The 121,896-nt window shown below is 32.2% G+C and overlaps 2 protein-coding genes across 3 annotated transcripts; one reads left to right on the top strand and one right to left on the bottom strand.

Moving 5' to 3' along the window:
• The first annotated feature begins 13,168 nt into the window (after positions 1–13,168).
• Positions 13,169–65,868, top strand: LOC143255503 (uncharacterized). 2 transcript variants are annotated; one of them, XM_076511263.1, is made up of 13 exons: positions 13,169–13,283; positions 15,044–15,064; positions 16,885–16,975; positions 21,679–22,781; positions 28,667–28,836; positions 35,430–35,473; positions 40,949–40,997; positions 44,448–44,752; positions 47,648–47,877; positions 49,267–49,402; positions 57,821–57,917; positions 60,450–60,557; positions 64,573–65,868. In XM_076511263.1, exons 3-13 carry the CDS (start codon positions 16,885–16,887, stop codon positions 64,811–64,813), a joined length of 2,574 nt encoding a protein of 857 aa, XP_076367378.1. In that variant the 5' UTR covers positions 13,169–13,283; positions 15,044–15,064; the 3' UTR covers positions 64,814–65,868. The 2 variants fall into 2 exon arrangements, with proteins under 2 accessions (XP_076367378.1, XP_076367388.1); XM_076511273.1 differs by lacking the exon at positions 15,044–15,064 and having other exon boundaries at positions 13,203–13,283.
• Positions 65,869–70,412: 4,544 nt separating this feature from the next.
• On the bottom strand, positions 70,413–72,216 carry LOC143252428 (THAP domain-containing protein 2-like). Its single transcript, XM_076504556.1, has 2 exons — positions 71,981–72,216; positions 70,413–71,527 (listed from the first exon to the last, which is right to left on the bottom strand). The coding sequence occupies exons 1-2, from the start codon at positions 72,156–72,158 to the stop codon at positions 71,232–71,234; spliced, it is 474 nt and encodes a 157-aa protein (XP_076360671.1). The 5' UTR covers positions 72,159–72,216; the 3' UTR covers positions 70,413–71,231.
• Positions 72,217–121,896: the final 49,680 nt, after the last annotated feature.

The raw sequence follows: 121,896 nt of genomic DNA, 5'->3' as shown, positions 1-121,896 counted from the left end.
TTGCTCTTTTATGTGGTAATAATAGGGAAACTTGTATATTTCAAAAGGAAATTAAGAATTAACAAGCAATTTTATTTCAGTCGACTGTTGTGTTTGTTATTTGTTGGCTTCCGACTCTCGTACTGGAATATTCGTGATTATATGCCTAATATATATTTTTTAATGATAATTACAGTTTCTTTTACAGTGATGCTTATACAGAGAAAAACAACATCATGTTAGCCATGAAGTCGTGTTCTGTACTCGTGATATTCAGAAAATCTATGTTTTCTTTTATTGTATATTCTGAAACGTTTGTCATGGGTTTTAAAATGTTGGAAAATATTTAGTGGTTTTGTAAAGTGAAGAATTAACATTAATATAGAATTGATGTTTAAAGGTGTGTTTATTAATTGTTGGTAAATAATAAAACCTTGAACAGGTAGGTACATGTCGATCTATTATATATTATTGTATTTTGTTTTCATAAACTAAACTATTCATTTCAACAGAATTTTTAGGATTGTCTGATGGCACTTAGTTTTTTGTGTTGTTTTAAACCAACATATAGTGTATTTTGTTTGTTATGTTGCTGTGTTATTTAAAATTTCCTAAAAATTGTTGTGTGTTCTTATGAAATATTTCACACAGTGAGCTCAGTGAAAATCTTTATTTGTTAGAAATTAATGTGTACGTGTTTTTAAGGTAAATAAATATTATCGATTTTATGTGTTACAAAAGAGGCATGAGCCTTTCTGTTACAGATAGATGAGCGTTTAACCAGTTTTTTAATTTGACAATTGCAAATTTAGATTTGGTGTGATATATGATACATTTAAATGTTTAAACTATATGATTTTTTTTTTCAAATCTGGTTTGAGATTATTTATAATGTAATCAAATAAAGTGAAAATTGTACATTTTCCATCAGTGAAGGCTTGTGATAGTAAAGCTAACCAATAATACTTTGTTTGTTTGTTTTTTAAATACAGTTTACATTATTCTAATTAACAAGATAATCTAACAACGCACTTATGTCAGACTGAGTTTTATCCAAAATCAATTTTCTTCCAGTTTTATATCTTCTAGAAATCTCGACAACTTTGTTTTCCAGTATGACTATGAAGTGGAATGAGTGTTGTTAAATAATATCATGCTTTCTCAGTAAAAAAAACAGGGATGTCTCCATAAAATAATGAGAAATCCGAACTCTGTATTTTAAATAAGATTAATCAGATGATACATCGACTTTTTTTACTTCCACAATAATTCATTTGTAAATCTAAAAATGTATGCTAAAAAACTTTAAAACATCTACACTTTCCGGTGAAAATAATTCCACTACCTTTAAGAGAATAAACCATAAAGTGCACATGAAATTTCTTATAAACCTAAGTACATGTATAATTAGCAAGTTTTACATGGTGCCATTTACAACAACGATTTCCAAAAATTTACTGCCATTGCTCCTAGGCCTAAATCTCTACTTATACTTATTTTGTTTTTAGTAATTTTTGAGGATTCTCTTATGTTTAGTTTATTTTTTCCGTTACTTGTTTAGGTATTTTTACATTATCTCACCAGTAACATATATAAAATTTGCCTCATGTTCCGCCAAAGCCGATAAACCCATTTTTTAATTTACCTAAGCTTTTAAAGCTAAAAATGAGGGTTATTTAAACTTTTTAAATGTTTCTGTGAGATAGAGAGAAACTTTCCGTTTACTTCTCTACAGAAGAAGTTATTCTCAGTTGCCATGTTGCCAAATGTCAGATCGTGTCACCCATCTATAGTCAAATAAATGTCTTCGTTTTCTGTTTATAGGTCTATTAATGTTTCTTTAGATGACGAGGATTTAGTGTTAGAATTAACGTATTTAAAATAGGTAGCGATTACGTTTGTTTCAACTTAATATATAGTTAGAAATGCATATAACTTATATTTTTAAATGTGTATTGCAAAAGTCCCGCCTGTTCTCTAAATTTGAAGAAAATTCTACAGCGTAAAAATCAACAATGTACGATTTGTCTTTGTAAAATACCGGTATTTTTGTCTTTGCTGCAATTTTTAGAAAATCTTTTCAAAAGGTAACCAACGCAACGTAGGGAGACAGTTTAATAATAGTGTTTGTCTGCTACAGTCAGTAGCACAAGTTATAATTGTAGTAAACGCTTATTAATCGAGAAACTAAAGACATTTGACCAGGAACGTTTATAGATTTCGAACATAATTAACAATTCAACTTCAAATAATTCACTTTAGACGTTAATTTTTTTACATGGACATCAGATACCTTCCTCGATGAAAAGTGAGCTTATAAACCCGTGTGAGACCAATCAAAAATAGAGCTAGCTAGCTTTTCCGTGAAGAAAAGTGTACCTGTGTATCAACATAGAATTAATTCACTCTCTTGAATCGTCGATAAAAGATTCAGTTCAAGACCAGATAAAAGACTCAGTACTGTTTGGTAATTTGTAAAACTCTTATATATAAACCATTATTTGTAATAACCGTTATTATAAATTGTATTGTTGTTTGTACTTTGAAATATATTTAAGTTAAAGCAAATACAATAAATTTGAGAAATATTTACATTCCATTAACTTCTAAATTAAAATTAAAATTTCCGGCTATTTGAAATCGTAATACCTAACGTAAATAGCATAATAAATCGGAGACTCGTCCAAAATAAAGTATAATACCTAACATAAGAAACTACGAATTTCTAGATGTAGTAGATTGAGGTAGAGAAAAATATGTTTGCCACATGTTTCACACAGGTCAATAAAAATAGGTAATGTGTTTGCCAAAATATGAATTGCCAAATAAAATTAAGTCACAAATAATAATTTGAAAGATAAACTTGAATTTAAGGATGGATGTGAAATATATAATTTTTTTGTACTTGTGGTTCCAAGTCATATTGAACAGATACGTTCCTACTTGTATAGAATAAAAAACCATCAGAATGCAGTGAACAGATTAAAAATGGGTAAATCGGGTGAAACAGATAATGCAAAAACTTGAACTGAATATAAGAGAATCCTCAGAAATTGTTAAACACAAAATGAACATATGTGGAGATTTATGTCTATGGGCCGTGGAAGTAAATTTGTGGAAATCGTTGTTGTAAATGGCGCCACTGTAAAAATATGCTAATTATACACGTACTTTGGCTTATAAGAAATTTTATATGTACTACGTGGAAGATAGTGGAATTATTTCTAACGAAACATGCAGAGTTTTTAACTTATATTCTCACATTTTAGAAATAAGTTATTGTGCAAGTAATAGTATTGGTGTCTCATTAGATTAATTTTATTTATTTATTTTTCCACAAGAACAAGCTGTTTCACGTATTGTATTTCTTTAATTTAGAATTGTTGTCAAACGTCTAATGGACTCCTCAGTATTTCGACATATTGCTTGTCATTGAATAAAATTTTATTTTACATTGTTTAATACTTTACTCAATCTCTTATCCAACCCAGTCAGGCCAGCGTAATACATTTCTTACTCTTTTCTTTGTTATTTGCAGTCACTATTCCTTCTTTATGGTTATTCAATGTGAAGTTTTCGGATTCTTCAAAGGTTACTTTTCTATGCTCCTTTGTATGCCACTATTCGTTGGTAAAAGAGTAGTCCAAGAATTGGCGGTGGTGGGCGATGACTAGCTGCCTTTCCTCTAGTCTTACACTGTTAAATTAAGGACGGCTAGTGCAGATAGCCCTTGAGTAGCTTTGCGCGAAATTCAAAACAAACCAAATCCTTTGTATGATACATAATACGAAATCCACAAGTTCTTATTTCAACAGGTGTTGTCTATTTTTTTTTCGTGTTGATGATTCTACTAAGTGGATTGATCCACAGATGGTTTTTTTTATTTAGAGATAGTAAAGCATCTTATATTTTGTGGCTCTTTAGGTAGTAATTGTATTTTGCTGCTAAATATATTTTTTATTTGCGATAGTATGAGTGTATATTAATGTATGCTATAAAGGAAAGCATGAATTTTAAACTCGCTGAACGATATAGCTAAAAATATTTTAACTCAGCTGAATTCTGCCTGATAGTATTTATTAACCCATAGATGGTGAGCAGTATCAAGCGTTGTCAAGATGCAGCTGTCGAAAATTGTTTGTTTGTTTGTTTTTTTGGAATTTCGCACAAAGCTACTCGAGGGCTATCTGTGCTAGCCGTCCCTAATTTAGTAGTGTAAGACTAGAGGGAAGGCAGCTAGTCATCACCACCCACCGCCAACTCTTGGGCTACTCTTTTACCAACGAATAGTGGGATTGACCGTCACATTATACACCCCCACGGCTGGGAGGGCGAGCATGTTTAGCGCGACGCGGGCGCGAACCCGCGACCCTCGGATTACGAGTCGCACGCCTTACGCGTTTGGCCATGCCGGGCCGCTGTCGAAAATAATTAAAATTAACGAACTTGATTCGAGTATTAAGAGTTCAATATATGAAGTGAAATTGTAATTATTAGCATGTGAAGCATTGGTGGATAGTATGGTGCTCCATTATTTTCACTGATGACGGAGAAAAACATCTTCAGTTTCAAAACTTTTAAAAGGTACTGGATTTTTTTCATTAGAAAGAAAAATATAATGTATAAGCTCGTATTACATTTGAATAAAAGTACGAGTTTACTTTGCCTGTTTTCGCTGTATCAGTGAAAAATATTTTTGGTTGGATCGAATTATATTTATAAGTAGATGCAAATATCTACAGAAATGAATGCCACGTAAAGTAGTTTATTTTCCATTAAACTTGGAGTGTCCAATATTCTATTTAGTTTTAGTGTGACATATTCTTTCATTCAGACTAAAATATTTCATAAACATGCAATTTTCTGTTCCACATTTCTTAACGTTTATAATTTAGTCCCAGTTACAGCTAGAACATACTGTTGATGCATGGTCTTTGGTAGAAAGTAACTTCAATATAGCATTGCTTTGTAATCACTTCAACATCTTCTTCATATATATCAAAATAAAGTTGTAAGAAGAAGATGTTAATGGCATTTCCTAATCAAAAGCTGGAGGACAGTACAAGCTTCAATTAAGTTATTTGCGTAGGAACTTGTGTTTACATTCCAATCCTTCTTTCCCCACTAGAACGACTAGACAATGTGCTGAGATTAACCAAATACTCTTTCACTGAAGTACTGTAACGGATCCACATTACCTCCAAGTAAACAGTTGGTCTTCCATGGTTTACGACATACAAAGTTTAGTGCCATGCAACACAATTATTGAGATATAGCATGAAATAAGCTGCTTTCTGTTTAGAAAGGAAGCACATTAGTTCAAGAAGGGTTAACGTCTCAATGTTATTATGTTTATAGGTAATTGGTTATCCAACAGTGGACATCAATACATTTAGTAGACTAAATGTAATTGACGTTAGCATTAACAGTAAGGTTCTATCAATCATACTATATCTGAAAGCGAGTACACTTGGAGGTGAGATCGCTAGTTCAGGATTTTGAAAATAATATCGACTGAACAAAGAGGCAGCAACTCAGTGACCTGTTGGCTAGCTATGCAAATGTGATTATGTGACGATATAGATAAATGGATTCAAGAACAGTCACACAGCATCACATACGATTAAACAATTGCTGTGTAAGCTTGCATGGAGCACTATGGATGCAGCTAATGTTGAGGCCCAATGTACATTTAAGGAAGAGATCGTAGAGCTCTCAAAATGTGTTTACTTATTTCTATTAAGTGACTGTCAGGAATAAAGGAAATATACCCTTGTTCTTTATTGATTTTATATAGGTGTATGCAGTAACACTTTTTGATGCCTTTTCGCTACCGAAACAGATGAATGTTTGGATGCATTGGCATGGGGCTGAGGGTTCAATACATTAGACCTTGCATCCAGAAACTGGCAAAACAAGCTGATGAGAACAAACTGAAGATTGCTTTCAGGACTATATAATGGCTGTTATAAATTTTGCATCATGCTATTCAGCTATAATGTTTCCATCACTTTTGAGTGACTAGTGGAACATACACTGAAAAGGACTTCAATAGAAGAAATGCTAGATTTCCATCAACAACGTCTTATTGTTTGGTTGCATGTTTGAACCTATGGCTGAGGACATTGAAATGGAATTATAAACGATAAAAATTGGTACTTAAAACCGAAACTAGAAAAATGCACATTAGTGCACAGAGAAGTGGAAAATTCTTTTTATATTGTGGGTAGAAAAGAAGTCTGAATGAATCCTGTTAAAATGGTAGTGATATTGAGGCTGACCTGAACTTGTGACCAGTTTGAAAGTCCACAGTTTATCATGCTTCATGTTGCACTATTGATAAATTATGACAAACTTCTTCAAGAGTATGTCACTTTTATAAGCTCTCATCAAAGTTTATATGTCCTTCAGATGAAGTGAGAAATATGAAGCAAGTACTCCAATCCGTGAAGCATGGTTTAGTAGAACTGTGGTGTTGACACATTTGACATATCCATGAAAAGGTTGTGAGTTGTTATTATATATTGACACCACTGCTAGATGAATTTGAACAGTGTTATCCCAGTTGCATGATGGACAAGAAAGGTTATTATTTATTTTAGTTATGCACTCACGGATCCTGAATACAGATATTGTATGGTAAAGAATAACCTGCAGACAATTATGATTTTTGTTAAACAATTTTGTCTCTACTTATATTGTAGAAAGTTTATTGTATGAGTGGGCCTTAAAACCTTTCAAATGGATCATAGCTTGCTGGATAACAACAACACAGGAGTGTCATTTATTCATACATTATTACCAGGACCACAACACTGAAACACACAAATGGATTATCTCACTGTATAATGGTGCTCATTAAATTTATAGATCCTAACCACTATGTGAGAGTTGAAAACATTATGTCATAGTAATTACATGCCTTATAGTAGGAGATTCAACTAGTAGATGAACATTACAATTACCACTTTGAGAAAAACGGAAGAACTTGGATGTGAGCAATCCTTACACTCAGTGAGGTAAAGCATTACCAGGAATGTAGCAATTGTTTTAATCTGCATTGCAGCTAGTGGTTCACAGTACTTCGTGAGATACGAGAGTCTCTAAATTTTTCATAACAAAATGACTCGATGACACCAAGTCGTTGCCCATATTTGTGCTAATATTTTCCGGTAGTTTAATTAACTACATTCAAATCAAGACTTTTACAACTTGCATCAATACTGTACAATATGTGCCTAAAGAGGATAATTTCCATCAAAAATTTCCTGGTTCTTTCCTTTGGAGAACAGCCTGTGTTAGCACTGGTCCACATATGATTAACTTGTTCTCTAATCAAACAGTGATTCATTCTCTGTGTATTTAATCCTACATTATAGATGCTCCATAGAAAGACAATATAACAGTCATCAGAATGATTAGGACTATCTGTTTGGCGAGGATTTTGACATTTCCACTGATTCAAAGATTCGTGAGATTGGCCTGACATTCAATTCTCTAAAGCAAATGGATAAAGGTGTTTTGTTAGGCAGTGAATTGAATGTTCAGGATCTTACTAAGCTGGCTGTTTGGCTGGACTTGGTCCTAGGTAGCTCCAATTAGAGGTGTGTCAACACCAAGAAATTTAGGCATTGTCAGACAGAATATCAATGGCAATTATGGATATGCTATCACACATTTTACACCAACCATGCCACTCCAGAAACATTAACATCAACTGAAATAGCACGGACACTAATACCAACTGCTGTAATACCAGTGAAGAATGAATTTGAACAGACACATAAGCTGTTGGAGTCTCTCTGGAGGTGTTTCATCAAATAATGAAGTTGTTAGATGTGAGATCACCTCCCAAAGCCAAAAAAGATCTTCTCAGAGCTAAAGCTACCTTTCGAAAATACTAGATAGAGAGGAAAGTGTCGGCAACGGGCGTGTGGGCAGTATATGGGCTTAGTCATTGGGTTTTACTGCACATTCGTTGTAAAATAATTTTTTGAACTTTGAATTATGCTGTTATGTGAGGAAACTTAGATGGGGAATAAATAACTCATACATAAATAACTGAATACTATCAAGTAACTTCGTTATTATACATTGTTGAATGGTTCATTTCTATGGAACCCTATAGATTGATTTGTGATAACATTATTTCTAAGTCATCAAATTCTTAATTTTGAAAGTCTAGTTGTTCACTAATAAGATTTTCTATTGTATTCAATAATATAGATACAACATTAGTTAAGTTACCATTTAAATTAACATAAAAAATTCTCTCATTCACAACTAGTATAACAGTAATAACAGTTTTTCCAAGACATTTTTTCATCGGTTCCTCTTTATCAAATATACCATTTCCTTAGTACAATTAGTTTTTAACTTTTCTCACTTTATACGTTATACATTATTGAACTTTAAATGAAACACTGTTAGACTAAATCAGAAATATTGTATTTACAAGAATCTTGTGTGGTAAATTTCCCATAGGTTCTGGATTATTGCCATTTTATTTTAGAGCTAGATCAGGTCTTCTAAGCAACTTGATAAGTATGGAAAAGTCGATCAATCAAAGAAGTGTCGTCAGAGTCGGAAACACGGAATTATATGCACAATATTTAGTGTTCTTCTGCTTATTCAAGATGTTTAGCAGATCGACTTTTAAAAATTATTCTTTTAACTCGATTGGTACAAGTGAGATATTTCAGAAACAACTGAATTATTCTATCAGACTGTAACCAAAATCCACTGTGTGATTGATTCTTACAGAAATCATTTCTTTTCCCTATTTAATATTTTTGACAATATGATCAAGACAATTAACTTAGAATGCATAGAAACAAGCCCAGTAACTCGGACTGTTCATTAGCAGTATCTCACACCTTGTCTTTCATTGCCACATCATTAACTATTTAACCCCAGTGACACAGCTGTATATCTGTGGACTCACATAACTAAAACACGAGTTTCGATACTCGTGGTGGGCAGAGCACAGATAGCTCATCGAGTAGCTATGTGCATAATTCTAAATAAACAAAAACATTAAATATATTTTTTAAATACTGGCTTATTTCGTCCTGTATTTTATCTAACTATTAGAGTTTTCTCAACATACCATATCAGTGAGGTTTGAAGTTTTCAGTCAGGTTGTTGTCTAAAAAAGTGATTACCTTTTTTCACTCTAGTTATCCACGATTCTGTGTTATTCTTCTAAGATATCATCTTTAACTTCCTGTGAGAATTTTTTTCTACAACATTGTACATACTATATTGGAAGAAAACAATGTACTTTTATACTGGCTGATCATATGGTGTCTAAAGGCTACAATGTCTTATTTTTTGATGGGAATGACGAACAGTCATGTGAGTGGCATAAACATCCTGGACGAATATAACATTATTGGTTTCTGTATGTAACTATACTTTCTCAGTCAAAGACAGATCTTTACAGATTTTGAGATTTTGCCAATATTCAAAAAAGAACTTTTTTCACTAAAGGTGGTGTCTTTTGTCTAATAAATAAACACATTGATTAACTATGTTTCGAAAGCAAGTTTTTTTTTGTATTTTTGCATTGTGTATTCAATATTTTTTACACAAATTCATTGAAGTTCAAACAACTCAGATACATTTCCCAGTCGAACCTACTGTTATTCTGTAGAATATGTCTTTTTTCTCTTGGTGTAAATTAATTTTATTTAAGTATATCTTAACATGGTAGATAATTTTGAATCTAAACTTTTTCACTGGGGAAGAGAGAGGAAATGTGAAGATAGGAGGTATGAATTAAAATTAAAAATCGACAAAATGAGAAATATTTTACTTTAATTAAAATACTTGAGTGTACAAATTTACTATAATATCTGTTATTATTATCATTGGTTATGATATTTAAATGTAACTTTTACGAATTTGCAAAAGAAAAAGTACTGAAAACACATTCAGACACTTCACTGTAGCTACTCTTATAGAAGACGAATGAGTTTTGTTTTTTCCATGTCTATGATTCGATATATTTTGATGGCAATGTATCTGAAAGTACATTAGGCCCTTCAGTGCTACTTTTCACACAGCTTTGAAGTATGTCTTGTCCCCCTCTAATTTCTCAGCTTATCTAAAATATGATTTATGCCACTGAAAGAATGCTCAGCTGAAGCAGTCGAAACCAGCACCACTAACAGGCATTCAATTAATTTCTTAAGATTGTCTTATTTAGTGCTTGTTTTCGCAAGTGATACATAACATTTATATCATGACCTTCTTACTCCCTTGCAATGTAGTTGAAGGAGCTCAAAGAAGCTACATTCTCTCTTCACATCATCTTATGTAAAATTGCACACTGACTAGATCATTTGGAAGGAATCACATACTTGATCATTGAAATGGTGCTTCATTTGTCGAGTCATAGTGACAATACATTTTTAAGGTTTTGCTTTCGAGCTCATTTTCAAGAATTGGCTACACACTAGAGGCTTTTGTTCTGAGATCTGTGACAGCTATGCCAATAGTTTTCTTCACCTAAATTGGTACATCGTGTCCCTATATCACTAAATGTTCTATCATTGATGCTACAAGATCAGAAACGCACAAAAAGTTAAAGTTTTCTTTTTGAAAAACTTTGCTGAGATTAACTATTATACGTAAAACCTCATCCAAACTAGCTAGAAGAGAAAGTAAACTAGATTTATCTATTACCAGTAGGATACCAGTTTGTTAACGATATCTAATTTTCACCTTCTTTGTGTAGGTGCTCACAGGCTGTCATAATTGATCAGTAACAATTTAAGACGACACAAGCAGATTTGCGTTAACTGAGACAGTATACTTTGACTGATTCTGAAATTTTTTGTTGTTTTCCACATTCACACACACAAATTCACGCTTTGATGACTTGTGGAATAGTGAATAAATGTCTTTCGTGACATAAAGAACCTTATTAACAGATACGATTTTATTTATAGCACTCATTATTGTTAAAATGAAAGATGAGCCCTACAATTTACATGAGGAATTTTTCTTCCTGCTTCCTCTGGAAGTCAGTTTTTGTATATTACTTATTTCTCTCGAAACATTAGTAGCATCATCGAAAGTGCAAGAACTTATTTTCTTCTAATCCAAGTTTTTTTTTCATTATCTCTCTGTCAAGTTAACTCATATTGGTTTTGGAATCAGTGCCTGGTAGATCAGCAATACTCAATTATATTTTACTTCAACACAGTCAGTCATATAATGAACCAAAATTAACAGCTCGCTTACATTATTGATATCTAATGATTCGTCAGCCGTTATAGAGTAATATTCGTTATTCATTTTTGAGGTATCTCAATCACTTTGGCAATGCAGGTCAGCAGATTGTAAGCTGTAGCGTTGTTTACATATGTTGAATAATCTCTTTGGTTTCCAACCCATTGTTTCAGAGTTATCTTCTACCATAAGATGTCAAAATTTGTTTTTTTAATTGTATATATAGTAAGTTAAGTATAGGGTGTGTTGGGCTAAGAATTCGGCTATTGTAGATGTCTGTGAATTGTTGGTGATAAACTTGACGACAAATAAACAGCATGCACTCTTCTTGTTTCAAAATAATATATTCAAAAGAAGTTAAACGTATGTACAAAAATTCTTTACACGATGTATAACATAGTTGTATCTTAAATATTATATAGTTATCCTCTTCTTGTCAAAACTCCTCTTAGGTCAATTCAACTGATTTAAAATTCAGATGACAAGCCAAATTATTTTTCTCTACTTTTGTCTTACACACTGTCAGTGCATAATTCATTTATTCATTTTTCTATCTCTCTCTTTTTATCGCAACAGTATCGGTGAATAATTCGCTTAACTGGCTGGTGAGTTACTGTAGTTGTATCCTACATTACTCGTCTGCTTTTTTGCATAGTCCTACTTCAAAATAATCACCTGCTTTTTGTCAAAGTCCACTTGGGCAGTCTTTCTTGCTTTATAAGCCCTTTAATGAGTCAAATTATTCTTCTAAAATTCAGAAAACTGTTAATCTCATGTAATATATCAATTTTTAGGCTATTTACTTCTACGACAGTTAACTTTACTTTTTTTTAACTTTTCTATGACCGAATGTTTCTTTTACGTGACTTTACTTTTTGCTCTCTTCTAGTTCTTTGGTCTATACTAAAAAACTTGGTATAATTTTGATTTTAAATCTAACAAGACTCCAAAGAGCTTGAAAACCAATTAAAATCTCTAAGAAAATCCCTTTTCTCTTCAGCCAGACGCGCGAAAATAAAGTTTGGAAGTTTGTAAATATAGATTTTTTGGAAGTTATATTGCATACTGGTTAGTATTCAGAATGTTGTGGAGCATTTATTTATTAGTTATTTCTTCCAAAGGTGGATTAAACACTATCTGGCTAACTATCTGAATATTGTGAAAGAAACGAGAGAAAGCTGGGAACGAAAGAAGCCGAGTGAATGAGAGCTTATCTTGACTGAGGCTTGAACTCCGTGCATTCGAGACGGCAAGTTAGGATAATGTAATACGCGCGTGTGTTGCAATACACACATGAAGATGACATCATATGCTGAGTATAACAAACTTCTGGTACTATTTGATTGATCGCTTGTTTAATATTAACGCGAGCATAGTATGTTTTCTTAATTGCGGGTTAAACGTTTGTTTGTTTTGGAATTTCGCACAAAGCTACTCAAGGGCTATCTGTGCTAGCTGTCCCTAATTTAGCAGTGTAAGACTAGAGGGAAGGCAGCTAGTCATCACCACCCATCGCCAACTCTTGGGCTACTCTTTTACCAACGAATAGTGGGATTGACCGATACATTATAACGCCCCCACGGCTGGGAGGGCGAGCATGTTTGGCGCGATTCGGGCGCAAACCCGCGACCCTCGGATTACGAGTCGCACGCCTTACGCGCTTGGCCATGGCAGGCCGCGGGTTAAACGACTATTAACATGTATAATGTTTCGCTGAAATTTATTAAATTCTTCACTTTATAATATGCACTATTAGAGGAATATATATGCACTATTAATATTACACATTAGTTGACTTTAGAAAAATTAGAAAAAAGAAGAGAAATATTTTATTGCAAATTTAAATAATGTTATGTTAATAGCCTTAAAACTTTTAATAAAAACAAAGTATGTAGTGTACTTGATTAATTCACGAATTTTATATTTCACTATATTTTTCGGCCTTAAACTAAGAGATGTATATCAGGATCTCAGGTTTTTATAAATCTAGGTTGGAGAAGTTGGCGTTATTGTTGATAGGTGTTGGAATTTAAGAGAATTAACGGCAATTTTACTTCAAGCAAAAAGTGATTTATATTTATTTGTGATTAAATTAGACACGGAGGTTACAAAATTTGTGATTTGCTGCATATATTTATAGTATTTATTTTAAACGAGGCTGAAAATTAGTTTTATTTTGAAATTAAATATGATATCTTAGTAATAATATAAAAATTAGCGTACTCTTAAGTACTGCTAGCTGGTATTACTAAATATACGTTAAAGTATTACCAATATTACGCTGAGGGTATTAGTACTGCTATTATTAAGCTAACTAGTTAGCTTTGTAGTTTAAACTTTAAATCAAATTTAGTGCTCACTGCTGAAATAAAGACAAATTCTTGGAACGTACACATACAATACCTAATATTGCTTTTACGCGGGAAATTTAAATTAATAAATATCAACAATATTAACTTCAATTTCTAGGACGAGGTTGGAACAGATCCTGACCGTTTTAGGTCTTGCACTATGACCAAATTCTGATCCTTAAAAGTAGTAGTTGTAGCTCTTAGTAATTTCTGAAAGGTCTACATAGATCGTACCAGATCCTGAAAAGGATCCGAATCCTTATTAAGGTGAATCATTCTTACTAACATACGGAGGGAGAAAGAGGCCTATGTATTACCTGACTCTCCCTAAATCGAACTTCTTAATAACAGTGATTATATGAATTCAAAAACAGCATTTTATTTTTAGTAACTGATGGTAACAATGTTCATGAGTATCTTAAAGCCACGCTAAAGAGTGCAGAAGAGGTTTAGTAAGAGTGACCACTCAAATTTCCAAAATATCAATCAAAATTGATTGAATAAGCAAACTTTAGGTCCATAATAGACGAGTGGTATCTAGAATGAAAAGTTTAAAGGGTACATCTTGGTCATGGTTTTGGGGGACCAGCCACCCCTGACAAGTTGCTCATGTTTTAAATGCAAACAACATAAATATTTCAATTGATGTTGTAGTGTACAGCTCATTATGTTGGTCTGGTGTCAAGATAATTTTATTGACTGAAATCTTTTAACACATTAATGAGTCAGGGACATAACATTTGTTGCCACAGCACCATAGAATATGAACTTCAATGTCAATTCCCTCAGAACTAGATTCCCAAATCAAATCCTGTTGCACAATTTAAGTGGGCTCTACAGCTAACACTGTACCTGTAGACAATAAAATAACATTGGAGAAATGGTGATAAACATTATTCATGAGAAACTGCAACTTTATAGGTCATATACTGGGGTGTTTTTGTTATAAAATTTTACAAATTTAACCAGATGATCAATTTAATGTTTAACTGTTAAAAAACCATCTTTGGAGTAATGGACCTTCAGACTAATAGTTAATGCCTGACCCTCTTTGGTCTTATGATCAAAATATAACCATTATTTGCATGGGGTCTACTAACATATTCATATCACACTATATGTTTAGTTTACTGTTAATGAACATGAAAAACTTGGTTAGTTTTAACAATGTTAGCCATTTATTTATCTTTTGTGATTTTTGTTATATAATTTTTTAATCAAATCTCTAGATTTTTTCATTCTACAGGACCTGTCAATTTTAAGTTTTTAAAATTATGGGATTTATCTGTGATTTTCTCATTTATATCTTTAAAAAACTAATTTATTTTGATATTTCCTGTTATCCTTTTCTTTTTAGAAATACATCTATCTTTAATCATAAGCAATTTATTTTTAAATTTTCTTGATTTATCCCATCTTATTTTTTAATTAATCGTCCCATTTTACAACAAATAAATCTTGTCTCGTATCTTCAGGATTGTCGTCCTGCAAATCAGGTACTAAAGTTCTTCTTTTTTTTTTATTATCTACGCATACAAAGCATCTCAAATCTAATTATACAGTGATCACTTTCCAAATGTTCCCCTGGTTCATATCTTGTAATAACTTGCCCATTAGTGGTTAACAGTAAATATTAAAATTGCACACCATTTGATTGGCTTTCTATTATCCTGAATCACTTCAACAAATATCTTTCCTCCTTGATATTTCTTATTAAATAAGTGTTCTTATTTCAGAAACATATCAGTTAAAAATTATAAGCTGTTGAAATAATTTTCATGATTGTTTAGTTGCAAGCTGTTTAAGTATTTGTTTGATAGTTGTACGTCTGTGAATTATAAAAGACCACATTAATTTTCAATTCAAATTTTATTTTTTTATTTGTTTCTTTGCTTTTCCTGTGCTTTTACAGTATGTCCTTATACTTCAGGATAATTTCTCAAATTGCTTGTTGACTGTAGTTAATATGTTGTCCAAATCAATTCTATGGTTGAACTAATTGCCATTCATTGTATTTTTGATGAACAGTTAAGTCTTTCCCAAGGTTTTGAGGAGTTGTTTGCAAAAGGTACTGTCACAATATCAACATTTCAAGGCATATGTTTTTGGGTTTCATGATATTCAGTAGCCTAATTTTGAACTCATTCTTGTGTTTATCACAGGCTGTTATTTGGTCCATATAGGCTATCCAGTTTTCTTTTACCATTCTGTTTCAAACTACAAATGCTTATACAGTCTCCTTTGAACTCCTTCACTGCTGCAGTTTCTATAACACTTGAAGACAAGTTGTTCTATCTCATTTAAAAAGTAACTTTCTTAGATTTTTGCCTGAGTTTTCTATATCTTAAACCTGTGTCCTGTAGTTTTTCTACTTGCTGAGTTTTATGAAGATGGCATCTGATTTAATGAGTCCCTTGCTAGCACAACAGTAAGTTTACTGATTAACAACACCAAAATCAGGGGTTCATTTCTCCTTGGTGGACATAGCAGATAACCTGATGTGGCTTTGCTTTAAGAAAAATATGCAAATACTGAACTAATGAATTCTAAAGCTATAATAATTGTAAACATTTAAGTGATGTTCCTCTTTCACAATGAAAAAATGAAGAAAAACTTCTTCCTGTTTCCAACTGATAACCCATCCAAACCTAGAATGATTCTGGTAGCTTTCCTCTGGACTCCAATCATCAAATTGATATTTTTTGATGAAACTGAATACAGTATTCTAAATGATATCTAACTAGCACCTTATATACATTGAAATGTTGACCTCCATTGAATTGTATTCTGTATAGAATTTTATCTGTATAGCTAAAAGATGTTTCTCATATTGCTGGTTAATGAAAATTGTTCAGAAGACTGTAAAGATTAAGTATGGCCAGATCATTTTCTTTATGAACTTTGCTTGGGGCTTTCCTAGTAAGACTGTATATAATGTGATAACCAATCAGCAAAGATTTTCAACAGTGCTGTATAAGACTTTAACCTTAGAGTTAATATTGGTTTATGGTCCTGTATTTAAATCAGCTTGTTATGTAAACAGTTATTTGTTTTCTACATTAGTATAGTATCGCTAAACTTGTTGGTTAACTTGAGTGAATGAGGCTTGTGAATAAATAAAATGAGGCTGTTTTGGTAAGTTTTTTTTTATCTCCCTTGTAAAAGATATAACCTGGGAAAAAGGTAAGTACTTTATCAACTAACCATAATGTATTTATTTTATTATTTGTGAAACAAGATCTGATGTGTCAAAATTATTTTGATTTAAATAACTCGTTTCATCTTAAAAGTTAATTTCTTTTATTTTGAATTTCAGATGGCTACCTCTAGTTCATTGACTCCTATAGGTTCTTTGAGTGGAAGAAAACATATAGGAAGAAAAATGCACAAAAATAAAGAAAACAGATGTAAATAATTTTTTCTATTGCTTTCAGTATACACACACATATATATGTATGTGTGTGTTTAAACATAAATAATACACACATTTTTCAGTAGTTATTACAGTATTTTCTTAATTTGGAGCAAACTACTTTTATTTTTATTAATATTTTTTAATGCACAAAATTTCTATTCTTATGGAATTTAGACATTGAAACTAAATGTTTAATATTAGTATGCATTTATTTACATTGTCTTTTATAGTTAATAATGAACAATGTGTACAAAAAAACTGTATTGTTGAGAAGTCTATAAGTGATAAATTTTCTGGTGGATATTCTTCCCTAATCCATATAGGATTAACATCTTCAAGTCTTGCATACATCTTAGTCCTTTCAGGTAACCTGTACTTTTTGTTCCTGAAGTCTGCTTGATCTAGATGTCTAATATGTATATATATATATATTTTTTATGAGTTTACTCCCAAAAGATTATGAAGTAGGTTTTTGTTTATTTGATTTTTAACCTAGATGCTTCTTCACTAAAATCAACTTAATATAAATTTGTTATTGGTCACATATCATTTGTTATACTTGACAAAGTTGCAGAAGTTTCTAGTGTAGATAATTTCTCTACCTGTGAGGAATGCTATTTCTTTTGTTTGGAACTCTTTAGCAGTTTCTTATCTGACTATCTTCTCTGGATGGGTGCATCCCTTTGAGGTTAAAAAAAGTATAGAAAGTAAATTTGTTTCTCACATTAAAACAAAGCCTCAGAGTTAAGATATATTCTATAAATATTTATTTAATTTTATACATTAAAAATAGCAAGTTACAATTTTGGATTAACTTCAGCAACCTCAGAGTGAAAACATTAGTGTTGTTAATTTTCTAAATTTTATTCTGATCACAATACAGTCTTGTAGTTTTCCAGATTAAAACTCAACATAGTTTTGAAGTAGTGCTAGTTTCACCATGTAACTCCAGTACAAGTGTATTTTTATTGATTTTAGCAAATTGTTTTTTTTTTTTACCTTGGTTTCATGGTATGTTAAGTCCTTATACTTCAGCTTTGAGAGATTATAAGTTAGAAATCTAAATGTGTTGTGAAAACTTTATCTACTCATTTAAACTATGGCTAGTTTGGCTTTCAGTTCATTGGATTTACATGCAAGTATTGGGACAAAGTTATAAAACCTTAGCTTGGTGTTATGTTGCTAGAAAAAAATATGTTTAAATAACTTCCACCACAAATACAATTGTTTTCTTTTTAAAACTTTTGTGCTCTTTATTTGAATCATGACATTGCAATATGATGGGAAAAAGAGTTTTTCATGGAATAATTGATATTGACTTAGTTAAAGCATTTTGTAGTTTACTTTTTATGCTTTTTCACTGTGCAGTTAATTTTCAAGTTGATTTCCAAAGTGTTAACTATCCACCAAAAAGTAAGAGTATGAATTTGACACTTTGTATTACTTTTCAATATTAAAAGAAGCTGTATTTTCTATGTTTGAAAGTGATATTCCTTGAAACTGTTTTGAACAGTGATAAATAAATTACTTAAACAACTGAGGAAAATTAGAAGAAAAGTGTGCTCCAATAAGTAGCATAAATGTAGGCAAAACTAAATAATAGGCCAAAATCATTACAAAATATAAAAATTTGTATAGATGACAATGTTCAAGATATAGAAAAGCTGTCTTCATGTAGATTCTTTGTGTTCCTGCAAAGTTGATAATTTTGTAATGAGGCATATAAACATCCAGGTTTTACAGTATATAACACAGATGGCACCATGCAGACAGGTTTGACAATTGTTTCAAGTACAGGGGCATAATCCATATTTCATAGTGTGTATAAATGTTTGCATATATCCAAACAATACAGCAAAAGGGTTATGTTTCATTTTGGTTGACAAGGCTGTTGGACTAGGTTGTCTTTGCTTCAATCTTTATTGACTTTGCTTGAATAGGCAAAGAGGAAAAATATAAAATGTATATAAATAAATATAAAATGAATTTAAAACTTAAACCTTATAATTAATAATTTGATATGGTAAAGTTATTTTTTATACGTTAGTGATTATTAATACAGTGAAACTGCATTTGGTATTTTTTTGGTTTAAAAGAAAGATAAAATTTTAGTTATATTAAATAAAAGCTTCATAGGAAAGTTTTAGGAGAACATAGGAAACTAAAAATCACTAATTAAAACCTACAACAAAGGTAAACATTTATTATTTGTTCCTTAAAAAAATATTGCAATGAAAGTTTTCCAAAATTTAAATCTGTAAATTCATATAAATAATACTTATAAAATCAAGATATACCAACAGAGGCTACATAATTTGTAGAAATTTCTTCTGAAAGTTCAGTTTCTTTCATCCAATAGTGTCTTAGTTTTTAATACTACTATTAAAGAAACTGTACAACAGTTGAAGTAATATATATGGGTGTTTGAGAGTTAAATGGGTTCACTTTTCACCACTTTTCATGGCTCTCTGGATTGAAAACTTACTGACTATCAGAAATTCAAACTCCTCTCTGTGTGTTGAATGCTGAAATATTTAGCATAATTTGTGGGGAGAGGGGGATATATTATTTTGATTACCAAACCATTGTTGTTGAAGTTCTGTACCAGCTTTGAAACATTTTATTTATTATGTCTAACTGTGAAACTTGGTTTCTGTGTGTCATTAGTTGTTTCACTCACCATTGTGAAACTTTATTTGAATAGAATGTTAAGAATACGTAGCATATGTGATACTGAATTGTTCAGGAGACAAGCTGTTGAAAATACTGAAAATAAATATGAAGCCGAATTTATCAATTGATTTGTAACTTGTCACTCAGTTACAATGGTTTTTGGGAAGTCCATCCCTCATCAGTTACCATGAACAAGGGCAAAGTAAATTGGTCTTCAAGTTTATTTTTGAACTTTAACAGATTGTCTGCTGAATAATTCAGAAGAATTAATTAGTAACATCAATGCTACATATTCTTAAAATCCTATATGAATATAGATTCACTGTAGTGAGTAACAGACAACTCGAAACACCTTACAAAATCACTATAAGAACTAGTTTTGTTTGTTTTTATTTGCCTTGTTCAGTGATATTGATAAAGAGTAAAATTCCCTAAAACTAATGTGCAACAATTAATTGAATATTGATATACTGCAATATTTTATAAAACAATGTAGTACATGATTCACAACTTATATATTATAATGCAGAAATAGATATGCTAATTTATAAATTAACTTGTAATTTTCCACAATTGATTAGTCTGAAAATAAATGAAAGAAAAAGCTTATTTCCATAATTACATAAATTGTTCATGTTATGCAATGTATAATATGGCAGCTTCTGGAATTCAAGCTCAAGCAATGATGAAAGGGAATTCAAAGTAAGTCAGTATGAAACTCAAGAATTTAAAACTTGAAGTCATTCAACACAGTAGTTCAGTAGTGTGATAATACTTTGGTTTCTGTTACTAAATAAAATGTCTTGACAGATGAGTAATTTTATGTATGTAAGTAAAATTGTTAATTTTGTAACTTTTAAACATATGCAAGTGGTATACTCAATATTGATAACTAAATGTGCTTTTGTTGCAAGACTAGGTGTTAGTTTAATAAATTTAATATTTATAAATTGTTTAAACAGATGTGGAATAGATACATGTATCATGAGTTTAGTGTATATGTTGCCTTATCTGTATTGAAAAACTGATATAACTAGGTGACAAGTGGTGATTAAATGAGAGATTGACTTCATGTATGTATATTTTTAGAATGTGTAGTGTATATGTATTTCATACTTATGTTTAGATTTATGTTTACAGCTTATTCTATCGTCAGGTTATAAAATAATTATAAATTAAGAACAGATCTGGTCAACATTTCAAATTTAATATTTTATAGCTTTTAGGAAAAAAAAACATTTGTATTGACAAGTATTATATTTAAGATATCAATACAGTCTGAAAGTAAAATGTGTTATTTTATTTCTCATGCCACATGACAATAAGATTATTTGGAAACTTTTTCTCTTAGCTAAATGATTTGTTTTGTTTATGCCTAATAAATACATCTTTATATTGCTGAAATTACTAGTATAATAAAATCTATTTTCTGATGATAAATTAAAAAAAAACACTGACTTGTGTGTAGGTGTTTACTCATACAGCAGTTATACTTGTGTTATAAGCTTGATAGAAAATGTGGTGAAAAGCTTAATTTATGACAACTGTTCTAAGAGGGGTTAGAAGCTTTGACCATAACTAGGACTTATTTTTTTCTATTAATACATAGTTTATTAAAACAGTTTTAATGCTTGAGAAAAGTGAACTATTTACATTTTTTTATTATTCTTGTTTTAACAGATGTTTCTGTTGCATATGAAATTTTATGTAGGAGTGTATGGTCTCTGTGTGGAAGTCGATCACTGCAGAACAGATGCACATCATAAATACTTTAAAGCCAGCACAGTTTTTATTGTTTAAACATTATCTTAAGAAATGGAAATGCTTGACTGTGAATTACTGTTTCATTGGCTGAATACAGTTTTATGATGTGTAAATATTAGTATATTCCTAAATGTGATCTGAAGCGGTAGTAAAGATTCACAACACATAAGATAGTACAATTTAGTTCTTTATTTATCAATCTACATGATTGTACTTTTTAATATAGTGTTTTAATATCATATATCCCAAATTCAACAGGTTTAAGCAAGCTATCCCGGAAGTACAAACATCAAGGAGAAACTCCAAGTAGGATCAGTCCAGCTGTAAAAACTATGTCTTCAAACCCTGTGCTTGAAACAACACAACAAAGGAGAAAATCTGTTGAATTTTTTTCAGTGCTTTACAATGAGTTTTTGAAATCAACATCCATTGAAACCTCTTGTGGTCCAGAAGCAGATAAACTAAATTTGGAAACCATAAAAAACATTTCTAAAGAAAATGAATGTTTACACAAGGACTCACCATTGTGTTTTTCTAAAAATTCTCCATTTCAGCCTTTGTCGAAATCTTCAAGTTGTGATATTAAACAATTAGAATCTGAAACAAATACTTTAAGAATATATTCTAGTAAATTGAGTGAATCACAAGATTCATTGAACATAAAGAAAGTACTTAAGGAATGTAACTTCACTAGAATGAATGATGTGAATGCAAAACAATCAGGGTTAAATGATAAATCTTTTGAGAATTCACCTCTAATGGAATCTACAAGAATTTGTTTCAGGCAGCATGCACTACCAAATTCAAAGAAGTTATCTGTGGGTACTCATGAAGGCATAGTAGCTAACAGTGTGAATGTTTTGTCAAACAAAGATGCATTGATTCACAGAACAAATTTTAAAAATGATGAAGATGATGTTAACACTTTAATTTCTGAAAAGCCTTGCTTGCCTGGAAATTTGTTAATTAAGACAAACAATTCTAAAAATGTTATACAGTTGTCAGAGCATGATATGAAAGTATTAACTCATACTGATTCAATTGTTATCTCAGAAAGTGAGGATGAAAAAATTAAAAAGCCAAACAGAACCTGTCATGTAGGTGAATCTTCAGAAATGACACTTTGTAGAAAGCTATCATTTAAGTCTTCCTCAAGTAGCCCTGAGAGTAATAACATTTCAGAGGGAGTTGGAAACAGCAGAAAACCAGAAAGTGCAGTCCCTAAGATGTTAAGCTCCAGTAATCCAAGCCCAAAAAAATCTGTTCAAAATAAATTAAACCATAAGTCTACAAATATCAAAGCCAGAAGTCAACCCAAAGCTACTCATCAGCAGTGTTCTACAGCATTGTTGAAAATGAAGGTATTATGCAAACAAATTTTATACTAGAATGCAAATTTTTGCCTGAAATGAAGAATTATTTGTCTCACAATAAACATGTTTTGTCATTTACAAATATACTTTGGTATTATATGTCTAATTACTTAACGTCCCTCTTCCTTCCCTGTCCTAGGCATCCAGTTTTTGGACTCACATTTGCAGTCAGGGAGACAAACTCTTTGTCACCTTTGTTAGTGTTCAGAACTCAAATTTTCTGTGTTTTGACCTAATGAATATACAAGGAATATTCCTTTTTCTTCCGTGACATCTTCAACTTCCTTTACACTTTATCTCACATTTAGCTCCTTATTGTTGGGACCTCTTGGGTAGAGATATCCTACCTCTCCATGTTCATTTATCACCTTCTTCTGTCTTGATCTTTGTTTTATTCACTTACTGCATCTAGAGCTTGTTGTCAATGTTGATGCCTCCATGGAGTTGAATACTAAGGCAGCCCATCATCAGTCTTCCCTTTTCTTATAATGCTTGAGTTGTCCCAATCTTACTCTACATATATTCTAGAACCTCACCCACCCCTCTTTCATGTTCAGTTCCAGTTTTTTTGCCTTCTGCATCTTCCTGTCTTTCTTCCCATTGTCCTGATAGTTGATTTAGATTATACCTGTTGCAGTTTGCTCATTTTTAAACTCCTTTTGCTAAAGACAAATGGGTCATCCTTGTCTTGACCCACAGTATAGCTCTCATTTTTTCTTTTCATGTCATAGCTTTTTATCCCTCTTTAGTTCTAGCCTACCTTCAAGGTCTAGTTGAGGCAGTTTCAAACCTACTGGACAAACAATCCATAGAGTGAGTTCCTTACCCTTTTTTGAGTTGATATGCTGGTGTCTTCATTATTCTCATAAAAAAACTGAGGACTGGTGCCTTTTAATTGCTCTCTCTACAATCACTCATATATTTCCATCATCTTCATTTTCCAATGGATAATTACTTCTATCTCCTCTGATCTTTCTTCCAGAATGTAGTTGATTAAGTCAGATGAGTTGGATTCATTTCTTCATGTTTCTAGAGCCCCTGCCTCAGGTTTGTTCACAGGTACCATGTCTATCACTTCCATGTAGTTCCACTTGAAATAGCCTTTTCCCCTCATGTTTTGAATTGCACGATGTGGGCCTTTGCTCATCATTTATATGGCCTTGGACAACAGTTCCACTGAAGGGGTCTTTGTTATATTAGGGTTACATGTAATTTCTCTTATTGGTACATCAGTCATTTGTTTTAATTATATTGTTTTTCTTCTATACCTAACATCTTGTAAATAGATTATTATTAATACATGCTTCCTTTATTTTATAAATTAATATTTATTTCATTTTTCTTATTAATTATCTTTAATACTTCTTTATATTAACTTGATTTGTGTAGAACCCTTGAGTCGGGGCCTAAGACCACACTAACTTCTCCCAATATTGTACAAAGTTATTATTAGTTAATATTTTTGCTTTAGAGCTGAGTCATATCCTTTGTCCTTCACTGTTTGATTGTTCCCCACTGGTACAGTGGTAAGTCTACAGATTTTCAATGCTAAAATCAGGTGTTTCATTCCCTCAGTGGACTCAGCAGATAGCCTGAAGTGGCTTTGCTGTTAGTAAACATACACACACTGTTTGATTAGGCTTAACTCATGTCTGTTTTCAATTTACTACTTATGGGTTAATCAGTAATTAGGTTAAATATCTTATTGGCTTAGGCTGTTATTATTGGTGTGTGCATGGTTATAATTCTGGGTTAAACAATAGAGTAAATATTTGTTTTTTTTAATGTATGTAATATATGTTTATTTTGCTACACAATTTTAAAACTTTTCAGATATATGAGTTAGTTCATTTTTTCATTCCTTATTCATCCTCCTTACAATTAATTTCCTTTAATTTATTCTTTATACCCTTTATACTTTTTACTTTTAATTTCAGCTTTGTGGGCCCATGGGAGTTGGAGTTTACTGTACCTCCTCCCAGTATTGTTTCACTTCTATAACATTTCACAATGGAATTCCCCTTCTCCTGCCACTATTTCATGATTGTTTTGTCTCTTACTTGAGAGTGGGTGTCTGCACTGTTTGTCCTATACAGTATTTAATTTTTTTGCCCTAGCTTATCATCAGGCAGATATTCTTCTTGATATTATGTCCTTTAATATCTGTTAATCATATCCCTTTTCTTCCTTACCTATTTTCTCAGTTTCATCTCTATTTATTCTTCTACATGTAGTGTTTATCTTCCATTTTCTATCTTAGGTGTAACACCCATATTTAGGAATTTTTGTGGGATGCTTCCTCCTCTTTCTTTCCATGTTGTGATGTTAGCCGTCTTCTGTTGTTTCCCTCAAGTGTGACTTCATTGCTTTTGAGATCATCTTGGGTACAACACTGATATTTGTTTCACATCCACTGCTTATAGGGACTTAAGGTCAGTTCATGTTTTTTTTACTTCTGTACATTTAGTATCACATGAGGTATCTGCCATGTGATATTAAATTTCTTTTAGTTGCTCTTTTGTGTCATTCTGAGATATTGTCATATTTATTCTTTTATGTGTCTGGCAACTTCCTGTCCTTCCTGTGGGTTATCTTCATCTGTATTGCATGCTCAATACTGTTTGGGGTTCAAGATCAATCTACCCCACCTCAGTCAATTCTTGTGTCTTTTCCATTTTATTTTGTGGTCTTTTATCACATTTGGGTAGGCTATTTCTGCATGAGTAGGAATGCCCATTCTACACATTCTTATTTTCTATTCTTAACTTGCTGTCTTAGGTTTTTCACCACATGCTTTTGTCCCAGTTTCATGCCTTGCCATTTGGGCTTGTTTCACTTCCATACGTCCTCATTCTCTTCATCTTGTTCATATTTGACTAATCTTATTTCATTTTGACCATTCAATGGTGGTGGCTTTTATAACTCACCAAGGGGACAATAATTTTTCTTCACTTTGTTGTAAATAGTGGATCTTTCTTTTTGAACCCAAACACTTGACATGTGTCTTTGGAGGGTTGTTTTTTAAGTGCTTTCAATGATAATATTTCTTTAATTCCATCAGTCCTCTTCCCAAAATGTTTATCAGCATGGCTCTTATTCAAAAATTTATGATTGATTTTCCCTGACTGGCATAAATCAAGTTTTCTTGGCTGTTTTGGCTTGATTTATTTGCTTTGTTCTGATTTGAATTAATTCATTTACATTTTTGTGGGTCATGTGATATATTCTTTTTAACTTTTTATATTCTTACCATCTTCACATTTCTTCTTGGTTGGATCTGGATGACATTTCCTGTCCAATATGTGTTGGCTTTGTTGGTTTTAAGGTTCATATCCTATCTTTTCTTTCTCTTACTCCACTTTTTTATATGTGATATTTCTTCCTTTCTCTCTGACTCAAATGTAATTCAATTGGCCTTTTATTTTTTGTACTTTTCTTTCCTTTATAAATTTCTGATGTCTTCATTCAGATCATGCACATTCCCCTTTCCCTGCTTTTCAACCCTGTCATCCATTGAAGAAACTTCATTTGTCAAGCACTGTTATTGCACCCTGTACATTCAATTCCCATTATCTGTTTCTTACTTATTGGGGTACCATCATCTATATGTTGTCATTATTCACTTTTTGTGAGACTGTGAGAAGGTAAATTACATTTTATATATATATATATACACACACACACCTCTTAATTTTCAGGAGCATATCTTTTTTTTTCCATATGGATCCAACTCTGGGGTTAGTGGTGTCTCTCCAGTGATATTTAAACTTGTAGAAGCTGCACTGTTATACCATGATGATGTAATTATAATTCCATGGGTATTAAATACACACTTCTGTGAATGGGTGTTCCACAAGGTCACTTGTAAGTTTATTCTTGCAATACATTTGCTTCATTAATCTGCCTGTCTTGGATCATACTCAACCATGGACTACATGATTAAAGCAGAAGGGGGTTGCTACCCATCTCTGCCATGCCTTGTATTGAATAAATCATTATGGTCTGCTTTTCTAAACATGGTTTTGTGGTCACCCATTATATTGTTTTGGGTGTTATCATTCATTTGAACTTTCCACTAAGCTTTCTTCCCCATTTCATTTCAGTGGAATTTAAGAGTCCTTACTACTTTCCAGTTCCAAGCTATTAGGGTTGTGTATCGTGGAAACGTCTTCCTGAATATGTTGATGAAATACAAATAATATATATACCTAAATAATGACAAAACCATTCAGTTGAAAGAAGGGTGATGGAGTTCTGTTGGTGTAGATCTTGAGATGTCCACAGTTGATGTTCTCAACTGTGTAACACTGGAGTGAGTCATCAAAATTGCAGTTTATTCCTTCAGTTATGACCCCTTATTTTATTCTCATGTGGATGTTGGTTACGACCAACATGGGTTTTGGATTTATAACTGAACCAGTCCATGTGCATCACTAATTAGATGATGAGGCATTTGGCAACCTTAAGAGATTAACAAGATTTTCTCTGTTTCTATCATCTATCTAGGGAAACCACAGTCAAGGAAACAGGCTTGGAGAAAGTTGCCTTTATATATACATATATACTCACTACGTTTGTGATGTGGGTGACGAAGGAGATACTTGCAGGTTACAACAATTCTTTCTCATCCACTATCCTTTAATATAATTATTATTCCAGGGTTGTTACTGCACTTTAGGTGGCTCCTGTCATTTTAATTTTTTCATTGCCAGATATTGGGTTCTTGGACAATCAATCAGTTTCTCACATTGTTATAATGTCTTGTTCATGGGTTGGTGGTATGATATTCCCTCCAGTCTGTTGAACTTGGTGTGAATATGGTATGGTCTTTCTACTACTGCAGCATAGATTTTGGTTCCTAGTGGCCTTTCGTTTGAATTGTAGTTGATTTACTGATAGGATGTCAATTGCAATTGGCCTGGATTTTTAATGTAGTTGACTTGTTATGTATGTCCGTCATGCTCTTGTCACTTTACACCTGGAAGCACATCTTTTTACTCGCATTTATTATGAGAGTGAGATTGATATATTATGAGTTTTGGTTCCTTGTTCAGCTATAGTTCTTTCCCTGTTGGATGTGTAACTTCCTATTTCCACCCATATATGTGACACCTGTTTTCACACTGTGCAAATAGTACACCTAGTTCAAAAGTGGTGTGGTCTCTCACATATAATCTTTGACTTTGAAGATCTGCTCTTTGGGAATGTCCTTCAGAACATTCACTTTCCTTTACTCTGGTCTCTTCACATGTTCATTGTGGAATTCTAGCTATTTATGTGAACAGAGGTAATGTACTGTATTGGAAGTTATTTTCATACTCTGAAATTATTTCTGATAGGTTCTTACCACATCTCACACTTCCCACTGCTCCTAACCCCAGAACACTGGTGCTTCCATTTTCTGCCCAAACTCAAAATGATACTTCATTAGAATTCAATAGAAGGAATCATGTGCATCAAGATATTATGCCCCAGTGTTATAAGTAGAGGGTTGTTGCACTGGAATCAGTCAACTGTGAATGTGGGAGCTTCAAAGCTTGTGGTATGTGCAAAAAATTTTTTTCACATTTAGAGGGCAGCATTGAAACAATAGTTATTCATGTGAGTGAATGTAAGTACCTATCAGAAATACTCTTTGAGTATAAGAAAATTATAACTAATGGTGCAAGTCTTAAAACTTATGTTTGTTACTAGAATTAAAGGTTATTAGCAAATGTGTTACTTTTAAATGTTTTTTATCCAAGTAGATGTGTAATTTGGAAAAGTTTAGCAGAGTAAGACTATTTTTTAACTTGAATAAGAAACTGTAATGCTTAGTAAATATACACATATGCTGTAACTTGATGATGTAAATTCTCAGGTCATGTTTTTAGGTTCTTCAAGATTTGTTTAGTAGTGAAGATGACAGTCCTTCTCCTCCTCCTCTTTCTCAAAGATTGCAAGGATTAACTCCATCGAAGAAGAAAAAGCAAACAAGGCAGAAACAAAATGTTAGAATCTCTTTGTATAGTTCTGGATCTGAAGGTTCTTTACCCTTAAGAAGGTGTGTGAAGGCATAGTTTTTATTTACTTATACTTTTTTCAGCATTTTGACTGAAAAATAAAAGTGTTTTTAAAGTTATTATGTTTTTACATTTGTACACATGCTTCATTAACACATTTTTAAATTTATCTTATTTGAACATGTATTCTGTGTAGTGTACACTATTATAAACATTTCTACATTTGTGTAAATACTGCTGGTTACCTCACCAGACTTCATATATTTTCTGTTATTTATTAACTCTCTCAACATGGGCTTTGTTGATTTGATTTGATTGACCACATGATCTCTGTGTACTCTTATAGTCTTTATATATTTGATGCTACTATCTTATAATATGGCATGTGTATCTTCATAAATTTTGGCAGTATTTCAGTATAGATTATAAGTCTTTCACTCACAAAAATCATATTTTTTATGAAGCATTATAAATAAACTAAAAAAAGATTTGCTTGTGAATATATTGAGTATTTGCTTTGAATAGTGCATGTGTAAATGGATTTTCATGTTAAGATTAAAAATACTTTTTCTTGTTTTCAAATTCTCAGATTTGATTTGTATAATCTCTAAAACCTCTTAAATCCATTTCAAATGTTTGTTTTCAGTAAAATATTTTATCTTTTATTTTCTTTACCTTAGCTCCATACAATAATGTGCAACTTGACTGACCTCATAACTGTCAAAAATATGTTGCAATAAATCTAAATTACCCATTTTACTTTCTAGAATGACTTCAGATTGTAACATGAAACTGCATTTGTATATCACAAGTGGTAGACAGTTATTATTGATTATTCAGTTCCAAGTTTTCAGCACAAATTTACTAATTTCATCCTAATTACAGCATGTTTAGTCGTGATGTTAGCTTAAGCAGTTAGCATAAATAATAATGCTTGATATGGCTGTACCTGATATATGCTAGTGATGACAAGAAACTGTTAATCAAGATTACTTGGTGTTAATATGAAGGAAGTTGATAACTGTTTTAGAGATGATAAAGTACCATATGTATATTATATGTATTTCATAGAATCCTGTTGGTTCTGTAAAGTTCTGTTCCAAATAAGAGGGTTGTGATCAGTAAAACTACTGTGTGTTACTAACAAATGTGAATTTCTTATTTGCTGTATGTTTGTTGGCATGTGTTGACGAAAAGTCATCTAATCAAAAACAGGTGTGAAAAAAGGTGCAGCCAAACTGGTAGCTATGCTAATAACATTGATACAAATTTTCAGTAAATGTTATTCATTAGTTAGCTAAATCACATAACTTGTTTTACCCACCATTATGCTCTAAGTTGAATAAAAAATAAACATGGCCTAACTAACTAAACTAATGAATGAATATTTTCTGCAAAATTTGTACAAATGCTCTAAGTGTAGCTACTAGTTTGGCTGCCAATTTTGATTTCATTCTTTTAAGTTACATGCTCACTCCTTTTTTAACTGCATCTTTTTTTTTAACACCTTAATAATAAAAGAAAAATTTCAAATGAGAGAGAATATTTCTCTACAAGATACATTATGTTTTATTAACAGTAGTGATAACATCTTTTACACGGATATGCATTACTGGGATATCAGGGTAATCCATTAAGAAATATACCCGAGATATAACATCTTAGTTTATGTTTATTACTGTTTTTTTATTTGTGCCAAAAGTACAGAACCTTTATATATTTGATAGAAAAACATATTTAACTTTTCTGAATTCTTGTCAGATGTGACACACTAATAGATCTTTTCAACCTATATTTAAGAATCTTATTTGGTATAAATATAAGTCATCTGTTCAGAATTATTTAACAAAAATTGCTCATATTTGATAAGTTTTTGTGTGTCTACACAACAAATCATGAGTTATTTGTCTTAACATTATCACTACAACTTCATGTAAGAATAAAAGTTGAATTTTTTTTTTTTTTGACTTAAAGACAGCTGATTTAGAGCAGCAAAACCATAAGGTGAAAGGACGTGCAGAAAAACGTATTGGTTAGGCTAAGAAAACTAGATTAGCAGTTTCTTGCTCAAGTTTTGAAAATAATCATATGGGTAGACAGTTATTATTGATTATTCAGTTCCAAGTTTTCAGCACAAATTTACTTAATTTATGAAATTATTTTAATTACAGTGTTTAGTCATGTAACATTAGTTTAAGGAATTAGCATAAAAAAATAATACTTGATACATTTATACTGGTTACATGGGGGTGACGAGAAGAAACTGTTAATCTAAATTCAAGCCTGTGTTAAGATAGTTTGAGGCCCTATTGCAATTGTTTTTTGAAGTCCCTTGAATAGGACTTTTCTAAGGCTGACTCCCATTAAAGCTATAACAAATAGATAGCTTAGGTTCCAGTTGAGTGGCATATATTTTATAGCACATGATGTTACAGATAATTGACAATTTAGCTGAAGAGAAAAATTTTTTTCCCATGAGAACATAGTGGGAGCTAAAATGGAATTTCTAACTGTTCAAGTCATGTGACTAGAGAGTCAGAAAATTTCTCATAAAAAGAGCAGTTTTCAGTTGTTCACATGAGTTTATTGTGTTTTTTCATGAAAACAAATTTTGTGTATTAATCACATTGATGTAAGGTAATAGGGCTAATGCAGAAAAACAGTTGACAGCAAAAAAACCAAAAAGACAACTACACAGGTGACTGATATGTTTCTTGTTTTTCTTATTTGTTACTTACTTATCATTGTAAAAGTAACTAAAAATGGAAAACTTGGAAATCTTTAGGCTAGATAAGGTTGAATTAGGTAATGTAAATAAATATAATAAAATTTTTTGAGGTACACTCGCTTGGACTACAGCTCATGAGTTGCATAAGCTTTGTGTAACTTGGTTAGTGTAACATTTGTTTCATGTTACTGCATATTTTGACACTTCTCATGGTAAGAAGTTTAAAAATCATGGTCCAAAAGGCAATAAAAGAATAAAATGTATTTGTAAACAGTTGTGTAAGGTAAAGAAATTTAAAATATTTATTGTAAAGAAATGTCTTCAGTTACAATTTGAAGTAATTCAAGAAAGAAAAAGTGATAGTTTTCATTTATTTTGTGTTTTTTATGATAGTTATGAGGTCAGTAAAATTTATCTTGTCTGTATTGTGTAAAAATAGAACAAATAATGGATAAAGTATAAGGATTTACTGAAAAAAGAGGAACTTGAACTGATGGCTTGGATCATCAGTAGGGCCCTGACACAACTGTGCCATGGTTAATGCAACCCTGTATAAATTCTATGGCATTACTTTAAAGGAAACAGTTAAAACTTTTACAGAGGAAAACTACTACCATATATTTTAAAGAAATTGGTTGGTTGTGTAAAGGTCTGTTTTGAATGAAAGTGTTGTGATCCTAAAGCTAAAGTTGGTGATTATTGAGTGTCACTTTCTTATTTGGTGTGGTTTGTTTGTGTGTATTGACAAAAAGTTATCTAATCAAAAACACACTTTTGTATATGAAAGAGACTATATTACCTTGTCTCAACTGATTAGTTTTTAAAATTATGATTGCTTAATATGATAAACAGTTAAACATTTGAAATCCTACAGAGTAATAGGCATGACAACTTGAATACAATGACAAATTTGTAAATTAATCACTTTAATTCAAAATTTATCCTGAAAATTGTAATCAGTCTTTAACTTTAGAAATATACATATTGGGAAGTTTTGTCACAGAAAAATAATTTTTATTTTTTTATTTTTTTGCTATTGGTTTTTACAAGTTCAGTTAACTGCACATTTACATTCTTTATTATTAACTGTTTTTTGTTATTGAAATATGTGAAAAGCAAAGAAAAAGAGAAGAATTACAAACTAACATAAAACAGCCATCTTGGATGTAACATAATAAGATTTTCTTTGTTTTTACTGGTTCTACGATATTTTGCAGCCGCAATTTTGCACCTGACTCTTGGCAACCAACATCACAATAGAACTTAGTTGTTCATTTTCTTCATTTTTACATGTTCAAAATTTTTAACTTTTAACTATATTTTAATTTCATTTCTATCATTATGTATTTTCACAAATGTTTAAGCAACAAGATACATGTTACAGAGTAATACTGAGTTTATCAGAATACCCGAGTTGATGAGAAAGAAACAGAGAGACTAGCTCATGTGCTGGTAATTATCCTCCAAACATAACATCTCAAGGTATCATCTAACCTGCTCTAAGTGGTTCACCGGTAAATCTTAGTGCTCATGCTACTAATAATCGGGTTCAACAATGGCAGTGGATACTCTATAGATAACCTATTCAGTAGCTTTGTGCTAAATAAACAAACAAAATGACCAAGCTTATATATTGAGGTTCGACATTAGCAGTATAGCTATCACACCCCTTTTGAACCACAAACAAAAATGCAAACGTTCATTGACATTCTTGTAACCGTAATTGTTCTAAACATTGTGTTAAAAACAAATCATAGAAACATTGGATTGATTATAAATTATGTAGCATGAAGACTATGATGTTAATAACATTACGAAGTGATTAAAACTATAATACAAATAATGTTATCGAGTGATGAAAACTATGATATTAATAACATTATCGAGCGATAGAAACTATTATATTAATAATATTATTGAGCGATGAAAACTGGTATTAATAGCATTATCGAGTGATGAAAACTATGATATTAATAATATTATCGAGCGATGAAAATTGTGATATTAATAGCATTATTAATATCATAGTTTTCATCATTAGATAATATTATTAGTATCATAGTTGATATAAATACTTGGCTGGGAAATCATCCACTGCCAATTTTCCTGGGTGCAAAATTGCAGCTGTAAAATTGTTAGCTGCCAAGAGTCAGGTGCGAAATTGCAGCTGTGAAATTGTGGTTGCGAAATGTCAGGATACCATTTTTATTATAGGTAACTTGCACACCAACTTTAGATACTGAATTTTATAAAAATCACTCATGATTTAGATTGAACTAATCACTAGAACTAATTTTTAACTTGAGATTCTAAGAAATAATCTCCAGCCTTTTTGCAACTGTTGAACAGTGTGTTTACAAACTGAAAGTAGTCTATAAAATGCTATGGTGTATGAAAAATAAAGAAGCAGATTGAAATTGTCAACATATCCATATACATAGAATATTCAATTACCCACTTTTAAGATGAACATACATCTTGAGGTATGAGTAATTTAAGTCTCTTTTGAAAGTGACAGCTGCATACAATAATCAAAATTCAATGAACAGGAAACCTGACTTTCAGAAACCAGATATGTTTTCCAAATATTAAACATTCTTCATGCAGTTTTTCATATTCAAAATGGATATTGTAGATATGTATTCTTCACTTGTGATATGTTGTGTACTATATCTACACCCTTGTGCAAATTAATTGAAACAAGACAGAAAATTATGATTCTTTTCAATTTTTTTGCATTTTATTTCTGGGTATCCAAAAATTACTCACAAATTAATATATGATATGACTGCCTTTATTTTTCAGAAGATCATTAATCTGCTTTGGCATCAAGTGCGTGAGTTGACTGCAATCTTTACTAATTTTTGGATCGCAGTACCACACATCAAATATGGCCTCTCTTAGCTTATCTTTCGTAGTACAGTCTTTTCCCCAGTGTCTTTCTTTACAAATCGCCCAAAGATTTTCAATAGGATTTAAGTCCGCAGAGTTTCAAGGCCAGTTCAGCACCTTTATTCGCATTGTAGTCATAAAGTCTTCACAGGTTTCGATTGTGGCATGGAGCCAGATCTTACTGAAAAATGCCAGATCCATCTGGAAATCTCTTTTTCAATTTTGGAATGACTCTTTTCTGCAAAACGTCAATGTATTGTGGTCCTTGCATCATACCTTCTACGATATGTAAGCCTCCGACGCTATAGTAGCTGAAAAAGCCCCAAAACATCTTCTTCAAGGGATGTTTTACGAACTGATTGATGTGAGATTCTTGAAGTTTCTCACCTGGAGATCTGCGAACATGTAGACTTCTTTGATCCTATACGAAGAAATGAGTCTCGTCACTGAATAACACCTTTCTCCATTGTTCTTGCATCCAGTTCTTGTATTTCAGAACCTATTGATACTGTTTTTTCTTCATTGAGTTGGTAAGAAGTTGTTTTTTGACTGGGCTTCTTGCCCTTCTAATGCAATTTTTAATGACGTAATATTCCTCAAACTTCCATCATATATCCCAAAAATAGATTGACCGTACTGCAAAACACAGCTAATGATTCCATGTGTGTGAAAAAATGACTATTAAAGGAAATCAGCAGGTCCAGCGAGCCTACACCTGTTGCCATGCTGAAAATATTGTAGAATGACCATTTGTTTCAATTAATTTGCACAAGGGTGTACTTAACTAAGTATTTCAGTTTCTCTTCTATTTGCCATCTTTATATAACAAAAGTGTAATAAAGATTACTGATTGTTTTGATGAATTATTGTAATGAAATCATTTAACAAAAGTAGGTTACAGGTAAACATATCTAGTAGCTTTAAAATCTTTTGCTTTTGAAACACTTATCACATTTAATAACATTTTATATAATTTTGAAAGAAAGTTAAAATTAAATACTGGCCATTTAACAGGAAGTCAAACAGTTCTTCGGAAAGTGAAGAAAAGTTTGAGAAATGTAAGTTTTATATGTTTTTTTTCTCTTATATTTATGTTTTATGGATATTTTGAATAACCATAAATATTGTAATAATGTAATAGTTTATGCTCATATTTGTAAACTACATTTGTCATAGAAATTGTAATAATCCTAGCATTTCTTTAAATCCAAAGTTTGTTTGTTATCTTGCCTTCTTACAAACTTGATGTTGATGATTGCCAAATAAAGGTGATCTCTCATTAAAAAAAATTCTAATAAACATAAACTGTATTTTAGAAATTGCAAAGACTGTTACATTTTTAGTACACTGATTTCTTATTGTAATAGTGTAGGAAAATTACGAAATACTATAATTTTGGATTTTATACATACATCTTGGTAAAATTTTACATAATATTTTTATCCAGATAGCAAAACTGCTGAGTGAAAGAGCATATAAGAGCTGACAGAAAAAAGCAAAGTAATACATTCCAATCATGTCTTTGTTATGTAATTAGAACCACCTTATACTTGTTACCTCACTTACCTGGTAAGAGGACATTTGAGTTGACTTCTGTGTTTCTTCTCATTGAGATGAAAATATCTGCTTTGTTTTGTTTTCAGTTTATCTTGGTTAGTTGTAATTTTAAAAACTGTGTAAAGGGGATTAAAATTAGTAACTGTTATGGTAGTTCTCTGTTCGATATACTGTAAGTAAGCCTTTGTTAAGAAAAATCGTTACCTTGATACTTTTAAGCAACTTGAAATAGTAATTTTATCTAGACAAATTTTGGGTTTTATGACTTTATTCTTAAGATGTTGCTGTGGTGTTTATCTATCACACAGAATTTGAAAGTGCTATTGTTGATAATATAATTTGCACCAAAACAATAAGAATATACATGCACATTAAGAATAGTTGCTTTTCTTTTATTGAAAAAAAATATTCCAAAACGTAGTTCTGCTGCAAATTAGCTATTACTCGACTACTAGGGTTTTTTCTTTACCAACCTAAGCATTAGTCTGATTTTTCTTGCTTGCTCCAGTCTTTTATACCCCACTCAATTGCCTTTAGTGATAATTGTCTTGTGGTAGTTCATCCTCTACCTTGTATTGTGTATAAGCACTTCATTCAGGTAATTTTAACACTTTTATCAGCAAAGCATCACTAATGGATTTTCTTTTTCCAGCATTAAAATTCTAATAATAATATTAACATTAACAAACAAGTTTTTTTATCTTTTGATTGTCAAGCTGATTTTGATATGAATTCCCAGATTATTATTTCCAACAAGGAGATCAATTGGTTCTCTCCTCTCCCACCTGTTATTATCCATTATTGCACAACAATCATTAGGGGGAGAAGTCTCTTGTTTGTTACTGTCAGTGATCTTATTCATAATGAGATGAAGATGTTTTGACATTTTGAAGAGACTTCTTTTAGTCTGTTGGATTTTCAGCCCTTCCCCCTGTGGATCAGTGGTAAACGTTTGGGCTTATAGTACTGAGTTCCAGAGTTCAATTCCCTAGGGCAGGTGGCCCACAATTGGTTTGCTTTAACAAAACACCTCATTTTACAACGGTCTTTGAATATCCCATGAAAAACAAAAAGAGGGGCCACTTTGGGATAAACTACCTTTGATTTGTTTTCCTTCTATTGGTTCTTTGGATGTGTGATGTTCTGGGCTATTTACTAGTTGCTTTTTGAGTTTGTGAATTAATTGATGGCTGAAAAGTCTGTAACAAGTTTTTATTTATTTTTTCTCCATACACAGAAATTATGGCTCATGCACATCACCACCACTTGATTCTCAAGTAATCAAGAATTTGTTCTGTCTGTATTGAGAATTTCCACTTAGTCAGATTATTAGCAGCATTAGTGATTATTGTATACTTTCAGGAGCTCTGTTGGCTCATTTCCAATAACTTTTGGATATGTGGTAATCTTAACCATTGGTCCAGGAGCTCTGCAGGTCCTTGGGTCACAGTTGGTTGTTCATTTCACATCTTTCTCACTTTTATCACCTAATGTTTAGAATTCCATCTCATGTAGTTCACTGAGCTTTAGAACTTAGCTCTAGGGTTATCTGTGTCTGGTTGGTCTGGTGGTAGTAAGAGATTCAGGCTAGTGCTTTAGACTTTCTATTTCTGTTAGTTGTTGGGTCTATGAAGGCAGGAGATTGGTGTCCAGTCATTGATCTTTCTTGTCTCTATCAATGCTTAGATTTTTCAAGGCTTACAAATTAATCATTCCTCAATATATGTTAATTTTTAACAGGGATTGCAGATGTTGAACTTGGTTGTAGTCAGCTCCTAGTAGTGGAGTCCTACCAGAGTTTGTGGTGCATAAGGTTAAGTACTGCAGTATTTTGTTTTTTCTTTGGTTTTGCATAAGCTTTATGTTGCTTCTGCTGTACCAAATGAATTTTTTTATCCATTTCATTGTACTGTGCATACATCTCTCCTTCACTGCATGGATGGTTTTTTCTCTTCTGGGAATGTGGGCATTATTTTAATCTTTTCTGCTTTTTTATGAGAACATAAGTGATCCTTTTATTGGTCTTTAAGTTACCATGGATTGTACACATCTAATTACTGGTTTCCTTAGTCAGAATTATTATTCAGTCTCAAGGGGTTAAGCTCTGATGCTACTACAACCTGTGTTCTATTATTGGAACATGGTCCAGAGTTCCATTCTCTTCAGGAATGTAGTACATATACTAACAGTTGGGACTTCCAGAGTCTGTGCATGGACGATAAAGATTCCCAACAAAATGTTTTCATCCTTCTTGCTTTTCAACAGGCAAGGTCTCATGGTCTGGGCTTCTTAAGGGTAATTCATCAGGCTACACTTTGACTATTCTACAGTAGTGTCTTATGTTTCTCATCAAGGAGGCATTTGGTTTAGGACTTCTTATTTTTGAATTTTTTACTTTCTTTCTTGGGACTAATCCTATCTTATCACCCTTTTACCTTACACTGCTTTACAGGTGATACATGTGGTCCACTTTCTCAATCCAAACAGATTATTCCTACAGAATAGATGTTGCATTGCAAAGTTCAGTTTGAGTGTATCTCCCTTTGCAGTTGTAACTGGTAGGTTTGTCCCTTAGTTGACCACCAAACTACTGGTTATTTGGTCTCCAGTACCTCATTTTTGGGCCTTGGCAATAGGTGTTTTCCTTCTGAAAAGGATAGGACTACCACTCTCAACCTCCTTTCCACTTAATATGTTCTGTAGGGTATGAAATATGATTTGTTCCAAACCCATTGTCAGATCCTATTGATTGGACCAGATTGATGGCAACACCAAGGTTTCTCTTCTGCAATCCCTTCCAACTTTTCCATTTCTTTGTTTTGGCTGTTTCTGTGGAGGCAGCCATAATTAGATATGATGCTTTCAGCTGTCTAGAAGCTTAAGCTTATAGCATGTAGGTTATGCTCTCTTTCACATGGCATTGGGGTTGATATGTATCTGGCTCAGTTTCTGCTTTGTCTGACAGTCACTTTTGTAAAAGTTAATGGCATGTATGTTAGTAATGTTGTATTGAGAGGATATTGAACCTTTTTCAATCAGTGGTGTTAACCATAACTCATTTTTTACTTGGCTCTTTGATAGAGATTTTTGCATCTTCTACAATCCCATTGTTTACAGTGGCCTTGTTGTCTACTGTTTGATCATTGCAACTACATATTTTGGAGTCTCTAGTACTCTCCAGATTCCTCACATTATTTCAGGTAATTGATCCCAAGTGATCACTTCAGTTACCTGACAGTTAGATTTTGGTTCTGTTTTTTTCTCTACACCTGTTTGTGACCTGACTTATATGCCATGTATTCTCTCTACCTGAAGGTTCATTTTTGTGGCTTCAAGCTTGCAGACATCTCTGGTTGGAGTGATTTGCTCTGTTTGTCCACAAACATCATCTTTATTCTCTCAACATACTCAGACCAGATCTTTTTATTCAACACTCTGTTAGATGGGAGAGGGGCTTAGTCTTTTTATACCAATCAACTGCTCACTCTTTTTCTCTGTGTATAATCAAGTTTCGACCTTGGTCATGTTCAGTGAGGTTGTTGAAAGTTTAGTTGCCTTCACATATATCTTTAGAGATACAACACAACACTTTATTCTGGGCTGTCTTTGAAGGTGAGGTATATTTTGTGAGTCACATCTAATCAGATTTCTCTTTTCTATAATCTTAGCAGTCAGGTCGAATTGACCAGTGGAGGTAGCCATATGGACCTCCTCCACTACCTTTATTTCACAATATTTGAATAATCTAGCAGTTTCTTCATGTTAGTGTTTTTACCTACTCCATATAGCTATTTTAACTATTTCTGCTAGATTATCCAGAGATGTAAGTATTTTTATTTCTATATTCCAGGGTCCCTTACATTGTTTTCACAGAATCCCACTTTTTGGTGAATGTTACCAGACAAGTGTTTCTATTTAGCCAATTCTACACTAACAACCACTACTTCACTGTAATTAATACCAGCTGCAATGGGCTCTATAAAAATGAGGTGTTCTTTAAGACCACCCAGGAGCTTATCAAGTGTTATTACTATGCTTTACCAGACCACTGCTCCTGGACTATCATGAGTACAGCTAAAGGGGAATCCTACTTGTTGCTGACTATCATCAGATTAAATAAATTGGCAATAGTTTGCTTTCAAAAATTTAGGGAACTTGGTTCACCTATTACACTATTTCCAGAGTACTGTTACTCAAGACTATTCAACATGCTTTATCCCCCCAGATTCTTCTAGTGGAGCTAGGGAGTCCTTACCACATGCAGTTTTCAATCACTGGGGTGGTGGACAAAGGCTTTTCCTTCATTATTGGAGAAGAGAGCAAAGTTAGGGACCCTTTTACCTGGGTCCCAGAATGTTATTTTTTTCCTAGATGTTAGTAGTATCCTGCTGTTATAATATCAGTTCAGTTTTGATACTTGGCTATCTGGTTAGGGTATGCATGGTCCTTTTTAATCAATATTGGTTCTAAGTATTGTGTATGGAAGGAGGTCCACTACCTCCTCGTAATTTCATATGCAGTTGGTTCCATCCTGGATCCTTGGTTGAATACAGTTGTTTCTTTACTTCCTCACCATAATTTTGGGTGCAAGAGAAAGGCTTTTTGCCCACTTGGTTTGGGAGTGAGGATGAATGTTCATAATTCAAGACTGGATGAGATAATATAGGTGATGGATTATTTGCAGGTAAATATATAGTGCTTTAGAAGTAATTGCTTGATCAGAAAATGGTAATTTGTTAGTTTTGCATTTATCTATATATTCATTGTCTTTTGAAATGCAATGATTTAATTGAATGTCATAATTGTTTTGTAGTAGAACTTTTATGTTTTAGAAGAAAAAAGCTTTTCATAGAAAAGGCCTAGGCCCTAGTATCATGATAAATGCAAATTCCAAGTTTTTCTTGAGACAAAGAAGATTAATAAAAGCTAGAATGTTTTTGTGTATAAAATCATTCATCATTTAATTTCAAATATAGTTTTGGACAAAATGAAAACTCCAGCTAGAAAGTGTCTTTCACCATCAAGGTGAGTATATTATGATTGTATAGTAGTGAAATGTATTTATGACATAAGATATTTTTAACATTCTATAAAGGCTGCAGTTAGTTATTTACAATTTTCAGTGAGTACTTAAATAAATGCACAAAAATAAAATAAATGTTCATTTGTATTTGGAACTTAACTAATTTTAATAATAAAACATTCATTACTTTGAAAAATTATATATTATATAAGAAAAATATTGTTATTAGAAAATTTTTAACAGTTTTTCAAAAATAAATGCATTACAATTTTTTCCTATTCAGTTGTATTTTAATTGTCTATGAAATGTTACATGTGTCTAAGATAGAATGAATTGCAAGAGTTTTATTTTTGGCTAGCTGACTGACTTACTATTGTGAATGTAGTACATTAGTGTAGAAATTTCACACGTAAAATCAACCTTATCTTGTGATACTATTGAAAAAAATTAGTTAGCAACAATCAACTTACTGAAAGTTGATGATCTTGTAAAATTTTGGACTTTGAATAGATAAAGTGCAACAAACATTACCAAAATTATAAATGAAAATATTCATAAAAATTTATTGTTCTTACAAAATGGTAAACTTGAGAGACTATAATTATAGATTATTACAAACATTTCCTTACTTTTTTTCTTTAAATGGTGTCATATAAGACTTCTTTTATTAAGAACTTCTTAAATTCTATTCACAACTTTGAGAAATTTTATAAAAACTGCAAGGAATTAAAAATTATTGAGTAACTCTATTATTTATTTGTTACTAAATATAGACTGATCTTTCAACTCTGAGTAAATGTGCAGTACATATTAAACACTAAATGCTGTAGCTTTGAAAGTTATCTGGTGTTGTTTTAAGAGCTAGCTGTGTTTTGTACAGACACAGTTATCCAAACTAAATAATTGTGACTTATTCTTGAATTGTACATATTAGTTTTTATGTATATTTAACTGATACAATTAGTTTGTATTTGAAAAATTGTCAAAGTAATTACTAAGTATGAGACATTAACCCCACCAGTACAGGCTGGGTGGGATCTGCTTAGCTCAAAACCATGAGAGTAAATGAATTTTGATGATGTATGCATGTCTTTACAGAATTTTACATATTATTAATAAACTGTACAAGGCTTTCACATGAAAAATACCAAATTTTTTATAAATAGGTTTTCAGATATTTTAAGAATGTTTCTTGTGCCTTTTTATATTTTCAAATATTGACTATTCAACATGCAAAATAATTTTGATTTTAAGATTAAAAACACTCCTGCATCAGAACATTTTTAAGTTTTTACATGCAAAATCTTTATAACCTCCAAACAATTAACAAATGTTTTTCTTTAAATTTTTATAAATTTGTAATTTCAAGTACTATATTCTTGTAAAAGTTGGGCCAATTTGACTGCCCTTTTAACTACCATAAAAAATTAGGAATTAAATATGAATTATATTTTTCTTCATTCTAGAATTACTAAAAATTATAAACAAAAACACGAATGTTCAGTTTAAATAGTTTAAACCTCATAACATTATATATTTAAGTATATTTATTATTTTTATTATATTGACCTTTCAACCATGACTAGCTAACATTAGAGAAGTTGCAATGGCATGGTGCACATGCCATTTTGCTATTGTATCCAAGAATATAAAACTGGCTTTTAGAAAGAAAAACCTGTCTTGGCTGTGTCTTACTGGACTAGTTTTTTTTTTAAAGTGTAGTCATATTTTAGTTATAAGACATTATATAAGTGTATACATTATTAGTAATCACAAATATGTTCTTAAACTTATTTTTCTTAAAACAGAGAATACCAAACAAAGTATAGCAATCAATTATCTTTTCTAATTACAAACTTTGTAATTGTTTACTGCTTGTTGTAGGCTGCTAAGCTATATCAAATTTAGTATGTAGAGGATGTGGAATGAAATATTTTTTTTTAGGTTTTATATATATATATACATTTGAAATAACTAAAAATAGTATACTACTGCATCATTAACATGGAAAGAAATAATTTACTGCCTGCATATTCCAAAGAACCTGTGAAAGCCAATAGGGGGACATTCTAAACTTTTGATTGGTTATTCATGTAATAGACAGAAGAAGGTATATGTAAGTTTCCAAAAATGGAAAGAGGTGGGTGGGTCTACTGTGTGTTTGATTAAGTAACTGTAGGGATACTTCAGCAAATTAAAGATAGGAAGTTCTTTTTTTACATTTAGTCTTGTCTGCATCAGTAGTTTGAGTTCCTAATCCATGTGATACTATATACTTTGTAGTTGGGCATCACAAACATCTAATTTGAACCAATGCTGCATTCAACATACCATGAGACACACTAAAATCAGTATTTAGGATTTTTTTTTAATATATACTTTTAAATTAAGGAAGTAACTAATGGATAATACTAAAATATGAATTACAATCTACAAATTTGTCAAATTTATGGACATATATTAAAGAAATAATAGTTCAATAACATTTTGAATGCAAGTCAACAAATGCAATGACATGCCCATTGACCTCTTTACTCATATCAGTAGAGTTAACTAGTAAATGAAATAACTTTCTTGAGACATAAACGTTTGTATATTTAACCTGCATGATTCTTTTGTTGAACAAACATTTCTAGTTATATGATGGATGCCATTTTTCTAACTACTATTCAGAAAGTTTCTACAGAGGTTTTGTTCACTTTATCTAGCAAATAACTTACTGTAGGAAGGTTGAGGGTAGCTTAAAATATTTTTATATCACTGTTGTTTAAGTATTTGTTACACTTAAGTTTTAGTTTTGTAGAACACATTCCTGAAGATTAGATTATTAAATAGTAGCAGGTAAGAAGAGTATGGATGTGAAACAAAATTCTGAACAAATAGATGTAAAATATTCTAATTAATGTGCATGTCTGATACAGTTAATGTAAATAAGTTTTGAATGCAAGCTATTTTGCTTTGAAAATTGTAACATATTTTTCTAGTAAATAATTTATTTGAAAATATTTATGTTCTTACTAAAAAGTTTATTTTCATAGTTCTGGGTTCTTGTTGCATAATTAAAAACCATTTGATTTAGTGAATGCTTGCTTATTCACAGTCCTTATAAGTGATTTCTTTTTTATACTTTTTTCCAACTAATGTTAAAAGTAGTGCAAGTTTTTAAACATAATTTTTATGAAGTTTTCAATTATTAAGATATACTTTGGACATTGTACCATAACAAAATTACTTCCTACATTCAGTACATAACTTTTTTGTGTAAAATAAATGTTTATAAATACTTCTTTGGTATATAATTCATGTGATACCACTGTGATTTAAATTAAAATTTACATTTGTGGCAAATGCAAGAATGAAATTTAATTTGAAGTAATGATATTGTAATTATTTTTTGTTAATTATGCTTCTTGTTTTTTAATTACTCATGACACACACTATTTTATTTTTAGTGATGATGATTTTATTAATGATTCAACTGAAGAAGATGAAAGCTTTGAAAAAGGATTGCATCTTGCTTTATCTGATCAGGCTTTTGCTTCTTCCAAAGTGGGTCGTGAGAAGAGACAAGAGAGTTATGGAGGTATTTGTGAAACTGCATTGACAATAACAGGTCAGAAGAAGAATGACAAAGTTTTTAGATCCAACCCACTTGCAACATGTCCTCGAGTTGGAATAAAGAAGATAATGAAGCAACACCTAGAAAGCCCTGTTGTCGATGATGAAAATTTTTGTAATTCCAAAAACATTACTCCTGGTATGATGTACTAATTTCAGATTTAAAAACTAGTTTCTTCCTTATTTTTTGTTGTATTATGATCAGGTTTCATTATTTAGATTTTATAGATTTTCACAAGTAATTTTGGTTATTATTAAAAAAATATAATTTGCTTATGGCTTTACTTACCTTTTCACAACAAGCTCATGAAATTTATGGAATGCTGTGATGGGAATTTCACTCGTACAACAATACATACTATAACTGAGATTTCTTAACATATCCTCTCAAAAACTGGTAAGATTGTTTGAAGGGTCATAAGTATCTTGTACAGAAAGAATGACATTATTTTAATTGTTTTTACAAAAGTAGTTTATCTGTTATAGTTACTTGCATTCAAACTCTTAATAAATCAAGTTTTAGGTGATTTTTTGTTTTACATATAAAATACTTTTCATCTTATAGGTTTCTTGTTTTTTTTGCACAACCTCTAGAACTTCTTAAATAAATATCAAATGTTTTTAAGGTAGATGTTTGTATTTTATGTTTTATTTTCTCTACCATATCACTAATTGTAGATATTATCAATGTACAGTGCAAGGAAATGATTGAAATTAGGGAATAGAAAAAGTACATACTTTTTAAGTTTTTCTGGAATATCTTTAAATATCTTCATTTGGTTACATTTATAAATTTAATTCTTTTCCTTTTTACATATATGAATTTTTAATTTTTATTTCTTTTATCTGTTGCTATTTGTTATTCATCTTGACACAAGTTAGTGGTGCACTTGGCATCTTAAGTATCTCTAGCAGGAACATGCTGATCAAAGTGCCAAGCTCAGCACTTATGAATATGTATGCAATCAAAATGTTAAGTACTGGAAGTAGCTGTTGTCCAAGTGCACTAAAGAGAATATGGAAAATCAGCAGGGAGGATTGTTATGTTTTTGATGTGTTAGGACAATGTTTTACAATGGAAACTACACTTCAGAACTATTCTCAAGGTGCACATTCATCAGATAGAACATAACAGTATGTGTTGATGTGGGCTGTAATGACATAGTGAAGTTCCAAAATCCTTTTAACCCTTTTGCAATGGGCTTTATATAATATTCCCTTTTTCAAACATTGAGTACTTTGACTAATGTTTGATACAACATGTGTATCTTTACAAAATTTGGTAAGACTTTTAGTAAAGATTATAAGTATTTTGTAGACAAAAAATCAGATTTTCAGTGAAATATTTTCACTAAAGATTTGTTTTCAGAAGTATTGATCTGTTTTGTTACTAGTCTGAGTGCAAAGTGATTTCATGTTATGATTGAAATAACTGTTCTTTGTCCCAATGTTCTCAAATAGTATTTATGTAATCTCTAAGACCTCCTAAATATGTTAGAAACATTTGTTTTTAGTAAGACTTTATATTTTATGTTCTATACTCTTAACTGTGTGGGGTCTCTCACTTGACCAACCTCATAACCATCATAAAAAGATTAGGAGGTAACTATAAATTATGTTTTTTGTGTTAAAATGAATACATGTTATAACACAAAAATATAAATGTTTAGTCTAAGTAGCTTAGGTTCTCATAACACTGTATATTTATATATTTATTTGTTTATTATTTTTTATTATATTAACCTTCCAGTCATGCCTAGCTAACATTACATAACTTTCATTATTACCATATCCATATCTTGGTAGTGTTTTAGTGGAGTAGTATATTGTAATTTAGAGTCTTATTTCAGTTATTGTACATTATATATGTATATAGTTTATTACTATTTAGGAATAAATTATTAAACTTTTTTTTAAGTATAGAACAAAAAATCAGAAACTGAAGCAAACAATTATCTCTTCTCACTACGACCTTTGAACTCGATTGCTGCTGGACATAAGTTGCTAAGCCTTTTAGAATTTCAGACATGAAGGATATTAAACATTTTTTTTTTTTAGATTTTATATATAGAGTTGAATAACCAAAAAATCATAACTAACTATACTGATACTATAGAAGTACATTAATTTATTAAGCTTAGTAACTAAGATGGATTTAAAACTATAAAAATTTGAAACTTTAGCAGACTAAAGGCACATCCTCCCTTCTTGAAATCTTGGTTTGAAAAAATATTGTAGCCTTTTCACTGATTAAAATGGCTGAGAAAAGCACTAGGGGACATTCTATGCTGTTAATTGGTTATTTGCATGTCATGTATTGAAGTGTCTGTAAGGGAACATTTCCAAAAATGGAAAGAAGAGAACAGGGCAACTGTGTTTGGTTTAGTACATAAGCTATATCTCAGCAAAATTATAAGATAAAAGGTTCTTTTTTTGATATTATAGTTTGTCAATATTAGTAATTTGAGTTCCTAATTTGTATGAAATCACAGACTTGGTATTTTGACATCATAAACATCTAGTTTTAAACAGTGCTGCATTCAACATACCACATGCTCACCAAAATTTGTTTAGGTGTGTTATTTTAATATTTACTTTTGAATTAAGAAATAAACTCATATATAATTTTAATGATTGGAATCAAATTGTAGATTATAATTCAATCTTATTGACATAAATTCATAAAATGGTAGTTCAATAAAGTTTTGAGTGCAAGTCAACAAATGTGATGACATGGCATTTGACATGTCGCAAAAGGGTTAACATACTCAGTTTCTGTATTTTGTAAGTTTGTCAAATTTATAATTAATGGTTAAATAAGTTATTTGCTATAAAATTATAGTAACAAATGTTTTACTTGTAGTATAATTGTTGAAATGAAAGTTTTTAATGCATTGCTCCCTGGGCTTTATATTTTTATAAAAGTTGTGTTTTGAAACTTGAATTGTATTTGATTACAACAACAATTTTTATTATTTCAATGAATAATGCCCAGAATAACAGTTTATTCTACTTCCACTTATTCTTTCTTCAGCACTTAAAGCAACTTCAAATCAGTTCAACAATGTTGCCCCTTCTGTGAGAAGTATCTCTTACAGAGACTTAACATCAAAAGAGAGCTTTATTGCATCATTGTCATCCCTTGTACCAGTAAAGAAAGCAAATTGTGAAGCTGTTGATTTCAGAACTAATTTCAAGGTGAAGAAAGAACAGTTAACCAAAAAGTTATATAAAATGTACAATGAAAAAGTTTTCAACAATGAGGTAAGCGTTTAATTTCGTGTTGAAAACTTACTTTCATTTCACATTTTTTAAAGTTCCTTATACATTTGGTTTAAATTATAACTAAATTAATTAGTCAAAGAGATCTCACCTTAATCAGGTTATGAACGGAAGTAAGTATTGCAAAGAAAGCAGTTTTGATATAATAAAATCAAAATGTTAGGGTTTGTTTTTGATCTAATGATGACACTTTGCTTTACCTTTTATTAGTACCACTAAATTTTTATAAAAATGTCTGAAGTGTAACAATTTCAAAAGTAGTTAGAAGTTAAAGAATAAACACATAGCTTGTGAATTATAGTTAAATTGTAAGAAAAGTGTAATATTTTTAAACCTATTTCATTTAGCTTATCAGTGAAAGATAAACTGTGATGTTAGGGAACAGTTTCATGAAGCTTGAATAGTCTTTTTAATAGCATTATATTATTCATATAATATACTTGTATAAAAAGTTAGTTCTTTGTTACTGTTTTTTGTGTACCAAAGTTGTATGACATAAAAATGCAGCACAGTTTATTAAAAAAATTCATTTTTAACAATGTAATAGGCTTTTTTTTTATTCATGTATCACAAACCAGAAAGTTGTATGATAATTTAAACTTGCATAAAAGATATTATTTTTTAATGGACCTTTCTTAACCAACAAAAGAAATCAAGTGAACATGTTTCATAATAAATCTGATAATGCTTTGGGTTTATCTTATTTTACAAATATATAAATTTTTGTTTCAGGAGTGTATTTATATTTTCCATGGAAAAGTAAATATAACCTTCTTGGGTACTTTATCAAAATTACTTTTCCCCTCCAAGTTATAATATTTAACATAGATCATATTGGTATTTTTTGCAACCTTCCTTTCATGCAGCTTTTGAACATATATTTTTCACATTTAGATAAAAGTAATTAGTAGGTAGAAAAAAAGTTTCACTGGAAATTACCTGACATCAAGTAACTTTTTGGCCCGGCATGGCCAGGTAGTTAGGGTGCTACACTCGTAATTTGAGAGTTGCGGGTTCAAATCCCCATCACACCAAACATGCTCACCCTTTCAGCTGTGGAGACATTATTATGTGATGGCCAATCCTACTATTCATTGGTAAGAAAGTAGTTCAACAATTGGCAGTAGATGGTGATGACTAGCTGCCTTCCCTCTAGTCTTACACTGCTAAGTTAGGGATGGCTGGTGCAGGTAGCACTTGTGTAATTTTGTGCAAAATTCAAAAACAAATAAATACAATTAATTTTTTTCCATAATTAAATTTATGCTTTACTGACTTCTAACTAAAAAAAAGTTTGTCTTGTATACTTTTTATACTAGTGTATTGAAAATAAGACATCTTTGAACTTGCTAGTTTCTCTGTCAAATTCAGCTTCCACCTGATCTCAGCATCACATGGAATCCTCGTTTAAGGAAGACTGCAGGTTGTTGCTACTATAGAAAACATTCCAACTCATTACATAAAATAGCTAGAATTGAGCTTGCTCCAAAAGTTATAGATTCTGCTGGTAAGTTTTACTTGTTTATGATCTGTGGGAGTTAATTATTCTACAAATTGTGGGTGATAATCGATATAAGAATATTTACTAAGTAAATAATTCTGTTTTTATGGCCAAGATAACGTTTTTTTAGAAGAAATCAAAACCATTCCAATGAAATGTAAATGAATATAAGCAAATAGTTGATGAAAGACTATATGACATTAATAATTGTATATGACTGATAACAGTGCCTATTAATGTTAATAATCTTTGCATTACCAATGGGATGGGTGTAATTAAACAAGGTACAAGGTTTTACAACTTAAAATGTTAAACAGTCTTCTAGTGTGATATCTCTTCTCACATAATAGCTTTTCTTGATTATTGCTACCTTATATATACTCACTTTTTTTTGCTTTCCATTAATCATTATATTCCCACCTTTTCCACATGTTTAATGTTGTACAGCTGTACTGTAGCATGCAAAAGCATGGGACAACTTTCCACTACTGGAAGCATGAGACACTCTCCTGGTGCAGCTATCTTTCCTCGATATGCTTGTCACAGTTTGAGTTTTCACATTTTGAGAAAATTTATTACTTTTGTACTTAGGTTTTAAACTTCAGTATTTGACGTCAATAATATAACAGCAATTTAGTATCAGTTGAATTGTTTTTCCTGAAAATTGGTTTTTGTTTTTGTTTTTACAACAATTGTTTTTTCAGTCTTTTTTTCAGTGGTGGTTGATGCTTCTAGACTTTCATCAGATTTTCTGGACATGGTAACACAGGTTTGTTGTGTTTTTTCTCTTATCCCCAATATTATATGACCCTCCTCTTCCTTGTTATGTAACACATTTGCTTCCAAATGTTTTGTTTTTCTCCTTTTCTTGATATCAAGGTCCATGCATTGTTTCTTTGTGATCCAATTACATTCAGGGATTAATATACCACATCCAACTTTGTTCATCTGAGGCTCATGTTTTAGCCTATCATCAGGCTTTAAATTTTATTTTTGGATTCTCAACAGTTGTAATATTAAATCCAAGTTTGGGGTTTGAATCATGATTCTGTGGTTCATTTCTCCAAGGCACAGTTCTCCTGCCTTAAGCTTATTCTTTTGCTTCTGCTCTTCCATTCACCTTTTTTCTGAGACAATCTACTGTTGGTGTGTTTGTCTTTCTTGACTTTGTCCCATCGCACTTGGCTTTTGTGTTGTTGGAAATTTTTGGGAAGAGATGCCCTTCTGACCTGAGTGAGTTTATCTCCCATACCATGAACTCTTTTGACACTGATTCGGCCAATGTGACACACCATGGGACTTTTAATACTCGTTTAAAGTCTTTATAGCTTTAATATCCCCCTCGGTGTGGATTCCTGTATGTGGTGAGGGTATCTCCCAGGGAAGGTTCTGTTCTTTCAGTTTACTTCCTCTGGGATCTAAACATCCACCCACGTGTTTGCCGTGCGTTGTGACCCTTGAAGGGGAGGAGAGGATACTGGTGGTTGAGGGGTCCAATCCTAATACACTACTTTATCCTTGAATTCCTGTAGATGGGCAGTCTTTGGGTGGCCCCCCTAGGGCCACTCAGCTAGTCTACTTGGACCAGGGTAAATCAAGTACTAGTGTTGGATGCTTTGAGCAGTTGTTGTAGACATTGTATCTGATGCTTGCATTTGGGTATAGTGCTCACGAAACCCTGGCATTGCTGCATTGTCCTTGTTTGGCATTGTAGTGCATAACCTCATAGGCCTCCATGGTGGGTGGGATCGGTGGGCACCAAAAAAATTATGGATCCTCCAAATAAAAACGTGAATAAAATAGTGAAAAAACAGCCCATAGGTAAATGACCATATCTTCAGCAATCTTCATCATCTGTTACATCTGTACCTCATTTTCTTACACTACATTCTCCTTCAGACAAACCTTTGGAACAAATGTCTCCCTGTTTGTATTCAGAAGGGACTAGAGGGACTTGCTGCCTCTCCAAATACAATTAAAAAACTTTGCTCTGGTGACATATTGGTGGAAATATCCACATATAAACACAGTGAACTCCTCTTACATGGGGGTGATTGGTGATATACCTATAGAGGTTATGTCTCATGCTACTTTGAATTTGTCACAAGGAGTTATTGTTGAGAGGAGTTTGAAGAACATTCCCAAGTCAGATATTCTAACTGGTTTCTTCACCCAAGGTGTTACTGCAGTGAGGCATATCTCCACTCGCAACGATGGAATTATGATGCCTACCAGTGTCCTCATTTTAACATTTACATCATCACGTCCACCTGCCACCATCAAGGGAGATTATCTTAATTGCAGGGTATGGCCTTACATTCCAAACCCTCTTAGATGTTTTCAGTGTTAGCAATTCGGTCACTTGAAGACATCATGTCGTAGTTCCTTGACGTGTGACAAGGACCATGATGCCTGTGAGTGTGAAACATACCCTAATTGCATCAATTGCAATGACTCTCTCCCATCCTACTTTCATTCTTGTTCTAAATGGTTTGAAGAAAAAGAAGTGCCGTGTTTGAAGACGATTCAAAACATTATTTACCCTGAGGCTTGAAAGTTTCTCTCCACTTCATCTTGGATGTATACTGCTGCACTTCATTCCACTACTACAGTGGGAGTGCAGACAGATCTCTCTCTGTTTCCAAAAGAATCGTTCTCAAACCAAATGAAAAGTCTTTTGATCTCCATGGTTAAAAAAGTTGATGAATCAGCATCAACACCCATTTATTCCAGTAAACCATAAGATTCACTTCCTGGTTCTGGCAAGATGTAAAATGATTATTCATTCACGTCTTCAGTTGCTGGAATCCTCTTCCAACAACAAAGATCCATGGAGGTTGACAGACCTCCCTCGAATAAAGAAAAAAGACGTGGTCATAAAAAGTGGGTCTCTCCACCCAATTTGCCTACACGTAAATAAAAATGGCCACCTTGATACAGTGGAACTGTTGAGGTTTATGTTCTAATCTGGATGAGATCAAAGCACTGATTATTTCTTACCATTCTGTATGTCTCTCCTTACAGGAAACATTTCTAAAACCTGCCAGTACAGTCACCTCTTGGCAGTTTTCTTTGTACAGTTATGACATGTTATGTGACGGATCATTGCATGGAGGGATGGCACTGTTGGTTGATCAGCATGTGCCCACCCTGCTTTTGCTACTCAATACACCCTTGGAGGCCGTAGCCATCTGTGCTTCCTCGGGTTATACCATCACTGTTTGTTCTATCTATTCTTCTGATTGTTTTTAGCCATATCTGGCAGGATAATGTTTTTTCTGATGCCTGGCACCAGGCTGTTGTCCTACCTTTCTCTAAGCCTGGGAAGGATCCCAAGACTCCGTCAAACTATCGTCCAATTGCTTTGATGAGCTGTCTCTGTAAGACTTTGGAGAGGATGGTTAATGCTTGTCTTGTTTGGTTCTTCGAATCAAATAACCTCCTGTTGCCCACCCAGTGTGTGTTCTAAGGACAGCACTTAACCATGGACCACCTGCTTGGACTTGAAACGTGAATCAGAGAAGCCTTTCTCAAATGACAACATTTTGTATCAATATTCTTTGACATTGAGAAGGGTTATGATACTACATGGAGGTGTGGGATTTTGTGTAACCTCCATTTATATGGGTTACGTGGTCATTTGCCTATTTTTATTAAATTTTTTTTTAATTAACAGGCGATTCCAAGTTTGTATGGGTTCGACACTTTCCCATTCTTTTCTCACAGGAACTTGTAGTCTCTCACAGCTGTGTTTTGAGTGTCACACATTTCAGTATAAAGATTAATGCCATCACTGAACAACTCCCTCTTACCTTTGCAAACGGGCTCTATGTTGACAACTTTCACATCTCATGTTAGTCGTTGAACATGAGGTATATTGAGTGGCAGCTACAGACTGCCGTCAATCATTTACTGAAGTGGATTACAGCAAACTGTTTTAACTTCTCTGTCTCTTAAACCATTTGCATACACTTTTGCACCAATGGTGTATTCACCCTGATCCTGAACTCTGTGTCGGTGAAGTTGTGCTACCTGTGGTCCCTGAGACAAAGTTCTTGGGGCTAATCTTTGTCTGTAAGCTAACCTTTATACCACACATCAAGCAGCTACGATTCAAATGTACAAGAGCACTGAACATTCTCCATGCCAACTCTTCCACTATTTGGGGAATGGATTGGGATTAGTAAATTTGACCTACTTTGCAACCACCAAAAATAAATTGAAATAAATCTAAGTTATCTTTTTTTCTTTCTAGAATGACTTTTAAGATTTGTTTATTTTGAGTAGCTTTAAGCTTGTAACAGTATACATCTACTTATAATTAAATTTTATTATTTTATTGCCCTTTGAACACTGTCTAATTACCATATGTGCCATTACATGCTGTGAAATGTTTGGGGCACATGCTGTTGAATTACATTACCCATGAGCTACTGCAAGCTGCTTGGAAACATTTTTATTATATTATTATTATTTATTTTTACTTGATTTAATCTTAACTAACCAAAATGTCAAATTTTACATTTAAATTACTTTTATATTAATAAAGAATAAACAAATCAATTCTGTTGTTGATTCTTAAGAATATTTAAGTTTACTTTTTTGTACTAATAAATAAATAAATAGCTTTAATTTAATTAAATAATTTACCAAATATAGACTAATAACATGCAAAGAGCAGACAGTTTCCTTTAATAATCACAATTCTACTGGCTTTCTTACGATGCAACAATAGGCATTACAAATTAATCTAAGCTTATCATTGTGATTCCCATGGGAACCAAAGTTGTATTATAAGTGAAATTGATGTTTATTTGTTCAGTACACAACATTATACAATAAGTCATTGATAGATGAATACCTTGAACTTCTATTGGTTATAAGTAATACTTAATCAAACAAATGAAAGAACTATTAATAAATCTTGAAGGAGAGGATGTGATAGGTGAATGTGGCAGAAAGGGTTTGAATTTCTATTTAATAGCTTTGTAACCAAACAAAATTGAAGGCTATAAAGGTTATGGATTGTCTGAGCAATCACAATCTTATAGTAAGTAATTTATTTCATTTCATCATTACTAGGGGATAGTAGATAAAATAGAAAAGAGAAGGTGCTAAGAGAAATTGTGTTGTGTGTCACACAAGGGTAATTTTATGATATTTTTAGTATTACCTTGTAGAACTAAAATGTTAAAACTTGTATATTGTTAAAATATCGATTATTAGATAAGATTTTATGCTATACTGATTGGTTTAGTATAAACAAATAAAATGTAGCTTAATAAAGCTTGAATGTAGGACACTAAAACTTTGTGTCATGCTCATAAAGGATACCTGGGACAAGAGGATTAAGAGATTAACAGACTTCACCCATTTTTCATCAGTACATTTTTGGTAACATCCCTGAGTTCTTGTAATCTAGCATGAAATAAACTCATCTCCATTCTTCTCCAACCTCAGAAGCCTCAAACATATCTCATTCCTCCCCTGTTCCTTCTGTTTAGTTTTGGAGTCATGTCATTGTCAAAAGTATAGGTTAATATCTGGTTGATACAGGACCTATACAATATTATCCACATGTGGAGAATTGTAGTAAATAAATTCTTGGCTTCTACAAGTTTGATCAGAAGGACTCTTCATTCTTTTCCACATACCTCTTTTTCCTTCCTTTCTCATCAATATCCAATATCCAGCCAGTGACTTTCTGAGGCAGTTCAGGATCTTCTTTCCAAAGGTGCTATAGAAACTGTAGCTCAGTACTTTCAAGGGTTCTATTTATGGTTGTTTGTTGTCCCCAGAAAGCCAGGGGACTGGTGGCAGATCATCAACCTTTCATGTCAAAACTCCTGCATAGACCTTCCTTGATTTGTTGTGTAGTCATTCCTATCTTTTGGGTGGGTTTTCACTCCAGGCTGATGAATGAAGAAGATCAACATGTCAGATGCATACCTTTATATTCCCTGCATTTTGTTGGTTTCTTCACTTTGTCTCTTCAGAACCTTTCATTTGGAATGGTTTCAGCTCATTATAATTTTTTGGGTGGTTAAGTGTTTTGTCAAGTAGTTTTGCTCTTGAGGGCTTTGTTTCCAACATAATGTGCATGATTGCTTTTTATGCTTCTCTCATGAGCGGTTTCTTCACAGAGAAGTTGCATGGTTGGGTTGGCTGATCAAGTGTTAGAAGTACATGCTGACAATGATGCAATATCTTGTTCATCTTGGGGTCTCTTCAACTCCTACCTCAGTTGTGTCTAATCTTCTCCATTTTGACTATGGTCTGTAGAGCTATCATTCAAAAAGCAGAATTCTGTCCTAATATGTTTGTGTAGAAGGTTTTGTTTTTGGAAACTTAAGCATCCTTTAAAGACCTTATTTCCCTGTGTCAGGCCCACATGAGGGCTTTTCATTCTGGATGGGACTTCACCAGGTATCCCCTGGATTCCTATATCAGTCTTCTTCCCTTTCTTATCAATTACTTTGCCTGTTGGCTTACCAGTGACAACACTATGACTGGAGTATCTCTACAATTTTTTACATATACCTGTCTGACAAGTTGGGGAGCATATTGGGGTTCTCAAGTGTTCTCAGGTCATTGGCTGCTGGTTGAGTCCAAGTTTCATAACAGTCTCTAAGAACTTTTGGATGTTTGTCAAACTCTGAATCATGTCCTTTCACTTCTGAGAGGCATGTTGATCATTATCTATTCCAAACATTACTATGGTTTCTTACGTTACTGACAAAGAGGCACTCTTTCTGGGTCTCTGTTTCCAAACATTGGATCTTCTGTTCTGGATTCACAGCCAGTATGTTTCCCTGCAGGCTTGTCATATTGTGAATGCTCTAAATTCAATCTTATTGTGAATCAGTTATCCTCATAGGATTCTTCTTACTGAGTGGTCCCTCAATCTACAGGTCTTTTATTGACTACTCTCAGTTCAGTAAATCCCAGTTGGATGCATTAGCAGTGGATGATTTAAGCAGGAATGGAGGGACCATTACATTTATACCTATTTTTCAATCCAACTACTGCTACTTTCCAATCTCATACATCATTCAAAACACTCTCTTTTTAGTACTTCTAGTGGCACTATTTTTATCTGTTTAGACTTGGTTCCCAGCACTACAGCCTCTACAGTTGACGTCACTATTACTTGTTCTTTCTTGTCTCTTCTTTATCAACCACATGCACCTAAGTTTCCTTTCAATAGATCCATCATTTCACAATGTCCCTGTCTGCTGGCTGCTTGTTTTCATCTCCTATTGGAAGAGATAATCCAGGCCAGAATGTGGACCACTCCTCACATTTTTTTTTCATATTATCTACATCATTTTGCCATTTCCTCCTTTACCATATTTTTGTCTGCATCTTGTTGGGGTCTTACATGCTATAGTACAGCTATAAGTGGGTAACTTGTCAATATTTCTGTTACATAGTCCTTTTCTATTGTTTCTTGTTGGATTCTACTCTGTGTTGAGTGTTGCCTGTCCAGATGTACTAATTCTTAAATCTGTACTGTCATGAATGCCTACTATTTTGAGATGGGATGTTCTACAAGATCATTTGAAGGTTCTTTCTCACATTGTTTTGCATCATTAACATGTTTGTTCCACACTTGTAAACTAGTATGAGTAAAGCAAAAGGGTATTGCTATCTGTCCTGTGACAACTGCTTCAACTGAGTAAATAAGGAATTGTATGCTTTTAAAAATAGGATTTCATGGTCACCTTTTGCACAATCTCCAGTCTGGAGTTTTTCTGGTTTCTCCAACACATATCCCCCCTATTTGCATACCACTAGGGTACAGGTGTCTTAACCACTTACAGGCTCCTAGCTGATGGAGTGGTGCACCATAATATCTTCACATGATTCTTTCTTGGTTCTGTTTTTTCGGATGGAGTTGATCTCCTGATTATGGTCCAATGCACCCTAGCCTTACTATACCATGAACATGACTGTTTTCAGTTGGTTGAGGACCTCCTTCTGGGGACTGGACAAACAATTCTCAGATTTTTTTTTTGTTTTGGACTGGTGTTGACTTACATGGCCTTTCTCCTACCATGGACAGGATGTTTCTTTTCCAACAGTTTAGGGTTAGAATTGATCTCCCAACTACAGTCGTAAAATGTTTCTTTAAGTGAGAGTATAAAGACTAGTAGTGAGCAAAAAAGTTGAGCATACAGAGAGCATTATTTATTGAAAAGCTATTATGTTAGAGGAGGTATGTATCTATCAGAAATACATTTTCTACATAGGAAAATTATCTTCCCTAATCATGAAAGGCACAGGAGAATGTAGCATGAGCTTTCTTATGAATTTTAGAACTAACAAATTAGAGATTATTTTTTCAGACTTCTTAATTAATGTTATTGAAAACTAGCTGATATTTGTTGCTGGGTTTTTATTTTTAACTTATTTATGTATTAGATCGTCTTAGAGATACATTAATTCATGAATTGTGTCATGCTGCAAGTTGGATCATTAATGGGTATCGGGATGGACATGGACCTATTTGGAAGAGCTGGTAAGAATGATTTTGTTTTTACAACAAGAAATTATAAATTTTCTTGTTAAGTATTTTAACGTTTTTCTGATAACTTGGCACCTGTAAGATTCCATGATTAATTTCTTCTTGCCAAACATATAAATATGAACAATTTTTGTATTTGTATTGAAATTTTATTTTTTGAAATGCTGTTTTTCCAGTAAGATAAATATATTTTTCTCTGAATTAGAATTAAATATATTGTTTATAAATTCATAAACTAAAACCTTGCTTGAAAAATTTAGCTTAGTTTTGCATTTTTGCCTTTCAGCACGAGCTATTAACCTTTCCTAATACATTGGTATGCTGTTAAATACATGAAAAGATTGTCAAAAAAAGTTGTTCATTTACACAGTCATATACAGATAGATAAATATTTGTGGGTGTCTGATGATATTTAGTTTGGAACTTTATATTTCATATTCTTTGAAATAAACCTCAGATTATTTAAAGTATTAAAAATATTTATTGAAATTCTAGAGTAATAGATTAGTTAAGGAATAAAGGAAATATATTTCTGACTAATCACTGTTGAAGTACTTTTTTTTTAATTTATTCTATGTAGTTTGTTTTAAAGCTTAATGTTTCTGAACAGTTAAGGAAGTGCTACAATTCTTAGTGTGACTTTTCATTGTCAGTAATATTGTGTTTATTTGAGAAATTTACACTGTCTGGTTTTAGTTTTGAAAGTGTCTTTTTCTGAATTGTTTTATTATTTTATTTTTTGTGTATTCTTTTTTTTACAAATGTTGTTATAAGTGTTAGGTGCTTTTGAATAAGCTATCAGCATAAATTGTAATTGTTATTAACCCTATCTGGATAGATCTTCCTATGGTTAAAGGTAATGTTATTGCATTTGTTTATTTGCATTCAAAAATTTAATTGAATGACTATTATTTTGAATTTACCTTTATACATTTGGTATCAAATTGCGGATTATAATTGAAATGTTCATTTATACATTAGTTATCTTTTAAATTTAAAAATAAGTATTAAAAACAACCTAAACATTGATTTTTGTGTGTCATGTGGTATGTTGAATGCAGCACCAGTTCAAATTAGATAGAGTATAAAGTTTGTAGTTTTGTTTGAATTAGGAACTCTAATTATTTATATTGACAAGCTAGAATATAAAATAATAACCTCTCATCTTTTCTATTTGCTGTGATATTGCTCATTTACTAAATCAAACATAGTAGCCCAATTCACCTCTTTCCATTTTTGTAAATGCTCCCTTATATGCACTAAATTATACCTATGACATATGAATAACTAATCAAAAGCTCAGAATGTCTCCCTACTGGCTTTCTCATTCATTTTCATCATGTCATCACTTTTTTAAAAACAAGACATCAAGAAGGTAGGTTGAGTTTTCACTCTGCTTAATTATTAATAATTTTTTTAGACCCAAATAAAGCTTAATAAGCTTGACAAACCACAGTAGAATTCTATGGTACCGTTACAGTAATTATAATTTTTATTTATATCAAAATATCTTTATAAAATAAAAAAAAAAGAAATATTTTGAAAAATACTAGTCTACTAAAATGGAAGTAAAATAGTTCACTTTGTAAAAGTCAGTTTTATATTTGTGGATACAGTAACACAAGTGCACATGCATCCCATCATTGTCATTTCTGTGACGTTAGCCAACAGTGTAATAAAAATAATAAATGTATGTAAATATACAACATTTTTGACTGAACATTTGTGTTTTTGAGTTATATTTTATAGTCATTCTAAAACAAAAGAAAAAGGAATTTATATTTCTTTCCTAAATTTTTATGGGGTTTGGAGATCTACCAAACATGTACATAGAGTCAGATTCAATAGTTAAAAAACAACATAAAATATAGTGTTTTTTTAAACATATGATAATTATCTAAAGCTTATAAATATGTTTTACATGATGCATAAATTATTTTTAATCTTAAAATGAAAATTACTCTGCATGTTGGACAGTCCACATTCTGAAAGACAAAAGTATATGAGAAAATTGTTTACTTAAAAATTTTTAATGCTAAATTCGAAACCTGATTTCTTGTGTATGAAAACCTTGTAATGTTTGCAAAATTATATAAACAAGAGTGTACATTATCAAAAATAATGGTGTAGTCACTCTCATTGATATTTTTGGGTGGATTTCTCCAAACCCATAATAGAAGGATTACCACCAAATACATGTACATTTGTACTGATATAATTTTTCCAAGAAAAATAAGGACTAAGTTATGAATGTATGATTGTCAAAAAACGAGGGGATTTGAATCAGAGACAAATATGATGTACTTTCTTACAAATGTAAATCTTCTCTTATACTGTATTCATTATATTAGGATTTTTAGAAACAAGAGATTTATGAAAATGTAAGAAGTAATTGAAATGTAGGCTTTTATTCTACAATCTTTTCTTCCACTATATGCTAGAAGAAGCATATATTGCTGAAATAATTTTTTCTTTATTTTTTCAGAGTCAGATAATATGTGTATTATGTTTTTCATTCTGATTCAGGGCAAGAAAAGCAAGCTTGCAATTTCCAGAACTTCCACCAATAACTCGTTGTCATGGTTATGTCATTCAAACAAAATACACGTATAGATGTATTTGTTGTGGAACTTGGTGAGTTTTTTTTACCTCTGAAAAAATACCTCTTTACACAAATAGATATATTTCTCTTGAAGTAGTGTATTTGTGTCTCAGAAATGTGCATTCCATCATGAAAATTCCCATTTAAATTCACAATGTCAATGTGTACATAATTTTATCATGAAGCAAGACCCTCCAGTAATAGGAGCATGACATATATCCTTGCACAAATCCTCTATACTCTTTTGTGAGAATCCTCATTCTTTACCTCCACGTACATTCTGAAGAACAAGCCTATTCATATTAAGGTTTCCAGAATCTTATTACCCAGGTATGTACTATTTTTTCTCTGTAACTCATACCTTTGATACTTTCTGTTCTTTCTTACTTATCTCTTTTTTATTGTGATTTATCTGTTTTTTCATTCTTCCCAATATTACTTATGGTCACTCTTGACTTTGAGCCTTCCTTACTTTCCTTCTTAGATATCTCTCCTCTCTTCAGCTTATGACAGAAACATGTTAACTTTCCTTTTATGAATTTTCTGAGGCACTAGAGCATTACTCTTCTCTTCCATTGCTTTTTACACTTTAATTACCCTTCCTTTTTTCTTTTGGTTCTTTTCTTGTTGGGACTTTTTTTTTGCAAGCAATAGCTTTCTTTCCCAAGTCTGATTACATTTCTTCAAGACCTTCATTTTTCCCTGTTTCTCCAACAAGAAATCTTTGGTGCAATTTCTGATTCTCTATAATCATAGACTGAAACTGATTTCTATCATTCTTCTCTTTCCTCCTAGTCTTGCATTTGTCCTAGTAACAGACTTTCATTCTCATCCGTTACTTTTTTCTTATTCCATCCCAGTATTCTGACCTTCCTTCTCTCCTCTCCTCTTCCACCTAATCACTCATCAGCTTCACTGCCAGTGACATCCAGCTGTTTTAAAACCTGTAAGAGTCTGCATGTTCAAGTTTGTACATTTGTTGACACATATCATTGCTGACAGTTCTTTCACTTCACTTTTCTTCTCCATCTTATTTTCTTTTCCAACCTGTTTTCTTTTATTACCTCCAACCTTTCTTTATTGCCTGGAAAGAACAGTTTTGGATGTGATGGAGAAACAAGCCATAGCGAAAATGTATGATCCTTCTCTGGGCTATTTTTCTCTCTTTTGTCAAGCTTAGGAAGAATCCCAAGATTCTTTTAAACTACTGTCCAATTGCTTTGATGAGCTGTCTGTGTAAGATCTTAGAGAGATGGTTAATGTTTGTCTTGTTTGGTTCCTCGTATCAAACATCCTCCTCTTGCCCACCCCGTGTGGGTTTTACCCCTGATGCTGGACAATGTCATTGCCAATGATGGCACTGTCCACCTTACAAATGTTTTCAGTTTTTTTAAGGGCCATTAGCATGTTTTTAATTGTATTTGAGCTTTTATCTGACATTGGACCACAGTTTTTGTTTGAACTTAATTTAGTTTTATACTTTATAATTCTTTACTGTTATTTTATTTTTTATTTCTTTGGTGGAGATCTTAGTTGCTTTATGCCATAAAATGCCAAACAACAACATATTTGTGTATGGGATTTGTCTGCTTCATTGCTCATCAAGCCAGGCTTTCCAAAGAATTAACTTGTTTTTTTCTCACTTCTGTCAATCTCCACCTCTTCTGTGGAATTTTAGTGGGGGTTTACACAAGGTTGATGGTATAGAAATCTCTGGTAGAAATTTGTAATTTCAATAGGGAAATAGCTGTCTGCATAGGAAGGTAGCTATTGGAAATACATTACTTTATCTTTAATAATAGAATTCTTACAATGGAAAGAAGTCTTAGAAATAATTTTTGTTATACTAAAATTTACAATTAAGGTATTAATAGAAATAACGTGTGATGTACACAACTGCAAGTTGTGTTTGTTGTAATAATATATTTATATTTTAATGAATCCTGCATCACTAATCATAGATTTATCAAAGAGGTTCAATAAATGATCCCATTTTTATTTTAAATATATTTTTTCCAGATTATTTATGTACCAAACTACTTGTAGATGTGTGACTTTTTCAGTTACAGATTCCTCATAGCATGACTTGTATAAAAATGTGTTAAAAATACTGTTATTGAGAGTTATTCCACTAGTTACTTCTGTGGTCTTGTTTCTATTCTACACATAACATGAGTGATTTCACTAATATTTTTGGTCAGTTCTTTGTACTGAGTGTGGTAATAGAGAAGAAAAAAAATAATATGATGTAATATATGGCCCTCTAGTAGTGAACAGTATATAGACAAATTGGTAATATAAATGTTAAAAAAGTTTTACTTACATGTAACAAACTTTGGAAAGACTTCATTTATTTTCTTCACACTTCTTTCATGCATTTGTTGTAATAAGATTTAAAAAAAGTGAATATTATCAGCCTAAAGTCTCTAAAATGCTATGTAAAGATCTTATAATGAAATGTATGGTCTAGTGGTATCTGTATCAATAATATGTCTTACTTGGATGCTAGTAAATGCAATAATTTTGTACTTTGTTAAACCCAATCATGTAAAGGAAATTCGTAACCTTTTAGTTCATGTTCTTGAGATGGAAAATTTTCACTTTGAAAAATCTTCTCGTAAAAGTTTTGTAATATTTATACAAAAGGAATTTTTTGAATACTTTCTGTTTGTGGAATGTTTTTCCTGTTTCTTGGTGTGTTAGCTTTTTATATTTCTTTACTTATTAAAAAAATGCATAAATTAAAATGAATGTGAAAAAAATGATAAAATTGTAAACTAAGAACTTAAAAAAATGTGTATCTGAAGTAGTTCTTTATCATTTTTGCAAATTAACTAAATTTTGTTCTGTTGGGTTGTTTTCTTATCTCACTTGTTTTATATTAAGAAGGACAAGGAGGTATTAGCAAAAGCTATTAATTGCAGAAAAAGAAAGTTTGGATTAAATATTCAGCAAAGATGAATATTTAGGGGCAGTGTTTGTTCATTTTAACATTGGAAGACTTCTTACCATATGTAAATTTTTTGACAATTTATTTTCAGTTGTACTTTATTTCTAATAGTTCTAAAAATTAAAACTTTAAACTGTAAATAAAAGTATTCTACTCTAATGAAATTTAGGTATTAGTTTTACAAACGACAAAAAGAAGGAAGTTAGTAATGACTACATTAGTAAATATTTACTGTACATCTTTTTCTCCTCATAAAGGGATACTTAACTGTTTTATGTTATCTATGTAACTAAACTGATGATAACTAAAATTTTTGATTGCAGAAATATTTCTTTGGTTATTTAACTAATTTTATAGTAAATTTATGTTTGTTTATTTTTTACTTGTTCCATTGTGGCCTGGCATGGCCAAGTGTGTTAAGGCATGCGACTTAACTAGTGGTGATGACTAGCTGCCTTCCTTCTAGTCTTACACTGCAAAATTAGGGATGGCTAACACAGATAGCCCTCGAGTAGCTTTGTGCGAAATTCAAAACAAACCAAACAAAAACAAATATACTCTGTTTTTCATAAGTTAGTGAGCATCTTCCATATAAATTTAAAAATTTTTCTTCTGAAAATTGAGGTGAAATAATAAATAGATGAAAAGATCGAACAAAGCTATACCAGAGCTTAACAGGCAAGTAGGAAAACCAGACTAACCTTCCACCTTATGATATATGTTTTCTTCCCTTTGCATTCACTCAAAGTAGCCCATGTGAAACTTAAAACATTTAAAATAAAGATAAGTTACGTAAATAGTTACTACATTTAGTAGCTTTGTGTGAAATTCAAAAAAAAAATAGTTCCAAGGTTTATATATGGTTGAGATCCTTTCTGGAGATTAAGATAACTTTGGTTTGTTTCAAATCTAGAACACTGATCAGGAACTGATTCACTGTGTGTCAATACACCCAAAAATAATAAGTTTCAAATGCATTGTTTAAGAAACAAGAGATTAAGAATGTGGTATATAACTGTTAAAATCTAAACATTAAATATTGTTATCTATATTTACTAGTAAAGTTTTATGTGAGAATATTTAAATTTATTTTATAGTGTTGGAAGACACTCAAAGTCTTTAGATATCAACAATAAAGTATGTGGCCGTTGTGGTGGTAAATTTGAATTGCTGGTGAATGGAAAGTTAAACTCTGCCTCCAAGACACCAAGTGGTTTTGCTCTCTATGTGAAAGAAAACTATGGATCTTTGAAAAAAACTAATCAGCATTTGAAACATGCTGAAATCATGAGGTTGCTAGGTTTGGACTTCTCATCAAAAGCAAAGATTGTAGATTGAATTGATACTGTATGTTTTTTTGTGTTTTGATACTGTATGTTTTTTTTTGTGTTTTTTTTCTGTGTATTTGACAAGAACGATCGAATTTTTCTGAAATCATTGTAGTACAATAGATTTAATTATATCTATTTGGATTTAATATTAATGATAGAAAACATTTGAACATGCTAACTAATAGGATCTCTTTTATATCTATTTTAATATTATTAAAAACATTTGTTATTTTAGTATGTAGGTGTGTTTTGTCAAGCATGATTACAAGTGAGTAATTCTTTTTTAATCTGTGGTGTTTATAAATGCAAATTGCTGGGATTAGTAACAGATGAAAAGAATGAAGCATTTAAACATTAGAAATAAATTGTTCAAGTGTAATAATAAACTAGTAGTCCTTTTACCAGATTTTAAATATTTCATGTTATTAACAAGATAACATAAATCAAAGCTAAAAATAAAATGTACATTTGACTGTTTAGATTCTTTTCATTAGAATAAAAAAAATTATTTTAAGGTTTAAAATTTTTGAAGATTTGACAAAATTGTGCAACTAGGAACAACATTCAGTAGGTTTGATGCAAAAGCAATACTTTATGCACCTAATATTAATTTTATATATATATATATATAATTATGCTTTTTGGGTAGTATATATTAATTTGTTCTTTTTAATTAACCCTCAGTTAGAGTAATGGTTAAAGGATGTTATTTGTTTTTATTTTAAAATTCTTCTTTTTCTATTGCAGTTAACATGAGAAACTTTATATTCAGTTTCACTGAATTTGTAGAGTAACATTTGTTTGTCCTCAGTTTTTGATTTTGACTGAATTTTTTTGTGAAAATCTGGTAAAACACCCAACTTTTATCAATTTGTTGATGTATTTATTGTAATTTAAAGGAATTGAGTAGATAAAATGCTTAAACAGTTACTGATATTATTAGTTATGTATCTGTGATTTTTTTAAATACTTTACCAAATTCTTGTGTACTTCATATGATAGTGTGTGTCTGTAGTCTTGCTTTTTTTCATTGAAAGTGACATTAAAATATAATTTTTGAAACTTGGGGTATTTTGATGCTTGGTTTTTTGTTATTGACACATATCTGAATTTTATATTATGATTAGTTATTGTTTATATATGTAAAAATGGCTGGTATGGGTAGAGAAGACACTATGTAGAGGAGCGAACAACGTTTCAGCCTTCCGATGATGACCGAAGAAGGTCAAAATGTTAGCTCCTCTACATAGTGCTTTCTTTACTCATACTAGCCGTTTTTACATATATAATTTTCTCTACACGTGGGTTTTCTTGTCATCATGGATTAGTTATTGTTTAGAGAAGATTTGTGTCCCCTAGTGTAAGTCTGAAGACTTATAATGCTAAAAACAGGGTTTTAATACCTCAAGTGGGCACAACACAAATAGCTCAATGTGTAGCTATGTTTTTAACTCTAAAGAAAATTTGGTGGATATAATGAAGAAGATGACAATTAGGAGTTCTAACACAACTTATTATTCAGACTAGATATTTAAGTTACATGTATATTAGTAGTATGTCATTTTGTGAGTTATTAGTTATTAAACAAGAAAAATCAAAATATAAACAAAGCTTATAACTTATTGTCAGTTTTTTATTTATAGATGTGCTGTATTATTTATACATGTTCTGATATACAAATTTCTCACTGCTTCCTACAATATTAACTTGTTTAATATCTTCATATCCCATTGTGCCCTCTGGTGGGATAGGTGTAGATTTTCAAAGATAGATATCCAGGAATTGAATCCCTGTTATGAATGGAACAAAGATAGCTCATTGTGCAGCTTTGTGCTAAACACAATGGACAAACAACTTGTATTTAAAAAATTAATTAGATCTGTTTCAACATGTTCAGTAACAATAAGTTGCTTAATTAAATACTCATGTTAGTGATAGTTAATTAGATTCAATTCCTTAATAACAGAGAAATTACCTAAAATTTAAAAACTAATATTCTGATTAATTATCAAAGAATAACCTATTTAATGTTAATTTTTTACTACTGTTATTGCTAAATATTCTTGCTTTTTTAAAATAAACATGTTATAACTTAGTATCATTTGCTTTGCATTTAATATATGACCATGAGGTCATAGGAATAATAAAATAAAACATGCCAAATGATGACTTCATTGTATGAGTGCTACTAATGACATTTCTGCCTATTCTGAGCTGCAAGCACATCCAGTCTGGGTCCTGTGTTTCATTGTTACTTATAGTGATTCTTGAGTGTCAAGTTTATCATAATACTTTGCTTTTGCAGCTGAAAACCTAGTCTTGCAAATATAGATGAAGGAGAAATAATTTTTTAATGTAAATAGCAGAATTTGGATCTCTTCCTTTCTTTTTTAAGGTCCATTTATATGAAAAGTTTTCTCCAATTTTTATTGCTGAAGATTTAAAATGTTGACCAGTAATTTAAACTAAATTTTTCACATCTAATTACCTTATTGGCATATCTGGAAAACTTTCCAAAGAACTGGAAACATCTCAAAACTATGTTTTGAAATATGATTGCTGCAAACTTGCAATTTGCTTACTAATTTATGAGTTTTGTTTGCCATCCAAAACACTTCACCATCCTTCAGTATGTCAGGTTCAGATCATTCTGTGAAGAAAAATGTTGGCCAAATATGCCAATTTATTACTTTGTTTTATTGAGATACATTTTAATTATGTTTTTTTTTTTTTGTTTTTGACATATTCTGTTCAGTTGTTGCATATCATACTTCTCTTTTGTTTTATTAAACCTTTATATTCGACTTTCTGATAACCTTTTTTCCAGACATGTTACATACCAAAGTCGTTGCGCTACAACTTGTACTTGCCTGTTTCTACTATTATGTAATACAGTATTTCTGTTGACTCATGGATTTTTGGGGCTCAACATGGCCAGGTGACAGGGAAAAAAAAAAAAAAAAGCTTTCAGAATAATTGAAATGTGGAAAGTTAATATAACTAAACAAAGTCAATACAGAAACATAGCTTAAAATAAAAATGTTTTATTTAGCGACGTTTCGAGCAACTGTTTCATTTTCATATTATTTCTAAGTATGAATAGTTACTTTAAACTTAACTAAAATAAAGTTGTTTTTGTTTCGTCCTTTGTGTTTTTATAATCTTTCTCTCAAAAGAGAATCCATATTTGTAGTAAACTGCAAGTCATAGAATCTGCCATGCTGCTTCTTTTTTTTTAGTCCCAACCTCCTTCGGACTGTTAAGTGTGTTGAACCAACTTTGAAACAACACCGAAAGTCAACAGTGGTTACTTTTAAATTAACGTATCAACCAAAACATTAACTTTTGAGTAGCTTTTGTATCTTTACTGATAGAGTAACTCGAAAACTTTTGCAAAAGAATTAATAGTAAATTATTATATGCTAAATTAGTCGATATTATGTAGAATCTGAGGGTCGCGGGTTCGAGAACCCGGTATATCAAATATGCTCGTCCTTTCAGCTATAGGTGCGTTATAATGTGATAGTCAATTCTACTATTGGTTGGAAAAAGTTGGCGATTGGTGGTGATGACTAGGTGCTTTCCCTCTAGTCTCACATTGCAAAATTAGGGATGGCTAGCTCAGATAGCTCTTGTGCAGCATTACGCGAAATTCAAGAACAAACAATTACTTCGCTTAGGTAAATGCGACTTGCGGCTGGGTCAATCCCACTTTTCGCATTGATAAAGAGCAGCTTAAGTGTTGACTAGAACTATGTTTTCTTGAACCTGTCACTTCTAAATTAGGTACAGTAGCATAAAACACTATTCAACAAACAATTACCTGAATAACATATCCAAAGGTATCCTGAAAATATTGGAGAAATGAGCAGCAAATGATTTTTATGATATTACGACGTATTAGTATGTTTAATTGGTGTATAATATGAAATAAATAGCAAATTTAACATTTTTCACTCATTTACAAGTTAAACTTTTGTTGCCACATCACGATTGCATTAATTATTGAAGAAACCACTGATTTTCTGCAAATTTTTTTGTTATAATCAGTATCGTTTAGTTAATATTCCGTTTTCGAAATGACAGAAAACTAAAAATAAAACGCAACACTGTACATCACTTCTCTGAAAAGAAAATTTTATCCTCACTAATATTTGTGGCACGGCATGGCCAAGCGTATTAAGGCGTGCGACTCATAATGTGAGGATCGCGGGTTCGCATCCCGGTCGCGCCAAATATGCTCGCTCTTTCAGCCGTGGGGGCGTTATAATGTGACGGTAAATCCCACTATTCGTTGGTAAAAGAGTAGCCCAAGAGTTGGCGGTGGGTGGTGATGACTAGCTGCCTTCCCTCTAGTCTTACACTGCTAAATTAGGGACGGCTAGCACAGATAGCCCTCGAGTAGCTTTGTGCGAAATTCCAAAACAAACAAACACTAATATTTTGATTTATTTTTGATAACTCTCCTCACCCATTTCTGTTTCCTGATGAAATATGCCTTTAAATGTTACACATTGGATGGGATTAAAGCAATTTCGGATAGCTAGATTTGAGAAAAGGTTTTTAACTTTCACAATAACAAACTTCGAAAGTGAAATATAATTGTTCGTTTTAAGTATCACACATTCGAAATAAAAAAAAATCCCTTACCCGCCCATCTGCGATAATACAAACCAATTTAATGTTTATACTTGTACAGCCACGTGTTCAACGTCTTGGTTTGTTTGTTTTGGAATTTCGCACAAAGCTACTCGAGGGCTATCTGTGCTAGCTGTCCCTAATTTAGCAGTGTAAGACTAGAGGGAAGGCAGCTAGTCATCACCACCCACCGCCAACTCTTGGGCTACTCTTTTACCAACGAAAAGTGGGATTGACCGTAACATTATAACGCCCCCACGGCTGGGAGGGCGAGCATGTTTGGCGCGACTCGGGCGCGAACCCGCGACCCTCAGATTACGAAGCGCACGCCTTAACGCGCTAGGCCATGCCAGGCCCTCAACGTCTTGGTTAAAAATGCTTTGTGTAATGCACGACCTTTCCCATCTGAGTTAACTATTTGTGTTTTACAGATAAACATGTTGATTTCGTAAAGCATTATCAAGATTTTTTAAATTAAGTGAAAATAGATCAGCTATTTTGGTTACAGAAATGTTTATGTGTGTTTTCTTATTGCAAAGCCACAGTGGGCTATCTGCTGATCCCAATGAGGGGAATCGAACCCCTGAGTTTAGCGTTGTAAATCCGTAGACTTACCGCTGTACTAGGTGGGGGCAAATATTTATACAGTTAGTGCCAATATAGATAAAATATTATACAAACTGGGCTAGATTGCTGTCTATAAGTTATTAAGAGATTAAATTATGTCATGCCCCCAAGTGGCTCAGCGGTATGTCTGCGGACTTACAACCCTAAAATCCGGCTTTCGATACCCGTGGTGGGCAGAGCACAGATAGTCCATTGTGTAGCTTTGTGCATCATTCAAAACAACAACAACAACAAAAGTTATGTCATGGTTGCTTGGGAAATAATGGAAAAAACAACAATTCAAATGTATTTCAAGACGGCTGGTATGGGTATTGAAACTTTTATTAAAATATAGTAGAGAACAACTTTTCGACCTTCTAAGGTCATCTTGAGGTTAATAAAGATAGAGTTCGCAACAATTTAGTTACACAACAATAGAGGTTTTGCGTGAACCTATTAGTGTCACGTGACCACAACGAGGTTTGTAAACATACCGCCATATTGGGTGGCAAGTGTCCCACATGACTGAACGAGTTAACAACTGCTGTATTCAGTACTATTCACATGTAAATGGCTGCCGCTGGCTTTTCATCACTTGTAGCACACCTGACAGGTGCTGATAAGGCCAGGTATGAGGAAAACGTGAAGGAACTGGGTGTAGGAGACCCGTATATGCTCCCACCACGTGTATTTACGCCAGTAATATCCAGCCAAGACAACGTTGCTCAGAGTCAGACTGTTGCCGGAGTAGATCTGCCAAATATTACATATGGTGACATTTATATATATTTGATAAACAGGACTTCCACCTATACAAATGAAAGTCTAAAAGGTTACAAAAGCCTTGATGCGTACAAGTACTTTGTGGCAGGATTTGTACAGAATGTCCAGATAACTAGGGCAACGTCGGATAAAGTCATCATTACAGCAAAGGTTTGTACATCATGTTATATTACATACATATATCATGTACTCTGTATGATAGATTTAACTACATTTTAGACGAAGACTAGATACTGAAGTAAAGTAGGACCCCCATTTTAATAAATGGTTCAATATTATTGTACTACATGTGTACCGATTGTTGTCAAAGCTCTAGCCTAGGAGCACTTCTATACATGTTTGTATAATGATATTAAGACACCTAATTGTCTGGGCTGTTTCAAAATTTAATTTTTGATTTATGTCTCAGTTGTATATTGTGATGTACACAAGTCAAAATTATCACATGTAGCTTCAAGTTCATCAGCAGAATCAGTACAGCTGCTATCAGTGGCAGCAGATTCTATGAAAGTAAGGTCAAGCAGCCCAGCAGCAGCTTCATGTCTCTTTTGTTGTTCTTTTCTCCTTTTGGTCACTTCTTTCCTGTTTTCATATTTACACAATTCAGCAGCTTTCCTTCTCTTCAGGGGAGAACGTGTAACATGAAATATGGAAGGTACATAGTCAGGTGATAGGGGATCATCACTCTTCGTCCCTGAAACAGAGTTCAATAATTTAGTTAAGATATAGATCTACAGGCACAATCAGATAATATTTATATATATAACAGATACACTGTACACTTTTAACTGAATATATATATATATAACTGAATATGCTGAACATTGTTTAACAACTGAATGTATAGCCAACAAAGTAATTATTTGCACACTTTTTAATCTTGTGCCAGTTGTGGTTTGCTGATGAATCACTTAAATTGGTCCTTTAAGAGATATTAACATTTTGTCTTAATGTACAAATGGCTATATAACCTATTCATCATGAATGATATTGTTCCTTCAGTAAATTTACTATTCAGTTATTTAAAAGTAAAATAAAAGTGTGCAAAAACATTTCTTTGACTGGTGCTGCAGTGTGCCCTGCTGTACATATATCATGCGTGTAAGTTTCAATTTATTCAGCCTGGCTATAGATGAATTATACATACCTGACACAAAATGTTTACTACAAAGTCTGGTGTGCTCTGTGGGTGTCCAGTTTTTACTATTGACAGCTGCAATCCATCGTCTTCTTCGGTCGGGATCTTTAGGAAATCTGTAGTATGACACATTTTCCACCTGTCCATGTCGATTTGAACAGTTAAATGCACAACACGAATGTACCATCGCGCACTTTTGACTATGAATCACCCTTGTGTTGGAATATAAACACGCCGAGCGTGCCACCCATCATGGCGCTCAGCAGTAACTAGGTCAAGAGTGACGTCACACGCAAAACCTCTATAGGTCACGTACTCTCTTTTTTGGAAACATATATCATCGGAATATATCGATTGTGGAAATTGAAAAGTATAAACTTTTCATTACATAAAATGTTAATGACTGACAAAAGGAAAATATTTAATAGGTTTGTGAAGTGCTTCTGTCCGAAACTTGCTTATCTATGATGTAAACTAGAAAATACAGCTTTAATGTGACGTGTTTATAGTGAAAAATGTGGTGTAGTCTGATTAGTTGCGACTCATTTTTTCTTGTTTTAACGGTATTTTAAAGTAAATATATCAAATCTCACAAGTCACTTAATCATGATGGCATTGTTCTTACATTAAAGGCTGCTGGAGGTGATATAATGATGTGAGTGATGTTTTCATTTCAATTGTTGGGACTTTTAATTCCCTTTAGAAAAGTTAATGATACACTGTGTACCACAGGACTATTGATGATTATGTCCACCCCACAATGCTGTACTGCCATTTTATGAGACGAGGTCTCTCATGACTATAATTTAACAATTTTTTTATGCTTGTTTAGTTTGAAATCAGATCGAAGAGCATCATAGTTATTTCATTCAACTTCGACACCCAGCACAACCTCCAAATCTCAATCTTATTGAGCAGATATTAAATTTCACATTCGCACTGTAATCTTCTGTCAACGATGTTTAACATTATACAGACCACATTTGTCGACAATGGACTACAATTGCACAAGATATAACCTGGCGTTTTGTTGAGAAATCGTTGTCACATCTAGCCCAAGGTATTATTACAGTGAAAGGTATTACGCAACAGAGTATTATGTGTGTATTATTATAATAGTATTGTAGTATTAATATGAATATATATATATATGTGTGTGTGTGTATGTAGGGAGATAATGAAGTGGTTTGTCATTGTTTATTTTTATCAGTTGAGGATGAGTAAACTGGAAGTTCAAATAATGAATACGATCTCCAGAGTACTAGTATATCCTACAATAAGATACTTGTCATTTAAATAATATTTTCATCGAATATTTTTAAAGTAATATTTTACAATAGGTATCTTTAAAGTAATATTTTCCAATAGATACATTTAAACATTATTTGACAATATTGGTTATCAACACCAAGAGTGATTCTAAAATTGCGTACCGTATTTTTCGGTGTATAAGACGCACCCTTATTTTCAAGGCTATCTTCAGGGAAAAAAAATATTTTTCACAGTTATCATTTATTTATTTGTTCGAAATCAGCAAAATCTTTTGTTATTCTTTAGAATACTTCATAAGTAGTGTCCGTAATAAAATAAAATATGGTTAGCTGCCTGTATAGTTTTGTGCTCACAATTACTATCAATTTCCAAACTTATATGTTTTTATTGTGTTCTTAATGGATATGACGCTAGTATTGCTAGTACAATGTCTAATTTAAGATAAGGAAAGGTCCCCCTAATTGAACACTGTTCTATACTCGTTTCCCACAATAACCCATTTCTTTAGCCTATGAGAGAAAGAAAACAAGCCCAGGGAAGTGTAAAAGTTGATGGCGCTAGTTTCTAGTTGTTGTTGTACAAAGTACGGTATGTCTAGGGAGGCATGCGTTTTTTACTTTCGGTGAATAGAACGCAAAGGCGTTTTGAGACCCTTTTTTTGGAAAAAAAAATGCGTCTTATACACCGAAAAATACGGTACTTGTACTGGAGAATAACATCAAAATTATCATATTTACGATATTTAAAACATCTGGAAATAGAATTTAAATGCATGCATTGCACAACATTTATCATTTCATAAGATCTGTATGTTTAAAACGTTCTCTTAACTAAAATAGGTACAGATGAATAAAAAGTTAATTCGAAAGCACATTTTGACCCCTTGTGGTAACTTTACAAAATTACCACGCTAAAACCTGCGTTCAATTTCTCGCGGTGAAACCAAAAGACAGTCCAATGTAGATTTGTTTTAAAACAAACAGGAAAAAGAAAAATATCAAGAAGCACTTCTTATATTTTATATATGGATGTATATCATTTCCATTGACATGAATGTTCGAACTACAAATGAAGATCACAAACATAAATATGAGCTTCTTTAAGGTTTTCTTATGTAAAATTGGCTTTTTTGTCTTTAAGTACTTAACCACTTTGTAAAGCATGTCCCTAATTGTGGCCTTCATATTGTATCCACCCAGTGATGTAAGAAATAGCACCTGTAATGAAAATTATAAAGACTGTGAAGGCAGACTAAACATTCATTTAAACACTTCATACTTCCTCAGCTTTGTACTTAAATGCAATTTATCGTGCACAACCCCATAGGCAGACTGTACTACCCAGTAATAAATATAAATAATTCTATAATTGAACCTGCCTTGCGATATGACTGTAAGAATGAAAGTTTTTCTTATTAAGCTAATTTCATTTTGAAAATATGATATGTAAACGTAATACCAGTCTTTTAAAAAAATCCCGATTTTCCAATTTGAAATTCAGTGTGTCAAACTGGCTTTTTGCTGGTTGAGGTAGGACATCTTCCAACTCACTCTCAGCTAACTGAGAGCCATTCCCCACCATCAGCTAGTATTGCTAGTACAATGTCTAATTTGTACTAGCCACAAAATGGCTAGTACATCCACTGTCCCTATCTACTATCTAGCGAAACCACAGCCAAGAGAACGAGCTAGGAGAAATCAGCGGGGAAAGATTACGCCTTGATATATACGCCTTGATAATGTATGTTATCAGACTAAGTTAATACAGTATTAACTCTATGCATTAAAGCAAGCGACTGTCGCTTCCCCTCCTCTAGTGCTTGCATCTATAGTAAGTCCTTGTGTTGAAATGTTGAAATTTATAGAATTACCATATATTAATTAGTAATTACAACCTATCCACGCTGCACAATGAGAGTGAGACTGTTGTAACATTATTCATATATTTTATAGTTTTATGCCATAATGTGCTGAATTATTTATCGCTCCTACGGCAGATAGGTTACAGTTTTGTTGTGTTGTAAACAACATAGCTAAATTTATTACAAAACTAAGTTAATTACTACTAGTAAAATTACTGACATGTCGCAGATGCAGAAGGTGTTGATCCTGAGGTGGACGCAACAGGGTCAAGAGACTGTCAATTGGGAGTACTGTTATCTGACGACAAATCTAGTGATCTTTTCTTAGGTTCTAAAACAAAAATGATTCAACTGAATATGTAGGAATGTATGTTATCAGTCGTATCACTGTCTTTATTGGCAATATATTTTTTTTCAAATAAATACATGTCTAGTTAAGATGAATTTTGCAGTAAGTTTGTTTGTTTGTTTGTTTTGGAATTTCACACAAAGCTACTCGAGGGCCATCTGTGCTAGCCGTCCCTAATTTAGCAATGTAAGACTAGAGGGAAGGCAGCTAGTCATCACCACCCACCGCCAACTCTTGGGCTACTCTTTTACCAACGAATAGTGGGATTGACCGTAACATTATAACGCCCCCACGGCTGGGAGGGCGAGCATGTTTGGCGCGACTCGGGCGCGAACCCGCGACCCTCAGATTACGAAGCGCACGCCTTAACGCGCTAGGCCATGCCAGGCCCCTTTGCAGTAAGTATTTTAAGTAAAGCTTTGTGGCAGTTCGTACTTGATATTAGTGTAGTGGCTTGTGCAGGAGTCGGTGTGCGTCTAGCCTGGAATGGAGGTGGAGGCGGAAGTGTTGGCATTTCAAAGTGTTTGGCAACATCACTGTCATCACCTTTGTCTACAGTTAAAACAAACAGAATTACCTATTTTAATTACAAGCATAGCTGCTTTTTCCACTGAAACTTAAATTATAATATTATGAGTTGGCAAAATAACCTACCATTCCCTTCGGAATCGTTGGATGAGTCACTTAGCTGATGTTGATACCTGGCTGGTGGCAAAACAGCCCTTGGCTGCCTTTCTAGATCAATTTCTATATTGGACGTAAAGTGTGCCTTGTTAGTCTTCTTTACAGCCTTTTAATAAGAAGCTAGAAAACAAATTGTACAAATATATACCAACATGTATATGTTTATCAGCTTTAAGGCCACACTAGACTTGGTATTGGACAGTAAAACAGCACCATGCAATCATCCAAGACCCAGTAAAAAAAATATAGGTTATGGCTGAGACAGTGATAATATTGCCATTATATTAATACGTTCTTGAAGAGAATCACTTGGTATATCAAAGATAAATATTTGATGGGTGTGCTATTGTCATAATAGATTACACTAAACTGATGACAGTAACTTTAGATTGTTTAAACATGTTTTATATTTGTGAACTCTAGATATATAACTGTTTCATCAGTCACCTGCATATCCAAGCACTTTCTCCATTTTTCTTTGTCTGCCAATGACAACCACCTTTGCCAACTTTTTTCTTTGTTACATCTAGATAGAATGCGTGTGTGACCTGTAGAAAAATGGTCAAAATATAATAAATGACAAAAATTAAAGGTAAAGGATAAAAACCAAGTCTTGGCGGTCCATGTTAAGATAAGGTGTGTTACAGTTGATTTTGTTTAGTGCACTAAAATTATTACTACTATATATATCCTTACAATTTTCCACATTTATGCAATTTCTGGATCAGAATATCATTACATCACTTCAAAACATGCAGCAATGAACATGTAGTGGTCCGTACCATGTGCAACAGTCAACATGAGTGTAAAAAAAGTCAGTTCACCTACTTTGCTGGTACCATTTCATCCAGCCAACTCACGGGTACAAAATCCACTGCCCCATTATCTGATCCTTTATGAAACTCAACCACAGTAAATTTCTTGGGCTTCTCAAAACTTGTTGCTAACTCTGTGTATTTGATTCAAGTTAACCATTTAACTAATTAATATAAGAATGTTATTACTGTAAATTAACACTACTTCTAAAAAAGTGTACCACTACTTCTACATGCAACTTACCTTATAACGTATCTAATATTGATAGGAATAATAGGTCTCCATTTAGTTCCATCATATTCGCCAGTTGTTGCAGATCTGTCACAGGAATCTTCTTCAAGTATGTGTGTCTTGCTTTGACCTTGTATATTCCAATTAAGGTGGAATTAAAAGGTTTGTGAATGCAGGTCGTTTGTCATTAAATACATGACATAAGTACAGCTCCTCATGGTCAGAAGAACGTTTCAACAGTTTACAGCAGCTCCCCTTCATGATGAACTTAATGTTTGGCATTTTGGTACATATTTTGCTTTTGAGCGGCTTGTGAGAAGCATCATTAATTTCATATTCACTTAATCGTTTCACAACCTGAGCACGTGGGCGCTTCCCAAAGCGAACAAGCCTCTTAATGTTGTGTGAATAGTTTTCAAATGGAAATGCACTGAATGCATTCAAGACATCAAGTTCTCTTGCATCATCAGCAATATGAAGCAAGCTGTGCACATTATAAACAAGGAATTTACGTCCATATAAGTATTTTGCTTGCTTTACAAAGTAGGTCAAAAGCTTAGCATCATAATTAATATGCACCTGAACAAGATTTGGACTGACTGATATTGATATTACAACACTTAACACGACAAAGTGATAATAGAAGTTCTCTCTCAAAAGTCCTTTTAGCACAAATTTCCCTGTTTAAAGCAAAAAGTGCCTAAGCTCATTAGCCTTCCAGTACTTCAACTCTTCTAGACTCGTGGACTCCCTTGCAAACATCTCTTAGAGGCACTTTTTTAGCAAAGAAATATTGGTTAAAGAAAATTAAGACACTAAAAATTATCAACATACTTATAAAATACCAACCTTGATTGTCATTGTAATGGCTAACTAAGTATCGTTGTAACGAGTCTGAGTCTGTAATACGTGATGCTAATACCTCGCTTGTCGTTCCGCAGAGTGTACGCATGTGATGAATGACGTCCAAATCAGAGTGCCAAATTGCAGAGGCAGATTTTAAAAGCCGTTTTCGATTTAATGCATTCATTGACTTACGTTCATATTCTTTTTAATATCTCTTCTTAATAAAAATAATTATTTATATTATAATCCATAAATGGTTCATATACATATATCTATATATATATATATATGCATATAATTATACGAAAACAAATATGGCCACACTCAACGGCCTCTGGTGTCAGCTACCAGCATAGCCATGTACTATATATGAATATATATATATATATATAATTGATATGAAACATATCAAACAGATAAATATGCCATATGTGTATGTATATATTATTCTCTGTGCTGCCAGTATAGATATCTTCATCAGCATCGCAATTTGCCTGTTATATATTAATTTAATTGTGTGTTTCAAAAATACTATATAGCAGCAACTTTCTACCGTAGCAACACATCTCTGAAATACAATCTTTTTAAAATTTAACAATTAGAAAGTCTACAAAGAATACTGCAGCAACATTTCTCTGAAATACAATCTTTTAAAAACTACAAAGAATACTGAAGCAACATTGCACCAACATTTCTTTGTAATACATTCTTATGTATTCAGAACGTAATGCACAGCATTTAATATGTGTAGTCTGTTTAATATCGAATCAATATTGCTGAAATTAAAACTTGTAATATTGAATTTCTGCACTGTTTAGCAAATGTTGCAGGAATGTTAAAAATCAAGCAACACTTCTGCAACCCTCTTGTAATGTTGCAGGAACATTACGTGTTTGCTGGGTACAAAGTTAGAAACATTAAGTGTAATTTCCTTTGCATTGTTATGTTATATAGCTTCTTTGAGAATAATGTCTTTTTTTACATGCACATATTAATGTTTTCTTGGTAGCTCAGCAGTAAATTTACGGACTCACAATACACGTAAATAAGTGCTGTATATCAAATGCATCAGAAAGTTCAAATGAGAATTTCATATTTGATTTTTACTACAGGTATTTGGTTATTTTAACCTGTATACTTTTGTATTACATAGGCTAAACCATAAGGTCGAAAACCCGAAGAAACAGGCATAGTCATTCCTAATTTAAAACAGTTGATTCTAGAGACGTTAAAAGAATAGCTGTCATTTTTGCAATACACTCACAGCTGAAAGTGAAGAACATATTCACTGATATATCGGGTTGAAGTTTGAATCATTGAATTTACAAACCAGCACGTTACTATAAGGCCAAACTAGAAAATTACTCAAATAACTATATGTGGTTAAATTACGACCCACATATTTTACATAGACTAGTGATTTATGTATAAGATCTAATACTTTTTTTTTTACTTCTTGAACCACAGAGTCACATAATATTGATGCCATTTTATAACTAAAAGACACTAAAAACCTAATGTTTAATAATGAAAACTACTGGCATTGCTTATTTGTTTTACAATATTCCAACAGTGAAAAAGTATTAAGACATCTAATGCCATAATATTCTTATTGTCACTTTATGTTTAAGGAAAGTTATAATACATTCAGTAACTATATAAACTGCAGTTCATCAACAAATTGTGGATGCAACAGCTTTTCGGGAACTCTTTCTCTTTTTTTTTTTTACTAATAGTAAACATTATAACAGAGAAATACTTTTCTTTTACTAATAGAAAATAGTATAAAAGCTCGTGCACATAATTAGTGTGATGTATCTGCACATAAAGTATTAGGGCCCGGCATGGTCAAGCGTGTTAAGGCGTGCGACTCGTAATCTGAGGATCGCGGGTTCGAATCCCCGTCACACCAAACATACTTGCCCTTTCAGCCGTGGGGGCGTTATAACGTGACGGTCAATCCTACTATTCGTTGGTAAAAAAAGTAGCCCAAGAGTTGGCGGTAGGTGGTGATGACTAGCTGCCTTCCCCCTAGTCTTACACTGCTAAATTAGGGACGGCTAGCACAGATAGCCCTCGAGTAGCTTTGTGCGAAATTCAAAAAACATAGAGGATTGATTTTTTTTTTGACGTGAATTTTAGTTTCCATCGTTTGGATTACCCAATCGAAATGTGTTATCAAACTGATTAAAACCACACAGTTTTACTTACTTGTCTAGTTAACTATTTAAATAATCAATATCTTATTTCTAAAAACCTCTCGACGGCTCTGTGATAAGCCTGAGGGAATCTTATGACGCTAAAAACCGGGTTTTGATATCCGCGATGGACGCATAACAGATACTGTATAAGAAACAATTTTTGATATTCTTTATGTAAGTTTTACAGTTTCTTCACTAATATTTAATTTAATTCATGAGATCCACCATCCTCTGTTTTGGGTTAGTATTACCTTCAGATCCGGAAATTGGTCTCCTGATAAGCTAAAACTCCAGGCTCGATTCTCCGCAGTGGACACGTCAGATAGTCGAATGTTGCTTTTCTCTAGAACAAACAAACAAGAAACTTATTCACAATTGTTAGAATTTCACAAATATTATTATTCTTAATCTTCAACTCGACTGAATATCGAAAAGTTATTACTATTCATAGCTACTTAAAGATGTGTTCTTGAGATTTATCTGGTACTGCTTAACACACATCAACTAAGATAAATTTTCATTTTCAAAAAGGGAAAAATTAAGCAATCTTTAACAAGAAATTAGTAACGATGTGTTTAAAGTTTTGTTGATAACGAGGATATTTTGTAACAAATGTCATTACTAAGATGAAATACAAATACATGTCACACATATGTATGTTATATTAAACATCTACATATGGAATTTGTATAATGAGACTAAATCTATGGCCATTACGAACGACTTATTGCAACAGCAAAGAATTTTTTCAGCTATCTATAGAAAGATGTTTAATTCAGCATTTTACTTACCATAACAAAGCTTTACCAATATATATATATATAATGATAAAATATAGCATGAAATTAATATAAATAACGTTTCTAACCTTATTTCAGTTCATATTACACATTCAATATTGATTTGTTGTTCTTGTACTCTAATAAGCTCACAAGACGTCGTTGCATGCTGTTGATGAGGTTATTAGTGTGACCTACTTGTCAATAGAAGGCGTCACAACTTCAGCTACGGTCTTGGTCAGCAGTTTTCCTCTTCAGTTTTGCCCAGCACTTCTTAATGGGATTAAAATCCGGAGACTTTTCTGACTATTGCAGTCTTGTCCTTCTGGTCGAGATAATTCTGTAAAATGCGCGCACAAAGCTAGTGCCAACCCTTGCTCTAGCATATGACGGATATATCGTCTCCATGTGATGCTTGTATGATCCGCCATTAACGTTTCTCTGAAGGATATGAAAAGTAGTTTTTTCCATTGTGATGAGCAACTGCCAAAACATAAAACACCACCTCTTGTGTGTTTAAATAAACACGAGGACAGAAATCATCCTTCATCTTCAGGAAAACGACGCAGATCATTTCAAGCACAACTCATATCATTATATTTAACAAGCAGGAAACAGGACTCATCTGCTGACATGCCGCTTGTGTCTTAACTGTAACTTGTCATGCTGTCTTGCCCAAGTAACACACTGACGGTGATGAATTCTGTTCAACCCCGGTTTGCAGATAACCCTTCTTGCAAAATAACATTATTTAGTCAATTTCTTATTCATTATCTTTGTGTTGATATCATTCCTGTTGTAAAGTATTTCAATACTTATTTTGACCTTGCTATATCGACTTTATCAAAACACAGTCATATCGGGCAGGTTTACAGTGTCTACTATTAGGCTTTTCTGGAACAAGTTTTTCTGTAGTCCAACGATGTTTCACACTGAGGGTCTCCTACTGCGCTAGCAATGTTTGTCTGCTTCATATAAATCCTGGACAGTTGGACAATTTAAGGCTGTAGAACTTCTGGCAGGTGACGAGGCATGACTATTCACCAAGTATAGAAAAGTGTTTGTACAAAGCGTTGATTTATTTCGAAAAAGGTTATACCAAAATGGTGTGTACGTGTGTTTTGACAAAACAAAATGCTCAACATAAATTATGCAGACCAGAATAACAACCCGTACATGTTTGTCCTATCATACACTACCTTCTCTCTCATTACTGGAGCATTTACTCAATAACTAATCCATACATGTAAGCAGCAACATAAAAATAGAACAGTATGCAGAATTTTGGCCGAAACTGTAGTTCTGAGCTGTTAGTGTTCCTCTATCTTACCTTTTCCATTTATTTGTCATTATGTCTGTTAGTTATATTTAAGTTAAAACTGTATGTTAAAGCTAATTATTAACTTGCATGGAACGGTGTTTGCAAAATAATATGTTTTGAAGTCAGTTGCAGTTTTCTTAATTAGCCGTAAGATGGTGTTATTGAAATAAAAGCTAACTGTATTTGGGTACATAAGTGCTTTAACAATACACATCTTTTATTGCTGTCTAAAGTGTAAAATCATGACTAACAAGCTAAATAAAGTATTTTTTAAAAGTACGTGATTTTTTAAAAATTTATAACGATTACTTGTAAACTTGATTTTTTTGTTGTTTGAATTTCACGCAAAGCTGCACGAGGGCTATCTGTGCTAGCCGTCTCTAATTTTGCAGTGTAAGACTAGAAAAAAGGCAGATAGTCACCACCACCCATCGCCAACTCTTGGGCTACTCTTTTACCAACGAATAGTGGGATCGACCCTCACTTTATAACGCCCCCATCGGCTGAAAGGGCGAGCATGTTTGATGCGACCGGGATTTGAGCCCGCGACCCTCGGATTACGAGTCGAACGCCTTAACACACTTGACCATGCCGGGCTAATTGGTCTTTTTTAACCTTTCACAAACTTACATAATTTTAATATTTTTTTCTCTCATGTGATTATGCAAAATAATTTTTCCATTTCTTTCTTTAAAAATAATAAAAGTTACATGTTTTATTAGAAGATGATAAGAGTAACTACTGATTAGCCATGAATAATGAGAAATGTTGCTAAGTTAACGTTCCTTCTGTGTTTACATCTTTACTGTTTTCGAAAATAAATTTTATGATGTTTTTGTCTAATAAACTGCATCTCATAAAAAGGAAATATGTTACTGCATCGTATGATACGTATTAATAACAAATCACAATACACTACCTAAACAAATAGATATCACAATGTTATAAAATTATGTATTACACTCTGCAAGAAAATATGGGGGCGAGTAATCTGGGAAGAAACAAACGATGTGAAATTTATTTAAAACCTACAGATGGCGGTTTCAAATCTCATCACTGAACATACTCGCCCCTTTAAACCTATAAGAGTTATGAGATTTGGTGGATCACACTATTCGATAAAATCAGGCGAAAAGTTGGTAGTGGGTAATTTTAATAAGCTCTTTCAATCCATTCTATCGATTATAATTTAGGGAGAGCTAACGACAATAGCCCTCGAGCAGCTTGCGCGAAATTCAATAAACAAACGATTTGTCTTCAAAAGAGTTTAGCTGTAGAAGGAAGTTTGTTGTAAAGCGCAAAGCTTCACAATGGATTATTTGTGCTGTGCTCTCCATAGGAATCGAAACCCGATTTTTAAAGCCTCAAGATAATCACTAAGTCACGGTGGATGAAACTTTTTCCTGATTTACTTTGTTTTTGTTTCTCTTTATGCCGAGTGGTGAAAATAAAACAGAAAACTACTCCAAAACGTAATATTGCACTAATAAAGGTCACAGTAACATATTCACACTAAAAGTATGTTTGATACTTTTCACTATGATATGGGTCCAGCTTATCTATCTTTGGTTAACTTGTGTTCAGGGTTACTGATGTGTAATTCCCTGGGACTAGTGTAATCCAATAACACATGTCAATCGAAGTGTAGGTTAAACTGGACTTCATTTGAACTTAGAAATTCAAGAATTTTTGGGTCATTACGTTTTTATGTATTATTAAAGGATAGTTCTAGATATATCGTTCATCCAGTTTCTTACAGCTTAAATCAGGTCATTTTCGTATGTGAATAGAGGAGATAGATATCGTGTTGTCTTCTGATGATTATCTGTTAATGAAAAAGATCATTTTGGACGTTTTTTATTATCTATATTAATAATGCTAATAAATAAGTGTGCTTATTAAGGTGCAAAATTCCTTGATAAAACATTTCCGTAAAATTACAATCCAACTTTTAAATCTAGTCTAATCCAGTTCATACTAGCGAAACCACAGCCAAGGGAACGGGCTTGGAAAAAATCACTTAGAAAAATAAAACATTTCCGTAAAATTATAATACACATTTTGAAGCTATTCTAAACCAGTTCATAATATGACGGATTTACTGTTATGCATTTATTTTAATGTGTGCGTTCGTTTCAGTTTAATATATGTAACATATATTGTTAAATGTGTATTGTCCAAGTCTCGCCTGTTCTCCAAATTTGTAGAAGATTCTAAAGAGTAAGAATCAACAATGTATGTTTTACGAAAGCATTAGCATATCTTTGAATATTGTTGGACCAAGTGAGTGCTCTTTAAATTTGCCTTAGTATTATAAATCGACGTGCCAATAGACAAGAGAACATTGTTTGTTTGCTACAGTCGGTATACTGTAAGTTTCTGAAGTTATAATTGTGGCAAACGCTTATTAATCGGAAAAGGACAGATGTTTGACCAGGAATGTTTATAGATTTCGAATATTACAAATTTCACTGAGTTAATTTCGGACATTGTACGAGGCGTTACTTATCTTCCTTGGTAAAAAATGAGCTTATAACTCGCTTGAAGACCACACAAAGAAAAGAGTTAGATAGCATTCTCACTAAGTGAAGTGTACCAGTGAATTCAACTCAGAATTAGTTCGTTCGACGTGGACTTGAACCGTCGATAAAATATTCAGTTCCAGACCAGATAAAAGATCGAATATTGTATTAAGTTTGTAAAATTATTGTATAGAAATCATTATTTGTAATAACCGTTATTATAAATTGTATTGTTGTTTGTATATTAAACTATATTTGTGTTGAGAAAAAAATGCGTGTATCCATCTTGTTGGCAGTTATTATAAATTTGATACATATTGATATTTAATTAACTTCTAAATTAAAATGAATATTTCCGGCTATTTGAAATAGTAATATATAATTTACAACATAATAAATCGGAGACCCGTGATAAATTATAATGTGTAACAATAATAACAACCATGTATCAAACTTGAACACAGAAGTAAATGCTTAATTAATCATTAACTATCCAAATTTGTTTCTTCTTTTCATATTTTTTTATCGAACTCTTCGAAGTTCTTGCACATTTCTTTATTTAACTTATCCATTATCTTCTAAAGGCTCCTGTGGAGCAATATTAAGTTTACTGTTTTACAAGGTTAAAAGTCGGAATTCGAATATCTACTGTGAATACAGAAAGTAGCCCAAGTGTTTTTGCTCTCAGACAAACACAGATACATTAGCTTCCAGCTCATTCTTGTCTTTCCATATGTTTCTTTTCTATCGCCCCCCAGTAGCACAGCAATATGTCTGCGGACTAAAATCCGGTTTCTTTACAAAAGAAAAAACAACAATCACTTCATGCATGAGTCTATCTACAAACAAGAGATGGTAGAAACTGAAAAGAATAAATGTTATTTGGTTTGTTTCGGAATTGATTCAGCCATCTGCTCATATACGTCCAGAGCAATAAATGATAAATTACAATAAAGACAGTTATTCAAGAGCACCCATGTCAATTCTGTGGCTACTCTTGTCTAACAGAATATAGCGCACCCATAATCTCAAAGTGCGAAGCGCATTTTTTTGGGAAAATATCTGCGAACCACGAATTTTCAAATTCACAGTCAATTAACCTAAATACTTCTTTTGCTGCTTATATAAATATAAACGATATATTAAACTGATCGAAAGGTAAATCTACGACTAAACAGAGTAATGTGATCAGCTTTAGTTTCAAATAGTTCAATATGGTCATTCTCTGGCGTATTTTAAAAATGTTATTTATTTTAACTTGTGGGTATATTTTTTAGTCAGAGTATTATTAAATATATTTCTACTATATGTTAAAATACTCAAATGTGTAATGAAGGTTTAGACATAAAAATAAGAAATAAATTGTTGAAATAAACGTTAAGACCTTTTTCCAAATTATGACATTTCTTCTTCTAGTAATCGACCCCCGTTGGTAAAGCGGTAAGTCTACGGATTTACAACACTAAAATAAGGCGTTCGATTCCCCTCGGTGGATTCAGCAGATAGCCCGATGCGGCTTTGCTATAAGAAAACACATGGAAACACGTACCTCTAATAATCGCATTATTTCATCTTTATGTAGAAACGTATAACTTGTTAACGATTTAGATTACGTGGAATTTGGATTAAAGTGGAACATTTACTTCAATACAATTAAAGACGGTTTTGAATAAAATGAGTTACTTAAGTTTCTAATTATTTAATAAATAAAATATTATTATATAAGTCTACTCACACAGCTGAACATACACATAAATAGTATTGATTAGGGTTCAGGTAGAGTATATTTTTTATGATAACTTGTTTGCTAGGTTTAAGTTGAAATAGTGTTTTATTTTTATAATCATAGCAATTCATAAAGCGCGTTAAGGCGTGTACTTCGTAATCCGAGGGTCGCGGGTTCGCGCCCGAGTCGCGCCAAACATGCTCGCCCTCCCAGCTGTGGAGGCGTTATAATGTGACGGTCAATCCCACTATTCGTTGGTAAAAGAGTAGCCCAAGAGTTGGCGGTGGGTGGTGATGACTAGCTGCCTTCCCTCTAGTCTTACACTGCTAAATTAGGGACGGCTAGCACAGATAGCCCTCGAGTAGCTTTGTGCGAAATTCAAAAACAAACAAACAAGCAATTCATAATCAGAGATCTTCGGTTCTATTACGCTCTTCATGTATATATGTGGTCATTACAGGAACTGAAATGCAAATTTCAGGAGATAAATTATAATTATCATATCTAATGGTTTGGCTGTGATAAGTTGTTTTTATATTTATAAATACTGTTTCTAAGAGTACAAATACTTTTCTTCTGTTTAATTTTGTTTTTCTTTATACATATGCGGCTTGCGAATAATGGTTAAATCTTATAGATCATATAGTTCATATCACTGTGTGGCACTAATTCTACAATCATCTCTTTTTAATAAGATGCATCTACTCCTCTTAAATTGTTGTTTGTACCTAATTCTATTTGTTTATTTTTTACGTGCGATGTTTTTTGTTTTGTATCTTTTGTCCGGAAAGTTGTTTTAAAATATCAGATACTACGCCCTTTTTCCTTCAGATGTTAAACTTTTCAACATTGTCGAGTAAGTTAGTCTCTTTCTGTGAGGCCCGGCATGGCCGCGGGTCCAAATCCCGGTCGCACCAAACATGCTCGCCCTTTCAGCCATGGAGGCGTTATAATGTTACGGTCAATCCCACTATTCTTTGGAAAAAAGTAGACCAAGAGTTGGCGGTGGGTGGTGATGACTAGCTGCCTTCTCTTTAGTTCTACACTGCTAAATTAGGGACGGCTAGCACAGATAGCCCTCGAGTACCTTTGCGCGAAATTCACAAAACAAACATCTCTTTATATGATTACTATACACCGATGTTCACAAATTTTGAAAGATTTAGATGTTGAGACATTAAAAACAAGCATGTTGGTTTAGAGTTAACCAGAGCGTTATTTGTAGCACAACAAAAAACAAGAAACCTTGAATATAAACAACAGTGAGAACATTGTAACCATGAGGAGCTTATCAAGCTTGATTTCAGAATTAAATTTTTAAAATGGAAATAGAAGAAAGTGGAAACTACTACAGTTATTTTTGTAGCTACATATTACTAAGAATTTTTTTATAAACTTCTTTAAAATCCCTAATAGTTCGTATCTCTACTTGTCCGGTATCTACATACGATACTATTTTAACAGTTTCTACAGTATCCGATGTCTATCGAAATAAACAAATTACCTTCTAAGAAAATAAACATTAAACTAGAAATGCTATCAAAGTTTTAAATAAAAAGTAAACTAAAAGTATGAGTTAGTTATCACCATTAGATTCCATTAAGGAACATAGGGCCGCAATCGCTTGCAGATTCTTCAACAGGTATTTAAGTGAGTAGGTTGTTAGCCCACTGCACCGAGCCGTCCCTAATTTAGTAGGGTAAGACTAGAGGGAAGGTAGCTAGTCATCACCACCCACCGGCAACTCTTGGGCTACTCTTTTACCAACGAATAGTGGGATTGACCGTAACATTATAACGCAACCACGGCTGAAAGGGCGAGCATGTTTGGCGCGACGCGGGCGTGAACCAGCGACGTCGCACGCCTTACGCGCTTGGCCACGCCAGGCCCGTAAGTTTATGTATTACTTAGTAATTATGTTATGAACTACTTTACCTTGCCTGTTCTTTTTCGATTATAAATAATCTAACATCAAAGAGCAAATGTCGCAGTCAATTCTATGTTACCAGAACTAGCCACACAACTCGGAATCCATTCAAAGTTAATATGAATAACTCAATCTTGTTTCTATCATGTGCACTTTGATATAGGCCTGCTGTTTAGTGACAACAACCTGACGACAAAACGAGTAAACAGATACTATCATAAACTGACATCTGGTTAAAGACGTGTAAATCCAAGTCTCGTAAGTGCAACTAGGTGCGTAGTGGGCTGTTCAAACTAAATAAAGATATGAATAGGGATAAAGAATTGGCTACATTTTAACAAAACATATACATAGTAATATTACAGATTGTTTTTAGCAGAAAGCTAAGAATGGGAACTGAGACCAAAAGTTGAGTGTTGTCAGTCTGGGGGATCTTGGTTACTGAAGTTGTACATATATATATTTATATATTGATTTGTTTATTATTACTCAATAGTTGTTTATTTTTATAACCTTTATTATTATTAGATCATTACACAAAGCTAGGCTTAAAATCTTTTTCTTTTTTTCTCTCTTTCTATATATATATATATTTGCATAACTAAATTAATAAATAAAGATGAAAAGAAATAACGAGATAAAGATCATTGTCTGAAATCAAACATAATATTTATTAATTTTTAGTATAGCTCCTCCGATGGCTCAAAGGTAACTCCGAGGACTTGTAACACAGTAAATCAAGTTTCAATTTTCGCGATGGGAACAGCACAGAGAACCCATTATGTAGAGTTGTGCTTAGCAACGGACAAACAAACAAAATGTTTAGCATTCTTAACATTATCGTGCTGAGAGCAAGCTAAAGTAAGTGTAGTACAAATTTACGCATTGCCCGTGTGTTTTTCTTCCATTACACAGAAAACTTTCATCTTCTAAGTGTTACATTTGAACACAAACAGCTATAGCAATTGAGTCTTGAAGCATTATTATCTCTAGGTGTCATGACTGAAACAGCGTGATAGAGGATGTATTTCTGCTATCATTATTTCTAGCAGAATATGTTTTAAGATGGTGAAAAATTAGGCTTTATGAAATGCAGTCAAAAAATCGTAAGAGCTAAAGCTAAGGCGTCATGTAAGTTTCCACTGTCGTCTCACATTAAGCAGATGAAGGCCACATCGAAATCCAAGAACTAAAGAGATGCATCATTAAGCAATTATGGGAAGCCACTAGATCAAAGAGACACGAGATAGTAATGGAAAGTAATATTTCTGATCTTTGAAATTAGACAACCGAGAAATTAGCAAGACATGCACTCTGCAAAAGAGAATTGGTTATAATGTTGTTGGCCTGGTAACTTGCGTGGTGAGAGTAATCAGAGAGAGACATGAAAAATGGGTGCGTTTCGTACCTGCATGAAATCTACATTTTTCAGGGTGTGTATAGCAATCGAAGCAAATTATATCGTAGTACTTTATTCATTAAAGTAAACGGAAAGTGGTTGTTGTCTCTGCTTGTCGAGAAGAGAACGAAAATGATTTTCTAACTTCTATACTATGGGCATTGGATTCGCGAACACCAACTGTACATCGTTGTTTATGAAACTGCATAGGTCTGAAATGCACTTATAAAATTTTAAATGGAAGGTTATCTTATATTACTTATGATAAATTATATATCCACAATTATTTATGGTGTGGCTATTCCTTTTGCGAAGACTGACTGATCGTTAACAATAAGACATAATTTTACGTTTTTATTCTTTTACGAATAGGCTTTTATTGAATACTATAATATATACTTTTTATTATTATGCTTATTATCTCAATCTCATTATTTTATTTTATTTATTTAATCATTTGTTAACAACATATAACTTTCGAGGTTTAGTGTTGATTAGTAAGCTTGTTAAAACACCCCAAAATAAAAAAAATATCAAAGTTGGTAACATTAAAAAACAAAAAAACAAATAAAAATTCTGACGGAAGTGGATGGTGACGATATCACTTAATGATCTGTACTGCAAAGAAATATTTTCGGAAGTTACAGGAGGGGATAGGTTAAAGCTCATATCTTGTCCTCCCGATGTCGTTTATGCTATGATTCTTCTTGTTGAAGAACAGTGCTAAAACTAATGCTGCAGCTACTGTTATTTCTTACAGAATTATAATTGTAATATTTAATCTAAATGATGCTTTAATACGTTGGCTCCAAAGCCAATTTTGTTGATTTTTCAAAGTTACACTAGTCATTTTACAATTACTTTTTAGGTTATGTAGCTGTTGTGTCCCAACCACTAAGCGGCCATTTAAAAAGAAAATAGAGCACGTCTCACCTGTGGGTCGTGTCAGAGCCAATGTGTTAAAAGAATACGAGATAAATGACTAAATAAGAGACCTTTACACTTCAAGTATAGCTGTCTTACTATCGGAATTATTGACCAGAGGATGAGCAGTCAGCTAGAAAGGTGCTGCCTGGCTCTTTTAACTAAATAACGATTCAATGACATTTATTTACCGCATACATAGCTGAAAGAGAAGAGCGCGTACAACAACTCACATTTCGTTTCATAGTCATCTTTTCACACATTACAGAGCCATTCATATCCAGCCCATCTATTACAATGAAAGCATCATTATCAATGTTAACGAAAATCCAATCGTTGATACTGATAACAATATAGCTTTTTACTTGTAATTCAATAGGCCTAAAATTTTATTATAAAAATTACCATCTTTCGTTTTCCACAATTTACTGTCAGTGGACATTTCTTTCAATATCAAAACCTGTTAAATGAGGTGGAATATGTGAAAGACAAATGCTTCTGAAACTCTTTCAGTATCTATTACAACAAATGTAAAGTTATGAACAGAGCGCGAAAGTTGTCAAACTGTATAAATGAACAGGCTTAAGGTTAGACTGCAGTTAGTTAAAAACATAAACAAAATAAAAATTGAAAACTACCAATTTTGTGAATATTATGTTTCTTTTTTTTATTCTTGTAAATATGGTCATTGAAAACATGCGTGTTCAGAAAAAAATATGAATTGCCAAGTAACATTTACTCTTCAGTTAAAATTAAGTCATATAATTAATGGTTTGAAAAATAAAATTGAATAAAGGGATAAATATGGTATATATAAAATTTATTCTACTTACTGTCGAAGTTATATTTGACAGGCGAGTAGGAACTTAAAATTTAGAGTAAAAGAACTTAAAAATTCGGTGAATAAATTAGAAACGGTTGAGTTGTTGTTTGGAATTTCGCACAAAGCTACTCGAGGGCTATCTGTGCTAGCCATCCCTAATTTTGCAGTGTAAGAGTAGGGGAAAGGCAGCTAGTCATCACCACCCACCGCCAACTCTTGGGCTACTATTTTACCAACGAATAGTGGGATTGACCGTCACATTATACACCCTCACGGCTGGGAGGGCGAGCATGTTTAGCGCGACGTGGGCGCGAACCCGCGACCCTCGGATTACGAGTCGCACGCCTTACGCGCTTGGCCATACCAGGCCAGAAACGGTTGAATCGGCTTTGGCAGAACACGTGGTAAATTCTATACGTTAGTGAGTGGTATAATGTTAAAATACTTAAATAGGTAAAAGAAAAAATAAATTAAATATAAGGGAATCTTAGGAAGTTGTTAAAACTAAAATGAATGGAAATAGAAATTTCAGGAGCCATGGATGTAAACTTTTGGAAATCGTTGTTGTAAGTAACGTCATTGTAAACATGCACATTATACGCGTACATAAGGTTTATAACTAACTTTCTGCGCGCTACGTCGTTTATTCTCCTGAAGATGGTGGAATTTCTTCTACCAGAACACGTAGTTTTTAAAATTGTTTAATTTCTGTTTTTTTAAACTTTACAAATAACTTATTTGCAAGTAAAATAGCATTGGTGTTTCGTTTTATTAATTCAATTAAAAATTAACATACTATTGAAATATCAGTTTGTTTGTTCTTATTGTTTATGGTTCCTTTGCTATATTTATGAAGAGTATATTGTTACATATTATAACTTATCTCTACGAGTTTTCGAGTTATTATGTTAGATAATACGATTTCAAATAGTCTGAAAGTTTGATTTTAATTTGGAAGTTAATTGAATGTTGATATTTGTCAAATGTATAATATCTGTCAACAAGATGGATACACGCAATTTTTCTTAACACACTTATATGCTAATATGCAAATAACAATACAATTTATAATAACGGTTATTACAAAAAGCTATTACAAATAACGATTTATATACAAAAATTTTATAAACTCATAAACACAACTGAGTCTTCTAACAGGTCTGGAACTAAACATTTTACCGAAGTTTCGCGATGAGCGAATTAATTCTATGTCGATATGCAGCTGCACTTACTTGACAGGAAGTTAGCTAGCTTCTCCACACATGAGTTCCCCATCCCCTGACGAAAATATTTAATTTTCTCTTAGAAATACTAATGTCCGAAGTTAATTCACTGAAGCTAAACGGTTTGTTACGTTTTAAATATATATAAACATTCTTGGTTGAATTGGTTTCCCGATTGGTAATTGTTTATCACAGTTATAGTTTATGAGGTTTATAGTATGGTAACTGTAGCAAACCAACAATATATGTATATGTAACTCTCTTTGCGCGTCGATTTATAAACTTTTAAGGGTGAGGTTCACGAAAGCTCAATTGGCAACAACATTCAAAGATACGCTAGTGCTTATTTTCACATAATTATCAACATGTTTAAACTCAGGAATAGGAACCGTAGGAATAAGTACACATACATGGTAATTTATTATGTTATATTTCATTGTGTTAATGTTTATTTGTTTGAGCAAAATAAGTCATTTTCTGGAAGTAAAGCATGTAACACGAAACCGGTGCTTACATTGTTTTCATGCAGGGTATTATTAATCGCTTTTTATATGAATGATTTTCTATATGTAATGCAAAATACGGTAAGGTAATAGAGTGCTTATGCCGCCGCAGTTTCGAACTATGGTTTCACAGACGACATGTTTAATATTTACATATTTGGGTCATGGCTAATTTACGACTATTCGATAGTGCACTACTGCTATGGATTCGATAATAACTGGAGGATTTGTTGCAAACTTTCCGATGAAGAATAACTGTAAAATCTGTAAAACTAGATTGTTAATAGAACATCTAGAAGGAAGAATTTCTAAAAACTAAAAGTCTTACACAACAGAATATTTGGGTAAGAAAAAGGCGCCAACACTAAAATTTCAAGACAAGCAAAAATAACTGCTTTATCTGCAAATGGAAAGCCATATTACAAACATAACCTTCCCTACCAAAAGCCACTGTCATAAAGTTGAACGTATTCCTCAGTATCACTAACAAGATAATTTTAAAAAAGATTAGGAGCTAATAATAATTTTCAATTACAATTCGAAATCAATGACTTTTTTCGTCAGAAAGCTAGACGAAGAAATTAGCATCACAACAGTCCTGTCAAGCCAGTCAAGTTTCCTATGCAGTATTAATAAACTTTTGCATTTATAATTTAATTACATTTACAGGGTTTGTGAAAAGTTTATCAAGATGTATGACTTAATACAAACTTCGCACAATTTTGTTACAATGGAAATTATTTATTGCGGTGTTATTACCATTACACAACCGCTTATGGAGGAAGTGTTCCAAAGTGTTACTTTACTTGAACATTGTTCTTATAAAGTTAGATTAACCTTGGTGTGTTGAAAAGATATAATCAACAATTAAATGTCTAGAGAAATTATCAGCTCAATCCACCTATATTAGCATAACAAATTTGTTTTTACCTCAAGAAGTATCAATAACATTCTGTTACTCTGCTACAAAACAATATGAATAATTCAGTATTTTAACTGTTATCATAATTAAAACATTATTAATATTTAGACACCATTAGTTAATTTGACTCAGAGAGATCGCCTTCTTTTCAAGTTTCAATTCTTTGGTAAGTTCACTAGCAAAAGTACTGGCGATTTAGCTCATCAGATTTTCCAGCTCATTTATTTATATTTTAGCAAGCATAATACAATCTCTTAAATGTTGTGGGAAAATGATGAAATAATAAAGTCGGAATGTTTATAAAATAACGTACTATTATTATTTATCCAAACCCCAGAGCCCTAGGTAATCGTTTTGACATTTATTTCATACCACATGTGGTACCCAATCCTTTGCTGTAATAAATTTTAAAAATAACAGAATATCAAACTATTTGTTTGTTTTGAATTTCGCGCAAAGCTACACAAGGGCTATCTACGATAATCGTCCCCAATTATGTAGTGTAAGACCAGAAGGAAGGCGCCAACTCTTGGACTACTCATTTACCAACAAATAGTGGGATTGACCGCACATTATAACGCCCTCACGGCTGAAAAGGCGAGCATGTTTGGTTCGATTTGAACTCACGACACTGAGATTACGAGTCAAACGCCTTAACACACTTGGCCATGCTGGGCCTCTTTAAACTGTCTTTCGTCTTTTATAAACTTAATAGTATCATTGAAAATCTTTTCTAAATTTAAACTGTTAATAAATATTTATTACAAGATTTTTCGAGATTTTAAGATTTCATAATTTTATAATGACAGGTAGTTTCAATTTAGAATTATATTTGATTTTTCAAAGTTGAACAGATCCGTTCATGACAGGGCCGGCATGGCCAGCTGGTTAAGTCACTTGACTCGTAATCTGAGGGTCGCGGGTTCGAATCCATGTTACACCAAACATGCTCACTTTTTCAGCCGTGGGGGCGTTATAAGTAGGGTCAATCATTGGTATAATAGTAGCCCAAGAGTTAACGGTGGGTGGTGATGACTAGCTGCCTTCCGTCTGGTCTTATACTGTTAAATCAGGAAGGGCTAGTGCAGATAGCCCTCGTGTAGCTTTATGCGAAATTCAAAACAAACAAACCGCTCATGACAATAACACCAATTTTTAATTCTCTAAGAATGGAGGTGTAATGGATTTAGCGTTATATCTTTATTTTAATACCTACATTTGTTTCAGTTTGATGCATTTGACGTATATTGTTGGATGTGTATTGCTTATGTCCCACCTATTCTCAAAATTTGTAGAAGATCCTTGAAAGTAAGAATTAACAATATTCGTTTTATGAAAACGCTAGCGTGTTTTAGAACATCGTTGAACGTTCGAGAATCTTGCGTGAAAATATTAAAGCAAGTCATAACAAGACGCTAAGAAACAGTTTTATATTGTTTGTCATTTACTTATTAATCAGAAAACTACTGAATTTGAGCAGAAAATTTTATAGATTTGGAACTTTACAAATCATTCAACTTGAGTAAATTAAATTTGGAGGTTAGTATTTCTACGAGGACATCAAATATTTTATCAGCAAAACGTCAGAGACATCAGACAAACCAAACTATCTTTCTTAACCGAATCTTTCTTAATTTGCTCATCGTGAACCTGGATCGTTAATAAAATATTCAGTTCTAGACCAAATAGAAGACTCACTATAATATGTAAGTCTTTAAAACTTTTGTATATAAATCAACATTTGTAATAATCGTTAATATCAGTTATATTATTTGTATAATAAAATATATTTGTCTTAAGAAAGAAAATTGTGTGCATCCATCTTGTTGGCAAATGTTATAGATTTGATACATATTAACATTTAATTAACTTCTAAATTAAAATTAAAAATTCCGGTTATTTGAAATCTTGATACCTAGTATTAAGTCACATAATAGATTGAAGACTCGTCTGAGATAAATTATAATACGTAACAGTAGGATGATCCTTTTTCGTAAACATCGCTGTTATTTTGTGGATAAGGACGTTGCTTTGGATTGATTTAGGGTAGTGCGTTGGAATTTTTTGAAGTTCTTAACGCTCTACTTTGCAATTTTCTAGGTTTCGTGGGAAACACGTAATTTCGTTTCTTCAAAGTTAGCTCCACATTGTTTATTAAAATTGCTTATCAATATCAATTCCTGGTGAGGGATATGACATATTTTAATCAGGGGTTCGATTCCCCTCGGTGAACTCATCAGATAGCCCGATGTGGTTTTTCAATAAGAAAACACACACACATATTTTTATAGTCACGCACCTGTGGCAGCACCGTACCGTAGAACGAGTGGGAATTCGCTGAGAACCAAATTTATAAACGTGTTTTGGTAACATATACAGGTCGCTCTTAAAAAGAGTAATTAATCCTTTGTTTTTGCTTTTCAAGATGTAATTACTAAGATCTAATTTTTAAAATTAAATTATGTTAAATTTTCAATTTATACAATTAATTGATTTAATTATAAAGAGTTAATAATCAATTATCTAATAAACTATTTATGATAAAAGCAAGTTAATTATTTTTTTCTCTGTCTTTACAATACCATAAAAAGTAAATATATAGAATGAACTCTTTAACTTATTAATCCTAGATAAGAATTCTGAAGTTAGTTATGTAATGATATATAATTATTGGTAAAGATTGCAACTGTGTGCATGTTTATTTTTGTTAATATTCTCTTTCTTTGAGGCGTAATTTAAAATCAAGGAGCTATCAAAACATTATAGAATAAGAGGATGTCTTTTCTTGTTACTTTAAATACATAATTACGATTTCGTATATTGTTTTAAAAATTTTTTAAGAAGGCATAAAATTGTCTTTTATATACATAAACACGTATTGATTTTGCCGAGTTGTCAAGTTTTATTTTGTAATACAAATTGTCGCGTCTTCTCTTATTTTGTAATTATTCAACTTCTAACGTCGGGATGTCTTAAAAACTTTAGTCTCTCGTAAACTAGTTTTATGATAAACTATTATTGTAATGAAAAACGTTGAACAAGGAAATCGCATCTGTTCATATTGTTTAAATGAAACTTTTGCTTCATTTATATTCTAGTAAATTGAAGCAACTTAGGTAATCTACTTAGGTTTCTGTGTATACGCAATGAAATCCATAAGAATAATCATGGAGTAACATACGCTTTTTTAAGAGATTCGTTTCGGAGGCTTCCATCCTTCTTAAAGTTGTATTGTTTAAATTAATAAAACTGCAAGTTAGAATTTCTGAAACTTAAGTAGCTGATTAACTTGATTTCAGTATGAAAATATTTGTCATTTCTACAAATATATATGCAAGAAATATCGTTTATATCTAAAAGAAAAAATAAAACAAAACTGTTGAAGAGGAAGCCTTGTATTCGAATGTATTTGCTCGTTTTAGAAATGGTATGTTGAAGAATAACAACCGTATGGCATTCGTGCATTGCCAACTAAAAAAGATACAGTTTGGAGCGTCACATATATTCTAAAAAAATGCATTTATTTTAGCATCTTGGAGGTGCATTTTAGAATGCTTGTTCGAAAGATTTATTCAAAGATGTGACAAATTTAATGGCATCAAGTTTAAAACAGGTGATTTTAGTACAGTTCTCAATGTGATGGTTAATATAGTTGATAACTAGAGAGGTAGTGATTATGCAGGGAAGAGCACAGAGAAGTGATTGTGCAACAAACAAATTCGTTCAGTCAGCCTAGACACGGTCCGGCATGGCCAGGTGGTAAGGGCGCTCAACTCGTAATCTAAGGATCGCAGGATCGAATCCCCGTCACATAAAACATGTTCGCCCTTCAAGCAGTGGGGACGTTATAATACGCGGTTAATCAATAAAATAGTAGCCAAAGAGTTGGAGGTGGATGGTGACGGCTAGCTGCCTTCCGTCTGGTGTAACACTATTAAATTAGGGACGAGTAGTCCAGATAACCATCGTGTAGCTTTGCATGAAATTCAAAACAAACAAACAGACAAGACGCATCTTTGTGGTTAGCGTGTAAAGCTGCAATACAAAGGTTACATGTTCGAGATTTGACGTCGGTAAAAATGCTCCTCATTTTTAGCTGTGACTACTTTATATAGTTAATCATACTAATCAGCTAAAATATCTGGAAAAAGTTCTTATAACGAAGAGTGTTGTTTATTAGCTGTCTTCTCTACGGTAAGTAGTTAATAATTAGGGACGGCTATACTTAATTTATAGGGCACTCTTATTTAGCAGTTAGCCTACTTGAGTATAAAATACCGTTCAGGTTGACAAATTCGATTTATTTTAGCCACAAAGCGCTAAAAGTTGGTTGCAATACACATATAATTCATAGTGTAGTTTTATGCCTATTCTTAAAAAAAAATACAAATAATCTAACCAAAAAATTGATGTGTCTTTTCTACCGTTAATCATCCCACCATATTCACTAAAAGAGAAACAAAACAAATATTAATGTTCTCTAAGACAGTACAAAGTTCCAGCTTAAGATAACTAATATGAAATTGATATGAATTATAATTTGCTGAAGTTATGAGCTATGTTGTATTAAACGCGTTACAATATTGCTACTGAATAAAATTATCGCACAGTAAAACTTAAGCATTGCATTAATATTGGTGTGATAAGAAGCTAATATATATTATCGAAGAGTAAAGGTAGGTGTTTGGGATAGGGGTGGGGGTGGGTGGGACCTTTTCAGTATACTAGCTTATAAATCGTTCATTGTTTTTATAGTTGTTACTATTTCTAATGCATTGACCAATATGTTCCTACTAAGGGGGAGAAATTGTATGAAGTGTAAGAGTTAGAACCTCAAAACAACAAAAGTAGCTAAAATATTAGCAATGGAAGGAAAAATTAATCATTTAGGTACTTACAATGCAGCATCAGAGTTAATTATTGTAGTGAGTAATGACATTCTTGTGGAAATCAAAGTATGTATCGGATAGTGCCTGCTGTTTCCATGGTGCAACACAAGGAATAAATACACTAAAGGCTCATTGTATGTATAAGCCATTGCCACTCAAACGCGTGATATTCGATAAGCATTTTCTTCTTTAATGAATAGAGAGTCGTTACCGTTGCAATATGAAATAAATCTTGGTAATAAGTTTTGTAAACAAAAACACGCTCTGTCCTTGGAGTAAAAAAAGTAACAAAAAAAGTAGTGGTACATATTATAATATATCCCTGAAGAGTCTTTCATTTATTATGTTAGGTATTATGATTTCTAATAGCCGGAAATTTTATTTTTAATTTAGAAATTAACTGAGTGTCGATATGTATGAAAATTCATGATATTTGCCAACAAGATTGATACACAGAGTTTTCTTTCTTAACACAAATATATTTTAATATACAGACGGCAATACAATTTATAATTACGGTTATTACATATAATGGTTTATACACAAAATTTTTACAAACTTACAAACAATATTCAGTCTTCTATTTGGTCTGTTAGGCCCGGCATGGCCAAGTGTGTTAAGGCGTTCTACTCGTTATCCAAGGGTCGCGGGTTCGAATCTCAGTCGCACCAAACATGCTCGCCCTTTCATCTGCGGGGGTGTTATAATGTTACAGTCAATCACACTATTCGTTGGTAGAAGAAGAGTAATCCAAGAATTGGCGGTGGGTGGTGATGACTGGCTGCCTTCCCTCTAGTCTTACTCTGCTAAATTAGGGACGGCTAGCGCAAATAACCCTCGAGTAGCTTTGCGCGAAATTCAAAACAAAACTATCTTGTCTGGAACTGTAAACGTTTCACGATGAGCGAATGAATTTTGATTTGATATCAGTACAGTTTGTTTAACAGTTATCTTTATTCTTGGTTGGTCTCACGCCATTTTTAAGCTGACTTTTCTTCGACGGAGATATCTAATGTTATAGTCAAAATACTAATTCCAAAATTAATTCACTGAACATAAAATGTTTGTAAAATTCAAAATCTATAAACGTTTCTGGTTAAGTATTTGTATTTTTTCGTTTAATCTAAGTTAATCACAATTATAGCTTCCGAGGTTTATAGTGTGCTAACTGTAACAAACCAACAATATAAAAATGTTTGCTGACGCGTCGATATATAAGCTTTAGGCGAGTTCCTCTTAAGTTCAGTTGGCAATGATACTGGCATTCACTAGTGTTTTACATACGCACATAGTACATTTTTGATTCTTACACTCGAGAACCTTCTACAAATTAAAGGAATAGGCGGGAATTTCGCAATACACATTTAACAGTATATGTTACATGCATTTCTAAATGTATAATAATAAACTTGTTGTAGCAGTTCAGCTTAAAAATAAGACTTCACTATCTGAAAATATTTTTTATTGCTCCAATGTGTCAGCCAGTTCCTCATTTTATTATGTTTCTTTTTCTTTGTTCATCAAGAAAACAGTTGATTGGGTATGAGCCGTTCTTATCTCCTGATTATTAATTATCATCCACCTTTATCTGCAAATTCAAAATTTCGAGAAATATTTTAAGTCGCTTACATGTAAGTGTTTCTATTGACACTTGTTTTCACCTTTTATCATAAAACTGTCTTGAAGCACTGATAGAATACGCTTGTAATAATTTTGATAAATAAAAACACTGCAAGCTAGCTGAAAATAAGAATTTTGTAAAGTCTGACAATATGAATGAGAGATAATGTGAAACCTAAACGTCTTTTGAGAGTTGGCTGTTAAATATGTGTACATTAGTTTATTGTTATATAATAATTTTTAAATGGTTTTACTTTCTTTTTATTACTTATTTATGATTGACTGCTTGATATTACACTAATACATCTGTAAATAACATTTGTAATTTTATTTATAAATTAATAAAACAGAAAAAAAATAGTATTATTTGAAGTTCGTAATGTAGGTATCATTAATGAATACAATATAAATAGGTAATCCTCCCGTTTATATTTTTAATTGTAATTTTTCAAGTTTAAGTTAACGTAGTGTAACTGTTGTTACGCCAATGAAAGATGAAATTTGTCCTTTTATAGAATACTTATTAAACAGAAAATCAGTCGGTTTTAAAGATCAATTTCAATAAAATTAATATAAGAAAGATAATCAACATAAGACTGTTGGGCTTTTGTGTATTATACCATGTAGTTATATTGTTATGAAGTACGATTGTTTGAATGTATGAAACGTTTTGTTCACCGAGATGGCAGTAGACCATATAGTAAGTTAAAGTATTACATAAATGGTTATTGATACATGCTCTATACATAAACTTTTAATAGTGTAGCTTATTCCACCTTTTTTTTTCCTACTTTAAGTCTGATGGTTAGGGCACTAGACTCACAATATGCGGGTCTGAGTTCGAAATCCGTTGCAGAACATGCCCGTCCAAAAGCCATGGGACCATTATATGTAATGATTGTAACGAATTTAATGTTATACATTTATTTTAATATCTGCATTTGTTCCAGTTTAATGCATGTGATGTATATTGTTAAATGTGCATTGCGCATGTCCCGCTTGTTCTTTAAATTTGTAGAAAATTCTTGAGCGTAAGAATCAATAATGTGACTGCCAGTATTGTTGCCAATTGAACTTTAATACTCGAAATCTATAAACGTTCCTTAAAAGGTGTTAATTCGAAAACAACAGATATTTGACAAGGAACGTTTATAGATTTCGAGTATTACGAATTGTTCAATTGCAGGGAATTAGCTTCGGATGTCAGTATTTCTATAAAGACATTAGATATATATCTTTCTCTGTGAACAGTAAGATTGTAAACTGCATTAATACAAATAATTATAGAGATAGTTAGCATTCCCGTCATGTGAAGTATATTTATGTATCAACATAAAATATAAATTATGATACGTAAAACGGTAAATCTTATAATCAGTTGATAAAGGATAGTCTATGAGTTGGTGGTGAGTGATGTCGACTAGCTGCCTTCTTTCTCGTCTATCACTACAAAATTATGGACGGCTACCGCAGAAAACCCTGGAGTAGTTTCGCGGAAGAATCCAACAAATAAATACTCTGTTTCGTGTTGGCTTTTGTTAACCTGAAGATGACCTAAAATGTTCGAAACATTGTTCTCTACTTTATTTTAATAAAAGTTTTAATCCCATACCAGCCGTCTTGTGATAGAAAAATACTCTGCTTGATATTTTGGTAGGTTACATATTAAAGAGCTTTTTAGTGAGCAATTTGCATAAAACACGTTTTCTGTATGATAAAGATATTTTGAGAAACATGACCAAGAGCTCTTACAATATTGAAGGACTGAAGTCGATAGTATACTGAAACGTATAGTAAATTCTTTAAGCTATTTTAATCATATTTTGTCTTCTTATTTTGGACAATATTGCATTCTTGCCTAAAACATTTTGTGAGTTGTGTTGAACTTTTGCGTGAGTAAAAAAGAGCTTTATGGTGATCTTATCATGGTGTACTGAATATACGTTTCCAATCAAACTGAAAATAAATAAACAACAATAACAACAACATAGCGTCCAAAACGACAAAAACCCATTCACAGCTGGGGCTCCATCTTAACATTGCAAGTAATATACCAGAAAAACATATTTTCTCAACCTTTTATAACACAACTAGCATCAAACACACACAGAAAAGAGTTTAACCGCTAAGCTACTGAGTAAGCAATGACATTGCTAAAATTTATTCAAATATGGAAAAAAACAAAAACTTTTCATCCTACAGGAGAAAAAGCGGCATGTACAATTCCTAAATTTTGAAGCTAGTGGGTGATAACGTTTCGGGATTCTATCCACTTTTTTATAGAACTGAAAAATTGTCATCGACGTTTCCTTAGTATTAGTTATATATAAAGGTGAAGTGATTATTCTGCGTTATTTCCGTGTAGAAGCCTTCTAAATACTTTGAACTTTTTAGTGTTAAAATATTGCCATCGACTCATTATGTAATTCTCACCTGATGAAGCAGGACCTAAAATCGTAGATATAGACGTTTCTTCGACTTAAACTACATCTGAAAAATCTATTCATTTCTTTCAACGTCAACACACGTACTTCTTGAGATAACTAAATGTCATTAACAAACATAACACTGACATGCGAAATGTCTATATAATTTAAATACATACAAAGACATTTTGTTCACAGTGTAATGATTTAATACGGATCTTACTTAATGACCGAATAGAATTCAAAGATAAACAGATTCGAAGTAGTATTAGTTACTTGTGAAGACAAGATAATCTTAATTTGTTATTTTAATGTCAAGATATTATAACTTGTGATACATATTGAGAAAATTATTTTAATTCGTGATTGTAGCTTGTGAGTATATTTCAATATGTAATAGTACACTCTGAGGATAACCTTAGTTTCTAATAGTAATTTGTAAAAATATCACTTGAGCCAATAAACTGTGAAGATAATAAAAATTTGTAATAACATATTACAAAGACGCTCTTAATTTATTATACTAAACTGTGGAATTAATCAAAATTGACAATACATTATGAGGACAATCTTTATGTATAAAATCAATAAAAAAGGAAATTTTACTTTACTGTAGAAATGTGAAGATAATCTGAAGTTGAGACATTAAATTCTGAGTATAATCTTAATACTTATGAGTAAGTTATAAAACTTTTAATAACTAGTGATGGAAAATTGTATAAATAATCTTCTTCTGTGATAGTGAATTAAAATAATTTAGAATTCGTTGGTAAATTATTAACGTTATAACCTGTGATAGAACTGAGGATTATTTTAATCTCATGTTTGTGGCAGAGAACAAAAAGATGATACTAAACTAATAAATAATTTCGAGTTATTGTATGAAAGTTGTTGAATGGAAATAAACTTAAGTTATGTAACACGAAATGTAGAGTGAAGATGTCACATTCTGAAGTTAAGATATTGAAACTGCAATTAAAGCTGTTTAGTTTTGAGTAATAATACAGCAGAATTATTAATAAAATGCATGCAATTGTGATTTATGAGGCGGAGTAAATCGAGAATACACAACACTATATTATGTCTATATATATATTCAACATAAACAATTATACAAGATATTTCCCAGTTTTGTACAACTTGTCATACGTTTCAACTGGTCTGAAATTTATCCATAAAATTCCTGTTACTTTTTTGAAACCTAATCCAGTTTTCAAAGAACGTCTCAGTCGTGTAATTATTGGTTGTGTTACGCGGAAAAAATAACATTTGTGTTGAAGTACTTTCACTTGCTGTGTAAGTTTATTATCATAAAGTTATTTTTATTGATTGTGCTATATATTGTACTGATTACTGAAGTTTTATAATTCTTTCAGAATGTATTATATTTAATGGATACGTCAGAAGAATGATGGTTAAGTAATGCTATTCGTTTACTGTAGCCCAAGGGCTCATGATGGGTATTGTTGAAAAGTTGTCGTTTCTCTGCACTATCAGTTCAAAATTAGGGAAATCTTATGTAACTTCGCGTGAAAATTCAAAAAATAAATAAGAAATAAATAAACAAACAAAACGAACCCTCTACACTGTTTAAATTATATAAAAACAACAACTCTTATTTGACTAAACTGTGGTACAGTGCTACAGTGGAAATCTGAAAGCTAAAACGCTAAAGTTGGGTTTCGATACCCGTCGTGGACAAAGCACAGATAGCCTATTGTATAACTTTGTGCTTAACTTAAAACAAACTAACCTGCTTTGGCTATAACCAAAAGTTACTGTTTTCTTTTGTATTTATTGTTTGTTTTTTGTGAAGTTACTAATAATCTTCAGTACCAAAAGTTGTGCTCCTTTCAGATCAAAGTTTTTGCTAGATAGTTGGAATTGCAGACATTTTGCCTTACCATAACTAGAACAAGAGGGTATCTGTGTTCAGGAGGATTTTCAAAAACTTTCTTTACAAATGTTTAAAACTTGTAACTATTGTACTTGTACACATAGTGTTGTCAAATCTAGCTTTCGCTAATACTGACTTTGGGCAATTACGTATCACTAGGATTACTTCGATTGGTAAGTGGACCAGGACAGTGCAAAAAAGTATGAGAAAGCAATGGTCTTCACCTGTCTATGATATTTGGTGTGAATTTATGGGTTTATTGGATGTTGACATAAGTTCATTCCCTTTTCTACAAGTTATGCTTTTCACAGTAAATAAGAATTTTGATTTAAACAAGTAGGACGTTTCGATTGTTGATGCGGTCATTCTCAAGTACATAGATTTTAACGGTAAAGTAGGTTTTTGTATTATATTTTAACCTACCTATAGTAAATTATAGGCTGAATTTGGACTAATGGGTCTAAGTTAAAGTAAATAACTTAATTCTTAAAGCACGAAGATAAAAAAAAATTAGATTGTATTTAATTAATAAAAACAGTACATTTAACCTGTTTTACGATTTACCAGTAAGTTAAAATATAACTGAAACGTACTAAACCTATTTTAACGTCTACTGTAATAAAATTTATACCATTTCATTCCAAGTGAAAATTTTGACCGTGTTACTTTTGTTTACCAATATCTTTATATATAGTTACTTTTGTGCAATTTTAGCCAAATTACTACAAATTATAATATTAATATTAAATAATTTTCAGAAATTTATAACAGCTTAACTTTACAAAGTCTCTTCTCTTGTGTAGCGCTCTCTGTAAAAAAGAAAAAAAGATTACATTGTAAGAAAATAATTTCAGGAAGTTTCTGCTGTATGTTTTTTTCAATGAATTCTAGTGGTGAAACCTTGAGGGATTCAGTTCGGATCAACATTTTAAACGTTCATTACTTTGTAATTTTCATTTTGAACTGTAAGTTACATGTCTTTACTTACATTGTTTGCATGTTGAAGGAACTTGTTTGTTTATCTTGACAACAACAAAAAACATCACCAAATACTTATGCCAAAATGGACGCTCGTAAAAGGAAGTGGCTATGAAATGTTGTTCTATGTGGTATAAGAAAAGAGTGGATTTCTAATGGTAAGTCCATGTAACTGGAAGAAGTACAAGTCTGTGTTCTAGAAGCTAATAGATCCGACTAGCTACAACAGTTCGTTTAGGTGTTTATTATATGTTGATTCTCTTTTGTGGATCGTTTAAATTAATTTCTGAACTAAAGTATTTTGTTTCTTGAAAAGGGATTTGATAGTATAAGCTTAAGACATCGAAATTACTGTCTAAATTATATAAGTGACGCAGGAAGTGTGGAGTGTTTTTATTTAGGTGTTTAGTTTTAAAAATGTTAGGTTCCAAGATTCAGGTGAAGTATTTACCAAGGTTGTGGTTTAAATGGAATTTTGGTTGGTTTGCGTGTAAATAGTTGTAAAGTTTATACCTAGTAGTTTTTCTTTTCATAGTATTTGAGCAATTTGTTTTATTTGGATTGGGGATAGTGTTTCATTAAGTAAATTTGGATTAGTTATTCAATACATTTACTGTTAAGGATTCTTATTAAATGTTTGGTAGAGTCATAATAGTTTACCGAGCTTTTTGGATGAGAATGTCTTCGCTGTTTCTAAGAAGTTTTAGGACACTTCTTTCTGCTGGTGTTGAGGTTCACAGAGTTATTTGTTCGCTAGGTTGTTCTTTACAATACAAGGTTTTATTTTCTCGTATTTTTTTTTACGTACAAAATTTTCGTAGTTTTTCTCCATACTTCTTTTGGTGATTAAACTTTTAAAATAGTTTCTTTTCTGTATTAACGTTTAAGTGAAGCCTAACGATACTTTTATCTCTTGTACATTGCAATATGTGGCTCAGAGATTAATACAAATTGAGAATCTCTTTAACACTTGATTCTTATTCTGTATGCACAGATAGCCTTCTTACTTTGTGCCATAAAACGCCAAAGCAGCCAACCAATTCTGTTAGACACGACGTGGCTTGCGAATATTCCCTATACATGTTGCAGCTTGTTAAGAACAAACTCTTCACCACCATAGAAGACTAACATTTGAGCGACTCGGTGGTACTCTTGGCTGAGTCAGAACAAGTGAAGTCGATTGAGTTAGATGTTATTCGTGAATGACCTGGGAATCAATTTGCTGTTGATCGTCGATGAAAATCATTGTCTCCTGTGTAACATTTTCACTGCACATATTGTGTGTACATGCTGTATATATAAGTACTATTACTATACATATTATACTACATTTACTAACTACTATGTGTACTATACATACTTTTCTAGAATGATAATGTATACTACTGTATTTGTACTATACTATTTTATTCTTATCATAAAACCGGTTATTTTGTACTCAGACTGTCACGTGTGCGTAAGAATATATAACACGTATATAGTTTAGTTCTCTGATTTACAAACTTAAAGTAATCAGTGCTATAGATGAGCTTTAAATTTGACTTAGAATGTGAATTGTACGTATCCAGAGATACAAATAATCATGAGAGGTGTTTATATGCCCGTATTTACTTTCTCTTGTTGTTGTTGATAATAATAACGATAATAATATTTTTAAATTCAGCCCACATCACTTACCATTCTTTCCCATAATGCTATACTGCTCCCAATGACATATCAATTTATATTATTTAAACAATCTAACGAAATATGGTGATTTTTTATACATTTAAATTACATTCAACAATTGCTATATTTACAGTAATTTAATTAGTTACCACCATAACTCAATGATATCAAGTTCATGGAAGTGGTGTTTTTGTAAATTATTATATCTAAAAGAAGAATTCAGAAACGAACAATTGGAGAGAAATGTTATGAATTTAAGTTTATTTTGTCGCTATTGTTCTTTGTGTCACATACATATTAAAATATTTATGGGGCAGAATAAGAAACTAAGCATGCTACATTTAAATTGATTTGGGTGGAAATTAGTAGTTCATGATACCCCGAGTTAAAGATAATTTAATTGTGAGATTCGGTATTCCAGTTTCGAGTTCGACTTAGTAATCTGTGACTGGTTTTACTGTTATCTTAACAGAAGATAATTATCCTGTAAACAACGTTTAGACATTTGACAGCACTAATTTTGTTGAACAGTTTCTAAATGCATGTAGTACGTTATTTCAAATTTAATCTAAAATACATGACATAAATGATCTAGAAACAGGTCGTTGAGTTTCGTTGTAATCGCTTTAGTCCTTTCCACATCATATTTTATAAATATCTGATTGAGTAAAGACTGTTTAGAAATTTTGTTGCATGTGTGTTGTTTATTACGTAATGGAATCAGAAAGTTATTTTTGTACGTCATGGTTGAAAAGGACAATTTTACTTTTACTTCACGTATTTTAATCTCATTTCGAAAGCTCGTAACTTCATTTCTTAACTATAGAAAGTTATGTATATTTTCCATATTTTATTTCAATATAGCATAGTGTTTCAAAATCCTGGGATTACATTAATCAGACTCAGAAATTTTAATTATGTTTTGCATTTACAGTCTTAATTAACATTAATTAATTAACACTAATTAAAATCTAATTTGGAGGCATCTAGTATCACTAATTATAAGAAACCATGAAATTCTAAATAGATTACATTTTAAAAAGTAGCAGAGTTTTTACTCAATGTAGTAGAGCGTATTAGATATAGGAAGAGCTCTTATTTTGTAGCACTTCAGTGTCTCAGCTGTATGTATGCAGACATATAACTTTAAAAACTGGGTTTCAATACTCGTGGTGGAAATAACACAGCTTTGCTACAAACAAACTCACTTTGTCATATTAATAAAGATAGTCCATACAGTTATTTTGACGTTGATCACGTAATTACTTAGTGCAATGAATATGATATAAGAAGTTAAACAAAATGAAAGAATGGATATGATGTGCGTTTTGAGTTACAAAGAAAACAAACTACTTTTCATTGCTGTTAGAAGTACAAGCACGAAGTAAGCTCATTCTTCTTTACAAAATCATGTTGGATGTCCATTATTTTTCATTTTAGACCTTTTATGATTGATTGAACTTTCGCGAGTTTGGTGGTACTGACATTTATTACTGTGTTTGGAAGAAAGATCCTCGTTGATATATAAGTCTAATTATTCACCGATATGGTCGGGACACAGTCATTATCGTTCATTTTCAATAAGCGTCTCACCCTAGATGTGATGTGTTATTGATGAAGTAGCGCTATACAGACTGGCTGATTTCAACTATTCATTCATCTAAACTAAAATAAATTTTGCGAGACACATTAACATGCATCTGTTTGTCTCAACTGCCATTTTCCAATTTTCTTGCGCAATTTAACTCTCGGATTAACTACTCCCAACTTTTCAATACGCACTTTAAAGAGAACCTTACTCAATTATCTATTAAAACGAGCTAAATAAGTAGTAATAGATAATAGATCCCATAACATAACACTTATGATGTGCAATAGCAGAAATAAGAATAAATTTACAATCAATAATATTATTATTATTCCAACAACACGTATTTCTTAGTATAAACCTAAAATATCTGACTCGAATAAATGAAAAGGCAGCAGTGCAAACAAAGTAGAAGTAATAGGTTTGTTTTTTAATTCATCCACTAGACATGAGGGTTAATATGTAAGTTTTATATAACGTTCTTTATGGTAGATTAATTTTTTTCATTAACTTATATTTAGTTACCTGGAGAAAGAGGTTTGATCCAAATTGGATAATCACTTTGAGATTTGAAAATGTCACATGTTAAAACAATAGTTAATGAAACAGTATTTTAAAGATATATATATTAACTTTGTTTCATTTAACCAGAGCAAAAATAATGAAATGATTTTACAGCGAAATTTATTCCTGATATCAGGTTTAATTAAGCTGTCATGAAGACTCATTTAAATAGAAAATGTTCCGACCTGTGGCATTAATTAATACTTAGATGCTATTACTAACACTTACATACATTTCATGAAACAGTTCGCCATTCTTCTTGAAAAATATTTTCAAGTGTAGGGAAATGTCAGAATATTCTTTTTTAACTTATCAAGTAACTTTACAGGATATCCTAGAGCGGTTAAATTGGATTAGGTGAGAGCTACAGATTGGACAGGAGAGATTATGGATATTTTTTTATTTCAGAACCATATTCCTCATTGTAAAATAATAGTCAATTCCACTGTTATTCGAAAAATGAGTAACCTAAACATTGACAGCAGTTCAAAATTAGAGACAGCGGCAAGTAGCATTCGTAATTTTGCAATAAACAAAAGAAGCCAAAATACTTTGCCACAGTAAACTAAGTATGGATCTTTTTCATGGAATTCAATCGTTGAAGCTAATACAACTTCGCTCCAAACGTCACAATATGATACAATACTCATGACTTTCATAATAATAAGACGATGCAAACTAAACAGACCACAAAAATATTTCTAACTCTCACTCTTATAAATTTTATGTTTCTTTAACTTTTTAAAATTTATTGACTATATTGTCATTAACTTTACAAGAACGAATGGAAATGATCCTGTTGTAGAAACAGACAGAGGCAGTTCTCAATAAACTTTAATCTGAGGCAGTTTAGGTGGGATACTTTTTTGTTTCCCGCAAATGTTTCTCGCTTGCTTGTTTGTCAAGTTTTTAAAATTGGTTTTGTGACTGATGGCAAACACTATGGACAACAACACATCATGACATTTGGAACAAGAGGCAGATTATTTTTTAGAAATTTCAACGAGATCAACTTAGATTTCGTAAAAAGGACAAAACAACAAAAAAAAAAAAAAACAGCCGAGCAATGAGTTCTAAAGCAACGTAACTTTCATCCTTACAAGCAGCGCATATTCCCGAAGTTAACAATAAATGATGCAAAACAGCATGTGGAGTTTTGTAAGTAGTTTGTAGTACAGGAGAATTTTAATGAGCGTTTCGCCTGGAAATGTATTGGGTAGATGTGGCGACATTTTACGTCAGTGATGATCCACTACAACTGCCGTTACTAGTTGCAAAACATTACATTATGACTAATAGAAACCTTAAAATAGAGTGCATAAATAGTTACGATTTGGCATTATCTGATGTGTCTTCTTGTTGATCTGTATTTTATTAACCAGTTATAGATTGGAGATACCTAATTTGCCGGCTTGGCGATCGTGGATTTGCAAAATATGCCAGAAGACATGCAGTTCCAGCAAACCACGTGCCTCTCAACTATCATGGAATTTCAGGTAATATCTGGATGTTGCATTTCCGAAAGATGAGAAAGATTGTTATTCACCAATGTCATGCTTTCTTGACCTTACAGTTTTAAATTTAAAAAAATTGTTTTTGTAGGTACATTAAAATAGAGGTTTGTTAGCCGTTTAAATAACCTGAAAGATTTGAAGCAAGTGATTCCAACGGTCTACGGAACCGTGACAAGTGCTGTAAAACGTGAGGTCCAGCCATAGAAAAAGAGTGTAATTTATGGGTGATTTGATTATTTGTAACTGAGCACAAAGCTACACAATGGGCTACCTGTGCTCAGGTATCGAAACCCGGTTTTTAGCAGTGTGACTCCACAAACGTACCACTGGGGGGTTTTATTCGTTATAACAATGCTGTACATTTTGAACAGTATAAAAGCAAGACATCAAAACATCCAAGTCCAAACCTTTTCTGTACAATGGTACTATTTCCACTATACTTCCCGTTTTGTTTGTTTTTTTAAATATGTGTACAAATCATCGCTTCCTTTTGAAGCCAGACACAGAAAAGTTCATACAAGGCAAACAGCAAGTTGTAAGATTCAAAGTTTTTTCTATAATATTTCTATTGTTTATCATCTCCCAAAAAACAAAACTTTGAAAGTCTATGTCATAAGTTGGTTATATTTGTAATGACAAGCTTATTAGCTGAACCCGTCCTGATATTTAGTTCACTGTGTAAGTGCTGAGAGGCTGTCCTAAATAAATTATTATGTCTGGGTATTAAATGTAAAGCGAGATGTGTAGCCTCATATCATAAAACTTTTCAAAGTGTCATGGAATGAGGCATTTTTGAGATTATAACGAAAGTTCCGGATCGTTAAGATACCTTGGTAGAATCACATATAACGAATCTCTGTGTTGAGATTATAGGGCAAGCTAGAGAATAGTATAGCTCTTTCATCTAATAAATATATTTGTGTATTGACGTTATAGAGCTACTTATTCAGATTATAAAGTACAAAATTTACACGCCTATATCTCTCAATTTTGTAACGCGGATAAATGATAAATAACATTTGATAAGAAATATAGCAACAGTTATTGTTACAAAATGTTTGTGTTGCTTGCTAACTTGTAAAACAAGTAATGGGATCCCATAAGTAATCTGAAAAGAAACTGGTTTTATAAACTTATTAAATCGTGTAAACTTACATTTGTGGCTCTGAAATAACAAAATATGAGTTTATTACGTTTTGTTTTGTTCAGAACCTTGTTTAGATCACTGCTTTTAACAAAAACACACATATTTTGTTATATTGTGGAATTATGAAATTGTTTTAAGGCAGTACATGAAATGGGATTGGAATTTTCAACCTCAAAAGCACCTTATGCACTAATCCGGGGATGGACAACTCCATGACCACTGGCAACTGGCCAGTGGATAGCACAATTGTAGCCAGCTCGAGTTTAGGAATCAACATTTTCTGTCATTTATTTTTTATCGCAAATTTGGTAGTCAGCAACTGCACTACCTGATGTCATCGATAATCGCATGCTTCATCACTGCCACAGACTCCGCCTACTTTGTAACGTCAAACTGGTTTAGATGTTTGTTATGGAGTGTGTGTTGTTTTGCATGCGCTTGCAAACATATTTTTACTGTGCAACTTTTACTTGTTTAAATATATTTTGTTTTTAATCCCATAATATGGATAATTCGAAAACGAAAGAATTCAGATGATAGTAAACACTCAGAAAATAAGGACAATTTATTTGATTCCGGCATTACTGCCGAAAAGAGAATGGCGTGTGACTGGAAAAAAACGTGAAACGATGATTAAATGAAAGTTGGAAGTTGAAATTTGCAGTGATTGAAGCAAATAATAAGCCAGTGTGTCTTTTGTGTAACAAAGTTTTTAGGAATAATAAAGCATACAATATTAAGCAAGACTTTGACAATTTTTACAACGAATTTGATGTAAAATTTCCAGTTGATAGCAAAATCGTATGAATAAAATTAGCCGTCTGAAAGCACAACTTCATGAACAAAAGGGAGGCCTAAAAGATTCTTATCATCGATAGAACTAATTACTTTAGCTAGTTATAAGGTAACTTGGATTCTAGCTAACAAAAAAGAAGTCATTTTCTAATGCTGAACTAGTAAAAGAAATATTGATTGTGGTCGTTGAAACTCTGTTGAAAAATTATGATTCAAAAATAAAAGATGATATTCTTCAAAAGGTAAATAATTTGCAATTAAGTCGAAGAACAATTGCTTGCAGAATACTAGAGTTTGCAAAAGGCGTAACATTCAATTGCTTGAACAACTAAAAGGCTGCTTGTATTTTTCTTTAGCACTAGATGAGTAAAGAGATATTAGTGACACTGCTTAGTTGATATATTGTGTTCGACATGTAACTTCAGATCTTCAAGTGAGCGAAGAAATGCTTTGCCTTTGTGGATCACGAGGTCGAACATGTGAGAAAAACATCTTTGAAAAATTTCTTGAAATGTCAAAAAAATTCAATCTGGACTTTAAAAAACCTGGTTTCTATCACAACATACTGTGTTCGCCCCAGGATTTGTTTCTCATTTGAAGCAGCATTTAACTGAAAATAATGTGAAGTCCACGCTGCCATCTTTCCATTGCATTTTGCATCAGAAAAATTGATGTGCTTAGATGTCTAAAAGTGATGAATTGAATATTTTTTGTAAAAATTGTGAATTATATTAGAAGTGGAAGCTCTCTCATCCATCGACAGTTTGTTGAGTCTTAGAAGAAAAGTAGTAACTGTACTTTTGATGGTTTTACTGATTTTGCAAATGTAAAATGGTTATTTAGAGAAAAAGTCTCGGAACGATTTACTTCCTTATATCCTCAAATAAAAGAGTATCTTGTTGAAAAACTAAGATTGAAAATTTCCCTGAAATTCAAACTTCGTCATGGCAGTGTGATTTGCCCTTTCTGTGCGACATGATGGCTCACTTGAATAATTTGAATATGAAGCTTCAGGGAAGAGGTAAAATAATAAGTGAGCAATCACAGTGTATTCATGAATGTCAATTAAATCTAAACCTCCTTGCAGAACAATTACAAAAGAATGATTTTACACATTTTGCAAAGCTGAATAGTTTTCTAGAAAATAATAAGGACTATGATTTATCTGATGCTAAAGATGATCTCTATGAAAACTGGAACAAAAATCTATCTCAAAAATTTGAATCACGTATTTCCAATTTGAAAATTTGAAATTGATATTTGAATTTTTGCATGATTCATTTCAATATGACTTAAGAAATTTTAGTGAGAAAATTACATTTTTTTAGTCATTGGATAAGCGTGGATTTGAAAACGAGATGCTTACCCTACAAAGTGTAGAACACATAAAAGGTAATAAAAAATGTTCTATCAGAGAGATGTGGCTCGCTATTCTGACAAATGAGAGTCTTCGAAAGCTACCTATTTCAAAATTATTTCCATGTTTGGATCCACATGGGTGTGTGAGTCAACAGTTTCTTCGCTAGATTTTCTCAAGTCTAGATACAGATCTCGGCTTACTGACATTAATTTAGAGGCAGAGCTAAGATGCTCATTCAGCATAGATATTAAGTCAAATTTTACGAAGGTTGTTGATGAAATCCCCCATCAATTTTCACATTGAAGGTTAGTTGAAATGCAATTATTTTGATTAAACTAACATCTTTCAAGTTTTTCTTGAATAGTGTGGCCAACGTAGGTTTCATTAGCCTTAGTTGTGGCGACTATAAAAAATAAGTTGCCCATCCCTGCACTAAATGGTCTAGTTAAACGCCCATACTATTGAGGTATAACTACTCCACTTATAAACTAATGACTATAAGTTAGGCAACTAGCCATGATTAGTGGCTTCTTTTATGGTGCGTCCATAGTCTAACGTAGAAGGCGTGTTCAGCGTCAACATGTCTGAAAGTCAGGATCTTTTGATTCACTGACCAACACGTTAGGTACTCTGGCCCTAACCTGGCATGTTCTGTTACTTAGCACGCTTGATTCACAATCTGTAGGTCTTAAGATCTAACCGTCCCCAATAAAAAAAAATGTCTGGCTCTCTTAAAATTATGATATTCTGGGATTTATTACATTGTACTTAAACTCTGGAATTATGCGTTTCTTATTTTATTACAATGTTTTGCAAGTTTATTTCACTCTTATAATTTGTTAACACAGCCGATAAGAATAACAATTTTGTGACAATTTAGTACATGATTGTGTATTTTCGTGTTAAAAACATTTTCAAGGTTAATAAGGTTAAAGAGAAAATGAATACAATAATAGTTTGATTCAAAATTTAGCACTTTCTAACGCAGTTATATATAAGGAAATATATAGGATTCTACTAAACAAATAATAGAGGTTCATTACACGACGACTCAACTCCAGAGTAAAATATGTGTTTCATCAGATATTTTTGTTACACAGTTGAATTAAATAAACTTAACCGCCAATGTTCCTTAATCAATAATACTAAGATAAGCCATTACTAACTGATTCTATCATAACTTTCGTATTGTGGTTGTCTGTCATGTGTGCCTCAAGCAGTTTCCTGATCCTATAGCATAAATTCACAAGACACAGGTGCAGTACATAACACCACATGCAGTAGCCCCAGTTCCTTCAACACATTTCGTTTTTCGTGGTATATAATTGAAACGATCTTTGGACAACAGCTGTACCTTTAGCAAAAGTTGAAGAGCACGATTCAGACAGTATTGCTAAGCTAATGGCTTTACATTCTTGCTACCTATTGAATAGCCTAACGGTTAGTCAAGGTCGGCACTGATAGAACAATTATTGGTTGTTTTTTTACCGCTCTCCATTTGTCGACAGCTTTATTAGATCGCTGAACTGAATTTACGTCTGACACTTTCTTTTCGGGTCAAGCGTTCATGCTGTTACCATAGGTTTTATTATGTTATATTCTACATGCCGTGTTTTGTATTTTTGTCTGTTTTTAACGACTCATGATGGATAATCAAATGTCATATCGAATGAATAATTTTTAATTGAAACCTTCGAAATTTGAGGTTTGTGTAAAACAGAAAAACAAAACAAAACGCAATTCTCTGGATCATAAACTCATGCGTGTTTGTATGTACTTCTGGTTATTATTCTAATACTTTCGGCCTAGTGGTTAGCATGTATTCATGATCCACGATTAATTATCACAAAACCACACCACGCTCCGTACTTTGAATGCTAGCCAAATACTTGATCAGACAAGAGGAAACAAAAGTTGGCGGTGGTACCTGTTGGCTAGCTGCTGTCTGTTTGCTCTATTAGTACAAAATTAGAATGATTTTACGCAGAAAATAATTTACTTGCAAGAATTTTGATATATAAAACAAACAAACCAAAGGTTTTATTTGTATACCATATGTTAAAAACCATAGATTGAAACCTTAAACTCGTATTTCATAATACTTTTGTGAGATAATTCATTTAACCGAGACGAAACGATATCTTTTGAATAACTTATCTGTCCTTAAGCACATTTATCATATTCGAAAGTCACACCTAACAAGTATTTGAAACTAACAAATAATTTTTCTAATAAAATATCATGATATCCTGTATAATTTTGAATCTAACTCACTAAACACATTTATATCAATAGAGACATTCAGGTAATCTCGCGACTGTTGACGGAAAAAGGCGGTCGTTCGCTGCAAGACTAAAAGCCTGAAATAAGTGACACGAAATCTTTCAGATGATATAATGTCGTATATCCTGACCGTTGACGAAAGGACAAAAATAAAGTTTCACATAGAATTGAAGGCAGTATGACGTTACTAAATACTGTTATTTTAGTGATCTAGTTATACAGGGTGTTCGGAAAGTCACTGTGCAGTTTTGTAATCATATTTTATTCAGTCTATTTCAAGCCAGCAACTGATAGCGGTGTTTAGAAACAAAATAAGAAGGATCCAGTCCTGTATTGATGCCAACGAGGATCACTTTCAACATTGTTTATAATTGTCATTCATATTTACCTCATGTACTCTATATTGAAACATGTCTGTTAATAAATATATAAGTGCACAGTGACTTTCCGAACACCCTGTATTTGTCATCATTATTATTAGGCTAAAAGCAAAAATAGTGACATATTATTCTTTATCTCAGTCGAGTCTCCGATTTATTATGTTACCTACTATTTCAAATAACCGAAAATTTGAATTTCAATCTAGAAGTTAATAAAATGTTAATATGTGCTAAACTTGTGGTATTTGCCAACGAGATTGATACACACATTTTAAACATAATATATTTTAATAAAAAATCATAATAACAGTTAATACTAATAGCTATTACAAATAATGGTTTATATACAAGAGTTTTACAAACTCACAGACAATACTAATTTATATATCAGGTCTAAAGAACTGAGTATTTTATCGATGATTCAGGTTCATGACGAGCGAATTAATTCTGAGTTGATACTGTCACAACTAGCTTAAGCTAGCTATCTTGATTGGTCTGACGCTGTTTATAAGCTGACTTTTACCAAAGGATATAGTTAATATCTTTATAAAAAAACTGACGTCCAAAGTTGATCCACTGAAGCTGAACAGTTTGTAATGTTAGAAATCTTTAATTGCTCATGATCAAATTCTGTAGAGTTCCGGTTAATCACAATTATAGCTTCCTAGGCCTATAGCACACTGACTGTAGCTTTTCTGTTATAACGACGTTCCTTCTTCTGCCTCTCGCTAGCTGTTTTTTATACCAGTCACACAAGACTCTAGAACTTTCGAAAATGATTTAGCGCGTTTTTGTAAACAAATATTGTTGATTCTCACTTTCAAGAATCCTCTACAAAATTCTGAGAAGAGGCGGGACTTGCGCAGTACACAGCCAACAATATACGTTACAGTGAAAACGAAAACTATAAAAAACAAGCGTAGGCACTAAAATAAATATACAACATTAAATCTGGTACAAATGTAATAAAATGAAGCCTATTCAGGTGGCTATAAGATTTTCGAATAAATAATTTGAATACTAAAAATAGGAGATTTTCGTTTAGTCTATGTCTATATAGATGCCATCTCGGGAATAGTACAGTCATACTTGTGTAAAAGCAAATGAGTATAGATAAATCTACATGCATAAATGTGTATGTAAATTTCATATCATGTTTTAATGTAATTTATAATGTAAGGTAGCGCATAGAGTTTAGGTTGAAAATTACTTTGTTGAACTTATATTTGTTTGTTTTATGAATTTTGCGCAAAGCTACACAAGCGCTATCTGCGCTAGCCGTCCCTAATTTTGCAGTGTAAGACTAGAGCGAAGGCAACTAGTCACCACCACCCACCGCCAACTCTTCGGCTCCTCTTTTATCAACGAATAGTGAGATTGACCGTCACATTATAACGCCCTCACGACTGAAAAAGCGAGAATGTTTGGTGCGACCGGGATTCGAAACCACGACCGTCGAATTACGTTGAACTTATGATAGCCAGACTTTTTTGTGAAAAAAAAAGAGTCAATACTTTATATGTTAAATACAGAATTTTACGAATTACTTCGAGTTTGTCAAATTGTTAACACAACATTAGGAAACTTTGTTATTCACATGGCCGACATTATTCTCGTTGAATTATTTTAAATCTGATTTTTGATGATATTGATAAACAATGCATCGATCGTTCGGATTACAGCTCCTTTACATTTTGCCAGAAATAACTAAAAATGTTAACTTGTGGTAATCTCAATTTTTGTGTTTCCCGCATTCAAGATTTGATTTCAGGACTTCTTACAGTGAAAGTAGGTACTGTATCAACTGAGCTCACGGGTTAAACCGTTATCATTCCAATTGAAGCACCTTTTAACAAGCACAATTACATATATTCATATAATATGAAAAGTACTACGAGTAAAAACGAGATAACCAATAATTTATTTATAAACTATATATGATGGAAAATGCAGAAAGCTATTTGAATTTTTTAATTTTCATTATATAAAAAGCACATAAAATCAACTATTAGACATTTCGATAACAGAATATTATTTTAGGGATTAACGCTTAAAATTCGAATTTTTATCGAATCAGATTACCTTCCGTCAATGTATATCAAAAATTATTTTACTTTTGTGTTAACTAAATGTGCATGTTTATTATTATAACGTTCATGATAATGCATTGCTGTATATTTGTTGTGCCTTTCAAACTATTATGTCATTAAGTATTTCATGTAATGTTCATGAAAATGATAATTTGAAGAATATTTGGAACAGCCTCTTCAAAGTCGTGCTTTACCTTGAAATCAATGAAAGCTTTATGAGCTGAGCTAATTTTATGTCATAGTTTTACTTGAAAAGGTATATTTGTGAAAATAACTTGTACGCTCAAAATAAATTTAACTGGCCATTAATTCTTGTCTTTAGTTATTTTAGACTAGTAATATCTCCGGTTATATTTCATTAATTATCTTAATTACGTTTATATTTTCACTCGCAGCCTTAGCTGTCTTAACATGGTAATTATATACTTTTTTACAAAACATCGAGAAATTTCACTTTTTAATTTGTAAACATACACCCACAACGTATATTATTTTCTTTAGTTTAATGCTAAGGAAGGGAGCAGCAAGCTTGATAATGAGACGTCTCACACACTCCATACTACAACACATCTTAAAGCTCGCTTTCTACATATTTTTTAGAAGTTCAAACGAAATATTTTTAAACAGAAGACGACTTTCAGGAATTTTAACTAAAACACATACTATAACGACACGAAATAAAAATAAGTGCAAAAACTGTAAAGAAACAAATGGAAATAAATTGAGAAATGATACAGAATAAGCTTAACTTATGAGAACAAGTTCATAAGAAAAATTAGTATTTTCAAAATCCTTTTATTTCATATATAAATTGTAGGGAGAAATAGTACTAAATAACTATATTTATGAGGTTTACATAATTAGGTTAGTGTTTTTATTAATTAGCTCTTCCAGCAAACATGAAATCTGCATTTGATCATTCTTACGGTTATGAAAAACCGACAAGTTTTTGGATAAGAGACGACATGAATTTGCATAGGGCCTTGTGTATAGATACTTCGTTTATAAGACTAGTAATGTAAAAGCTTATTAACCACAAGAAATAAGTTCATTAGACACTGTGTGGAAATCATTTGCTTGGTAATTTTTTATAAAATTGTAATCAAGAAAAAATATTAAGAAAGCATTAAAATTTCCATATTTCTTTCTATATTTTTTAATTATTCTTTCGAAACTGTTCTATAAGACAAACATATAATATTTGTCGAAGTTTACCTCAGGTCAAAGCAACATATAAGAAACATCATACTGAATTCTCCCTAGTCGAATACGCAGTTTACTTCTTTCCAAATTGACAAATTGAAACAAATCGCCAATTAACTACATCTTTTATTTACTTTAACAGCTAATATCTAAAATTATTGATAATTCCTAGATAGAATGGGAATCACTTGTTAAACTCTTTAATCAATAATGTTGTAATTATATCTGTAAACAATAATGAAGAACTAAAAGTATGTTAAACATGTCGATTTTAAAGAATATAAAATTCACCATATTCCACGATACTCTTAATTTAGTGTATTCTTTTTTTAGAACTCAAAAGTGTATTTTGAAACTTTTTGAAATATTTTTTTAGTATTTTTTTATTATTTTACAAGTTAGCTTGTAAATTAGATAAATCAAATCAATGTCTAATAATTTTACTACATTTTATATAACTGGTATATTGTTTGTCCAATACTATAACTAATGTAATAAAATATGATAAGTTACTGTTATATCACAGGATAAGATTTAAGTATGTATTTCTAATAATAGTAATATCATCAATAATAACATTTACATGTGTTTTGAATTGAAAAAATTAGCATTGAGCAATATAAGCCATAACAAGGTCCTATGAGCATTCTACATTTTTCAGTCGTTGCTAACTAACATTGCGAATGAGGATTATTTAGCTTCTTTATCACTAACAGGAAAAACATGTGATTTTGTTGAATTAAATGCTTGATATCTTAAAGAAGGATTGAATAATAATTATATGATTAAAAATCGAATTAATCGAAGTTAAATATAAGACTATATGTTATTACATTTTCGGAGTTTTTTATTTTTATAATACAATAAATCAACTATGTCGATTTCTTGTAGAAATGATCTAACATATCAACAGACAGGCTTTCTATAAAGTAAGGCTTGTTTTTAGTGATATAAATTGAATATTGATTATGATAATTATTAGTTACTCATAATATCTCTTGGAAATCAAATAAGAAATGAATAAGTCGTCTATATATTAAAAAAATTGAAAAGTAATAATTTAACACTATTTCATCAAGAAATTCTGAGGTTAAAAGTTTCAGTTGACAAAAGCACTTTTAATCAGATTTCTAAAATATTACTTCAGTTTTAATTTCCTTTTGGTTCTATGATATTGTCTGAAATGAACTTTAG

Source organism: Tachypleus tridentatus, chromosome 1, assembly GCF_004210375.1.
Source record: "Tachypleus tridentatus isolate NWPU-2018 chromosome 1, ASM421037v1, whole genome shotgun sequence".
In the NCBI taxonomy this organism is placed as follows: domain Eukaryota; kingdom Metazoa; phylum Arthropoda; class Merostomata; order Xiphosura; family Limulidae; genus Tachypleus; species Tachypleus tridentatus.
This window is presented reverse-complemented; position numbering and strand designations above follow the sequence as displayed.

What these genes read in the sequence shown, in the direction of transcription:
- LOC143255503 (XM_076511263.1), top strand. Translation starts at nt 16,885, where the DNA reads ATGGCTACCTCTAGTTCATTGACTCCTATAGGTTCTTTGAGTGGAAGA. An exon ending in TGAAGAAAAGTTTGAGAAAT is followed by an intron (nt 35,474 to 40,948) that starts GTAAGTTTTATA and finishes TTTCAAATATAG; the next exon opens with TTTTGGACAAAATGAAAACT. An exon ending in GGACCTATTTGGAAGAGCTG is followed by an intron (nt 57,918 to 60,449) that starts GTAAGAATGATT and finishes ATTCTGATTCAG; the next exon opens with GGCAAGAAAAGCAAGCTTGC.
- LOC143252428 (XM_076504556.1), bottom strand. Translation starts at nt 72,158, where the DNA reads ATGGTACATTCGTGTTGTGCATTTAACTGTTCAAATCGACATGGACAG. An exon ending in TAGTAAACATTTTGTGTCAG is followed by an intron (nt 71,528 to 71,980) that starts GTATGTATAATT and finishes ACTCTGTTTCAG; the next exon opens with GGACGAAGAGTGATGATCCC.